General features: G+C 36.4%; 1 protein-coding gene across 7 annotated transcripts; it reads left to right on the plus strand.

The window, feature by feature from the left end:
• The first annotated feature begins 38,124 nt into the window (after positions 1-38,124).
• CD36 (CD36 molecule) lies at positions 38,125-119,178 on the plus strand. 7 transcript variants are annotated; one of them, XM_030932559.1, is made up of 16 exons: positions 62,675-62,776; positions 64,682-64,839; positions 84,985-85,079; positions 85,536-85,744; positions 95,414-95,574; positions 99,960-100,107; positions 101,902-102,081; positions 103,296-103,387; positions 105,309-105,355; positions 108,703-108,772; positions 110,787-110,974; positions 111,712-111,830; positions 112,554-112,627; positions 113,168-113,222; positions 113,864-114,028; positions 116,044-119,178. In XM_030932559.1, the coding sequence occupies exons 4-15, from the start codon at positions 85,625-85,627 to the stop codon at positions 114,026-114,028; spliced, it is 1,419 nt and encodes a 472-aa protein (XP_030788419.1). In that variant the 5' UTR covers positions 62,675-62,776; positions 64,682-64,839; positions 84,985-85,079; positions 85,536-85,624; the 3' UTR covers positions 116,044-119,178. The 7 variants fall into 7 exon arrangements, with proteins under 7 accessions (XP_030788417.1, XP_030788422.1, XP_030788418.1 ...); XM_030932557.1 differs by lacking the exons at positions 62,675-62,776; positions 64,682-64,839 and adding an exon at positions 38,125-38,346; XM_030932562.1 differs by lacking the exons at positions 62,675-62,776; positions 64,682-64,839 and adding an exon at positions 47,749-47,772.
• The last annotated feature ends 25,001 nt before the right edge of the window (positions 119,179-144,179 follow it).

The raw sequence follows: 144,179 nt of genomic DNA on the forward strand, positions 1-144,179 counted from the left end.
CTTGACAACTCTGAGCATAACTTCTGGTGTCTCCATTTTGTCATCAAAAAATAGAGATGAGGCCAGGCGCGGTGGCTCAAGCCTGTAATCCCAGCACTTTGGGAGGCCGAGACGGGCGGATCGCGAGGTCAGGAGATCGAGACCATCCTGGCTAACACGGTGAAACCCCGTCTCTACTAAAAATACAAAAAACTAGCTGGGCGAGGTGGCGGGCGCCTGTAGTTCCAGCTACTCGGGTGGCTGAGGCAGGAGAATGGCGTGAACCCGGGAGGCGGAGCTTGCAGTGAGCTGAGATCCGGCCACTGCACTCCAGCCTGGCCGACAGAGCAAGACTCCGTCTCAAAAAAAAAAAAAAAAAAAAAAAAAAAAAAAAAATAGAGATGAAAGTATCAATCTTAAAAGTTCTAGTACTTTTAAATATTTTAGAATAGTATTTGACATGTAGAATAGGTATTAGCTAGTCTTATTACCTCCAGATTTCTAAATACTATAGTTACATCACTATTTTTTGAATTATATATTTAGAATATTTTCTACTGATAAATGAAGATTTAACTCACATAACCCAGTTTGTCTGGCTGCTCCCTGCAGTTATTTCTGTGTATATTCGGGGCATGATTCCCCAGGTTCTCCTTTAGTTTTCTGTCATTTCCTATCCCTTTACCGCTTTCCAGAAGTGTGTTGAAACCTTCTGTAAACTGAAGGTTCTTCTTTTGTTCATTTTGTTAGCTTTTAAATAATATGAAATATTGGTAGATTATCCAGTATCTTGAGTTTACAAGCCATACTTTTTTTTTTTAAAGAAATCAAGAGTAAGATAGAAGGGTAAATGATGTGCTTTAATTTTTGTATTGATATATAATATTCACACATTTTTATACATTTGTATAATTTTTTTACATGCATAGAATTTGTAATGATCAAGTTAGGGTATTTAGGGTATCTATTTTCTAGAACATTTATCATTTCTATATGTTGGGAACATTTCAAGTTCTCTCTTCTAGTCATTTCAAAATTGTTCGAATCGTTGTTAACTATAGTCATCCTACTCTGCTATGGAATATTAGAACGTATTTTTTCTATCTAACTGTATTTTTGTACCCATTAATCAACCCTTCTTCATCCCATCTCCTCCAAAGCCCTTCCCAGCTTCTGGTAATTATTCTACTCTCTACTATTGTGAGGTCAATATTTTTAGCTTTGACATATGAGTGAAAACATGCAATATTTGTCTTTCTCTGCTTGGCTTATTTCACTTAACATAAAAATCTCCAGTTCTATCCATGTTGCTGCAAATGACAGGATTTTATTCTTTTTTATGACTGATTAGCATTCCATTATGAATCTATATCATATTTCCTTTATCCGTTCATCTACGGATGGACATTTAGGTTGATTCCGTATCTTTGCTACTGTGAATAGTGCTATAATAAACAGAGGGAATGCAAGTATTTCTTTGATCTACTAATTACCTTTCCTTTGGATAAATACCCAGTAGTGGGATTGCTAGATCATATGGTAGTTCTATTTTTTCGTTTCGTGAGAAATATCTATACCTGTATCCCTAATAGGGAACTAATTTACATTCCTACCAACAGTGTACAAGAGTTCCCTTTTCACTGCACCCTCTTCAGCATGTTATTTTTTGTCCTTTTAATAATAGCCATTCTAACTAGGGTAAGATAATAGTTCATTGTGGTTTTGACCTGCATTTCCTTGATGATTAGTAATGTTGAGAATTTTTTCATATTCATGTTGTCCACTTGTATAATTTTTTATAAATGTCTATTCATGTTTTTTCTCAATTTTTAAGGAGACTTTTTTTTGCGTTGAGTTCTTTGAGTTTCTTGTATATTGTTTCTTTTGCTTGTTTGTTTGTTTTTGAGATGGAGTTTTACTCTTGTTACCCAGGCTGGAATCTAATGGCGCAATCCTGGCTCACTGTAACCTCTGCCTCCTGGGTTCAAGAGATACTCCTGCCTCAACCTCAGCTGGGATTACAGGTGCCCACCACCATGTCTGACTAAATTTTGTATTTTTACTAGAGATGGGATTTCACCATGTTGGCCAGGCTGGTCTCAAACATCTGAACTCAGGTGATCCACCCTCCTTGGCCTCCCAAAGTGCTGTGATTATAGACATGAGCCACCACTCCCGGCCAGTTTCTTGTTTATCCTGGATGTGAGTCCCTTGTCATATGAATAGTTTGCAAATATTTTATTCCATTCAACTGGTTGTCTCTTTATTCTGTTGATTGTTTTCTTCGTCATGCAGAAGCTTTTAGTTTAATATAGTCCCATTTGTCTATTTTTGTTTTTGTTATTTGTGCTTTTGAAATCTTAGCCATAAGATCTGCCGAGATCAATGTTGTGTAGTGTGTTTTCCATCTTTTCTTCTGGTAGTTTTATAGTTTTGGGTCTTATGTTTAAGGCTTTAATCCATTTTGGGTTAATTTTTTTATATGATGAGAGATGTCTAGTTTAAATTTTCAGCAAATGAGTATTTAGTTTCCCCAGCTCCACTTATTGAAGAGAGTATCCTTTCCCCAATGTATGTTCCTGGTGCCTTTGTTGAAAATCAGTTGACCACAAGCATGTGGATTGTTTTCTGCATTCTCCATTCTATTCTATTGGTCTATGTGTCCATTTTCATACGAATACCATGCTCTTTGGGTTATTATGGAGTTGTAATGTATTTTGAAGTCAAGTAGTGTGATGTCTCCAGCTTTGTTCATTTTGCTTAGGCTTGCTTTGGCTCTTTGGGCTCTTTTTTGGTTCCTACAAATTTTAGGGTATTTTTTCCTGTTTTTGTGAAAAGTCTTCATAGGCATTTTGATAGAGATTCTATTGAATTTGTAGAACTCTTTGGGCAGTGTGGTCATTTTAACAATATTAATTCCTTGGGTTCATGAGCACAAAATGCCTTTCCACTTGTTTGTATCCTCTTTAATTTCTTTCATCAGTATTTTATAGTTTTTCTTGCAGAGATCTTTAACCTCCTTGGTCATATTTATTACTAGTTATTTTATTATTGTTTATAGCTATTGTAAATAGGATTGTCTTTTTATTTCTTCTTCAGTTTTATTATTACTAGTGTATAGAATGCTACAGATTTTTGTATATTGCTTTGTATCCTTAAACTTTACTAAATTTATCTGATTTAAGAGCTTTTTCATGGAGTCTTTAGCTTTTTCTAAATATAAGATTATCTCATATGCAAAGAGAGACAATTTGACTTCCTCTTTTCTAATTTGGATGCCTTTTATTTCTTTCTCCTTCTTGATTGTCCTGGCAAGGACTTCCAGTACTATGTTAAATAGGAGTAGTGGAAGTGGGCATCCTTGTCTTGGTCCAATTCTTAGAGGGAAGGCTTTCAGCTTTTGCCTATTCACTGTGATGTTAGCTGTGGGTTTTTCATGTATGGCCTTTATTATGTTAAGGTATGTTCCATCTTGACCTGATTCTTTGAGAGTTTTTATTATGAAAGGATGTCAAATTTTATGAAATCCTGCTTCTGTGTCTATTTTGAGGTGATCATATGGTTTTTGTGCTTCATTCTGTTGATGTGATGTATTATATTTATTGATTGCATGTGTTGAACCATCTTTGTACTCTTGGGATAGATCCCACTTGATGATGGTGTACCTGTTATTTTTTATGGGCTGTTGGATTCAGTTTGTTAGTATTTAGTTGAGGAATTTTGCATATATGTTCATCAGAGATATTGGCCTGCAGTTTCCTTTTTGTGTGTGTGTGTACTTGTCTGGTTTGGGTATCAGGTTAATGTAGGCCTTAGAGAATGAGTTAGGAAGAATTTCCTCCTCTTCAATTTTTTGGAATAGTTTGAGAACTGGTGTTAGTTCTTCTATACAAGTTTGGTGGAATTTGAAAGGAATCTAGTCCTGGAATCTCCTTTGTTGGGAGACATTTTCTTACTGATTTAATCTTTGTACTTATTATTGATCTGTTTACTTTTATCTTTCTTCCAGATTCAAAACTGGTAGGTTGTACATATCAAGGAATTTATGTGATTTCCCTAGGTTTTCCAATTTGTGAACATAGAGGTAGGTATTCAGAGTAGTTTTTGATGATCGCTTGTTTTTCTGTCATACCAGTTGTAATGTCTCCTTTTTCATTTCTGATTTTGTTTATTTAGATCTCTCTCTTTTTTTCTCGGCTAGTCTAGTCAGTGGTTTATCCATTTTGTTTATCTTTTCAAAATCCTAACTTCTCATTTTTTTAGACTCCATTTTGTTTAGCTCTGACCTCGTTTCTTCCTTCGATTTCTGAGAATGGCTTTTCTAGTTCTTTGAGGTGCGCCATTAGGCTGTTTACTTGAAACTTCTCTATTTATTTGATGTGAGCATTTACCACGTACTTTCCTTTCAGCACTGCTTTTGCTGTATCCTATAGGTTTGGGTGTATTGTATTTCCATTTTCATTTGTTTCAAATTTTACTTATTTTTTTCTTTATTTCTTCATTGACCCAGTGGTCATTCAGGAACATGCTGTTTAATTTCCATGTATCTGTAATTTCCAAAGTTCCTGTTTTTTACTGATTTCTAGTTCTACTTCATTATGCTCTGAGAAGATTTTTGGTATAATTTTGATTTTTAAAAATTTGTTGAGACTTGCTCTGTGTTCTAACATATGGTCTACCCTGAAGAATGATCCATTTGCTGATGAAAAGAATGTATATTCTGCAGATATTGAATAAAATATTCTATAGATGTATTTTATCTTCATTTAGTCTAAAGTACAGTTTAAATATAATGTTTATTCATTAATTTTCTGTCTAGATAATCTATCTACTGCTGAGAGATCTCTCCCTTTAGATCTAATAATATTTGCTTTATGTATCTAGGTGCTCCAGTGTTGGGTACATGTGTAATTAGAAGTTTTATATCCTCTTTCTGAGCTTATCCCTTTATCATTATATAATGATCTTCTTTGTCTCTTTTGACTCTTCTTAAGCTATAATCTGTTTTACTTGATGTAAGTATAGCTACTCCTCCTTGCTGTTTGCATGGAATATCATTTTTTCAAATCCCCTTACTTTGTCTATATATATCTTTACAGTTGAAGTGAGTTTATTGTAAGCAGCATATAGTTGGGCCATTTTAAAAACTACATTCAGCCTATCTATAACTTTTAAGTGGCAAATGTAATCTATTTACATTCATGGTTATAATTGATGTGTGAGGACTTATTCCTGTCATTTTATTCATTGTTTTCTGGTTGTTTTGTGTATCTTTGTTCCTTTCTTTCTGTTTTATTGTTTATGATTGTGGTTTGATAGGTTTTCTGCAGTGGTAACAATTGGACCTTTCTTTTCCTCATTTGTGGGTCGTCTGTTCTGTAGGCAGCATGCTCAGGCATTGTGGTAAGTAGTGCCAGGCTGGGAAGGCCAGTCTGCAGAACTCCCAGTGGTGTGCACAGATGGAGGCTGTGATATGCAGGGTGAGGTGATTCCCAGGACCCCAGCAGAGTGCTCAGGTGGTGGCAGCAGTGGTGGCAGTGGGTAGAGAGAGCATTTCCTCAGGGTACATACAAGTACACTCTGGCCCTGCTGCTGGGGTAGTGGGGCAGGGTTGTTATTGGTGATAACAGCCATCAACAGGCAGTTCTCAAGTTTTTGGGAGCATGTGCTTCATCCTCTAGCAGTGGTGGAAATGGTGGCAGCTGGGAGAGCAAGTTTCCAGGGTATATGAAAGTGCCCTGCAGCCCTGCTGATGGGGAGATAGGGTTTCCGTCAGAGGTACCAGTCCCGGGCAGGCAGCATACAGGCTCTGGAAGAGTGTGCGCTTCGGTTCCCTTTCTCTAAGGGTCAGTATCCCAGTGTACTACACTGTTCGTTACATGGGGTGCAGGACACTGTGTGTGCCAGAACACTAGAGACCCTGATGCTATGCTGGATCCAAACATCATTGCGCCACTGCATCCCTGTAAGTGGATGTGGGGAGGTGTTATCTCTAGGGGAGTGGAGATGCAGAGGCCGTTGACCCCTAGGGCAAGATGCAGCCTGTGAGAGGCTGGACTTTCAAATGGTGTTGTGTTGCAACTGCTTAAGACTCCAGAGGTGTGTGGGACCCAGCCTGTGCTCCCTCTATGAAGCAATCCTGTTGCATGGTCTCCAGGAAGCTCCCTATGCTAGTCTCAGGGCCTGTGAGGGTCAGGGGCCTCTCTCACGTCTAGGGTTGCAGAATTCTGCAATAGGAGTGTGGACTGCTGCAGATCTCTCACTTATACTTTCCCTGCACTAGAGAGCCTCTTTGAGCTCCCAGCCAGTCACAAGTAAGCTGACTATCTCACTTCCATCTCCTTCCATGTCTCACATATTTCTTGTCACTTCTCTGTTGAATTTTAGTGTCACTATTAAATGCTCTATTCAAAGTACAATTGTCTTCTTGCTGTTTGGTTCTTCTCTGTGGAGGAGATGAATGCTAGATGCCTCTCCTCAGCCAACTTGAGGCCCTTTCAATGTGTGATTTTAAGTGAATAGGGAAAGAGAGAAAAAGTTGTGCGAAATTACATTAAAAGTAATTTAAAGTAATTTTGATGCTCAGCTTCCATATGTAAAATGAAGTGGTTGAACAAGATGACTTCTAAGATCCTTCAAACTGGAATATTCCATCATTATAAAATGGGGGTTATTTTCCTTATAAACCTCTACTTTTTTTAAATTAACTATGGTGGCCTAATCAGTTTCAATAAAGCACAGTCTATGCATACTGCTTTTCCTTTTGTTTCCTTACTAGTATTCATGTCTGTACACTAAATTTGAAAGATAGCGTAGCCTCCTACACTAGTATCTTAGCTGAGTCCCTTGCTTCCACTCTTTCTCTTATATGGTGCTACTTTGAAATTGCTTCCAAACACTCATTGGATAAAATCACAACTCTTACCATGGCCTACAAATCTTTTCTAATCTGATTTGTCTTTCTTCTATTTCATCTCCTATCAATCTCTTCTTCTTTACTACATCCTCATAATATTCATCGTCTTAGTCTTTAACATACAAAGCTTTTCCGAAGGTTTCCAAAAGCCTTTTCCTGCGTATTAACACTTGTAGTGTCCTCTGCCTAGAATGGTCTCCCAGATCTTTCTAATTGCCTGTTGAATCATGATGACTTACTAAGACAGATGATTTACTTTGTATTAAAGAATATTCTTAAGATAATTCTAAAACCATGCTTAATGCTTTATATTATTCAGTAATGTTTATACAAATTAAATCAATTTGTATTTTAAATTAACAAACCATACCTTCAGTGATGGTCACCACCCAACCATATCCACTTACGTACTACAAACATATTAATTATTACAACTGTGTTTTTACTTTTCTAATACTTCTATTCTTCTAGCCATTTTTAGTGGTTTCTCCTGAATTAAGTTATCCAGATTTTATTTAGTATAGAAGAACCCAAATTTCAAAAGCAGGACAATGAATATGATTAATAGTGTCCATAAAGAAGTTCCTTTATAAGACATTAATTTTCTGCTCACTAATATTTGTTGCAACCTATGTTTTTTAGAAATAACAAAACACTGGTGATATATAGTATGAGTTTTACCAGAAGCTTATTAGTTGGCAGAATAATAAATGTGATAGGTTCCATATTATACTTAGAGAGATGCACTTTACATTAAAACAAAAGTTAATAACAATATATTCTATCCTTGGAAAATGCAAAAGAGTGGATATTAAGTGTTCTCACCACAAAATAATCATGTGAGACATGGTGCATGTTAATTAGCTAGACTGAGCCATTCCACTGTGTGTGTGTGTGTGTGTGTGTGTGTGTGCATGTGTGTGTATATATATATGCAACTTGATGTGCATCATATGCAATGTGATGTTTTGAAGTATATTGATATATATGATATATATCAATATATATATTCATGTTGCACATAATAAATATATATATAATATTATCTGTCATTTTAAAACAAACAAAATTGAGAAAATATTTAAAAGTAAAACCAACAAAACCCAAAAACCTATGCCACTATTATTGTTTCCTTTATATCATTAAATTGTTTTGGTTTTATAGTGTCATCTGTTCAGTTTAAAATGCTTCTATGTCACATCAAGTAATAGTATCAGAATATTAGGAGGAGTGTTTATTCAGTTTTAGTTTCAAAGCTTAGAACAGAAGACACGCATTGTACTGCAGGTCAGTATCAGGGAGATCAGGTTGAGTCAAGAGAACAATAATAGAAAAGGCTGGTGGAATTGAGGATCCAAATTGTAGGGCTCTCTGTAGGCATAAGGCAAGACGTGAAAATGGATATCCTGGAAGCAACTGAAATTTCAGACTATCAATAGTTGTAGAAAGGACAGAAATGCACACAGATTGAAGAAAATAGTGAAGCTCAGGAATGGGCAACAGGGGTTAGATCTTAATAAACATGACAGTGAGAAGTTTGGACCCCATTATCAAGAAAGAGGGGGACTCTTTATATTCATTGTGGAAAGGAGCCTGAGTTTACAAGGGGAAGAAAGAAGGAGCCCTTGAGTTATGGGTGATTGGTGAACATTTCATTACTCTCTGGGAGATTTACTGAGTCCTTATCTCCTAACCACCTGGCAGGAATTAGCAGAAATAGGGCTCAGAGTAGGTGCCTTCAATGTCAGTGGGTATGTTTGTAGTAAATATGACCTTACAACACAAAACAAAGAGTGCAAAGGAGGCCCCATTTCTTTATATTAACTCTAATTATATTCTGAGTACCCATGCCCCTGGGCTGGAAGTTAATTCAATCTCTGTGATCATGAAGGTTCTCTTCCTTCCTGTCCAAGTCATGGACAAGTCCTGAAGTTTAATCTACACTTAAGCCCCTGGAGGCTGCTCTAGTCTACATTTCTCACTGATGGTTATTAAATGTTCAATGACCAAGTCTTCTTGGTGCTCTGAGTTTATGGAATTCTGTCACTTCAAAAATCCTTTATTGAAACCAAGAATTTTGATGCTTCTCAAGGCTCAGCTTGAAACCATTTTGATCCTACCACTTCCCCAAGAGTAATGAAGCTAGAGGAAGGTTTTCTTTTGGGGCCTTTTGGAGTCCTGCCCCTCTACCAAAATCAACTTCTCCCCTTTCTTCTTCATGATATCAGGAATGTTTTCTCTTTGAGAGACGGCAGTGCTCTTTTCTTGCTGAAGACTTTCTCAACCAAGTTTCTCATCTGATCCACAAAACAATTCTCCAAAAGACAGTGTAGTGGAAATACCACTTCTAGATGTATAAGAAAGAAATTATTGCACATAATGGATAAACACCAGGGCTTGATTTTCTCATGCAACCTCAGGACACTGTGTGTGCCAGAGCACTAGAGATAAAACCTACTAGTCTTTTCAGGCTGAAAAAAGACTATTAGAGATCTGATGGTTTCTTCCTTTACATCACACTATCTGTGCACGTCACAGGGCCACACATTGATGGAAGACCCAGGACTATGCTTTTCCATTTTAAATCAGTTTCCACCATCTTGGCAGCCTGCTTTCAGGGAGTCTGAAGTAGTGCCATCTCTCTGCCTTTCCAAAAGTCTTCAGTGGCATTCAGAGACTTAACTGTCCAACTGATAGGTCTGAGGCTATGATTATAAAGTTGTTTCCATAAGAGTGAGACACCACTACCTGCTCCTGTGCTTCTTTTATCTTCTGTTCCTTCTGTAATGTGTCTCCCCTTATTAGCGGGAACCTGGGTCTTTGTCATCTTACCAGTCTCATGTCTCCTTCCTAGAAGCTGGAGATTGTCCCCACAATTCTCACTCTTAAAAATATTCCATACTTTTAACATTTTTCTCCAGGTCATTAGCATCACTTTTCAGTGAGCATTAGCTTTTACAAAAGACAGTGAGAGCAGTTGGCCTCAGGCAGCTTCTGTTTTTGTCCCATAAAAATGAATATTTTTGTACAAGAAAACTCAAAGCTCTTAGCATCTACTTGGAAGAGGGATAAAAGGAGATACAGAAGGGACAGATACAAACTAATATCTCAGAAAATTCTTTTTCTACAAAATTTGGAGCTTCATATAGGCAAGGAAAAGAGAGAATATGCTATTCTGTGACTTAGTGGGGGACCAGGCCAGTAATGGGCCAGGATTTTTGAGTCTGTGATGATAGCACAGAGAGTTCAGAGTCCTTCCATCACTGTGCCTGATGCCAGAGGGCAAATGTTAGAAAATCAGTCAAGGTGATTTACAGGACAAAGTATTATAGTGTGTCTGAGTCTAAGAATTAAAGCTAGTGTTCTTAAGAGAAAAATTTGAGTTTAAGAACCAAGTAAAACAGATGTCAGAATATTAACAGTATGATATAGTTGGTTGGAACAAAAAAAATTCCAGAGATATAAGGTTAGTGCTGATGAAGCCAACAATCCCATTTTCCATTTTTATTATGGAAAAATTTTTGAAAAGCCCAAGGAGAAGGGAGCCTACTGTGCATTTGTGTCTTGATTTCATAGGGTTCAGAAAAGCAAGTTACCCCATTTGGTTGCAATGTAGGCCCCTGATACCAGGTATATCACAGTGGATATCAAACATGTAGGTGTGAATGGAGTTGTGAGTCCCTAGATAGGATGTACCAAAGAGTGAGGAAGATCTGACTGGTATATATCAGTCTCTAGGCTTGTTCTCTTGTGTGAGCCTAACAACAGCCCTTACCATCAACTCGCACAAGAAATACTCACAAGTATTTGGTTTGAATGGTATTCAATGGATTAAATAAAATATTCCAAATGAGGTAATCTATGTAAAGCCTTCATATCTGGTGCAAACAGATAATCAATATTCTTATATTAGGCATAGGATGTATTAGAGAATGTGCAAAGCCGCTGTCTAAGACCTTGTTAGGAGAAAATAAGTTCAGGAACTTTAGTTCATTGAAAGTGATTTTTCTGGTACAGAATCTAATACCTAGAAGGATTTATGAAGACAAAATTATGGACCCCAGTACTCAAAACCAGAGTACCAAAGTAAAAGCAACATCAGCAGCAAGGCCTATTATAGAGGCAGCATAACTGCTCCTTGATCCAGAACATGAGACACTCCTGTGACCTAGAGGTGTGAGCCAGCCCAGTCCAGCATATTGGAAATGACTGAGCCTCTGATGAAATAAGTGGTCCCAGCTCCAAATGCTAGGGGACACCGTGTGTGAGAACCTGGAGAACCAATCTAGTCACATACAGTTATTTCAAGGAGGATGGAGAGTATCAGTTTGGAGCTTAAGAGTGTTGATATGCCAATTTAAAAATAGGCTTGTCTTACACCAAAAATATCTGGATTCCAAAAGGAATGTGATTTTGCTTCTAATCAGAAAAACTTGACAGTAAAGAGAAACACACATGTACTCATGTACAATGGCAGCTATGCTTCTGATAATAAAGTCCATAAAAACATTTTTAACTGAATTTTTTAATGTCGTTAACCAAGATAAGTGAACACAATGTCAAATTCTCAAAAAAAAATCTTCTCACAAATTAATTATCTTCCCAGACAGTTACATTGAATACATTTATCTTACACAAAAGTTGCTCGATAGAAATGTTGGGGCATATATAGAGGGCTGCATTAAAATGAGGAAGTAGCGACCCCATCTTCTAGAGTATTTTAACTTTTACACAGCCATGTTTGTTCATTTATACAGATGTGGAATCATGGATTGTCATCTAGCAAAAGAGACAATATTTTCATTTATCCATTTACTCCAGAAATACACAGCACATTTTATATTCCAGGCATGGAGAGTACAAAAATTATAATCTATAGTTTTGGCCTTGAAGAATTTCACAGTCTGGTGGAAAAAAACAGGCACAGAGAGAGAGCAGCATTAACACAAAATAGCATGACAACTGCAGGAACAGAAATACGCACAGGAAGCATTCAGGACAGGAAGGTCCCAGTTTTAGGGGTCCAGGAAGACACCTTTTAGGAAGTAACACTTGAGTCTAGAGGGGTAAGTAGGACTAAAGCTGGGAAACTAAAGACTCCTTTGCACATGAAAGCATTATTTATAGAAAACAGCAAAATAGCAAACATATTTGTATTGTTTTATTCAATATTAATATTACTAAACTGAAGTCTCTTCACACAACAAATATTCCCAGGTGGTTATTACAGGCAATGAACCATGCTAAGTGATGTTTTAACTATTCCAAATTAAAACTGTTAAAACATATCAATTATTGCTTGGAAAACAGAGTCTCTAAGGGCTCAATCTAACACTAAAACTTGGTCATAAATATATAAAGTCACACACTTACTAGAATTACAGAATATTTAACATTGAAAAGAATATAGCAGAAGCAGCAATGAAATGTATGTATTTTGCCATCGTGTTCACTTATCTCAGTTAACCACATTAAAACAAAATACACATCACAATCTAAAGAGTTTGAAAGAGCCTCATCGAATAATGAAGTTTATGATGGCTTTAGCCAAACAAAATAAACCTACAGGTAACAATAACATAATTTTCAAGTTCTTCCAAATAAATAGCAGAATACGTCAGCCACCCATGAAGAACATCTTCAAACCGCATGGTTCCATTAAAACAGCAAACATTCCAAAATGTGTGGATCTCAATAATATGGGTTAAAATAGTTAAAATATAAGTGATATAGAATGCTCAAAATGTAACTGAATGTCTTAGTTAATAGAAAGTAAGTAAAATCAAATTTATACAAAATTAATTTACCCCTTCAAATCAAGAATATGTAATTTGTAATATTCTATTGAGAACTGTGAGGCAAATATATAATTTTTACTGAAAGTAGTTCTCCTACCCCTGTGCCTGCCTTGCCCCTATTCCCACTTAATACAGACCTTAAAAATAGTTTCCTGGATTTGGGCCTGGACTACATCAGGCTTTAAGTATTAGACAACCCAAAGAAACCTGAATGCAGAGTATAGAGTGACATTGTGTCTTCTGTGTGACTGGTTTCCTTCTTTGCATTGTAATTCCAGCTCTGTACTTTCCTGCTTTGAAATCTTACCTTCCCAGCTTCTTCCGACACAGTTCTCTTTGATCACCTTTTTTGGCCATTAACACCTGATCTCAGGCCCTTTGTCTTCCTTTGAATTGAGCAGTACAGTGCTATAATAATTTAAAACATGGCTCTAGCTATGAAATAAAGAGAGCCCTTTCTCCAAATAAAACTGAGCCTTAACATACTATCTCTATGACCCATGATTAAGTTTTACCTACCATAAAAATTAAATAAACAGTGTAAATGTTTCTTTTCAAACGAAGGAACAAATGGAAACGACTCAAGAGCTCCTTTTAATGGGAGAGGGGAAAGGCCAATAGAAAAATAGTGAAATTTCATGAGAATGGGAGGCAAGGAAGTCAAAATAGACTTCCATTTATTTCGAATTTTTGCCTAGGAAGAGCCCTGGGTGTTTGAGTCTTGAAAGGCTTTCATTCTGGGTGTTCACAGCTGTACTGAGCTCCTGCTCGGTCCCAAGCTTTATTTATTACAGGCACTGGTTCATGCCACAGTGAACAAGGCTGCAAGATCAGCAGGCCAAATATGTTTATTTCCGTTTAACAGAAAACAGAACCCAGGGAGCTTGCGCAAGTGATGTTCCTAAGGTTCTTGGGGATGATTTTGACAAAACTGCATCTAGAATAAACTTGTCATTTCTGAAAGCATGGATAAACCTGGAGAGAATTTTTTTTTTTTTTTTTTTTTTTTTTTTTTTTTTTTTTTTTTTTTGAGACAGAATCTCGCTCTGTCGTCCGGGCTGGAGTGCAATGGCTCCATCCCCACTCACTGCAACCTCCGTCTGCCAGGTTCAAGCAATTCTCCTGCCTCAGCCTCCCTAGTAGCTGGGACTACAGGCAAGCACCACCATGCCCAGCTAATTTTTTATATTTTTAGTAAAGATGGGGTTTCACCATGCTGGCCAGGCTGATCTCAAACTCCTGACCATGTGATCCACCTGCCTTGGCCTCCCAAAGTGCTGGGATTACAGGCGTGAGGCACCATGCCCGGCTGAGAATTGTTTTTTTTTTTGGGGGGGGGGGTTGATTTTTTTTTTTTTTTTTTATACTTTAAGTTCTAGGGTAATGTGTATAACGTGCAGGTTTGTTACATATGTATACTTGTGCCATGTTGGTGTGCTGCACCCATCAACTCGTCAGCACCCATCAACTCGTCATTTACATCAGGTATAACTCCCAATGCAATCCCTCCTCCTCCCCCCTCCCTGTAATAGGCCCCAGTGTGTGATGTTCCCCTTCCCGAGTCCAAGTGATCCCATTGTTCGGTTCCCACCTATAAGTGAGAACATGTGGTGTTTGGTTTTCTGTTCTTGTGATAGTTTGCTGAGAATGATGGTTTCCAGCTGCATCCATGTCCCCACAAAGGAAACAAACTCATCCTTTGTTATGGCTGCATAGTATTCCATGGTGTATATGTGCCACATTTTCTTAATCCAGTCTGTCACTGATGCACATTTGGGTTGATTCCAAGTCTTTGCTATTGTGAATAGTGCCACAATAAACATACATGTGCATGTGTCTTTATAGCAGCATGATTTGTAATCCCTTGGGTATATACCCAGTAATGGGATGGCTGGGTCACATGGTACCTCTAGTTCTAGATCCTTGAGGAATCACCATACTGTTTTCCACAATGGTTGAACTAGTTTACAATCCCACCAACAGTGTAAAAGTGTTCCTATTTCTCCACATCCTCTCCAGCACCTGTTGTTTCCTGACTTTTTAATGATTGCCATTCTAACTGGTGTGAGATAGTATCTCATTGTGGTTTTGATTTGCATTTCTCTGATGGCCAGTGATGATGAGCATTTTTTCATGTGTCTGTTGGCTGTATGAATGTCTTCTTTTGAGAAATGTCTGTTCATATCCTTTGCCCACTTTTTGATGGGGTTGTTTGTTTTTTCCTTGTAAATTTGTTTGAGTTCTTTGTAGGTTCTGGATATTAGCCCTTTGTCAGATGAGTAGATTGCAAAAATTTTCTTCCATTCTGTAGGTTGCCTGTTCACTCTGATGGTAGTTTCTTTTGCTGTGCAGAAGCTCTTTAGTTTAATTAGATCTCATTTGTCGATTTTGGCTTTTGCTGCCGTTGCTTTTGGTGTTTTAGACATGAAGTCCTTGCCCATGCCTATGTCCTGAATCGTATTACCTAGGTTTTCTTCTAGCGTTTTTATGGTATTAGGTCTAACATTTAAGTCTCGAATCCATCTTGAATTAATTTTCGTATAAGGAGTAAGGAAAGGATCCAGTTTCAGCTTTCTACTTATGGCTAGCCAATTTTCCCAGCACCATTTATTAAATAGGGAATCCTTTCCCCATTTCTTGTTTTTCTCAGGTTTATCAAAGATCAGATGGCTCTATATGTGTGGTATTATTTCTGAGAACTCTGTTCTGTTCCATTGGTCTATATCTCTGTTTTGGTACCAGTACCATGCTGTTTTGGTTACTGTAGCCTTGTAGTATAGTTTGAAGTCAGGTAGCGTGATGCCTCCAGCTTTGTTCTTTTGACTTAGGATTGTCTTGGCAATGCGGGCTCTTTTTTGGTTCCATATGAACTTTAAAGCAGTTTTTTCAATTCTGTGAAGAAATTCATTGGTAGCTTGATGGGGATGGCATTGAATCTGTAAATTACCATGGGCAGTATGGCCATTTTCACGATATTGATTCTTCCTATCCATGAGTATGGTATGTTCTTCCATTTGTTTGTGTATTCTTTTATTTCACTGAGCAGTGGTTGACAGTTCTCCTTGAAGAGGTCCTTGACATCCCTTGTAAGTTGGATTCCTAGGTATTTTATTCTCTTTGAAGCAATTGTGAATGGAAGTTCATTCCTGATTTGGCTCTCTGTTTGTCTGTTACTGGTGTATAAGAATGCTTGTGATTTTTGCACATTAATTTTGTATCCTGAGACTTTGCTGAAATTTCTTATCAGCTTAAGGAGATTTTGGGCTGAGACAATGGGGTTTTCTAAATATACAATCATGTCATCTGCAAACAGGGACAATTTGACTTCTTTTCCTAACTGAATACCCTTGATTTCTTTCTCTTGCCTGATTGCCCTAGCCAGAGCTTCCAACACTATGTTGAATAGGAGTGGTGAGAGAGGGCATCCCTGTCTTGTGCCAGTTTTCAAAGGGAATTTTTCCAGTTTTTGCCCATTCAGTATGATATTGGCTGTGGGTTTGTCATAAATAGCTCTTATTATTTTGAGATATGTTCCATCAATACCGAATTTATTGAGCGTTTTTAGCATGAAGGGCTGTTGAATTTTGTCAAAGGCCTTTTCTGCATCTATTGAGATAATCATGTGGTTTTTGTCCTTGGTTCTGTTTATATGCTGGATTACGTTGATTGATATGCGTATGCTGAACCAGCCTTGCATCTCAGGGATGAAGTCCACTTGATCATGGTGGATAAGCTTTTTGATGTGCTGCTGGATCTGGTTTGCCAGTATTTTATTGAGGATTTTTGCATCAATGTTCATCAGGGATATTGGTCTAAAATTCTCTTTTTTTGTTGTGTCTCTGCCAGGCTTTGGTATCAGGATGATGTTGGCCTCATAAAATGAGTTAGGGAGGATTCCCTCTTTTTCTATTGATTGGAATGGTTTCAGAAGGAATGGTACCAGCTCCTCCTTGTACCTCTGGTAGAATTCAGCTGTGAATCCATCTGGTCCTGGACTTCTTTTGGTTGGTAGGCTATTAATTATTGCCTCAATTTCAGAGCCTGCTATTGGTCTATTCAGGGTTCAGCTTGTTCCTGGTTTAGTCTTGGGCAAGTGTAAGTGTCCAGGAAATTATCCATTTCTTCTAGATTTTCTAGTTGATTTGCATAGAGGTGTTTATAGCATTCTCTGATGGTAGTTTGTATTTCTGTGGGGTCAGTGGTGATATCCCCTTTATCATTTTTTATTGCATCTATTTGATTCTTCTCTCTTTTCTTCATTAGTCTTGCAAGCGGTCTATCAATTTTGTTGATCTTTTCAAAAAACCAACTCCTGGATTCATTGATTTTTTGGAGGGTTTTTTGTGTCTCTATCTCCTTCAGTTCTGCTCTGATCTTAGTCATTTCTTGCCTTCTGCTAGTTTTGAATGTGTTTGCTCTTGCTTCTCTAGTTCTTTTAATTGTGATGTTAGAGTGTCAATTTTAGATCTTTCCTGCTTTCTCTTGTGGGCATTTAGTGCTACAAATTTCCCTCTACACACTGCTTTAAATGTGTCCCAGAGATTCTGGTATGTTGTATCTTTGTTCTCATTGGTTTCAAAGAACATCTTTATTTCTGCCTTTATTTCGTTATGTACCCAGTAGTCATTCTGGAGCAGGTTATTCAGTTTCCATGTAGTTGAGTGGTTTTGATTGAGTTTCTTAGTCCTGAGGTCTAGTTTGATTGCACTGTGGTCTGAGAGACAGTTTGTTATAATTTCTGTTTTTGTACATTTGCTGAGGAGTGCTTTACTTCCAATTATGTGGTCAATTTCGCAATAAGTGTGATGTGGTGCTGAGAAGAATGTATATTCTGTTGATTTGGGGTGGAGAGTTCTATAGATGTCTATTAGGTCTGCTTGCTGCAGAGATGAGTTCAATTCCTGGATATCCTTGTTAACTTTCTGTCTCGTTGATCTGTCTAATGTTGACAGTGGGCTGTTGAAGTCTCCCATTATTATTGTATGGGAGTCTAAGTCCTTTTGTAAGTCTCTAAGGACTTGCTTTATGAATGTGGGTGCTCCTGTATTGGGTGCATATATATTTAGGAGAGTTAGCTCTTCCTGTTGAATTGATCCCTTTACCATTATGTAATAGCCTTCTTTGTCTCCTTTGATCTTTGATGGTTTAAAGTCTGTTTTATCTGAGACTAGTATTGCAACCCCTGCTTTTTTTTGTTCTCCATTTGCTTGGTAGATTTTCCTCCATCCCTTTATTTTGAGCCTATGTATGTCTCTGCATGTGAGATGGGTCTCTTGAATACAGCAGACTGATGGGTCTTGACTCTTTATCCAGTTTGCCAGTCTGTGTCTTTTAATTGGAGCAGTTAGTCCATTTACATTTAAGGTTAATATTGTTATGTGTGAACTTGATCCTGCCATTATGATATTAACTGGTTATTTTGCTCGTTAGTTGATGCAGTTTCTTCCTAGCCTCAATGGTCTTTACATTTTGGCATGTTTTTGCTATGGCTGGTACCAGTTGTTCCTTTCCATGTTTAGTGCTTCCTTCAGGAGCTCTTGTAAGGCAGGCCTGGTGGTGACAAAATCTCTAAGCATTTGCTTATCTGTAAAGGATTTTATTTCTCCTTCACTTATGAAACTTAGTTTGGCTGGATATGAAATTCTGGGTTGAAAATTCTTTTCTGCAAGAATGTTTAATATTGGCCCCCACTCTCTTCTGGCTTGTAGAATTTCTGCCGAGAGATCTGCTGTTAGTCTGATGGGCTTCCCTTTGTGGGTAACCCGACCTTTCTCTCTGGCTGCCCTTAAGGTTTTTTCCTTCATTTCAACTTTGGTGAATCTGGCAATTATGTGTCTTGGAATTGCTCTTCTCAAGGAGTATCTTTGTGGCATTCTCTGCATTTCCTGAATTTGAATGTTGGCCTGCCCTACTAGGTTGGGGAAGTTCTCCTGGATGATATCCTGAAGAGTGTTTTCCAACTTGGTTCCATTTTCTCCCTCACTTTCAGGCACCCCAATCAGACGCAGATGTGGTCTTTTTACATAATCCCATACTTCTTGCAGGCTTTGTTCATTTCTTTTTCTTCTTTTTTCTTTACACTTCTCTTCTCACTTCATTTCATTCATTTGATCCTCAATCACTAATACTCTTTCTTCCAGTTGATCGAGTCGGTTACTGAAGCTTGTGCATTTGTCACATATTTCTCGTCATGGTTTTCATCTCTGTCAGTTCGTTTATGGCCTTCTCTGCAGTAATTATTCTGGTTATCAATTCTTCCACTCTTTTTTCAAGATTTTTATTTTCTTTGCGCTGGGTACATAATTCTTCCTTTAGCTCTGAGGAGTTTGATGGTCTGAAGCCTTCTTCTCTCATCTCATCAAAGTCATTCTCCATCCAGCTTTGTTCCTTTGCTGGCGATGAGCTGCGTTCCTTTGGCGGGGGAGATGCACTCTTATTCTTTGAATTTCCAGCTTTTCTGCCCTGCTTTTTCCCCATCTTTGTGGTTTTATCTGCCTCTGGTCGTTGATGATGGTGACATACTGATGGGGTTTTGGTGTGGGTGTCCTTCCTGTTTGTTAGTTTTCCTTCTAACAGTCAGGACCCTCAGCTGTAGAGGTCTGTTGGAGATTGCTTGAGGTCCACTCCAGACCCTGTTTGCCTGGGTGTCAGCAGCAGAGGCTGCAGAAGATAGAATATTGCTGAACAGCGAGTGTACCTCTTTGATTCTTGCTTTGGAAGCTTCCTCTCAGGGGTGTACTCCACCCTGTGAGGTGTGGGGTGTCAGTCTGCCCCAGTGGAGGATGTCTCCCAGTTAGGCTACTCAGGGGTCAGGGACCCACTTGAGCAGGCAGTCTGTCCGTTCTCAGATCTCAACCTCCCTGTTGGGAGATCCACTGCTCTCTTCAAAGCTGTTAGCCAGAGTCGTTTGCATCTGCAGAGGTTTCTGCTGCTTTTTTGTTTGTTTGTTTGTTGTTGTTGTTGTTTAGCTGTGCCCTGTCCCCAGAGGTGGAGTCCACAGAGACTGGCAGGCCTCCTTGAGTTGCTGTGAGCTCCACCCAGTTCGATCTTCCCAGGGCTTTGTTTACCTAATTAAGCCTCAGCAATGGCGGGCGCCCCTCCCCCAGCCTCACTGCTGCCTTGCGGTTAGATCGCAGACTGCTGTGCTAGCAATGAGGGAGGCTCCGTGGGCGTGGGACCCTCCCGGCCAGGTGTGGGATATAATCTCCTGGTGTGCCCGTTTGCTTAAAGCGCAGTATTGGGGTGGGAGTTACCCGTTTTTCCAGGTGTTGTGTGTCTCAGTTCCCCTGGCTAGGAAAAGGGATTCCCTTTCCCCTTGCGCTTCCCATGTGAGGTGATGCCTCGCCCTGCTTCAGCTCTCGCTGGTCGGGCTGCAACAGCTGACCAGCCCTGATTGCCTCTCACTCCCTAGTGAGATGAACCCAGTACCTCAGTTGAAAATGCAGAAATCACTTGTCTTCTGTGTTGCTCACGCTGGGAGCTGGAGACTGGAGCTGTTCCTATTCGGCCATCTTGCTCCGCCCTCCCGGCCAAGAATTGTTAAGTAAAATAAGCCAGACACAGAAAGACCAATACTGCACAATCTTACTTATATGTGGAATCTTAAAAAGTTGAACTCAGAGGTAGAGACAGTAGAAGGGTGGTTACCAGGTGGTTGGTAACCCCTCTTGGGTGGTTAGGAAGAGGGCTTGGAGTTCTTGGTTAAAAGATACAAAGTGTCAGTTAGACAGGGGGAATGTTTGGGACTTATATTATACAGCATGTGGATGATAGTTAATAACAATGTGTTGTAATTTTGAAAACTGCCATACAGAGTAGATTTTGAGGGTTCTCACCACAAAAAATGGATAAGTATGTGCAGTGATGGATATGTTAATAGGCCAGATTTAATCATTCCCCAATGTATAAATATATTAAAACACCATGTTGTACCTTATAAATATATAAAATTTAAAAAAATACTTCACTATATACAACAAAAAATAGAATTCAGAATTTCTCATTGCTCTTTGTGAACAGTAACTACAATTTAGACCTTAGACATGATTTTTATAAGACATTGTCATATTTTCTTCCATCTTGTATCCATTTATCTTTGCTTCTGTTACTGCTTCACCATTTTTCTCTGTCCTTTCCTCTATTTTCCAGAACTTTTTGCACTTTGCTGCTGATATTGTATGTGTTGCTCAATTATTTTAAATACATAGACCCAGTCAGAAATTCCCATGGTAATCTCTACCTTAAGCATGTTGACCACAATGCCAGGAAGGCAGGAGGTGTGTCAGTCAGCACATTGCATAAGTGCCTTGATCATGTAATCAGATACTGTGGCACAGGACAAAGTGAATAGAGGAAGCTCAAGGAACAGGCAAAGTAAACGGGAAAAGAAGAAATGAACAGAACAGCTACCACATTGCACTAGAAGCCCAATAGATACAACCATGCTGTTACACTTTGCTGATAGAAAGAGGTTTCAATAAAACTCTGAATTTAATCATGTCAGAAGTTATTAAGCCACTTGATCCATGATCAAAAGCAAGAAATAGATATGTATTTTGCAACACAGAGCACGCACCCTGAATTTAGGGTGTGTGTGTGTGTGTGTGTGTGTAGGTGGGGGGGGTTGTCTGGTGAATTCATTGATATCGTTTGTACTTCATTTTTATCTGAAATTCATTGCAGGTTTTGTCTCAAATAATTATAGGAGGATTGGGAAAGTCTGAGAATGTTCTTTCACACTATCTCTGAAATGTCACTTTTTAAAAATTGAAAGGAAGGGGCTCCTCATTGATATTGGATTTTTCCTATTTTATGCACCACTGTCTTCTGATCATCTCCAAAATCATCTTCACTTAACTTTACATATTTGGCAAAAAATGAGCGATCAGTACTCTCTACTTTTATGTACAACAAATATTACAAAATGACTGTGGTGAGGGATAGTTGAGAAAGGCACTAAGTTCCCTCATCTGTCTCTCATCAAATAGCCTGAAGATTATGACACTTTAAAAAGTAATCTCTGTTGTCAGAAGCTCTAATGTTATCAGTTACCTGTACCCAAGACTTTATAAATAGTGTTAGTATTGCAAAAAGAGACATTCTGGGAATGAGGTCTACAAAACGTGTCAGCATTCAGGATATAAGTTCATTCTGTTTATTTCCAGCTTGATTTCTCTAGGCAGGAAATGTATTTATTCTCTTTTCATTTACAGAATCCTCCAGCTAGAAGACAATTGTTCGTAAGCCATTCTGCTTGTTCTCTCCATCAAGTTCTTGGCCTTTGAAACTAGCTTTTTTTTTTTTTTTAAATCAAAGCTGTATAAATCTTGGATTTTGTAGATGATTTGGGAGAGGAAGGTACAAGAAGGAAAAAACTGATCCAAATCTGTGAAGGCAATGATTTGAAGTACTATTTTGTATAGGTCTGTAAGGAATCTTCAATTACTTAACCAACTCCCCCTAAATTGAATGAATACTAATTTTAAACTGAAGTAATACTCCTAAGATAGTTGTAAAAAACAGTTTGTGAGACAATGTCAGTTATATTTCTTATACTAACATAGTAAATAAACAATTGCATTTTTATTGCTATACTCTTACATAAACTAAAAGTGTAAATATAATTCTAGCAGGTAACCTAAAGTGATATTTCCTTGGAATAATATTCAAACCATTGTCTTTATATTGTGCTTCTAGTCATGATTTTCCATTTGACATATTAATAGTTTTTGTTATTTTCTCTATAAAGTTGAACACACTCTTTATAGATAATCAGGCAAATAATTAAAATGGAAAACATATCTATATAATTTATTCTGCTATCTAAGGATGATCACTCAATTTACCTTTGTATCTTTCTTTCCAGTAAGATACTTATTATTACTTGAGAGTGGCACTCCGCAAAGAACAACTGTTGCATAGCATCAAAAAATTAAAAAAAAAAAAAAAAAAAAAATTGGCCAGGCGCGGTGGCTCACGTCTGTAATCCCAACACTTTGGGAGGCCGAGGTGGGTGGATCACCTGAGGTCAGGAGTTCGAGACCTGCCTGACCAACACACAGAAACCCTGTCTCTACTAAAAATACAAAATTAGCCAGGCGTGGTGGTGCATGCTTGTAATCCCAGCTACTCAGGAGGCTGAGGCAGGAGAATTGCTTGAACCCAGGAGGCGGAAGTTGCAGTGAGCCAAGATCGCACCACTGCACTCCAGCCTAGACAACAAGAGCAAAACTGTCTTCAAATAATAATAATAATAATTTTAAAAATAAATGTTATTAAAATTTTTAAGGGATCATATATTTAATGTAGTTGTACTTCCTAAATTTGTCATGACAGTCTAATCCTCTTCATTCATTTAGGCTTTAATTCTACTGGATTTACTTTTTTATTTGGGGTTGGGGGAGAATTTTTCTGATTTTCCAAATACCTTTTATTATATTGCATTTTGTCTGCTATACCTAGATATTGATGAGAGCAAATATCTGCAGAGCATAGTGAAAAATCTTTGATTCGAAATTCAGGCGTTTTGTGCATCTCAAGTTCAAATTTATGTAATGATGAGTTCAAGGCCAAGTTTAGAATCCATATAATTACAATCTAACCTTTCAGGGCCCAGGATTCTAACACCTTTTGTTCATATATGAGAAAATGTGACTTGGGTGTGGTGGGTCACACTTGTAATCCCAGTGACACAGGAGGCTGAGGCAGGAGGATTACTTGAGCCCAGGAGTTTGAGACCAGCCTGGGCAACATAGTGAGACCCCATATTTACAAAACAGTAAAAATAAAACTTAGCTAAGCATGGTGGCACATCATATCTGTAATTTCAGTGATGGGAGTCTGAGGTGGGAGTCTGAGGTGGGAGGATCACTTGAGCCTAAGAGGTCGCGACTACAGTGAGCTATGATTGCACCACTGAACTCTAGCCTGAGTGACAGAGTGAACCCAGTCTGAAAAAAAAAAAAAATGGGGTCTTTGATCTCAAAGGTTAATTGAGGCAGCTGAGTATTGAGAAGTCATTTGAGTGGCAGTGTTTGGAAAATATCTGACAGTGTATGACAGATTCATGGATAATCTATTAGACAATTATTCCCCATTCAGAACTGAAGTTGTAAGGGTAAAAACAGCTGATTACCAAGATAAGGAAGGATATTATAATCAAACAACATTTTCACATTTGATGTCACTTGGTCTGAGAACAAGGATAAAGAATAATACCTGGATGATAAATAAGATAGTTTCCTCATCTAGTCAATAATCTGCACTGTAGTGTTCTTTACATGAGAGATTTAATGAGGCTTAAGTGAAATGGTTAATGTGTTAGCTCTCTGACTGCTAATCAAATGTATTATTGGGTACTTACTACTAAGCACAATGATGACTGCAAAGCCATAATCATTTCTCTCCAGGGGCTTCTAATTTAGTGGCTAATGAGAACTATAAGCTGTAAGGGAGGCATAGAAGTAGTGGTGATACAAGAATAGGTATAAACTGAACAATGAGGGGACATAAGACTTAAGTTATGCTTTGGACATAAAAACTCAATGTGGTCAAAAGACCAAGAGTCAGATGGAGTCGGCTTCTAATTGCTGTAGAATCCTGAGCAAAGCATTTAGCTTTATGTGTGACTTGAGGTAGCTCTATTAATTTGCTTTATGCATGTGTGTGTCAGTCTGATTTTTTATGCATTACTTTATGCATGTGTGTGTCAGTCTGATTTTCATAATCACAGCTCATCCAAAGATTTTCTCAAAAGTCAGACTTACCTAGAAAATCTGTACCAAAGAACTCACGAAGAATGGCTCATCGTTGGAGAGAATGCTGAGATCTAAGGGAAAAGATACAACAGATCACAAGAAAGTATTATGAACAGTTATATGCTAGCAATTAGCAAAAACCTAGATGAAATGGATAAATTACTGAACATGTGCAATCTACCAAGATTGAATTATTAAGAAATAGAAAATCTGAACACATCTCCTAATTGCCTATACTGGTACCTAAAAATGTATTTTATTGCATTACATATTGAAACAATTCATTCGGTCAATTTCATGGAAAGCCTTCAATGTGACAGGCCCTAAGATGAACAAGGGTAAACTGGCTAACACTGAGTCATGACCTGCAAATAACTATGACAAACCTCCAAGAGAATTTATATTGTAATGTGCAAAGCTTCTATTTAGCATTAAGGCAATGGAATAGAGTTTTTATTTGAGCTATCATCAAGAAAAGTAGATGTGACCGTTTTGGACGTGTTGTATGTGACAGTGTTGTATATGATCTCTTTGATCCTGCAGATATTTTAACACTACAATTAGCACATAGTAGCTAAATAAATTCAATCAGTTCTGTGTTGTGAATTGGCATGCATATAATACAAACATAAAATTTAGCGACTGTTTTTTCCTAGTGACCTCTGACCTTGGTCATTGCAATTATTATCTAATCTCTGATTTAGCCTCCAAATTCCAATATTCAAATATCCGTTTATATCATGTCTGTCCTCTATGTTAAGATCTTTAGACTGAATGTCTAAAAGTGATTTACTGCCAAAATGGCAACATGTGGATAAACATTGAAGCTGAGGTATGATTACCTGGGCTCATTATACCATTATCTCTACTCTCTTAAATGTCCACAACATAAAGTCAAAAGACAAAAAAATAATAATAAAAGATATTTTAGATATTGTCTTTATGAACAAAATGAGTATAAAGTTGACTTTTAACTGTACAGGAAGAAAAGTTTACAGAAAGACTGAGCAGGCCTAACTGTATCTGCTGTCAATCAAAAACACAAGTATCACAAATATTTTCTGCTTTATGAATTTTGCTTGCATTTAACAATCAATCTCCTATGTTTCTAAGTTTCCTGGAAGGGGTGATGTCATATAAACCTTAATCAAGAGTTAGACCTTGAAATCTTAGCGGCTTAAATCACTCATTGCTATATTGTGGTCATTGTTATTAACTTAAAATTCAAATCCCACAGGTCTGTGTTTCATTTTTAGCACATCACTTCTGGTAGGGACCAGATGTTTCCTTTAGACTAGGTTATGGCTTCTTATTTGCTTCTCTTTTTTATCTTAAAATTTATACCTACCAATAGCTTCCATGCGGTCATTTGCAGGGCATTACAGTATAGAGTCCTTGAGCTGACAGCTTGGAATAATGTCTTAGGGACAAGGAAGGAAGCTCTAAGGGAATAGTGTGGAAAGGGAAAGAGAAGGAGACACAGTATATGGAGATACCAGATGAAGCTAAGAAAAAAATAGATAGCACACTCCAAACTTGCTTAACTGTGATCGCCATGCAAAGAAAAAAAAAAAGTTTATGGGAAACATTCCAATTTGCATTGTAAGTGTAGCTTAGTATTCAGGTAAACTTTTAATAATTGTCTTTAAAATGTAGCTGAGTATTTCCATGGCTTAATATTCTCCTTGTACTATTAAATTTTTCTATTATGTATCATTTAAGGGGAAAAGCAAAAACACAGACAATGTTATTCACTGTACTTCTTTTGATGTAAACAAAACAAAATATGTAACTTCCAGATAAAAAGCAAACTAAAAATATTAGTGAAAGTCCCCAACCTTAATTTTAAGAGCTTCCAAAATTGTTTACAAGTGTGTTCTGTAATGCAAAAGATGTTCAAGTTTGTGGATCAATCAAGACATTACGGTAATAAACCAGAATTAAAACCAAGTATTAGCATATACTTTACATACTAATTTTGGTCAGAAATATTCCATCAAAGATTAAAATTTTCTATCACGTCTACAAACAGAAAGGCAAGGGTTAATGTCACTAACCTGAGCTCACTTCTTTCAGGAATCTATGACTACAGTCCCTAATTTTGATAATATATCAAACAAGTATGAACAGAAAATATGTAAGTTTTCTTTATCATCTAAGAGACTATAGCAATGAGTTATTAAATGGCTATTTGAAATGTATCTCACACACAATTATAAAAATATCTTTTTATATAATATTATTAGGTCTTAGGTTTTTTGCTAAAAATGTTTCAATTTTGATAGAGATGAAATCTCTTCTCCTATGCCCTCATATTTATGACTGATTTCTGGCTATATGTTGTGTCACCTCCTGAACCATGGACATGACCACTGATTATAATCCGAATTTGGTAATAAGATACATGAACGTGACATGCCACCCCTTATCTTCCCCTAATTGTAAATTGTTATAAAGAGTATACAATATTTGCTAAAATAAAAGTATTTCTTAGAGGTACCAAGATCATAACCCCAAAATAGTATGGCAAAACATATTCAATTTATAAACTTAGAGTTCCAAGGTAAAGCATACAAATCTGGCAATTTAATGCCAATTTGTGAATAAGGAAATGGGAGATCATGGAAAATAATGAATTGCAAAGTTTAAAATAATAATAATAGAAACATCAAGGCAAAAGATATCACAGGTACCTTGAATATCATTGTAACGGTCTTTTTTACAAATCTGGGACACTTAGGTTTTCAAGGACAGTTGAAAATAATGAAGCAATGAGGAATTATAAGCCAAGATATGCCAAACATGAAGAGAATAAACCTTTGCACCAACCTTTCATACCTTTTCAGTGTCTCCCCAGTTCCTACTGAATGGATATCTTGGCCAAGCATTTAACATTTTCTGTGATATTTCCTCAGTTTTCTTTTTCTTTTTTCCCAAATTTGAAAATGATTTCCTACTTCTTGAGTTGGCAGAGCTTCAGGCAAACTTAATGCCTCTCTGCTTCATGTACATATCCCATATGTTTAAGGGCCTCCAAATCTTTTTTTAAACCATTTGCTCTGCCTAGAAGCTCATTTCTTTCCCTTTCCACATGTTCAAATCCTATCCTATTTTTTCAAAGCTTTACATAATATCCTGTTATCTCTGCATTTCCTCATCTCATTCTGAGATGTCAAAGCAAATTATTTATGCATATCTTATGGTTTAATAATTAGCTACTTTCTATTATAACTTTCATCTGTCTACTATTATAATGCAGTTTTTCCCAACCACTGGTTTCCAATATTCAAAGATTCACAATAACAAAACTGGTAAATGTGTCTGTTTCCATTTTGATTTTAAAATCCATTCTGACTCTAACTGCTTAAAAAGGAAATCAGTTTGAGATCCTCTTAGTGGTTGTCAAATGAGCACACATTCAACTTCTCAAACTGAACAGTCCTAGCTATAAGGAGACCTTCAAACTTTATTCAATTTTACATTGTTATTATTACTACTTTTAAAGTTATTTTAGATGTCATTGGTTAAAGGTATTGGCAAATATAAGTATATTGAAAACCACAGTTGAAAGTAGAGAATTCTCTATCTGTAAATTTGCAACACCATCTTTATTGGATTTGAAAATTACATTCAGTTGATTTGTATTCCAACAAAGCAAGAAGTGTTGTCTGGTATTTCAAAACTAATTATCAAAAAGAAAATGTAGTATCATATATATATATATACACACACATATTTAATGTTTTATTTATTAGCATAAAAATATTTCACATGGATGGAGAAGTATATTAAGCAGACTGCACCTTCTTTCTTACCTCATAATTAAGAAATTAAATACTAGAAATATGAAAAACAAAATAATACAATTTAAGGTGTGAAATACAAAAATTCAAATAGCAATTAATAAAAGAAGTGTTTATCTATATTTGATGACCAAAAAGGTAGTTAAATTTCGGGTTACTTTTCACTATATATTTGGTTCTAAAACACAATACAATAAAACTTAATTTATGTGTTAACACATTATGCTTTTATTAGCTGATTATTTTAGAGTAAAATTTATTTGTGAGTATGAAAAAATCAAATTTAGCTCTTCATTGGGGTATTATTAAAGAATACATTATCCTTAACTATTTATTAACATAATTAAAAATCTAACTTTATCTTATAATATTAAAATGAATAATATTTTTAAGAACTGGAGAGTTTACATAAACATAAAAATGGGCCACAGGTCAGAATATGTTTGGAAATATTACTTGAAAATAAGAATAACAAAAACTAAGCATAATAAATGCTTTACACTTACTGAGAAACGTAATATATCAATCAATACATAGATAAGTAAATACATAAAGTGGAAGGAGAAAATAGCCCCTGAGGTCATCCTCTAGAAGTTGAGGACAACATCGGGCTGAAAGCCAGCAATGAAGGAGAACCTGTCTTACTACCGTAAGGAACTCAATTCTGTCAACAATCTTGTGAGCTTAAAAGGGACCCCAAGTGCCAAATCAGAATTCAACTCAACCAAAACTTTTATTTTAGTCTTGTGAGACACTGAGAAGAGAATCCAGCCATTCCATGCTCAACTTCTGACACACAGAACTATGAGGTAATTAATGGGTATGACTTTAAACCACTCAGTTTGTGGTAATTTGTTATGCAGCGACAGAAAATGAATACATTAGGGGTGCTATATATATATATATATATATATATTTTTTTTTTTTTTTTTTTTTGAGACAGAGTCTCGCTTTGTTGCCCAGGCTGGAGTACAGTGGCACGATCTCAGCTCACAGTAAACTCCGCCTCCCGGGTTCACGCCATTTTCCTGCCTCAGCCTCCTGAGTAGCTGGGACTACAGGCACCCGCCATCTCGCCCGGCTAATTTTTTGTATTTTTAGTATAGACGAGGTTTCACCGTGTTAGCCAGGATGGTCTCAATCTCCTGACTTCATGATCCACCTGCCTCGGCCTCCCAAAGTGCTGGGATTACAGACGTGAGCTGCTGTGCCTGGCCGACAAACGATTTTAAGCTATGTATGGGACTATAGATTTTTCATTCCTCACAGATATTATTTCATAGAATTAAGGTTCATCATTAAACTGTAAACATTTTTCGTTGTAAATTAATGTGAAAAGGAAATATATGAGAAATAGTTTATTCAACTAGCCAACAGATATTTCTGATGTGTTTTCTATGTGCTGAGTAGTCTTCCAAGCAGTGTGGATATGGCAGTGAACAAGACAGTAAAACTTCCCTGGACTCAAGGAGCTTACATTTTCATGTGAAAGATATTAAAGATTTTTAAAATACGAGACAAACTAATGTGCAATAAAATCAGGTGGCATAAATAAATAAATGCAATAAAGTGGGTTAGATGATAGAGTGTGACGACAGGTTATTTGAAATAGTGGCTAAATGAAGACAGAGAGCAGAACAGGCACACAAGTGTATGAGTGCAAAGGATTCTAAGTAGACTGAACAGCCAGTGCAAGGTCCACAGGCGGAATATAGTTTGGCATTTACCAGAAGGGGTTGTGTATTTTGGTAGAGTACATGAAGTGAAATATGATAAAAGATAAGGATGGAGAACTAATCAAGGGCCAAATCATGTGACATGTTATAGATTCTGAATATCTGAAGATAATCTCTACTTCTGAACCCTTTATTAGAATGTTTTGAAGACATTTAATATTTTAATATTTATCTTTTTCCTTTTTTTCCGACACTCTGTTGCCCAGGCTTAAGTGCAGTGACGCAATCATAGCTCACTGCAGCCTTGACTTCCCGGGCTCAAGTGACCCTCCCATCTCAGCATGCCAAGTAGCTGGGACTACAGGCACATGCCACTGCATCTGGCTAATTTTGTTTATTTTTTGTAGAGACAGGTCTCGCTATGTTGTCGGGGGAGCTGATCACAAACTCATAGGCTCAAGAAATCCTCCTGCTTCCGCTTCCCAAAGTGCTGGGATTACAGGCATGAGCCACCGCACCCTGGCCTAATGTTTATCTTTTATAAAGACATACTTACTGAAGTTATCTTAGAGTTTAGTGCATGAAGAAATATGATGTCTTCTGAAGGACTGCTACATTTTCTTGTATCTGATGAGAGCTTTGAAACACAAAGCAGTTCCTTTGTGATCCTGGCTGCCAGGAGACACCAAGCTTGAGCTCCAGTGAGCTAACAGTCCTTAGCTAAGGTTTTGGGAAAAATTCATCTCCTCTCCTTCATGACTATTTTCTTTGTTATTTATTTTATGTCACCATTGATTTTATGTTATTCACTGCTGTTTCAAATACCTTTGGAAATAAGTACAATTTTAAAAAAATCAATAAAATCACCACATTTGCCAATCTGGAATATTTCTTTCTAAAACCATGATTCATATGAAATCCATTTACTAAATAATTGTTTAGTATCTGGAAACTGTCTGTTAAATTAAACAAATACAATTACACTAATGAGGTTAAATATGTTTCTAAGTATGATAAAATAAGATTTAAATGGACAGGTAAAATAAAGCCTGATATGTAATATTATGGGAGGTCAATACAGGAATGGTTTTTGCTGCCCAAGGGGAAATGAAGAAGATAGCACAGAAATAAGGTGCTGCCACTGAATCTTAAGGTAACACCACTGTGTGCTACTGAATATGGTAATGCGTGCTGTACACTGCCCAATACTAAAGGGTGTTGTTCATATTATATATTACCAAATAGTATCCAATTTGATACAACTTATTATTAAAATATTAATACAATATATTATAAAATATACAATATTGTACAGCAAGCATACTTATAAATATATATCATGTATGATGCATTATATATATCATACATTATATATTATATATGATATATATGTCCTATATATAATGTATATACATGTTATGACAATTATCTGGCAGTGTGCAGTAAAATGCCATGAAGACATGACTTCTTTTATTTGCACAGTTACCCTATGGGCCAATGGTAGCACAAGCAGTCATTTTTAAACAGGGAAATACCCATTCATTTAGATTTGATTTGACCAGGTTGGATATTGGACATGTTATTATTTTTCAATGCTTCAAGTATACACACCTTGTTAAGAATCACTGAATCTGGAGAGTAACATTTAGTAGAGAATGGAGAGTTCTAGATGTAAGAACTATTTGAAGCAGTGAGAGATGCAAAGTGAGAATGCAGGGACAATTTCATTGGAGAACAGATGATTCAAAACAGAAACGATAGGTGAGGGCTTTAAATACTGAGGAGTTGGAAGTCCATTATCTGGGCAATGAGGATTATTCATGTTTGATTTTAAATAAGTCAAATAATCAAATCTGGGCTTTCAGAAGATAAATCTGACAAATGAGAAAGGAGCAAATCTTCATGAAGGAAGATCGAGTAGGTCGCGATGGCAGTGGTCAACGTGGTGGTGATTGAAACCTGACTTAAGTAGATGCAGTGAAAAATAAAACACAGGAGACAAATAGAAAAAAAAATATGGTGAAGTTAAAACTGTTAGAAATTGGAAGATGGTTGGGTGTATGGGTGACAATTTTAAGCTGAGTGACAGTAGGTATGGTGATGAAATTTATGGAGATTGAGAACACAGACTTAGGGAGGGGGAGATGTGTGTTTAAGGCACCTGAGTAGAGATGGCCACAAAATGTTGACATGCAGTTACACCACAGTGAGTCAATCACACCAGAGTGTCCAAGAGTTCAAGGCCCAGGTCCATGGAGATCTAGGTCCAAGTCTGGCCATGTGGGGCACCATAACAGTGGAGTAAAATACTTAACTTTTCTAAGCCTCTATTTAAATTGTAAAGCAGTAAATATTAGTATCATCCCAAGAGTAAAAAAAAAAAAAAAAAAAAAAAAAAAAAAAAAAAAAATTGAGGATAATAAACACCGTACCAGTATGTAGAAAAGTCGTAACAATGCTAACTAATCTTACAATTAGGATAAAATTTAGGGGTCAAAAATTAAAATTTGGAATTAATTGTGCAGAGGTGCTAAATTAGACCCACAGAGAAAAATGCATTATCAAGAAAGAGCAGATATAGGTGAAAAGAAAAAAATTTAGCCTAGATCTTGATAGATACCTATACTTAGAATGCAGGTAGAGCAGTGTTAGACAGACAAGGGAATTAGACAAGAGAAACAGCAGCCACGAAGGTCACTTTCTAATCTTTACATTAAAAAGTAGGCAAAAGTGAAAGAGTGATATATGAAGTGTATTTAAGGGCTGAAGGTCTCAATTGTAGAGCTTTGCTAGAACTTTTCAATCTACCTCAGGACCGTCATACTTAATCCTCCCATGTTTTGCTCTAAGAAAGAGGATGGAGCTATGCTTCACTAGATACAGCTTTGTACAATCCTTGTCAAAAATTACAATAAGAATTGTTTGATTGTTGCTGATTACTCTTTGATAACATCAAAACAAAGTTTCATAAACATAAGTGCTACAGCATGGAAGTAATAATGATAACAAACCAAGTCTCTGTGTCTGATTTAAAAACCAGTGGGACATCTGCTTGGCTGCTACCATAATTGGCTACCAGCCTGTTGTTTTGTTGTGCTGGAAGAGGGACTTTATGTCCTGTAGATATTACTTGTTCTTGGTCCAGGGGGACCCAAGTTTCCATTAGATTACAAGCTCTATGCACATAGCCAGATGTGTGCAAGACTCTTGCATAATTTCTGTAAATCATGCTTAGCTTTTTTCCTTTTAGTATTGGGTTTCTTTTAGTTTCCTTTGGTCTTTTCTCTGTGAGAATTAACTAGTATCTCCCTGGACTCACAGTGTCTACAATGTCACTTGGTGTGTCGTAATTCTCCCTGCCATACCCTTGTGAAAGCCTCCTGTGGTAACCAAACTAAACAGATATACTGATGTTTCAATATCACTGTTCAATTGTGTTGACATTGGATTCAGTTCTATTCACTCATTCATTTATTTATTCTTTCATTCAGGAAATATCTTTTCAGCACCTGCTGTATACCAATCATGTAGCTAGATGTGTTCTGATTTGTTATCCAAAGCATGAATGTTCATGGTAGGGTATAGAATGATTTCTAGAATAGCTCTCATTTAGAGACTTCCTCAATTAATCTTATTCTCATTTCCTCGCACACCATTATCACTAAACCTGTTGATATTACTTTCTAAATATGTCTTAAATCCATTGGTTGTTCTCCACTTTTTTCTGCATCCTTTTAGGCCATATGGCCATTGCAGTCAATCGTAATTGCCTTGCTGGTTTCTCCACATGAATTCTTATCTCTCTTCAATCCATTAACCATGCTGCTGTTGGAGACTTTTTCTTTTCAATGTCATTCAGATCCAATCGTGAATCTTCCCATATTAAAATATTTCAAAGGCTTCTTGTTGTTCCTGGGATAAATCCTTAGAAACTACTGTGATATCTGGCCCATCTCTAAACCTTCTGCATCATCTCTTATTTTCCCTTTTCTCTGTCATCCAGGGGCATTGGCCTTCTGCTTTCTGCTTTCAGTTATTTAAACCTACTGTGCTCTTAACTGTCCCTGGCAGGCTCATTTCAGTTGCTGCTCCCTTATCTTTGAATGCTTTCCTTAATTCTTTGCCAGTTAAAACTTACTCATTTTTAGATATTGTTTATTTAGCTCAATCTTGTATGTACATGTATATGGGAATGTATGTATACATATTTGCGTGTATGTTTGTGTGTATATATATGTGTCTATGTATGTATGTATGTGTATATATTTGTGTGTGTATATATACAGATGTATATACACACATGTGCACACACACATGTATACATACACTCCCTTATACATATACATATAATATCCATACATATCCATATATTTACATATGTACATTATATATCCATATGCACACACATATATACAACATACATCTATGTATATGTGTATACATGTATGTAATAGATGTATGCATCTATTAGGAAAGCCTCTCTGATCTCTCAGTCTAGCTTTTCACATTGCAACTTTTTTCCCCTTCACTAAACAATTAATATACTTGAGAGTACAATTTTGACTCTTTACCATTTTTTCCCCAAAGGAGTAGCACAAAACGTATATATAAACAGAATTGCAATATAGCTTGCTTTTGAGTGAAAAATGATTAACTGATAACCCAACCATCTTAAAAGGGAAGAATGCTTCTTTGGGGCCATACTGTCTCTTGCAAATTCTTGACAAGGCTTTTATAATTAATGAAGATGACAATAGAATGGAGGAAATAAATAAGCATATTAATTTAGCAATAATTTTAGGCTTCAAAGATTTGAAACATTACTCCGTTAAATTATTTTAATAGGATATATTTCCATTGATCTTCATTACGTTTGAAGACCAAACACAGAGTAAGCACTCTTCCCTAACGTCAGCTTTTTCAAACATACATAATGTTATTTTATTTTTAAATTGGCAGATAAAATTGTGCATATTTATTGTGTAAAACATTATGTGTTTTGAAGTATACATAGATTGCAGAATGACTAAATCTAGCTAATTAACATATAAATTATCTCACATAGTTATCATGTATGTGGTACACTTAAAATTCACTCTTAGCATTGTTTGAGAAAACAATATATATATTGAAGTCAGTTGTGAGCAGCAATAGCAATAAAAGCTTTACCTTAATCTGATGTTTAGAATAAGGACATTTCACATATGCTAGATTAGAGAAAAGCAAGTTAAGCTGAGAAGACTAATAGTAAACCTTTGTCATAGCTTTCCTGCAGAAAAATGCTCCTAACGAAGGATGTGTTTGGGAGAAATTGTTTATTCCATAAGAACAAACAAGCAAGCAAACAAAAAACCCTGGTAAGAAGAGTGCGCTAATAGAATCACTTACATATTAGCCCTCAAGTATCTTTCAGAGCCTGAATTTATAGTTTAGGCAAGCTAATAATGACACTAGGGCATTTTTTCAAATATGTTTTCCTAAACACAACTTAGCAAGGTTAATGTGTAAGTATCTTGTTGAATAATACTCATTGTTTTTCAAGTGGGCAGAGGGGTTTATGCCAAAATTTCTCTAGAAGGCCACAAACTGTTCCTTCCCGGTTGCATTTCAGAGCCAGGGGTTCAAGGACAGTTTACTGTTAACTCTTACACAATGGACAGAAATATACAAGTAAGGGGCAAATCTTTGATTTAAAATTTTAATTTTTAAGCATCATATTATTAATTTTAAAAGTCCTAAACACACTCAGCATTACATATGCAAGGATGAAGTAAATGTCAGTAATAATACTTGAAGCACATTTGGATGATGGTGATGGAATAGTGAAGAAAATTATCTGGAAGAGGAATAGCACTCAGAAGACTTCAGAGAAACAGGACATGGGAAGTGCTGGATAGGAGTGAAAACATGAATCCTACTACTGCCTGTATATTGATGATGCTTTGCATATGTGCAGCTGAACTTAATTACTTGTTTTGCGAAAAAGATGTTCACACAGAAATGGGAAATTCTATGATACTGTCTTGTGAAGGACATTCTGTCAACAGCTGGAAGGAGCTGCTGTTAGCAACAGGATTGTTGGTTCAACTTTAATGGCTTAAAGTTAGGCCAGACAACCAACTGGAAAAAAAAAAAAAAAAAATCAACAAAAAAAACTCCTAAGTTTCAATTGACATTCTGTGGTGAAATATTCAGGTTTGAAGACACTTGGTGAAGAAAACTTCTAGGGATTCCCTAAATGGAGGGAGTCAATGGTCTTGTCTCAGTGATTTACCACAGAGCCATCAGGCTTTTTAGCACAATCCACCACAACGTTTCCCTCTCCCTCACCACCTATCCCTATAAGCTCATGCCCAGCAGGGAGTAAACAGTTTAATGATAATGCATATGTGATTCGTGGAAAGGAAATACAGGATTTCCTATTTTTATGGGACATAATCCATATTTGAAGATAACAATACTTACAATGTCAGAGGCAGTCTATGCATAGCTGTGTTCACTGAATTTTTAACATGGTTTCTTCTTTGATAAAATAATTTGTGTAAAAGTTCAAATAATAGAGAAAACTTTTACACACAGGAAACATTTTTTTCCTTAATTAAAAAGGTCACATTCTATAATATCTGGAGATATGTGACCCTACTTTTCATGTAAAGACCATCTGACCTAAAGGACCAATTCCTTGCCACCTGGTTGTCCCTCTCTATGTCACCTATCAGACCTATGACTGGCTGAGAGGTGGCCATCAGGGCTGGCCTTCCAGGATCTGGAAGATCAAAGTCTGCTCATACAAACTGGCAAGGAGAACGTGAAATGCATAAATGCAAGAAATGAAAAATCTCCCTTGCTAGAGTGGTGGCTTATGGATCTTCTCTCTTTTTCCCGTGTGAAGGACATAATGCTTCTGGGAATGTCCTGGTGTCATAGCAATACTCTTTAGGGACCAATTCTGTGCTTTCTGTAACTTTGTTTAAGCAACAAAAAAGCAAAAAAGCTTTGAACTTGCTCAAAGGGTGGCTAATCTGATACAGACAAAGTGTAGATTAAAGTCATTTTTAGCCTGCAACTATGTTGGAGGATGGAAAAGAAAACTTGCTTTTGGGTCAAAATTGTGTGGGTTAGACTCTCAAATGAATCAGTTATTCACCATGTGTCCATTATCAAAACTTAGCCTTTTAGTTGCAGTTTCTTCTCTGGAAAGTGAGCCTAAAATGTTAATTTGAAAGCTTATTTTGGGATTAGAAAAGTAGAATTAATTAGATGGTATCTACATCGTAAAGCATCAGGCACATGAACAGTGCTCAATACATAGGACCTATTATTAAAATATGATGAAAATACTGGTTATGGTAATTTGACAAAACAACCTTTTTTGTGGATAGTGGTTACTACTTGATACAGAATAGTTTTATTTAAAGAGTGTATAATTTTCCTTTAACGTGATTCTGTAAAAGAAATTTTAATTGAAAATATGTAAATATCAGGAGAGCAATATGGCTTTTCCAGTTTCTCTGTTCACTTTGCTTTAGTATATAGAATTAGAGATTCTTAATATATAAATCCTAGAAAGTAATTTAGAAATCCTGTCATTGTATCTTCAGAGTAATAACTTTCATCACAGGGTCTGTTTGGGCTGAGAGTAGAGCTTTATTCATGTTTACCGGAAGTCCTAAGCAAAATTTATTGTAAACCAAATACAATCTACAACCCTTCAAAAAGATTCAAAGAACAATAATTTAAACCAAAGAACTCTGGCAGTGCATGGCCCTCATTAATTGAGGCAAACAAAAAATGACCAAATGACTATTGAAAACATAGAGGAGAAAAAGTACTAAGAAAGTTTACAGGGACTCACCTACAAAAGTCACTGGAACAAAAATCTGTTTGTTGACTCAATAGTAATCAATATTCATTTTTATGTTGTTTTATCCTTAAGACAGGAAAATCTGAGCCTTTCTCTTTACTATCAGAGCAAATGGCAATCATGAAGTGAAGCTAATTTATTATTGATTATTAATTACTTGAATTTCTATGTTTCATAAGTAGAGCAACCATCTTTTAAGGGGAATAACAGGTTCTATCAGGGAAAGGATTAAGAGTTTTATTTTCTTCAGCTGAGGCCCAAAAGGAGCGAGGTTTTTCAAGTCAACGTTCATTCCATTTTGCTCAGGTGTCAGGGATCTATATTTATCTTGTGTTAGGCATGCATCCGAAGTGCTGGAAGGCTCAGGATGTCAATGGTTTTCAGATGTCAGGGTAGCCTTAAGGATAGATGAAGGGTGAGAGCCTGTGCCTCATTTCTGAGTTCTCAGCTGCTATGTCGTGGAAATCCTGTTTACTTTCTGCATCTCCTCCTGCAAGACTCTGGAGCCAGTCTTGAGGTTCTACATCTGCGAAAGCAAGCTCTTCTAGAAGTTGGTGAGCAGAATGCTTTTTGTTTAGAAGTGTGGCTGTAAATGTTTTTGTAGTTGATGCACTATCATCTAGTACGTAACTATTATTTTTGGGCTCTCTAAAAAGGCAATTATTATCTGATATAATAGTTTAGTCTGTGATGCTTCTTTTAACTTATTTGTAAGTTTTAACCAAATGGTTAAAGAAATTTGCTTTTTAACCCTTAAACCTTACATTTCCACAAGTCTCTAAATTCCAAAGGATGCTATGGATTTCAAGTTGCCTATTTCATGTATTTTACTTAGAAAACATCAGAAAACCCAAACTTCTCATGATTTCAAAAAGTGTAATTTTACTTGAAACTTATTTTCCTTTAGATTTCTTGTTTCGGTTTTCTGATAGGTTTTTAAGAAGATTAATATTTTCAAAAGGATACTCTAAAAATCTGGCCAATTTGATTATCCTCTTCCAACCTGGAAAAGTTTGTATTTAAAATGAGACTAGAATTTGAATGACCTTCTTTCTTGGGACTCTGAAAATGTTTTTTGCCTTGCTGTCACAACTGACAAATATATTTAAGAAATAATCTAAAAGACCAATATTAATTTGACTCCTAGACAGAAGAAAAAACTATTTTTATACATAAAACTTACTAATCATTAGTGATCATAAAAATTTTCTTGAGTGTGGGTGCCGCATGTCTTATTTGTGGGGTAGGGGGAGATTTTGTTACCTAGCAAAATTTTTGTTATATGGTGTGTTTCATAATATGACTACATAAGATCAGACAACACCGCCAAGAATGACAAAGTCGTTACTTATACAGAAAGTCAAGTTATGCATATTTTGAGACACAATTAAGGTTGATACAAAATAAAGCAATTCCTTCTGTTTCTCCATGCTATTCTACAAGCCCTGGAATGAATTAGATAGGTTTCTTTGCCTTTACAAAAAAGGTCACTTTCTTTTATTATTTGGGGAATGGTTGCTTGGTGCTAGACCGAATTCTGGGTAACCATTTAAGGCTAATACTTCCAAAGGGGTAAATTTCTTGTTCACACTCCTTGAGAGGACTCAACAATTCAGATGGGATCTCTGTCTCAAAGAGAAATTGGCAAGCTATCTTGTTTTCAGTTATAACTGACTAAATAATAAAAGTGGATTTGTGGGGCAATATATGAGACTCCTGTAATCCTGACAAGAAGAAAGGAAAAATATTTTCAAATGATGTACTGTGCAATTACCAATTATTTGGAATCTGACCCTTTTGTAAAGTATAATGACAACTGTGGAATTAACTGTTCTAAGAGTTCAAGAAAGCAAACACCTGAGGATAATAAAACAATTTTCACCTGGGAAAAAGATATGCTCTGGAACTCAAGAATTACTGTCAGGCAAAAAAAAAGGCGGGGGGGGGGGGGGGGGGTGGTTAAACTGCTGACAAATCATTGAAAAAAGACAGCTTAAGGTTGTAGAGTTGTAGAGTGGGATGATTAAATGGAAGGAAACGTTTCAGAGCAAAGAAATATAATATAAAGCTGTTGATGTAACTGTGGCTCATTTTGCTTTTCACCACAAATTACTGATTAAGATGACTAAGGAATTTAATCTGATATGCTTAGTATTTACAAACTAATAAAGCTTCAGGTTAAATTATTTGAAAAAAATCCCAATTTTGAAATAAAGAAATGCTATAAAATAAGTGAAAAGGAAAAATGTATTTGTCTGATGTTTATGATTTTCCTAAAGATTGCAATTCAGATAAAAATTGTGAAGTACATCACTTTATTGCATTCTGTGAGGAGCAAGTGGAGGTACTGAAGAGGGTGGGAATGAGGTTGGGTTTCCATATCATGTGACTAGAATCCTCAGTTATGTCTAATCCACAGTGATTCAATCACAAACAATACATGCTCATCAGGAAAAGAAAATGATCTCAAATGTAAGTGTGCAAGGAATAGAAAAATAATATAGTCCAGTAAATAGTTTTAGTGTTGTATGTAGAAGTACAGTAATTGGCTAAGCCACTGGAAACTTTCTTTCTTTGTTTGTTTTTTAACAAAGTATGCCGTTGGTTCCACAATAAGCTTTCAAGTCATTTCTTTATGGAAAGGGTAAAGTGAATTCTGATTTGTATCTTCTGACAAACCATGTGGAGAAGAAGTAACACTTTTAGATACGTGCTTGTTGGTACCCTGTTAAATAGCTAAAGATGTTTTGAAATATACCCAGAGACCTTTGTCACACAAACTATCGTACAAAGAAGGAAATGACAGAAAATTGGCAAGCATTAGAGGGGACATAGAAGACAGCTTGGCTCATTCACCAAGGACTCCGGACTGTGCTCAAATGGAAAAGCATTGTTTGCCCTTCAGTGCTTGTGATGTTTAAAGGTGAAATGAGGATAGTTTTTAAAAATAAATTATTATTAGTTTCATCTCTTCATTAATGTTGTTCCTTCTCATTAAGTCTTATAAATATTACTTTTCTCATTTTAATTTTTAGAAAATAAAAAAAAAGTCATGTCTTATTTTACGACCATGACTTAATAAGAACACTTCAGTCTAACTGAAATTCATTTGGAGGTTCCTTTGGTCCCATGTTGAAACTTCATTGTAACTTTATTTAAAATGTAGCAAATGCCACTGCAAGATCTACTTCTTGTATCTCATTCCGGTAAGTTTTAGAAATGAAGTAATAAACATTAGTGTGTTCAATACAATGGTCTCATAAAATAGAACCCAAAGCATACTGTCTTTTTATAGAAGATATAAAATTTTAAGTAAACTGGATATCTACTTTAAGACTGAGCCCTAAAACATGAAATACCTATTTTGGTTGAATACATGATGGAGTTGCTATCTTTCAAATACCTTTATTCATTGACATACTCTTTCAAAAATATTTAATGAACACCTACACTGCTTTAGGAAATGCTATTAGAAATAATGTTGTGCTGAACATTTATATGAATCTAGGATCATTTTACAGGCGGTTTTCTGAACCTTGTTCATATAGAATGAATTTTTGATGAAGGTTAACAAACAAAAACTGTTAGTAAATGGTGAAAGCATATTCATCATTTTATGGACACTTTTCCCCATGACCCCACAACAACAGCTCCCTTAAAGTGTTATCAGTCTCTGGGGGGAAAAATAGACCAAACGAGTGACAGTTATATTTCCAGAAGGACTAGAAGGAAGATACTGGCAGAGTTGTTTCCATTGCTTACTCTAAGCTTCTCGTTATTGCATCATTTACTCTTAAAATGCTAAGTAACTTCACACAACTTAGGAAGCCTCTCCAGAATAAAATAACTGTAGTCTGGATTCTAAGCTTTAGGATTGATAACTTCCTACATTATTTCTTCTTGAACTATTTCATCTGAAATGGGGAATAAATAGTATTCTTGATTTTATCTTGGTCTCTTGGGGAGACTTTTAATTTCTATTAGCCCTATCCTTTTAAGAGCTGCTTGGTCAATAGGTACATCTAAGCAGATGCCATAGACAAGGAATTACAGAGCAGAAAGGTATGAGCTGTGATAAGCTTAATATGCAGGGATAAGAGCATTCCTTACAGACCTTTGCTATTGCCTAGAGTTGGAGCACCTTGCTTGCATATAAACACCATAAAGGTAATGGAGTTATTCCATTTGTAACTACTTGTATTAATAACAGCAATGCCCCCGTTTCTGACTCATACATAATAATAACTCAGATTTTATTCATTTATTTAAATTATTGTCTAACTATTTCCTAAATCAAAATATTCATCTTCTTCTAAGGACTATGACTAAAATTTTAAGAATTTTGCATTATGGAAATAACTTAGATACATTTGTTTCTTATGTTTAGCACTTTTTCTAAAAATATCCAAATTGACGTAGCTCTCTACTATAACGTAATACATACAGCTGTGCAACTTTTTTTTGTATTAAATTCTCAGGTAGGTAGTTTAATGGAATGTTACTACTGCTGTTCTTCCCAGCATGTCTGTGGGTTTGTTTATTTTTATAATATAAGACAGATCCTCTACTCATAAAATGAATTATGGGATTTAACAGAGAAATATTCTATAATTTATAAGACACTAAATATATAAACTCACAGATGCTGAGAATGTCTCAGTAAATCGTTTATGAAGCTCATTCATTTCACCTAATGCCTCTCACTGATGTCCTAGTCCTTTCCCCAGTCTGCAAGCGAAACTTAGATGTGCTTGCTACTGTGTACAGTCTCTTAGATCTCTTTGCTGTCTGTACTGAGTTTTGGATGAAGCCAGAGAGAAACATTTAGCTCAGTCAGTTTCACTCTGGGCCCAAGGGTCGTCTTGGAGATTTGCTAATCTTTCCTCCAGGAAAGGGCTGTGATTTCTCCACCTTTCACTTCTTGAACAACCACAGCATGCACAGTACTGTTCTTTGCTAGCCTAGTCACATATCCCCTCAAAACCCTCTCTGACGTTTGGGGATGGTGGCTAGCTGGTGGTAAAAGTACAGGCATCACCCATTTTCTTTCTCCATCCCTTAGTTCCTTTCTGACCTAGACAGCTGCTTGAAAGTTCCTTCCCCTTCAGTCTTCCAATCTTTGTGTATTGTATCCTTGTTACTGCAGCCCTGTTATAATCATTCAACAAAATTCTGTATGGTTTACCAGATGAAGTTGGGAAATACAGGATTAAGCAAAGGGAAAAATAAATTCTAGAATTAAGAGGCAAACAGGAAGCTTACTGTAATTCCTCCCATTATCTTCTCCACCCCATTAATATTCCTCTTGAGTATTAAAGGTAGCATTTTGTTCTCTCAACTCTCCCATGCAAAACTTCTGTACATAGTAACAGCAAGAGAGTTTCTGAAGCTGAAATCCTGTAGAATAAATAAAAAGCAACTGAAACAATCTGAATGGTATTTTGAAAAAAAGAAGAAAAAGAAAAGCACTTAATTATTTACCATGGCAAAGCAACAGCTATGAAGCTTGCCTTTTCTTTTTTTCTGAGGCTTAGGGCTGGACGTCAACTTTCAGCTGCTCTCCCAATGTTTACATTTTTTTCATAGCAAAAGCTACAAACAGAAGTGGGGATAGTTCTTAGCACACTCTAAAACTAAGACCTACTGATTTTTTTTACAAGTAAGAATGTGGAGGCTTGTAGAAGTTAGTGACCTTTTATGCCCTTGTCTAGCCATATTGCTTTCTTCAGTTTCCATTTCTGCAGATTTTCTAGGCTCCCATTCCCCATCCCCCACTTGCTAAGTGATATCAATTTTCATGACTTCACCTATAATCTGTATGTTGAGGAGACCCCAATCTACATCTTATGGCTCCAATCACTCTTCTCAACTTCAGACCCATATATCTCCATGCCAGTAGGTCAGGTTCTCAAGTTGAAAGTATCTAAACTCTTTTTGTTGTTGTTATTGTTGTTGAGACGGAGTCTCGCTCTGTCACCCAGGCTGGAGTGTGGTGGTGCGATTTAGGCTCACTGCAACCTCCTTCTCCCAGGTTCAAGAGATTCTGCCTCAGCCTCCCGAGTGCTGGGACTACAGGCGCCCGCTGCCAACCCAGCTAACTTTTTTGTATTTTCAGTAGAGACGGGGTTTCACTGTGTTAGCTCGGATGGTCTCCATCTCCTGATGTGATCCGCCTGCCTCAGCCTCTCAATGTGCTGAGTTTATAGGCCTGAGCCATATAACCTTGTTAATGTGTTCTGATTCAAGATGTACATTTTTATGTTCAAAATTAAATTATAATCCCCAAGTGAGTATCTTTTACTAGGCTTGAATTTATCCCAGCCTTCAATAATATATATGCATATAACATATCCCCTGCAAATTATTTTAAAATAAAATGGTTAAATTTTAATAGCTATTTATTACCTACGTAGTACCTGCAAAGCACTCTAAAAATAATTATGCAAAGTGCCTAGTATTTAATGAGAAGTAAATTATTGCCTGAGGCGTACTCTCTACTGTTAGACTGCGTATGTTTGAAACTTAGATCTCTAACTCCCCAGCTCTGTGACCTCGGACAAGTTAGTAAACTTCTTTGTACCTCTGCTTGCCTATCTGTAACACATGGATAATAAACATACCTACCTCATAGGGTAACTGTCCAAGATAAGCAACTTAATGCATACAAAATACTCATAAAAGTGTCTTGCATATTGTAAATGCCATAGAAGGGTTAAATATTATTTAAGTTTTACAATAATTTAAAAATAGATAGTGTTATCTCCATTTTACAAATGAGTAAACAGACTTGGAGAGATTTAGAATTTGGCTCAGGATCTTGCAGCCAGTTAGTGAAAATGCCAATATTAAACCCTGATAGGACTAACCCCACCCCACCCCACACCTAAACCTGGTCCTGTATTTCCCCTCCAATACCTCCTTTTGTCTTGTTACTCAGGCGTAAAACCTGAGACTTATAATTTTTCCTCTCTACCTAGCTAATTAGTCACCAAGCCTTAGCTATTCATGCTACCTTCTAAATATCTTCCATATCCACTAAATATTTCTGAAATATTTCCCATGTTTCCTACCCCCACCCACATGGCCGCTTTTTAAGTCCAACTACATAATTTCCTTTCTAGATTATTTTGATAGGCTTCCTCTGGCCTTCCCTCCAATCCATTCTCCATGCTGATGCCAAGGTCATCTCCTAAACCCAAATTTTATCATGTACTACTTCCCTAAAAATCCTTGAGTAGTCCTATGTTGCTTTCAAGATAAACCCCCAAGAGAATGAATTCCAGGTAATCAAGGCACACATATAATATAAAGTTTGGTATATTATGTGTTAAATTACGGCATCATGTTTGTGGTCATTTGTGGCCACTTTTCTGCTGTTTTGTCTTGTTCTTCCAAAACTCATACACTGTACCGAAGCCTTACTGAAATTTGTTTTTCCAGTTGTATGTTTATTATTTTGTATTTTTTTTTATGTATCTCTATTTGGGGAAATGCCTATGATCCACTCTACCTTCTCCCACTCCGTACCCGGATCTTTATATGCAGTCCCGGCATAAGGAACCACTTCCTCCACCACTGTCCTTTAACACCTTCTCTCCCTCACCATCCACTCTCCCCACCTGAGTATAGGTATCACAGCCTGTTAGAATTGTCTGTTTATGAATCTGCCTTCCTAGACCTGCTGAGAGCTACTTGAGGGGGGTGTCAGGTTTTTGTTTTGTTGATTCCCACGTTTTCTCCAATCAATCAGAAGTCCAAACTAAAAATACTTTAGGAATGTATTTAAGTTTACTCTTGCAAGGGCTACTGATTAATCAATTGCCAATGTAATTGGAGGGAATAAAAGCATATATAAATAAAACAAAGCTGATGATTCAAACTATGATAGCAGAATAATTTCACATGTAATCTGAAGAGTTCAACAAGAGCTTGTTAGGAGATGTAATACAGCATTAGAGTCAGAAAAAATAGTCGCAAAAAGCTTGAGTTAGTATTTGCCTGTCTTCTGGCTTGTGATCTGTTGGTGAGGGGAGCCAGATCAGAATTTGGTTCAGGTTACAAGTATAATCACCCAGCAGGTGCTTGCTATGTAGGCAAAGGGTTGAGGGCAAGATAAGATTAGCAAAGGACATGCACTGTGAGGGGTGAGCCAAGCTCTGGGTCTGATCTAGGTTTAAATCCTTCCTTGGAAGACAAGGACTGGCAAGTGAATACTGCAAACTGAAGAGTGAGAAGTATTATCCAAAAGCACACAGCTCACTTTTAACAGCTAATTAAATGAGACTAGATTTATCACAGTAGTTCTCAAAAATTGGTGCATGAAAACGATAAAAAAATGTTTAACTTGGTATTTACAATGCCTTTTTAAAAATTGTTACTATATTGTCATTGTAATTATCATTATCATTATCCTTATTGTTTCCCTGAATCTATATTTGCGCTCTAAAGGTCCCACCTCAGACTACCTAAGATTTTTAATCCCTTCTAGGAAGTTATTTAAAATCCACCTACAATTATTTTGGTAGCCATTTACGGAGAGGGTAATTTAGCTTCCTAATATTATGCTATTTTTATGTCATCTTTTATAAATACAAGAATAGTATATCTTCAGTGTAGTCACTCAGGCTTCTTTAGTGAAGTTTTAGTGCAACAGACTTAGAATTTTCCTCTATCTTCTTTTGAACAGATTTTGAACAGTTATTTTATTTATTTATTTATTTTTTTGAGACAAAATCTTGCTCTGTCACCCAGGCTGGAGTGCAGTGGCTTGATCTTGGCTCACTGCAGCCTCTGCCTCCTGGATTCAAGCGATTCTCCTGCCTCAGCCTGCCGAGTAGCTGGGACTACAGGTGCCCGCCACCACACCCGGCTAATTTTTTGGATTTTTAGTAGAGACAGGGTTTCACCGTGTTAGCCAGGCTGGTCTCTATCTCCTGAACTCGTGATCCACCTGCCTCGGCCTCCTAAAGTGCTGGGATTACAGACCTGAGCCATGGCACCCGGCAAGATTTTTTTATTATTTAGAGACAGGGTCTAGCTCTGTCAGTCAGGCTGGAGTGCAGTGGCACAGTCATAGCTCATTGTAATCTCAAACTCCTGGCTTCAAGTAATCTTACCCCCCTCAGCCTCCCAAGAAGCTGGTACTACAGGTACACACCACCATGCCCAGCTAATTTTTGTGGTTGTTTCTTTTTGTAGAGGCAGGGTCTCTCTATGTTGCCCAGGCTGGTCTCAAACTAATGGCCTCAAGCAGTCCTCCCCACTGGGCCCCGCAATCCACTGGGATTTTAGGCACGAGCCACTGCACCCTGCCTTGAACGGAATTATAATAAAGCTCTTGGGTGTTTCATGGCCTTTCAGTGGATGCTCTGCCCCTGTATTCTGACCTGGCCACGTTTCTTGTCTCAGCCTGCTTCTTTCTCCTATGCATGACACAGAAGCTCTAACCTCAAAATTGTTGTCCCATGTCATTTTGCACATCCATAATAATCTCTCCTGTTTCTCCTCACTCAAGCATCTTCTAATTTTTCTTCTTTGAGTTTCTCTTTAGTCATCTTGAAAATTCTGAGAGATGGTGCTAGCATATACATCAGAGCTTCCTGATAGCACTGGAGTTAGGAGCCAAGTTTCTTAGGTGCTTTATTACTGCCAATGTCCTTTCTTTAACCAAAGAACAACAGGAACACACCTGTAGTGAGACAAGTTCGTTACTCATTGCAAAGAGAGAGAAGTGTACCATAGGGAACTGACAGTGACCCAGTAAGAACATGTTAGGAAAAATCTATTCTACAGTTTGGACTTTGGTTGGTTGACTGGGGAGGGTTGAGGGGTGATACTGAAGGAAATAGAGGTTTGCTCTGAATTGGATGTTGTCAGGAGGCAGGATAATTTTATGATTGGTTGCCTTAATCTTATTTAGGACAAGGGAAGACTAGACTGAAGCTAAAGCTGTAATTGATAAAGAAGAAGAGTCACTCATAGTAAGTGGGAAGGGAATGTGTAGTATCTGCGGCTTGGACAGTGTTCATAATCATTCTGGGTTCAGACATAAAAGGGTCTCATTTTGTCTTGACTCATCATGATCACAGAATGGTTTTATCTAAAGTAAATGTTCTGTGAATTGTTTGTGTTCAGCAGAACAAATACCAAGGCCAACCAGTGAGTGCTGGACCTGTGTCCAGAAACAGCAAGGCCTAACTAATAATACCAGGCCAGCTCCTGGATGATGGGCTATTTTCTCTTCACATTACAAAGTTCTTTGCTACTTCAGTAATTAAATGTGCACACTTAGAATCCAATTTCTACTACTTTTGACTGTTGAAATAAGATTCTTTTGAATTTCCTTCTTAAGCTCTATAATATATGCTCAATATATGGAGTACTTTAGTACAAAATCTCATTCCTGTTACGCTAGCAACCTGAAAGACCAAGAGATCAGTCTGTGTATAAAAATGATAATTGTGCACAAATTGTTTGGGGGAATTGATTCTTTTCTTTGCACATATACCATAAAAACTAATTTGTTATATAAATGAAAAAAAATATGCCATGGGCACATATAAAATACAATAGAATGAAATTTTAATTACTCAAAGCTTCTTATGAAGAAATTAAGGGATCTTTCTACTTACTATATAGATGAATAACATGCTAATCAGATCGTAGAATCCTGCAGTTGGGAATTATCTTAAAACGTATTTCTGAAAATATGCACCTCTGTGGAATTCATATAAATGTGGTTAAATACATATGCTCAACTTTCTTTTTAGATATTCCAGATGCCACCTGAAATAGAAGAGATAATCTGACTTTTTCTATTATACAACCATAGACTTTCTTTTGTCATTTTTATTTCTTTAATTTTCCACATTGACAGATATAATTGTATGTATTCACTGTGTCTTAAATGTATAAACATTGTGGAATGGACTCAGTCTAGCCACTTAACATGTGTGTTATATCACATAGCTATTATTTTTGTGGTGAGAACACTTTACATCCACTAAGCATTTTTTTAAGAATTCAGACTTTCATCATAAGCTTTGCTTAAATAAAAAAAAATCTAGTAAGTGATTCAAGTCTGTGATTGAATAATATTCCATATGTTTAGGTAGTATATGGATTGAAAATGAGTAGAAATATTGACAAATATCCCATGGTAATAATCTACTTTGTAACTTCTCATGAATCTGTACAGGAAGTAGTGGTAGAGAGACGAGGAGAGATAAGGCTATAAATTAACTTGATTCCATAAGTCACATAAAGAAAAAGCATCTTTTCTTTATGGTAATGTAATAGTTAAAACATTTGTTATATTCATATGTGTACTACTTTATTTACAGTTATACATATATGTGTTTTAAACATGAGCTGCACGATAAATTCAAAGTTTCAGTGCCATATGTAAAATTAAGTTTCTCTATTCTTTTTTTTGCAGGGAGGTGGGGGTCGGTCTTAAAATATGATGAAGGCAATACAAGAGAAATAGTGTGTTTTAACCTCTGCTGTATTTATCATAGTATCTTGTTAATAAGCTACTTCGATTCTATTTTATAGAGTTTGTTCCTTCAGTTACTCTTGAAGATATCATCTAAACCAAGAAAGATGTCATTTTTCACTTCCTCCTTAAGGTCTATCCTTTCACAAGATCCTGCTTCATCTTTCCTATTTTGGAATAAAACATGTAGCTCTGTTTTATGTGAGCCAGAAATAATTTACTGAACAGGAAACTGTAGTTAAGAAGTAAAAATCCCAGTTAAAAATTTTAACTTTTAATGAGACAAAGAGGCATGAATCTTTTATAGATGAGAGATGCTTGTCATGGGCCTAAGAGAGGGGGTTTATTTAAGTCTAGTCAGCACTTTTGATTCTTAAATTTGAATAGTTCAAAAGTTAAATTAGAGTAGGACCCTGATAACCGAGTTGACTCCTTGTTAACATTAATAAAAGGTAAATACTATCAATAAATATAAAATATCTACTAGTTACTTGGGAAGTTAAGATAGTACTTTTGGTATCTATTTTATGCAGAACCAAATGCATATAATTAGCTAATATGCTTTTGGATGTCTATACTCTGTAATATTACTGTCTGAAAAGTTGTTACAGATAAACATTTATTATTTTTCTGAAAGTCAAAGAGATATTTTGTATGCCCGGTTTAGCTGCAGTTATCTATTTGAAATGAAAATAAAAGAGCATTAATGCCAATCAGCTTTCTTACTAGAAATATTCCTATACTTGATGTTTTTCCACAAACTCTTAACACATCACAGATATTTTTAAACTACTTATATAAATTATACCAGAATAAAATGGGCATCATTCTCTTTTTTGTTTACATCGAATCCTTGTTTCTGCAGAGCACATCCGTGTTGTGGAGAAAAAATGGTGATTGTTTTTAATTGCAAAAACTACCCAGATTATTTCTTGGAGAGCCTCCTTGTTTTCCACTGGGTTTAGACAGGCTCTCTTTCACTCTTTGTCCTACATTTTTAGACCATCATAATGTATTTACATTTTATACACCCAGTGGCCAACAAGAGAATCTATACATATGTTCACTAAAAAGCAGGTTCATACAATTAGTTTATTCATTCCTTCTTCCTGATTAGGTTCTTCTTTACTTAAGTCTAGTTCCTGACTCCAGAATAAAAATGAAATTATCAATGTCTCTTGTTCATCAGCCTGTGGTTTTTTTGCCGGCGAGCCCTCTGTGTCTTAATCTTTGCTGCTGCTGCTTCGCAGCTCCATCTTTCCCTCAAATTCCCCACCATGACACTGAAGTACTTCCCTGATTCTGCCCTTCCTTGGAAACCAAATCTGCATTCTTGACCCCAATTCCAATACACCAGTTTATAATGTGAAGTGAGAAATTGCGAAATTAAATATTTCCTGATATCAGTTGAAAACTGTGGGTGCCCTTGTTATTTGCTCTGCTACTCGTTAGCTTTTTATACTGGATTTGTCACTCCAACTAATGCCAATATAAAAGAAATGCTAAGTTCTTTGTTCCTTTGACCTTCAGTGTTTTTTTCCCCTCTGCTTGCGTAGGGATATATCCAATTTTCATTACTTCTCTTCTATCTACCCCTGCTGTTACGTTCCAGAATGCCATCAAGATGAAAGCTAACCAAAAGTATTTCTCCTACTTGTGATAATGACTTTTAGGGCTTGCTTTTCAATTTTACAGCCCTCTTTGCCATGGCTGCCACTATAAATTGCAAGCACGTTCCCCGTTAATCCAAACTTTGCCTAGAATGAGATCACATTCCCTTCATTAGGCTGAATACAAGTTTAGTTCAGGGTCTTGTGTGTTTCCAGCATTCATTCATTAGTCATCTAACTGAATTTCTCAACCCAATTTATTGCTTTTCATGTGACCTTTTAAAAGTACAAACTCGTATCCTGTCACTCCCTCAACTTATAATTACTTAATTGTTCTATTCCACTTACAGAATAAAGTTCAAACTCCTTAGAATATCATGCAGGGGGCTTCAAGGTCTGGTATCCACCCATCTTCCTCACGTTTTGCCACTTCCCTGAAAACAGTTTTTGTACTTTTGCAAGCATATCACTTCCTTTTTGCCTCTGAATTTATGCATGCTGTTCTTTCTGCTTCCATTGCCCTTTTTCCATCTTCTGTGACTAGAAAATATCTATTCATCCATTGAAGCCCTTCTGTTATTTTACAATCTATCTCCTATCAACAAAATCACAATCTGTTCAAGACCATATTTTATTCATTTTTGTATGCCAGTGTCATGCTCAAAGTCTGGAGTATGATGAAAGGTCAGTTCGTGTTTGAATGAACAAGTTAGTTCTTTAGCACGTTTCCTTTCTCTTAACTCACAGCTTGGGATCGTATTATTTCTTTACTCTTCATAATTTCTCCCAAAAAATTCTAAGGTGGCAAGCTTCATGAAAACTCTTGGAGTTTTCTCTAGTAGTCTGACCAAAACAAATGGAAGACTTTTTCTTGGTTTCCATGATAGCTTTTCTTTGGTTCAGATTGATTAATTTTATATTTCACTTTTCCTTTGTCAGGATAATTCTGTTTTTAGGAAGGATAGAAGCTTGGACTTAATTTTGAATTTTGATTTAATTTTGATTTGTTTTTAAAGACTTAACAGATATCATTTTCTTCCTTTAAAGAACTCTATCTTTCTAAGCAATAGGAAATCTTATGGTATTTCTTTGTTCTTTAGAGTTGATTCTATAGATACTCCTTGACTTATTGTAGGGTACTATCCCAATAAATCTACTAAACTTAAAAATATGAAAATATCATTGTAAAATTGCATTTAATACATCTAACCTATTGAATACCATAGATCAGACTAGCCTATCTTAAATGTGCTCAGAACACTTAACATTAGCCTACGTTTTGGCAAAATCATCTAAGACAGAGCATATTTTAGAATAAAATGTTGAATATATCATGGAATTTATTAAATCTAGTATTGAATTATGGTTTCTACTGAATGTGTATTGCTTTTGCATCATTGTGAAGTTAGAAGATTATAAGTTGAATCATTGTAAGTTGGGGACCGTGTGTGTGTGTGTGTTTGTGTGTATGCGTGCGCACACACACATATGCAGTTTGAGCAAATAATTGTGTTATCAAGATGGTATGACAGTCCAATATTTTAAAGTGATTACTCTAGAGAAAAGTTAGCATTTTGGAAGCTGATAATTATTTTCTAATATTTATTATTTGACAAATACTATGAAAATAAATCTCAAGCATTTTCTGAAGTCTACGGTTGTGACCAGTTGGGATGATTTTGCCTGCAAGTAACAAAACAATCCAAAAAAAGCAGTTTTGGAGGGACTTTTTTTGTTGTTCATGTAATAAGGAGTCAATAGACTGAATTAACCAGCTTGGAATCATCCTTAGGCTCACTGATATTAATTAATTCCTAGGGCTTTAGGTTGGTTTTTCTTACTGTTATCTTACAAGTACAAAGTGACTACAGTAATTGGAAGGATCATGTCTTTCTATAACAATGCCTAACAGCAGTAAGAAACAAATTTCTGTCTTCTTTCAGTCTTTTAAAACAGAAAACGCTCCCTGCAGCTCTGTAGCTGACTTGTTTTTATGCCTCAGTGTCAGCATGTTGTTAGATACTTGGTATACATCTCATTATCAAGGAGAATTGTGGCTTAGACCAATCAGTATTCAACCTCTGTAGCTTAGGAGGTTCATCATCACATAGACATGAAATATCTAATGCGAAATCAGAGCTCAGTGAGGAGAGATGAGGTAGAAAGAGTGGAAGTAACTTCTGTCACAGTAGGTCCTATTCTAATTTACATGAGTTCAATTTTTGAAAATTAAAATATATGTATCCTCACACACAGGGGAACAACACACAGTGGGGCCTTTCAGAGGGTGGACAGTGGAGAGAGAGAATCAGGAAAAATCACTAATGCATACTAGGCTTAATACCTGGGTGACGAAATAATCTGTACAACAAACCTCCATGACACAGTTTGCCTATGTAACATACCTGCATGTGTACCCCTGAACTTAAAAGTTAAAAAAAAAATTAAAAATAAAATATATGTATCCTCCAAATAATTTTTAAAAAGTAAAATTGCTGTGAAGGGCCAAGCACGGTGGCTCACGCCTATAATCCCAGCACTTTGGGAGGCTGAGGTAGGTGGATCGTCTGAGGTTAGGAGTTCGAAACCAGACTATCCAACATGGCAAAACCCCATCTCTAATTTAAAAAAAAAAAAAAAAATAGCCGGGCGTGGTGGCAGATGCCTGTAGTCCCAGCTACTTGGGAGACTGAGGTAAGAGAATTGCTTAAACCCATAAAGCAAAGGTTCCAGTAAGCAGAGATCGTGCTGGTGCACTCCAGTCTGAGCAACAGAGCGAGACTCCACGCAAAAAAAAAGAAAAAACATTGCTGTGAGAAAAACAAACTCTTCAAATATACATTGGATGCTGAAGTTTCTCACTTGGCTATGATACTCTTTTCAATTATATCTGTGCTACGGTCTTCTAGGGCGTTGTCATTAGAGAGGTGAAACTGGTAAGACATTGAAGTACCAAAAGTTGGTCACACCTAAATTCATTGCAAAAATTACTTAGTTTAGGACAGAATTTTATTGTTTATGTAAAGATTATTACCATTTTCTGTCATGCATAATACATATTCTTTCATGAATATTGTTAAAATTTTTAGAAATTTCATAAATGCTTTGGTTTTTTTACATTGTTTCATATGAATAGTAATAGATTACAGTGTGATATGTGTATTTAGACCCTGCATTTAGGGTCTGAATGCAGCAGCCAGCATTTAACTCTTAGCTCAGCACTGTTTGACCTTAAGCAATTTAGCTAACCTCACAGAGCATCATTTTTGCCATTTGTAATACTGTGAAAATAGTGACACTTAAAGAGTATTCTGAAGATCAATTTAGATGGTCCTGTGTTTTCAGAATAGGATATGGTTTGTGGTAAGCACTGTCTGCTCTGCAGTAAACACTCTCAGCATTAGCCACTAGTGTAAAAGAATGTTTTAGGGTGAAAAAGAAAATTTTATTTAAAATATTTTCATCTTTGCTTTCAAATGGAAAAAACTATTCTGTATTTAATTCCTTTAAGAATGTATTACTTTATATTTTATTGTGAATTGTTATTTACACAATCTTGGGTTTCTCATGGTCTCAGGCCTCAATATAAGTGTTTGATTTTTCTTACCCTTAACATTCACAGTAAGATGATATGCATTTATCCATAGTAAGAGGCACTGAATATACTAAAAGTCTTTGCAATGTTTACATAACAAAAGAGCAAAGAAATTCATAACTGCCATAAATACTTCCTAATATTTTAAGCTTGAATAGTTTTAGATTTAAAAATCATTAAAATGCTTTCAAACTTATATATATACTTTTAACTTTGCATTCATTATTTTCAAAGTAAACTTGGATATATTTTATAATAAGTCAGCTCTAAAGTTACCAAATAATAAAGATGGTTATAAAATGCATCCAGTAAGTTCTTCACTTTATAGCATTATGTACAATTTTTGTGCTCTGAAGCAGCATTTTTAGTCTCTATTAGTGCTTCTTCATATAAATCAACATAGAACTTTTAGCATTTTAAAACTAATTGCTTTTGAATTGTAAGATGAAAATTACACCTTTTCCCTAATAATGCCTCAACACAGCAGATGCTCTATTAATTTGAAATGACTTACTTATTTTGAAGTTACCACGACATCTTTTTTATGTTTTCATTCTCAAAGTCTCTGGCCTCTGGTAAAAATTGCCAAATCTTTCTATGGATGGGGAAATATCCTCTGCTTTTATCCCTCCTCTGCATTGACCAATAGATGGTAACTGATCTCTGACTCTTGTTTGAGAAAAAACCTGGAATATCATTTTCTTTATGGAGTTTGCCATCTCTCCTAAAACCTTCTCCCTTTGTAGGCTGTGCTATAAACTTTCCATGATAGTACCTATTGTGCTAGTTTATAATTTTCTAAATTTCAGTGTAAGCTTATTATCATTAAGCTAGGGTGTTATTGATTTTATTTAGTTTTAAATTCTCTGGACCCAGAAATATCTGGTTTCAAGAATAATTATTTTATTAAAATAAATGACTATGTGAATAAATGTTTTAACTGAAATCTGTATATGGAAATAAAAATAATTTTAAAACGTCAAAGTTGTATAGATAAATGCATCTGTTGAGAGATTTATATTGACAAAAGGCAAGGATTTAGACATGAACCAGAAAATGCCTGTACTTTACCATGCATTCTGTCTTAGTCTGTTTTATGTTCCTATAAGGAAATACTTGAGGCTGGGTAATTTTTAAAGAAAAGAGGTTTATTTGTAACTCATGGTTCTGCAGGCTGTACAAGAAACATGGCACCAGCATCTGCTTCTGATAGCAGCTTCAGGAAGCTTCCACCCATGACAGCATGGGAAGGAGAGCAGGTATTACACGCAGAGAGAGGGAAGGAAGGTGCCAGACTCTTTTTAACTATCAGATCCCATGGGAACTATTTAATAATAGAGTAAGGACTCATTCATTACCAGGAGGATATCACCAAGCCATTCATGAGGGATCCATTCCCATGACCCAGAGACCTCCCATTTGGCTGCACCTCTAACACTGGGGATCAAGTTTCAACAAGGGTTCAGAAGGGGCAGCTATTCAAACTATATCATATCCTTATGTTTTCCTACTAATCTTTGATATCACCAGCCAACTGGATGCATAACCTCAAGGTCACCTACTGCATACTACGGGCATACCTCATTTTGTTGTGCTTTGCAGTTATTACTATTTTACAAATTGAAGGTTTATGGAAACCTTGCTTTGAGCAAGTCTATTGGTGTCATTTTTTTCAACAGCGTGAGCTCAGTTCATGTCTGTGTGTCACATTTTGGTCATTTCTGCAGTATTTCAAACTTTTTTGATATTATATCTGTTATGGTGATTTGTCATCAGTAATTTTTTATGTTACTATTGTTTTGGGACACAACAAACTGTACCATGTAAGACAGCAAACATAATATTGTATGTGTTCTGACTGCTACACTGTTCCCCTTTCTCATTACCTCTCCTGGAGCCACCCTAGTCCCTGAGACATGACCAGATTGAAACTAGGTCAATTTGTAACCCTACAATGGCCTCTAATGTTCAAGTGAAAGGAAGTGTCACATATCTCTTATTTTAAATAAAAAAACTAGAAATAATTAAACTTAGTGAGGAAGGCATATTGAAAGCTAAGATAGGCTGAAAACTAGGCCTCTGATACCAAACAGTTAGCTAAGTTGCAAATGCAAAGAAAAAGTTCTTGAAAGAAATTAAAAGTGCTATCCCAGTGAACACACAAATGATAAGAAAGTAAAACTGCCTTATTGCTGATATAGAGAAAGTTTGAGGGGTCTGGGTGGATTAAACCACCTACAATATTCCTGTAAGACAGAGCCCAATCCAGAGGAAGGTCTTTACTCACTTTCATTCTATGAAAGTAAAAAAGGTGAGGAAGCTGCAGAAGAAAAGTGTGAAACTCACAGAGGTTGGTTCATGAGGTTTAAGGAAAGAAGCTATCTCCATAACATAAAAGTACAAGATAAAACATCAAGTGAAGAAGCTGCAGCAAGTTATCTGGAAGATCTGGCTAAGATCATTAGTGAAGGTGGTTACACTAAACAACAGATTTTCAATGTAGACAAAACAGCCTTCCATTGGAAAAAGGTGCCATTTCGGACTTCCATAGCTGGAGAGGAAAAGTCAATGCCTGGTTTCAAACCTTCAAAGGACAGGCTAACTCTCTAGTTAGGGGCTAATGCAGCTGGTGACTTTAAGTTGAAATCAATGCTTACAACCCTTATAAAAATCTTAGGGCCCTTCAGAATGACTCTAAGTCTACTCTGCTTGAGCTCTATAAATGGAACAACAAAGGCTGGATGCTGGCACATCTGTTTATAGCATAGTTTACTGAATAATTTAAGCCCACTGTTGAGACCTACTGCTCAGAATAAAATGATTTATTTCAAAATACAACTGATGATTAACAATGCAGCTGGTCATCTGAGAGCTTTGATGGGTATGTTCAACGAGATTAATGTTGTTTTCATTGCTAACACAAGATCCGTTTTGTAGCCCAGAGATCAGAGTCATTTGACTTTCAAGAGTTATTGCTTAAGAACTAGGAGGATGGCAGTCACTTGAGGTCAGGAGTTTAAGACTAGCCTGGCCAATACTGTGAAACTCTGTCTCTACTAAAAACACAAAAATTAGCTGGGCATGGTGGTACACACCTGTAGTCCCAGCTACTCAAGAGGCTGAGGCAGGAGAATCGCTTGAACTCAGGAGGCAGAGGTTGCAGTAAGCCAATTTTGCACCACTGCACTCCAGCCTGGGTGATAGAGTGAGACTCTGGCTCAAAATGGAAACAAACAGACAAACAAACAAAGCTATAATTTCCATGGATAGTAATTCATATGATGGATCTGGACAAAGCAAATTGAAAACCAACTGAAAGTAATTCACCATTCCAGATGCCATTGATAATATTTGTGATTCATAGGAAAGGTTGAAATATCAACATCAATAGGAGTTTGGAAAAGGTTGATTGCAACCATCACGGATGACTGAGGGTTACAAGACTTCAGAGAAGGAAACAACTATAGATGTGGTGAAAATAGCAAGAAAACTAGAATTAGAAGTGAAGCCTGAAGATGTAACTGCATTGGTGTAATCTCATGATAAAACTTCAGTGAAGGAGAAATTACTTTTTTAATTGAGCAAAGAAAATGTTTTGTTTTTGGTTTTTTTGTTTGTTTGTTTTTTTGTTTTTTTTTAAATGAAATCTCCTGGTGAAGATGCTATGAACACTGTTGACATGATGTGTAGGGAAAAACTCTCTAAACCATGTTTTTCCTCTGCCTCATGCCACAGCAATCATCACAAAAGCAGAGTTCCATGACAACAAAGTGTGGAGGTTTTCCACACACACCAAGCAGCGAACACTAGTTGGATGTCCTGCAACTCAGTTCCGGTACTACCTACATGGAAATAGTTAGATCCTACAGGTTGGGAGCTTCGTCCCCAAGACTGCACCCTTCTTTCTACACTAGTCACAAGTCTAAGCCTCCAGGAATACCAACCAGCTTCAAATTGGGGTTCTCATTACCCTCTCTTTAGGTTTGATTAATTTGCTTGAAGCAGCTCACAGAAGTCAGGGAAACACTTATTTATGTTTACCGGTTTATTATAAAGGATACAAATGAAGAGATGGATGGGGCAAGGTATGGGGGAAGGTGTGTGGAGCTTACAAATGAAGAGATGGATGGGGCAACGTATGGGGGAAGGTGTGCAGAGCTTTCATGCCCTTCCTGGCATGCCACCCCCCACCCTCTAGGAACCTTCAAGCATTTAGCTATTCAGAAGCTCACCAAACCCAGTCCTCTTGAGTTTTTATGGAAGCTTCCTGACTTCAGCATTCCTTCCCCCAGTATATAGAGTGGGACCCTCTCTGGGGAGTCTTGAGACTAACAATCAGAAGGGAGGGGAAAGATTAGCGTCCTGCCTTGGGGCAAGTGAAAGGAGGACTGGAGGGAGATTCTGCTTTCTAAGGCCTGATATACATGATAACAAAAAGTCTGTATCTAGGGCTATGGGAATTACGTACCAGAAAAGGTAGACAAAAACCAATATATACACCATGGAATACTATGCAGCCATAAAAAAGGATGAGTTTGAGTCCCTCGTAGGGACATGGATGCAGCTGGAAACCATCATTCTCAGCAAACTATCGCAAGAACAGAAAACCAAACACCGCATGTTCTCACTCATAGGTGGGAACTGAACAATGAGATCACTTGGACTCGGGAAGGGGAACATCACACACCGGGGCCTATCATGGGGAGGGGGGAGGGGGGAGGGATTGCACTGGGGGTTATACCTGATGTAAATGACGAGTTGATGGGTGCTGATGAGTTAATGGGTGCAGCACACCAACATGGCACAAATATACATATGTAACAAACCTGCACGTTATGCACATGTACCCTGGAACTTAAAGTATAATAAAAAATAAAAAAATTTAAAAAATTTAAAAATTAAAAAAAACAATATATATCATAACACCACACATGACAACAAAGAATATAGAATATTACATAAAGTTGGTTGATGAAGCAGTGGCAGGGTTTGAGAGGATTGTTCCAGTTTTAAAAGAAGTTCTACTTTGGGTATAATGCTATCAAAACAGAATTGCATGCTATAGGAAAGTCAAATGATTTTTCCAAGTGATGCGGCAAACTTTACTCTCTCATTTTAAGAAATTGCCACAACCCTGACCTTCAGCAACCGCCACCTGGATCAGTCAGTAGCCATCAATATCCAGGCAAGATTCTCTACCAGCAAAAAGATTATTATAATTGTTAGTATTTTTTTTTAGCAATAAGGTATTTTAAAATTAAAGGATGTACATTTTTTTAATGGTATGGCACACTTAATAGACTACAGTATAGGGTTACCATACTTTTATATGCAGTGGGAAACAAAATTTGTGTGAATCAGTTTATTGTGATATTTACTTTATTATAGCAGTCTGAAACCAAACTTCCAAATATCTACAGAGGATGCCCATATTCTGGGCATGTTTACATTGATCTAATTTTCCTAACATTTTCTTGTGTTATCTCATCTGTAAACATGTGACAGCAGTAATTTATAGAATGCTTTGGGACAAATAGTACATGGAAGCCTTTAACATGATAGCTGACTCATGGTAATAGGTGAATAAATATTTGTCCCCTTCCATATCCTTTGATAGAATTTTCAAGTTGTCTCACATGTGAGGGAAGAAATAAATAAATGTATTAGAACAAAAATAAGGTATTATGTTTCATAATTTAAATAATTTAAAGGTCATTTAAAAAAATCCAAAGAACACTAGAGAATCAAAATAATTTTAAAAATTAACTTAATACTAGTAACAGGGCATTAGTAACAGTGTATGGAAATGAAAAAGAGGTATACATTATTCCAGTTATCCAGGAGCTTAATATTAAGTTAACTAGTGAGAGTGGCAAGAGACAGCCAAATGCCTAGGCAGATAGCAGCAGGTCCCCGTTGAAATCCCACCTCCAGCTGAAGACAGTTTAAAGTCTGAAAGCCACACTACAGGTTAAATCCTCAGACTGGATTGAGAACTTTTCTTCCTGTTTGGCGTGCTTTCCTCTGATGGATCCCCACCCTTCACCTATTTTACGTATACCTTCCCTTTCCAAACTGGTTTTTCTACACTGTCATGCCCACCTTTGAGTGGTGTCTTTGCTTTAATCTTTTTCACAATCAGCACACACTCCCCATTCTGAGTCCATAAAAGGCCCCAGACCCAGTCACATGGGGGACTTTCCCACCTTCAGGTAGGGGGACCACCCTTGCATCTCCTCTCTGCTGAAACCTGTTACATCACTCAATAAAATTATTCTCTGTCCTCCTCACCGTCCAATATTCACCATATCCTCATTCTTCTTGGGCATGAGACAAGAGCTCAGGAAATGATGAATGCTGGTATAAGCTGAGACATGCCAGTGTGGCCAAGAGAGGCCCAGGTGGGGCATGGCTGGCAGAGGGTCCCCGGCTTGCAAAGTGACCAAGAAGAAAAATCCTACATCACTAGCATTGCTGAAGGAGAACAAAGAAGAATAATGGCATACACCAAAAATTAAAGCAATTACCGTATCAAACATTACAGCAAAACTTGGAGAAAGATGTTTCAAAGAGATAACAAGTGGAAATAGAAAAAGGAATGAAACAAAACAATATTCTAGTTACATTTTTAAAAATAATCATTAGGATGATTTAGAACAAGTGTTTGTAACTCTGGGGGTCTCTGAACCCTCATTTGTTAAATGATCAGGACTAGATATCTAGATATCTACAGTGAGAAAATAAGAAAGGAAAGACAAGAAATGTATTCTACACAGAAGTAGGGGAAAGTTCCTTAAACTGTGAGTCACAGTTATTTATATCTGAACAAATGTGCATTTCCTATTAGTCCTGGAGACTTTGTGGTCTTCTACCCATGCATTTACATAAAGAATTGTCCTCTGTATATAAGCTGCATCTCTAGAATGTGAACTCCTTGAAATTACCTAGCAACGCTTAATTACCTAGGCCAATTTAGACAGACAGCACTATTGGTTGTCTTGGTAAATACTGGTAACTTCAATAACCAAGAATGCTCTAAAATCTATAGCTAGACAACAGGCAATTTCTGACCTAAACTTTAGATAACAGTCCTTGGTAGATTTTTTTTTTACTCTGTTATGTAAAAGTAGAGACTTAACTAGTAATAATTCTAGCCAGTTCATAAATCTCTGATACCGTTAATTTCTCTATTGAAAATCTCACTGTTAGTATTTATTACGCCAATCTTCTGTTCTAAAGAGATAAAAATTAACTAAATTTTGGACTTCTATTAAAGGCTAAGGACCAGCTCTAGACTGAATGTTCTCAACCAGGGTAACTGTCCACTTCATGAAAGCAGACTAAAAGTACCAAACTCATATATACACAATAATATGTATCAAAGTATTTGAAGTACATTATAGAAATCCTCACAGTAGGGGTCACGTTTTCTTCCACTTTGTGGCAGAGTTCTGAGCACACAGTGACCATGTGATAAATATTAATTCAGTATGTGAGTGTATGAGGATGTACGTCATCAATATTCTCAGAGAATGATTGCCTTAAGTGTTCTGGGAAAAAGCCAGATTTCTGGTCTCATTTAGCATACACTGTAATTAATACTTATTTTGGGGGTGCATTTACTTTTGTTTTATTTGATTTGTGTTGCATATATAACATTGTACCCATCAAATATTGCTTAATTCTTTCATATTGCAAAAAAACAGCTATTATAAGCCTGAACTTGTTAGTCTGGCAGGGCCCTATCCAAGGTTGCCCTCATCTCCAGCTTTCCACAAACTGGAATATTTACTGATGCTTTGTTTCTTCTCCCAGACCAGTATACATGTTGTTATGTGGTTCCTAGGAGGACTGTAAAGTCCTCTAACAAAGACACAGGATGGAATGAATCAAGGGAATTGCTATGAGAAAGAAGGAATATCCCTGGAGAGGGGACTGCTTCTGTGTGCTTTTAGACGTCACAGAATAATTGTTTCTTTTTTTAAAGGAAAGAACCAGGGTAAAGAGCGCTGATTTTCAAAGTTGGAGAGGTTAACAAACACTGGTTGCAGGATTTACTTTGGTTTAGGAATACCACTGTCTCACAGGAGTGTCAATCAAAATTCCACAGCCATTCTTGGACACTAGGAGGTGGGACTGACTGATATACAGCAGTGATTTGACCCAGCACTTGGGGCAAACACAACCAGAGTCTTCGGTGGTAATTCCCTGGTCTTCCCAACTAGCATTTTGAAAGTGCATTAACATTTCTGGCCTTGCACTCTTTCGTCGGACTTCTAACGGTAATTATGCCTGTGTAATCACAGTAAAGTTACTTAATCTAAATATGTAAGATTTCACACTTTGCTTGCAATACTTAAAATTTCCTACTTTGATCTGACTTTTGCTTTGTTCTTGTTCAGTTTAATAGATATTTGCATTTCTCTCTCTTCTATCAGGGAGTAGAATTTATGGTATTGTAGGCATTTAGGCAGACTGTTTCTAACTTTTAGATAAGAAGTTGTATCTAAAAGAAAGTAGAGGGAGTGGGTCAAATGACTTTTACTATGAGTTCTCAGTAATTATTATGTTAATAAGTGGTAAGAGGGCATTCAAAAATATTTGAAATAATGTAAGCGCTCCAACACACATATGCTTATATGCATACAACAGTGGAGGAATATCTTAATAGGGCAAATTCGTGTGCAGCTATCTTTTACCCTTAGGAATACGTATATGCTGCCAGGCATGGTAATCACAGCACTTTGAGGCCAGGAGTTCGAGACCAGCCTGGAAAACCTGGCAAAACCCTGTCTCCTGTCTCTACCAAAAACACAATAATACTAGGATATACTTCCTAGTATATCCTAGGAAGACTGTTAAGTTATAAATAGTCATTTTTTAGCCAAAGATGTATTATAATGAATATGATTATAAACATTTAGATTATCTTATATTGTAAGACAGAGTGGTTGACTTGTCAATGTTGGAGCAAGCAGAATCCTCCCCTGCTTTTGATGTTTAATAGTGACAAGGAGAGGTCACAAGCAGTCTTTGCTGCTGGCATTCCTGGCATGGTTACAGTGGTCAACAGTGACTACTGGGACTTGTTTGAGAGGTGATTTTGAAAATTTATTTTACTTTCAGGTTAGACAATTTAGTCCTTGTATTGGATTGGTTTGGGCTAGTGAATCTTTGATACAACAGCCAATAGGATATATGAAGGAGTGTTTTAAAAAAGTAACCATTAAAGACAGTTTTCAATTTGCAAACCATTTCTGACATGTTTTCCATGGTAAGAATTAGCTACACAGAATGATACTGTGAAATATAGAAAAATGGGGGGGGGTGGGTACTGGAACTAGCTAAAATTTTACAGATTACAGGTGTAATTGTTTTGCTGGTCACACATGATTATTTCTATTGGTTACATTTTATTTGGACTTGTCTTGTCATGCATTGTTCTATAGAAACAAATTATATGCCTTAACTTTGTTGTGATTATCTAAAACAGTTGGAAACTGAGTCTGAGGTATTGAAAGAGAGTACAAGAGGTCATGGTTTGCCACAGTGGGCATTGTGTGAAGATAAGGGACTGAAGACGGTCTTTATAGACAGACACAGGAAATGCTACTGCATGCTCATTCAAAAAATCATAACCTTGCTTGTACTTCAGATCTATGCAATTCTATTTGTCATCTGGATGGCTAGTATTGTGACTCAAGTATTCAGTATTATAGACAAGCTACGATTAAATATTTCAACAGAAGATCTCAAGGAATTACTGATTTACAATTACCCACATTACCTATGCTACAATAATTAGAAACAAAGAAATTGAAGTGATGTGCTATACAGTAATGCTACTAAACAGATACGTGTTTATATTAAAAGGCAAGGAATTTATGAAGGCTAGTATTATGTAAATGACTGTCTCTAAAGAGTTGGATGATATATCGCATTTTGTTCATTGATTCAACAAATATTTGTCTGCCCAGTACACACCAGGCACTGACCAATTTCTGTAACTAATTTCATCCACTTAGCACTGTGAATAATCCAATAATTCCCTAGGACAAATATTATTATTCAATAAATTAAATGAGTATCAATACAGAGGGGTATTTCATGGAGATCACTGCTCTCCTGGGTAATCAGGGGATCTGCTATTGAGTTTGGTACTATAAATTTTTATATTTTTCCTTAAGGGATGATGAAAGATCAGTGGACTCCTAACTATCTGCAGTCTGTGGAGTTTCAGGTTGCTTAGAAACTCAGTGACTATGGGCTTGCTATGGCAACCCAATTTATCAGTGACTGCAAAACTAACTTAGCTGGCATTGTGGCAAATCTCCATATTTTGCTGGTAAGAATATTCAGATAAGTTCTTCTATCATACTACTATTTATATTATTTACACTATTGGGCTAAATATTTATCAAATTTTGAAAATAATAAATTATGATTTATAATGGTCTAGAACTACATGAAAATGAAGCTTAAATTCTGAATGTATTTTTAGATTTCAAATTTATACTGTCTGCCGGTTACCAGGCCATTGCCTTAGCTTAAATCTACAGTATGTGATTTTTAATTTGTACTATATTAAAAGCACAAGAAAATAAAACTAGTATAGTCTATTATCTATGTGCCAATAAAAATGCTCTGCAAATTTAACTTTAATACTTCAATTAATAGATAAAGTTATGTATATATAGTATAATTTAATAATTTTGTTTTACATTACAAACTCTTTATTCATATATAAGTGTAAAAGATTTTACAGTATTATGTATTTTTAAAATCTTATGTCTTAAATAATATACCATATAATCTGATACACAAATGTATTAGAAAACCAATTTACTTAAAAAGCACATTTTTGCAATCATGGGAAAGACATTAGGGAACATATTCTCATCCTTTGTTTGAGTATTTTTTCCCTGTAGTACATTTACAACAATTTTGCCCTTTCTGATACTAGTCATGCTTTTAGATTTTAATAACAGGTTCTATTGTTTTACTCTATATGTAAACTACAGTCTTCTCTGTACCTCTTCATATGTAAGTATTGCATTCATCTTATCTCCCTATTGATTCCAACTTTTGTTTTTATCACAGTCAATAGCAGAAGTAGAGCCAGGATTACCTCCTGAGACAGACTATTACAAGGTTCTATTTACTGTCCTTTACTCCTGGGTTTTGGCATTTATGCATTTTGTTTTGATATTTAAGACTTCATCATATTAAAGGTTCTCTTGAGATTGAAAGAATCAGTCTGACTCGGGTTTTTACAAGAGAATGCTACATTTGATTAAATTTTTCTTTATATTTTATCTATTGCCACGTAATTCTGCAAATGATGAAATTATTTTTGAATCCTCCTGTACATCAGTGCAACTAGGCTATGCCCCGGTGGATGACATGTCTCATCTCACAGATGGCAACAAATACAAAGACAGAACTTAGGTTATTTTATTGAAATTAATTCTCATTGGAACAGAAAACCCAATTCCCAGGGGTCCTTGCTTAAGCCTCCAGTTAGTACATCATATTGACCTCCTCCCTTAACAGAGGGGCTTTTTTTAAATTAGACTACAGACCCACTACTCTTTAACAGAATAAATGAGCAGTCCAGAACACTCAACAACCCAAAGGAACCAAACTCTTATCAAGAGATCGTGTGTGTTAGCCTTTAAGGTGATAGTAGTTTGGCATGTAAAAAAAATAGGTGGTAGAGTACAATATTCAGAAGACTTGGAGAGGATTTTCAACAGGCAAAAGCAAGACAATACAACTGTTTAATGATACACATTTAATGTTTAATCATGCTTTTTGGTGTGACTGAATTATTTTAATAAATTTTGCAAAACTTTATTTTAATCAATATGTCTGTTTCTACCAATGGATACATAAACACAATTGGTACATTGCATCATTTAAAATATTTGGGAAAAGCTCATTGTGTAGAAGTATGTCATTCATTCTTGTATTATAGTTAATAAATACCTGTGAAAGGGAAGAATTTAAGCCCTTCATAAGAATATTTTCTAATGTGAAATAATCAAACTATTTACCTGTTTACTACATTGAGATTTTTGCTTAGAAAAGAGTACATCTGTTCTTTATTCCATTACATGCACGGTGTCTATTAAACATAAAAAATGCACATCTGGAAAATCATCAGTGCATTTAAACTTGATCAGATACTGGGATAAATAAAGGTACCTCTTTTCCTACAAAGGTATTTAACATATACATGCATGCCTTTTAAAAATCTATGCTGTGATACCTAGAGTTATAGCTTATTCAGAATCAATTGAAAAAACATTTGAGCACCTATTATGTATCAGGCACTATTTAAAACTCTGGGATATTATGCTAAACACTACCAGCATGATCCCTGGTAATATGTTATAGGGAGTTTCATTGTGACCTACTCTCTTGCTACTCATGAATGAACAAATGATAAACTGAGCTATTTTGGAATCCTTTGTATAAGTGGAACACTAAAATATTCTAAAGCTGTATAAATGAGTAAAATACAGTCACATGGTATGTTTTATGTGCTTCGTGTTATATTAATATCTATATTTGTTACACAGAGTGTAGAAAACCATGTTGCAGAAACATCTTTTTTCTCCTCCTTTAAGAGACCTACTGGTTAAGCCATGTTTCCTGACTGCACTTTTGAGCTAGAAGTTTAAGTGTTTTAGTTTATTAAAAATACCTGTGATCTAATGCCTATGTTTTAAATAGAATCACAAGGTATAGTTTGGGTGCTTTCAACCTGCGAACCCCAAATACCTGGGACAGATCCCAGTTAATTTAGAAAGTTTATTTTGCCAAGGTTGAGGACACACGCCCATGACACAGCCTGAGGAGGTCCTGACGACATGTGCCGACAGTGGTCAGAGCACAGTTTGGTTTTATGCATTTCAGGGAGACCTGAGACATCAATCAACATATGTAAGATGAACACTGGTTCAGTCTGGAAAGGTGGGACAACACAAAGCAAACACAGGAGAATTCAAAGTGGAGAGGGGGTCCCAGGTCATAGGTAGATAAGAGACAAATGGTTGCACTCTTTTGAGTTTCCGATTAGCTTCTCCAAAGAAGGCAATCAGCTATGCCTTTATCTCGATGAGCAGAGGAGTGACTTTGAATAGAAAGTGAGGCAGGTTTGCCCTAAGCAGTTCCTAGACTGACTTTTCTTTTAGCTTAGTGATTTTGGGGTCCCAAGATTTATTTTCCTTTCACAAACCTAAATTAGCTGAATCAATAGGAGGACAGGTTTGCCCACATCATTGAAAACTCCAGTGTTAGCACTCTTCCAGCACAGGTGGATCAGATTGCTGGCTCTTCTTAACTTTCTGTGCTCTCTCCTTATTTGGATGGTGGGATTGACACAGGCTGGCTTTCCCTGAGGTTGTAAGAGGGCCTCCAGCAGCATGGCTCTAGGCTTCCGCCTCCTTATACATAAGCAGTGGGGATTACAATAGAGAATAGATGATGATAGAAAAATCAATTCCCACTGCTGTTCAACAAAGGAGCACAGTTTTCATGAGTTCTGGGGAAATGTATGTTCCTATAACACTCACTGTTTAATTAAATGAGAATATTAAATAGTACCTTGACATTTTTAGAGGCAATACCACATTAATAGCTCCACATCAACATATGGAGAAACTTTTGAATCTTTCCCTCTGAACTTAGAGTTAGAGGGCATCTCTGGAAACTAACCAGCCAAGACTTTCTGGAAAGCCTTGATGAAGGTACTCCTCACTACACAAGATGAATTATAGATCTGGAGTTGTGAAGTCTTGAAATGTTGCTTTCTTTTCTCTGGAAAATGCTTAAGCATATTGAATTAGCCCTTAGAGGTTATAATTCAGTTAACTGAGATGGCTGAATTTTGTCAGATTTACTCATTGTGCTTCATGTGTACACATAGAAGGAAATCCCTCAACATACACCTTAACACTCATGTATTGGATTATTCTAAAATAGACTTTGCCTATTAGTTTAAATTTTATTCACCTAGGATGGGATGGAGATTGTCTGGAGACTGATGTATTCAATAGTAGCCTTTATTTATTTATTTATTTATTTATTTTGGTATCATGAAAAGAAGTTTTCTAGGTAGTTAATTTGCATCAAAAGACTTAAAAAGAAAATCACTGCTATATTTCTTTTATTTTTCCCCTAACCTAGATGGCAGATAAGCCAGAGAAAAATTAGTAAATAGCACAAATTTCATCTTCATTTTTTGAATTTTAGTAGTTTGAAAAGTCAAAATATTTAATACTTAAGGTGCTAAATGTGAGGTTAAGAGACTAAGTGGCAGAATAAGGTTTAGTTTCAGAAATATTTTTTGGTGATATTTGAAGACCCCTTATTGTGTGTCAAACTGTCATTGGGGTGGTATGGCCATCTAAACAAGGATCTGTTAAGTGGATAAAATGAGCACATTCATAAAAGAAGAGCTAATGAACTTATCGTTTCTTCTAATTTAGAGATATTTGTGTTTTTCTTTGTGGAATTGTATGAAGTTGATTTGGAGACAGTTACAAATTTACATACCTAAAACCAGGTACCATTTTGAAAGAAAATTAAGATAAAAATGAGATATCAAATAGCCAAAAATCAACCAGAACAGACAAATGTAGGATAATCAAAGAAGAAAAAAATAAGAGAAAAGTCTATACTGAAAGCTTATTATAAAATCCAGTCTTTTGGGATGTGCTTTTCTATAGCATAGGAAATACTTGATGCTTTTAATTTGGGATTCCAGAAATGGTGTGGTTTCCATGTTTTTATGGATTTATTTCACCTCAAATTTTTGTTCACTGCAGGCTCCTTTCCTCCTGCCTATTGTGATTACCCAATTTTCCCAGAGGGGTTGTTGAAAATGAGAGGAAAACAGGCCTAGCAATTATCTTGGATCATGTCCAGAAAATGTTTTTAGTCCTTGGAATACATGGAGGATGCCACTCCAAGCCTTGTAAATGCAGCTTGGGAAAATAAATATGCTTAGCGTATTCACTCTGAACACGAAAGCACAGTGTGGTTAACAAAAGGAGTATTGCAGAGTGTGCCAAAACATAGGAAACATAAACATTTCAATTCAGATTTGTTATCTTTACCCATGAACTGGGGCACTGTAGAACAGGACAGTTTGCATACCAACATACCACAGCTGAAAGACCTCGGGCTCCAAAAGCCAACAACACATCATGTCCGAGAAGTCTCTGAGGGTCTAAGTACAAAACGAGCAGTGCAAAAGTAGCACAGCTAGTGGTGTCTTTTGAGAGTGACATTCTGCAGCAATTAAGATTCCATACCTAATATTGTTTATTTAATTCACAACCCCAGAATACAAAAGAAAAGTGACATTGAGAATCTGAAATGGGATGATCACAGTATACATGGTTTGAGTCCTTCCTTGTTTGCTGGAGAACAATGAAGATGAGAGACACTTTCATAAAGACAGGGCTCATAACTAAACCTACCTAGGAAAGTTAGAAGGATGAAAGGTTTCTTTCTGCATAACCACAAGATGAAGTATTTTATCAAATCCATTGTAATTGCTCCATAATGTGAAGCAAACTTTAAATGCTGCTACTTAAGTGTCAGGGCTAAAATGAAGTTTAAGGGGTAAGTCAGACTTCTCTATTATTCAAAATTTAAATGTGGAAATTCCAAAGGGAAGTCTTTACTGCTGATAAGTTTGCAATTTTTTTTTAATTCAAGAAGATAACCAGCTATCACAAAGACACATACAGGACAGTTGAAGGGTTTCAATGTTTTAGGATGATTCTGAATTTCTAAGATATTTGTCTCATGTATTATAGTAGTCTGCCACTTTTCGTTGTCTGAATTCTAGTATCTTCTAGAATATACTCATGTAAACATGATATAAACAAAGTGATTTAAATAATTCATAACATTTCCAGAAAAACATTTCTGGAAGTTTTATATATATTTTACATGTATACATAAATGATATATATTAACAATGTACAAAGCACACATATATGTATTTTTTTTACAAAGTAACGTATAAGGCTTTGTTAAAACCAAAAATGCATTTAGTATAAGATGTTCCCACTGTTAATTCTATAGATGCTTAGAAATCTTAAGAATATGTGTCAAGTTACTGGAAGGGATTCGTTTGAGAAGTAGCATTCCAAACTAAACCTGTTGGTCTCTTAGAACTCAGAAAACTGAAGCTTGTCCAAGAGCAAAACCTTCCCTTAAGGTTTCTGAGAACCAACCTGGAAAATGATGTTATGGTTTCCCTATAGGAGTTGATAGATTGTTTTACATTCCTTTGAAACTATTAGCAGAAGTTGCTGTGCCACTCAACTGCAGGGTTTGTGCCAAATAATTCTGTGAAGTCTCAGGGCAGAATGATCACTTCTCCATAAAAAAAAAAAAAAAAAAAGGAACAAGAAAGGTATCAGAGATGTGTATCTCCTGTGTTTTTTTAAGGTATTTCTGTGTGCTTCTTAGGAACTTCACCCCACAAGCTTTGGGAAAAAATGTAATCAGGCATGCTTCTGTGTCCCTGGAAAACGTTTGTGTGTGTGTACACGTGCGTGTCTGTGTATGTATTTCAGTCTTTTAGGAAGCTAATGCCCAAGCTTATTTATTTTATTTTATTTTTAAGACTCCACTTTAGGGACTACCTTTTTAGTCCAGGGCTAGTATAATATTTCTCAGAACTAAAATTTGTGGTACCCTTAATTACAATGAATTTTTTATCTTTCTGCCTGGTAAAATTCCAAATTAATTATTGCTATTTTTTTCCTCAATGTTTAAAAAATGTGGTACTCATCAACTAAATGCTTGTTTTGGCTATGAATTATTGATTTTTTTCCTGCTATTTCATCACACCATGCTTTGAGACCTAGTTATTCTTTTACCTAAATGTTTCTGTTTTTCCTCTAATAATTTCCTATCTACTGCATGAACACAATTTACCTAACTATGCTGACCATGACATTTCCTTATGTTTCTTACCATCATTTAAATGTTGACTAATATTTTTCCTGCTTAGAGAATTGCTTTTGCAAACTGTTCAAGTAAGAATTAGGTCTGCCAACATTTTCAGATGGCCTGTAAAATTTGCATATTGATTTGGCCATGCCCACATGAGAACTATCTACATATACAGAAGTGCTGTCTTTAATGTTACAAGCATGAATTCTACTAAACATATAGGTAAGATGATTTTCTACTTTTAATGGAGTGTGTGTGTTTTTATCCTGGCTTTTGATTCATTAGTCCATGTGGTTTAAGTCTAAACTAAATTACTCTGATATTCAGAATTTCAACTTTAATAATGTTTTTGAATTTTCTTTTAAAGGTGATATTAGAAATCTCCATTTCAGTCTTTCAACATTTCACTGGCATTACATGATGCTCTTGTCTTTTGCAATTTAATATTCAAATTACATAAATTTTTTATTACCGCATGTAAAGTCCTTCCTCAACTTACAAAGCAGTTAGAACATACTAATAATTTAATACTTCTTTAAGTAACGAGCTAGCAACTGAAAATGTTCATATATTACATATATATAAGCATAAGTGTGTACAATGTGCCTAAATGTTTGTATGTATAAATCTCCATGATTAGTATTTCCTGAAGATTAAAGTGATAAATGTTGCCTAGTTTTACATTGGTAACTAATGTTATGAGATAGTTCATAGGTCAGTAGAATGAAATTTTATGTTTTATTTAACCTAAAATAATTCTGTTGATTGTCACCTACATATGTTCACTGTTCATTGTTTGTTGTGTCTAGATATTGTTTTGCTCTTAATGTAACATCAGGTTAAAATTAATCAACTTGTGCAAAGATTTGGAGGAAAATATGTAAAATTAGATTTTGATCAAGGATAAATGTATCTTTTTTTTTTTTTAAGAAAAGAGTATAAGTCCTTCAGTCAGTCTGTTTGGGTTACAGCCCTTGTTCTACCAAATAATAGCTGTGTGAACTCAGCTAGTCATCTAAAGAGCCTAGTAAGGAGGCCGAGGCAGGCAGATCACAAGGTCAGGAGATCGAGACCACCCTGGCTAACACAGTGAAAACCGTCTCTACTAAAAATACAAAAAATTAGCTGGGCGTGGTGGCGGGCGCCTGTAGTCCCAGCTACTCAAGATGCTGAGGCAGGAGAATGGCGTGAACCCAGGAAGAGGAGCTTGCAGTGAGCGGAGATGGCACCACTGCACTCCAGCCTGGGCAACAGCGAGATTCAGTCTCAAAAAAGAAAAAAAAATAGAGTCTAGTGACGGATGATTAAATGTGAAATACTTAGCTCCACACATGGCAGGTAGTGAGCTCCTATTATGTGTTAACCGTGTTATTGTATGATCATCTTCGTAATTTATGAGTCTTTGTTCACCCATTCAATGTAGAATTACAATACAAGTTATACTAAAATGCTTCTTTTCATTTGCTGAACTGTTAAAAAAAAATCACTTAATTTTCTTTTAAATGGTATCTACTACTATAAGATTTTCTTGTATCTGTATATAACTTTACATTTTAAAGTTGAAATCTACTATCTGATCTTCAGCTTAAAGGTAAGTAGACTTTATAGGTTATCCCATTTAACAAGAGAGGACAACAGGAATACAATGATTTTTATGTCTTGCCTAGTTCACAAATCCTATTGCTAATAAAGGAATCACATGGGTCATGTGATTCCTCTTCCAGAACTCTTGTCATGCATCTGTCATTTGCTTCTCAAATATGTTGCAATATTTGTTACTCAACTTACTGTACTCTTCCTCTTTTATTTCACAAGTGTTACATTCCATGAATCAGCTTATCCAAAAGTACTGTTGAAAGGATTTTTTTTAACTATGCACATGCTAAATGAAAGTTTATTTATTTATTTATTTTTTGTATTCTCAAAGTGGATAAAGGCTTTCAAAGCATGATACAATCCTCAACAGGAAATGACTCAAAGTTTATGGAATAAAAATGTAAACATTTCTGTAAGTTACACATACAAACAGAAAAGTAAAAATTGTCAAATTAAAAAAAAATTGTCAAATGTCTGAAGACTATTTTCCTACTAATTATTAAGAAAGGGACAAAGCAATTTATGGGGGAAAAAAAGGTGAAAAGGATATTATTACTAATGTTTAAAATAAAAATGACAGCAGGACATCGTGGCTCACACCTGTAATCCCAGCGCTTCGGGAGGCCGAGGCGGTCGGATCACAAGGTCAGGAGATCGAGACCATCCTGGCTAACACAGTGAAATCCCGTCTCTACTAAAAATACAAAAAAATTAGGTGGGTGTGGTGGCAGGCACCTGCAGTCCCAGCTACTTGGGAGGCTGAGACAGGAGAATGGAGTGAACCCAGGAGGTGGAGCTTGCAGTGAGCTGAGATCTCGCCACTGCACTCCAGCCTGGGCAACAGAGTGAGACTCCATCCCAAATAAATAAATAAATAAATAAATAAATAAATAAATAAATAAATAAATAAATTGGCTAATATACTTTAGAAAATTATAAAATTACTGGGGGAATGTTAACACACACTTAACGTGTGTTACTTCTGAGGAATATAATTGGGGATTGATCATTTTATACTTTTCTATAATTTTCAATATTTCTTTCTCTCTATACTTAATACATTTTCTAAAATAAAATTGTGCATAATAGCCAGTGATGGCCATGGCAATTATTTGTTGTTGTTTTTGTTTTTGTTTTTTGAGACAGAATCTCACTCTATTGCCCGGGCTGGAGTATAGTGGCACAATCTCAGTTCACTGCAACCTCTGCTTCCCAGGTTCAAGTGATTTTCCTGTCTCAGACTCCTGAGTAGTTGGGATTACAGGCATGTGCCACCACACCTGGCTAATTTCTGTATTTTTAGTAGAGAGGAGATTTCACCATGTTAGTCAGGCTAGTCTCGAACTCCTGACCTCAAGTGATCCACCCACCTTGGCCTCCCAAAGTGCTGGGATTACAGGTGTTAGCCACCAAGCCCAGCAACAATTATTTGTTAAACAAAAACTGTGTCAGGCTCTGTGCTAAATCCTTCATATTATCACTTTTAATCTTTATAGCAATTCTGTGAGGGAGATATTTCTACTATGTTTAAGAGAGGTTAAAGTAGTTAGCAATAAGTCATATACTTAGGAAGTGATGAATTACAAATTCAGACTCAGATTCCATTCATTTTCCTAGCAGATGTTCTTAATCTGAATCAAACCATTACATATCCATGGTATGAACAAGCAGCATAATAGTTTCTCATTTCCACTCATTCTCACTACTTGTAAACCATTATTATGGCTATAATAGTCTTGTGTGTGTCTGTTTATTCAACTTATTACCAACTATGGGATTGTTCTATACTATGGGGCTTCAGTGGTGAATTAAACGGAGAAGCATCCCCCTCCTTAAAAATACAACATTCTAGCAGGTGCAAAGACAGGACAAAAACAAAAGTCAATTGGCAGAATTTCTTTGATGGTGATAAGTGACCTGTGGAAAATAAAGCAGAGAATGGAGAGGGGAGGAGGCTTGTAGGAAGTGGGGATGATGAAATGGGGAGTGTTGAGTGCCTAGTAATTTTCAGGCTCCTGTCAAGTATTGTACACTTCTCATCTCTTAGCTCTTATTATTACTCTTTTATTGTTTTCTCTATTCTTTGATTATGAAAATGAGAACAATGAATATTTTAATTAACTTGATTGTGGCAATCATTTTACAGTGTATACACATGTCAAAATGATTCATACCTCGATAAATCTGGAAAAAGAAGTACAAACAGTTAACTTCCAATTGCAAGTCAATATAACTAGGACCCGGTAGCCTGAGGATTTAAACTTACATCCTTCTGATTTCTAACCCTATGTGATCTCCTGCAAAAAAAAAAAAAAAAAAACAGAATTGTGTCTAAACTGACTGAAGTAGATTGAAAATTATATCCTGTCATTCTAATAAATTAATCTAGTGTTATAGTGGATTTACATAAAAGTATATTCTCACATAAAACACATCCCTTTATAATATAGTGGGTGCACAGTCTTTAGAAAATGAAAACCCCAACACTCTTTACTCTAAAATGGGTACAGCATTTTATTGTGTTATTGTTTGAGGTATATATTTTTCTCAAAATCCACAGTGGCAGATTTGACTCAGCTATGTGCCTTCGGGTCTTGTATGCTAAGCTACTCAGGAACTGTTGTCTATGGATTGAACACTTAACAGCTGTCTCTGGGAATGTAAATTTGATTCTTTGGACTACTCATGGGACTCTGTGACATTTTCCTCTCCAGTGACAGCAGATTTGAATGGCATTAGGCTACTGATTAAATAATAACCAAGTAAGTTTAATGTCAACTTAGGCATCTATTTTGCATGTATTTTTTTCTGAAATATCTTTCTCTAATTGTGATCATATTTTCATTATACTTTAGTCTTTTGCTGTGTTTAAAATATGCTCTTTTAAACTGGTCTTATCTGAACCCTTGTGTTGGTAAGCTCTTTCTGAATTGGTATATTAGAGTGTGAATGTGTAAGTATTAAGGTTGAGAAATAAATATATCAAAGTAGCCTAAATACAAAATAGCTATCTACAAAATATTCTTAACCAAAATAATATTCGTCTTTATACTACCATTTTATGTCGTGCCACCAAGAAAAAAGGTCACAGTTATTTAAGGGAATTACCTTCTTAAGTTTCATGAAATCTCTGTGAGTTACTCTTTTCTAACTGAAAGAATACATTATAAAGAGATTGCATACAGTCATTTTTACTTAATCCTAATTAAGTGCTCTGAGACTTGAAAACAAAGTAATAGACTTACAATATTTTTATGACTTCTTATTTTTTAGATAAATGTATCAGTAAAAAATTCCTCGGGGGAAAAAAAAAATGCTCGAGGAGGAAAGAGTGTTTGGGGTTCTTTTTCAGTCGTATAGCACTGCTTGCAAATGAAAGGATTCGTTGTGTGCCTTACACGCCCAGAAGACACAGCATGAGCATTCTAACTATAAGGACTGGTTTAAATATGACCTAATGAACTAAATATATTTCTGCCTGTTATTCTTAGGTTGCTTTACTTCTAAGGTTGTTTGAATGCATTTATCCAGCTATCCTATCAAATATATGCCAGGTTAACCCTGCAAAGGTTTTCCTATATGACTCTGAGAACAGGGTCTTGATAGTGAAGGTTCTTTCCCCAAAGTGCAAGGCCTTCTATTTTGATTCAGTATCAACATAATGCTTTTTTTGAAAGTGATTTAAGTACTTTTTTTATATTAAAAGATTATCCTCAATAGTAATTCTACTTAGACATATTTCGTTTGAAGAAATTTAAGTAATTTATTTTTTGTAGGAGGACTGTGCTGTGATCATGAATTTTTTGCAAAACTAACAGAAATGATAAACAGTTAAGAATTCCCAGCTAGAACAATAGGCTGTTTCCTTTTTTTTAAGTCAGTTTGTCATCCTTGCTGATTGACAGTCTCCAATTGTTTTCAAAATTATTAGTCTCACAGTATTTCAGAATTACACTGTATAAAAAGTACATTAAATTTAAACTTAATGAAATAAGTTTTACAAGCTCAGTCAAGACAGGGAAGTGAGAATATGATTATTCTTCCCAATTTACTCTTTTCACCCCCGGTCTCAGTTCAGCCTCTGAGAATATGTTAGGGAAATCTCAGCAAGTGAGTTCCTTTTGTTTTTCTGGCCTCTGACTTAGTTGGATGGAAAATGGCCAAAAAAAGAAAAAAAAAAGTAATGCCGAATATCTCAGATATAGGTAATGGGTCTTCACCAGAACATAAAAATAGACGCTTATTAGCCATATCAGTAATGTGCTATGTAGGGATTTTTTTTTTCTTTCAGTTCCTCTGGCAACAAACCACACACTGGGATTTAACATTGTAGAGTGCTTTTTTTTTCCTTTTTTTTTTTTTTTTTTCTTTTGGGAGGGGGGTGTGGTTACATATTTAAACTCTCACACATTTATGTAATGAGGACTGCAGTGTAGGACTTTTCTGCAAAATACCATTTGATCCTATTAAGAATTGTCCAAATGTTGGAGCATTTGATTGAAAAATCCGTCTTAGCCATTTTAAAGGTAAGTTGTATGATTTTTCCTTAAATAAAAAAGATTAAGGGATTTTTCCCATCACCCAGATGATGGGAGATGACACTACTGTATAAATACTCCTAAGAAGTTATATAACAAGGACAGGAAAAAAGGTAGTAACTGTTTGCTTAGTCACTAGGCTTTATCTAAAAATCAGGTTTGCATTATTTTCGAGTTATCAATCTTCCTATATTTTATGCTTAAAAAGTATTAAAACCATACTCAATGGCATTTCACATCGTATGTATAAGTTGATATTTGAAGTGATTTACAATCCAATTTGGATTATTATAAAACTTTCATTTTATACTTAGGCTATTTATACATGACGTTTAAATGATGAAGATCATTATAATGCAGACCAATATAATGAGGTTAGATGTTATAAATGACTTACAGCTCTTATGTCAACATGTTCTCTAATATGCAGTTGTTAACTACTTATCAGTTTACAGAGTCATTAACTTGTTTAATTTTCAATCTGAACTGCACAACTTTTGGTGTACCTGACTTGCTCTACATGATCAAATGCAATGTGTATTTTGGATATGTGTTTTTTAAGTACTTTTCTGTAATGAACAAAGATATTGTCATTGCTACTGGGAATAGCAAAGTATATTACTTTTAAATAATCTGAAATTTAATTAGTGTAAATTAGAATAAAAATAAATCAAACTTAATGTTTATTTCATATCAGGAAGCTTATTGCAAATAGTACTGAATTATTAGATGATAATACCAAGTTGAAGTAAAGTATAAATCAATTTGGAGGAATTAACTAAAAGCCTCAAATTAATTATATTAACTAAAATTATAAATAACTATAAATGGCATAAATTCTCTAGAGTACATCCCAGTTTCTAAAATCAAGTAGCATATTGAAACCTGTTTTGTAAAGATTTGCATGTACTTTTTAGTCTTTTTCTGTGTAGTTTTAAGTCAGTTATGTGTGTTGAAGCTAAGAAAACATTGCTTTAAATATTGGTTCACAAGGAAACCAAAATGAAATATTTAAAAATGTTTGTTATACAAAAAGTCCAGTGGTCCTTTGGAGTTTATAAGAAAATAAGAAATAAAGTAGAAATCTTTTAATTTACCAGACTCATTAGTGAGCCATAACAATAAACCAAATAGAGAACCGTCAGATAATGGGTTAGCCTGGGAAGAATATTAATTACAATTGGAGGTACTTGCACAGAGTGTACTGAAGTTGGAATTTACCTCAGAAGTTATAGTTGCCAACCTATTTTTTTTTTTAGGGAATTTTTTTAACCTTGTTTACTTCAATACATTTGAATCCTGCATGTATATGTATTTCCTGTGTGTTTCCCGAAAAGGAAAGTTTAAGATAATTCTGTAACTATCAGATAGTTAATTCTGTAGCTATCCTCAGATCTAATCAGAAGATGTTTTTGTTCACTGGCCCAAGATGTGGCTAAAACTTGCAAGTAACATTGTTCTAAACTATTAGCTGTCTTTCCATGTGCATATTAATTTCATACATATATGATCACATTTCATTATAATCTGTTTTGCAAATAATCATTTCTACTTTTGTAAAATATACACATTTATTAGATTTTTAAAACACTTGGCCAATATTAAATGCCATTTTACTATTATGGCTTGAAATGACACTTCATAGTAATATTTCAAAATTACAATAACATTTTCTATAATAGAAATATTTATACATTATTTTACTTCATTTCATTTAACACTTGCAACCTTCTTTGATGTAAATAAACTCATTTTAGAGAAAACTGTATCACAGACAAACTTCAGTACTAACACCCAGGACTGAATCTACATTTCTTGGCTTCAAGGCCCAACATTTTTGGCATTACAAACCTTATAGTGTCTGTTTATAGTGGAATTTGGGGTGTGGAAAAAAGACATTAACATTCTTGTCTGAGGTTCAAAAATTAAGAATGGGTCTAGATAATACTCTTTAAGTCAGTATGAACTTAAAAGAATAATTTCAAATCTGTAGTAATCCCTGGTTCATGAGTCTTTAAAAGATGGGACTTGTTCTAGAAGGATCCCAAGTATAACATATAAAGTCGAGTTTATTTATTACATTAATTTTTTAAGACTACCATCAAAACAAGTTTCAAATTGCAATATTTGAGAAGTATATAATTTTATATTACAGATGTCTATCAAGTTTTTTTTATCGTATATTTTTACCTTCATATATTCTGATAGGATGGAAATGGACATGAGATAACTTCAGTAAGATAAGATACTGGAGATTTCCTAGTCCAGTTACTTGAAAATTATTTGTGGAGCCCATGGATTCTTTGGAGATGACTCAGAGCCCGAGTGAAGTGTGCCTGGAAAAGGGAAGAGGCACAGTTTCTGCTCCTTTCTTTTACCAAATAGCTCTTCTTTGAACTATCTTTGTATATTGATATTGTGCATAAAATTTACCTTGAAAGGAGAATTCTATCTCTAAACACGATTTTATAAAGAGTGACCTAATGACCTTATGTTGATGAAACATAATTACACTTAAGTGATTGTTTTATACCCATTTCTACTACCTTGAATTTGAATCTACATTTTTACTCATGTCTAGGGAACTGTGTCTTTATAAATATACATAGTCACGATAAGAATGTGAATAAAGTTTAAAGTTTAATTTTAAAAACTAACTTCTATACTTATGTAAACTGTTTAATGAATTCCCCCAAGTCCTACAAAAACTAGATTTTATGGACAGACACTATATTTTTCAGATAAGGAACTCTCTGTATCAAGAGAATGGAAAACAGAAGAGTGTGGTCTGGTTTTCTATCCTAAGAAAAAGTGGGAGGAAGGCTTATAGATAGAAAAAAAGAAAATTTTAGCTATCTACTGATCAGTAAGAAAATGTCATTTAGGTCTGACAATTATCTATGGTACAAGTACGCTGGAAATGTAAAACTTTTCAAATTTCATAGTTTACATCCCAGCAGATGTTACTTCAGGACCATGCCTTTTCTGGGTGGAGATTCCCAGGGAACACAGCTTTATAAACACAAGGGATTAATTATAGATGCTCTAGGGACTTGCTCTAATATTCTGAACTATTTACTGAAGAGGCTTCTTATATCTCAGTCTAATGCGGGCTTTGCAAAATACAGAGACTTTACAAAAGTCTCTGTTTCTACCGGGTTCCCAATATAGTGGAAGGGTATTTTGCTTAAAAGTTCATTACAGAAACACTGTTGACCTGACAACCAAAAAAGAAAAAGAAATTACAAGTTATATTTTTCCTCCCTCTTTCAAAGATGACCCAGTGGAATAGGCTCCACTCATGGATTCTACAAAAGGAATAGGATTTATAATCTACAAACTGGACAGAAGGCAACTGAGCTACCTATAGAATCAAGAAAGGCATGAAATTAGTTGCCTATTAAAACATGTCTTCTTATTTTCCCTTTCTTCTTTATACAAGTCTCAATTAGTTTTCTGTATCTTGGCTTTCTAAATTTAAGTACTTTAAGCAGGAAGTAAATTATTACAGATACAGTATCAATATCTTCTCTGTTTCTTATAAAGAACAAGTAACAATTAGTAAAGAATAAAATTTAATCTACAATTAGCAAATGAAATTAATTACCTATTTTAATATATAAGGAGTTATGTTATTAAGAAAACTGAGTAAGCATGACCCCAATTTTTTATGCTCTAGATGGCTAAATTTGGTGGAATGGTGGAGACAAACTACATTCTTTCTCTGAAGATAAATATAGGTGGAAAAGCTTTTGACTGCAATGTGCTATTTAACCCGAGCTTTTCTCTTTTGTATTTGGTGCACGTCATATGTAGTATGTTTGGTCCTCCTTTGCCTCAGGTGAATAAAACTAATTATAATTTTGTCATATGCAACTTAAGGATAGAGTATGATTATAATAACAATACTTCATTACTCATTGTGTCAAGGCACTGAGTGATGATAATAAATGAACCCAACTAGTGTCACGTATTTTGCCTATTCTTAGGAAAAGGGTAGAAACTTAATAAGAGGGAATCAATCAGTTGAAAATTTGAACAAATAGACAAGTTCAGTTTGTCTAGCTCTTTTTTTCAAAATAGCACTTGGATTGAAGTTCTATTAGGTTAATACTTGTAATTTTGCTTACATCATCCTGACCAATGTTAGATTAAGAACTGTGTAACCATAGAATTCAACAGAATAAATTACTAGGTACTTCTGTTTTCTAATGTATGTGACTACAGCAGTGGGATGTGTACACTATCTCACTTCAGTTTTAAGTTCACAGCAGACATAGGCAGTACCCAGGCCTGTCCATTGCTCAACATATCTAGGCTCAGAGTCCATAGAAGTTATAATAATTAGTTATAATAATTAGAGAGGGAGCCATTGGAGAGCATGCACTACTCCCTGGGTTCTTTGGTGGTTACTGTTGGAACTCTTTACCCCTTGTAGAAACTCTTCTCTGTAGTGCGTGGAGCTACTTGAATAAAGAAGAATGATTTGGGAAAGGCCAGATAGATTCACAACTAGGTTGTGGCATAGAATCTGGAGAAGGGCAAATATATGCATATATACCTATTCTAACTGCAATATATTTATACTTTTAAATCATTTTGTATCACATTTGTCAGAGTTGCAAATGATATTAATATTGAATGAGTAATTTTTAGTGAAGTTTATGTGGAACATAAAATAACTTTCCCAGAGAGATAACTTAATCCTTGAGTTATATATGTTTTAAATAGATTTTCATGCTATATTAACAAAACTGGAATATGACACTAGGGGTTTCCTGCTGCATTTTTTATACGGGCTCATAAAGCTGTGGGTTTCTACGGAGGTTTTCCTAGAGCTTCCTAGCAGTGAGGATAAAGAGTGTTAGGCAGGAACAGGGAGACAAAGTTAGGAAACAGACTCTCTGGGTTCCAACCACTGTTGTGGAATCACAGTCATTTTACCTAATGGACTTCCACGTAAGAATTGAAGAACCAGTTCAGCTGCTTAAATTAAAAACGGCTGATCTCATTTTACACATGAGGAAACTGAGGTGTAGAGAGATTACGTGGCTTGACCACTTTCATTTAGCAAGACAGTGACAAATCAGTCTTTGGTTTAATCTTGTCCCCTAATCTCAATTGAACCAGCTGGGATCCCTGTATTTTAATTGCTTCCTTAAGTATAACTTGCAGAAAATAGTTGGGGATGGTCTGTGAAATGGGTGTTCAATAAAACATTATGTACCTAATAAGCTACCCTAAATCTTATTATCAGTTCACAACATACAGAACACCAGCATGACATTCTCTAGTTAGCAATTACTGTGGTTGCTTAAAAGATGGTTTCAAGAAAAGTTTCAAGTGCTTTACAATTGTGCATTGCAAAGGATATTCTATTTGACAATATCCAGTCCTGATTACCAGCATTAAATTACTCATTCCATTGCATTAGGACAGCCATGGACAAAGCCATATGAGGTAGCATGGTATATGATTTCCAAGGGCAGGGAAAGCTATTATTACCAGTCCACCCCTGCACAATTAATAAAAAGCCAGCCCTACTTGCTCAGTGAGACATAAAATTCCTTAGGAAAAACAAACAAATCACTTGTTTAGATTTATGTGTGTTCCCTTTACATTAGAGAAAAATGACACTAAAGAACTAGTCAGTCTTCTTAATCACCAAGACCTTGATGTAGATGGAGTTTATTGCACCCTATGGTTTATACTGGAAAGTACCCTATGTAAGGGAGTAGGCAAAGGGGAATCCCAAAGGTTAAGGGAACATATGTAAATAATAAAATTGGCAAGAAAAAAAAATTGTAACATTTATTCCTACGTTTTGGGGAAAATATCATTTTCTTATTCTTAGCTCTACAAGTCATATTTCTGAAAAACTATATGATCATTAAAGTGGAAATAAATACTAATACAATCATAAGAGTGGTACCTCTGTTGCAAGAGAGCTGTGGAGGGAAAACCTGAAATTATAACAAACCACAATTTTTAATACAATTACAACGTTAACAACAATATTCTATGTGCCCTTTTTTGACTGTAGCCTTCATTCTGTTGGCACATATGTTTTCTTTGGCCATGAGCATTTCAAAGTAGGGAATAATTGTTTATAGACTATAAAGCGCATTCTGACTATAAATGACAGGCCAACCCCATTATTAACAAAATGCCATTACAACAACAACAAAAAAGTTCAAATAAATGAGTTTTCAAATACTAGTTAGAATTAACTCTTATTATTACAGTAGGATCCACTCATTTCACAAATTGTATTCTTTCTTCCAGTCTTTATTTTTTCATTTTATTTCATTTTATTTTATTTTTGAGATAGAGTTTTGCTCTTGTTGCCCAGGCTGGAGTGTGATGGCATGAAACTCTTCACTGCAACCTCTGCCTTCTGGGTTCAAGCAATTCTCCTGCCTCAGCCTCCCAAGTAGCTGGGATTATAAGTCTGTGCCACCATGCCCGGCTAATTTTGTATTTTTAGTAGAGATGAGAGTTCTCTGTGTTGGTCGGGCTGGTCTTGAACTCCCAACCTCAGGTGATCTGCCTCCTCAGCTTCCCAAAGTGCTGGGATTACAGGCGTAAGCCACCATGCCCGGCTCTTCCAATCTTTATATAATCACATACTATGGCTGGGCACGGTGGCTCATGCCTGTCATCCCAGCACTTTGGGAGGCTGAGGTGGGTGGATCACGAGGTCAGGAGTTCGAGACCAGCCTGGCCAACACGGTGAAACCCCATCTCTACTAAAAATACAAAAATTAGCTGGGTGTTGTGGTGCACACCTGTAACCCCACCTACTCAGGAGGCTGAGTCAGGAGAATCTCTTGAACCTGGGAGGCAGAGGTTGTAGTGAGCCAAGATCATGCCACTGCACTCCAGACTGGGTGACAGAGAGAGACTCCATCTCAAAAAATAATAATCACATATTTTATAAAGATACCAAACATTAGATTGACAAACATATACTAACACAAACTACCTGATTTTAACAGAATTAGCGTCAACTGCAAATGACAAAATAAACTATATTGTAGTTGAATATGCAGGGAAAAAATTCTTTGAGATTAGTAAGAAAGCAATGCCATAGTTGAAACAAGACATCCTCTACATTTTATATTTTCTTCAAATTCTTTACACCTGTAGGCTATCCAAAGTCATTAATAATAAAACTGAAAATAAGATATTTAAAATAATTCCATGTTTTAAACAGTTTTTAGGACAAGCAATTCAGGTCTGAACTCAGTATTCATGAACATTAGACTTTCTTTTAACAGTTATTTTAAGTATGGTGATATTAGAGAGTGCCCCAGCATAAAATTTCTGGGAATATTTTTTTCTATTTACCCATGCTTTTCTCATTTTCACAGACAGCTTTCAAATGATTAGAAGAATTGATTATTTCTGCGACTCATCAGTTCATTTCCTGTAAAAATTCATGTCTTGCTGTTGATTTGTGAATAAGGTACAGTAAATGAAACATCTGTTACCATACTTGCTTATCATTTCATGGAAAACACATCAGTCAACCCACATTCGGTTTGCAGGAGAACTCCAGAGAAGGTGTGGAAGGCTGTGTTGGGTGGAGAAACCAGATAGTGAGGATGCAACAAAGTTGCTGAGATGAGGGTGAGAGTTCTCCTTAGATAAGGTTTCAATATGTTAATCATGCGTAGAAAGAAAGTTAAAAAGGAGGAATTTGAAGAAATTCAGATATGACATTATTAGTTCTGTCACTGGTAAGTATTAGAAGCAAGAAAAGGGAGGTGGACTGAGGAAGTCACTTTGGTGAAACAAAAAGAAAAGCATTTGTTTATTTATAACTGGCAAAATGATCTGTTTCAGTGGGTGTTTTCTTTGTACTTTGATCTTTTTGTACTGATATTAAAGCTTCTGTTTTATGATCTCTTTCTAATGATAGAACCAGACCTTGTAGAAACCACCTTAATCATATCCAGGAGTTTGCAAGAAACAGGTGCTTAACACTCATTCACCTCCTGAACAAGAAAAATGGGCTGTGACCGCAACTGTGGACTCATCACTGGGGCTGTCATTGGTGCCGTCCTGGCTGTGTTTGGAGGTATTCTAATGCCAGTTGGAGACATGCTTATCCAGAAGACAATTAAAAAGGTATAAGTAGTCCAAAGAATATGCCTTGTCATTTTGATTCATTCTGTCTTCTCTTTTTTTGCTTTGTATTTACCTGCTTTATATTTCATGGTAACTGCTAATTTGTATCTTTGACATGAAGGTATTTATGAACCACTGCAACTCTATATGATGTGACTGTATGTGAAATGTTGTAAGTATAATGTATATTTAACATGACTCCATTGCTATCTTCAATATAAATACCAAATTCTATTAAAAGCTGTCTATAGGTATGCATGTTAGAAATAATTGTTTTAAGTTATGTCCAAGGAGCATGTTGGCATGCTTTTGAATAGGAAATAAGTGAGTATATTCTGTAAAATCCATTTATAAAAGAAGTTGTACTTTAGTTAATACTGAGAAAAGTAAAACCGTGTGTGTGTGTGTGTGTGTGTGTGTGTGTGTGTGTGATGTGTTTAATACTGAAAGAAATCCTTATTGTTAGGTAAACTTGTTGTTTGGTAATACACTGTTTAGTAATCCACTATTTTTATATATGCGTAATCTCATCTCATAAATATTTTCTATTTATGAAGCTTCATATTTGAATCTTAGAAAAGGCTTTCAGAAATATGCAGAACATATCTTGGTATATAACAAATTGACTATAGTGTGAAAAAACAGAGTGATTGAATAGATGGGCTTTGCACAACAATCTAGAATTCATCGCTCCTCAGCCCCCACAGCTTATTCGAATTAGCTACACACTCACTCATCAGAAACGCTGATTGATAGAGGGAGGAAGAGAATAAAGGGAAGCAGATCTGCTGAAGTTCTAAATGAGGGATGGCAAATTCAGATGGCTTCAGGAGTTTGGATACAGGGGTTAAACAAAATTTAAGGTGCCAAGAACAAGATAAAATGAAGAACAGGAACTGCTGTGAACTAGACTGTGTGTTTCCTGCCAGAAGGCATAAATGTTCATTTTATTAAACATAATACTGGCCAAATAAAAAATGAGTTCTGCCTTCAACTCTCTACCTGGTTAGGATGGCAATGACCTAGACAAAGGGTTAGTAAGCATAGTGCACAATGGAGAACAGCAGGAATTGAATTTTTATTTATTTTTTATTGCTATATTATTACTATTTTTAATATTTTTGATCCACAGTTTGTTGAATCTGCAGACCTGGAACCTATGAATACAGAGGGCTGATTGTATTGTGTTTATTGCTAACATATTGCAGAACTTCAGCCTCTTGCATTTAACTGAAAAAACATGTAAATTGATAGTATCCTCTGCCTTGGAAGTCTTAGTTTTCTTGATAGTATTTTGATATAGGCCAATGGAAACAGACAAGTAATAGTGAGGTGTGGGGCTTATCTAATAGTGAGATGGAGTGGCCATTGATCTGACATCTTTCCTACTCTATAAACTGTGTTCTCGCCCAGATCTGATGTAGAGAAAGCACAAGATCAGTGTCTGTGTTAACATACAGACTATAACATCATTTGGAAAAGTTTTCCAAATTAAAAAATCACAATAATCTTCCAATGCATAGCAATTTAGACTATTTTTTTTTAATTTTTTATTTTTTGCTGACACATAATTATTGGTCAATAACTGAGTATCGATCATTTAATTTTTTTCTTTGTCATACAACAAAACTGGTATATGTAGATTCTTTTGGATAGCATGTGAGGTGCTAGCATTTGTTGTAATTCTTTATTATTTATCTTTATGCTCATAATAGTTAACCATGAGAAAGTAAGTTTTCTGACATCCAAATGTGCTTTTGTATAATGACTAAGAGAATAAAATAATCTCAGCTATTGTAAGCTAAAACCAGGGGAAGGTATATTATAATAAAAAACACCGAGACCTATGAGACTCTAGCATTGAATTGGAAAAGTAAATGCTGTAATACTTTGAAAGAGAAATCTCTCAGAGTATTCAAGAAACTTCAGGAACAAGGTAAGACTTGATTCAGATTTTAAAGAAGTGTAGAATTTTGAAAGTCCCAAATAACTGCAGTAACCATGTCAAAGATCCTGTGAAAATGCTACCAAATGCAGTGAAGATGGAAGGAAGAAGGTAGAGAATATGCCCAGAATACTGGATTAACAGGAGAAAAGATTAGAAGTTAACATGGGGTTAGAGTTAGGAAGCAAGCTTAGAACATCAGGCAGAAAACTACTTAATTGATGATATGATACACAATAGTTGTCAGTACGTTTTTCAGCAAGTGTAAGACGTAATAAAACCTGCATTTACAGATTAGATGGCTAACATTTAATCCTTACTAAGAGTTTCCTATATACTAGTTCACTTAATCTTCAAAAATATCTGTGAGAAGTTGCTGTTATTTCACCCATTTTACAGGCGCAAGCCCTTAAATCAACTTGCCAGCTCACCTAGCCAATAGGGAAAGAAGTCATTCTCCAAACATAAGCAATCTGAAGGAAGAGCCTAGATGAAAAACCTAGCCTTGTACACTACTCTACAGCAGAAAGGTTGCAAAGTGAGGATACCAGAGATAGGAAAACAAACAAATAAGAAACTGTAGGATATGGCCACTTTCAAGGAGAATGTAAGATTCCCTTTTAGAAAGATATTTGCACAATCTGCATATTACATAACAAAAGGTACACTGCTCTGGCGTGGTTGAGTATATAAAAAAAGCTGATAGATAATAAGATGAAATGGAAGCCTGGAGAGAGATTAAAGTAGAGAGAGGAGTAAAAGCATCAAACTCAAGGTGTCCAGTGAGTTATTGATAGAAGGTATGTCTATACCTTACAAAGTAAAACAGAGGTTTTGTAAGTGATGTGTTATGAACATCAGTCTATGTTTCAAAGTTCAGAGTTCAAATAGATTTGATCATTGCTATAGAGATTACAAATAAATCTAAACAGTAGATTCAGAGTTTTAATGGAGACAGGAAAAAAGTAGAATAAATATTATAGAATTTGTACATAATTCAGAGGCAGGAAGAGAAAAGTAGAAAAGGAAGAGAATGATCTTATATGAAGAAACAGAAACAAAGAGTACAATCCTAGAAGTTAACAGGAGGCCAGAACTCAAGGAAAGAAAGGATAAAATGTTCTCAGGCAGATGAAAATTAAGAAAATAATGATTAGAGAACATGGTCACCAATAATTTTGAAAGTATACTTTGAGTAGTGTGATAAAGAAGGGGGAATTAAATCAATGGAGTGCTTCTCCTTCTTGTTTTTGAAATAAGAATTATCTGTGCGATCTTTTAAAAGGAAAGGGGGAGATTCAGGCTTCCTAGTGTAGATTCAAACTCAAGGAGGTGTGGTACAACTGAGATTTATAAAAACTGTCAAATGATGGCACACATTGTAAGCCCCCTACATGTCCATAGACTAAGACTCATCATCAGAATCTTTATATTGGTCAAGGTGTATGGTACATTTAAGGCTAAGCTTCATTTTGCTCTCAGATTCCTACACAACCATGTTGACCTTGTCAATTTTAGTTGTATGAAGTAGGTGGGATTTTGTTTGAATAGACTGTTTCTTTTTTTCTTCAGTTTGCAGACTATTTTTTAAATGATATTGGCATATATATATCTTTGGCATACAGTAGGAGTCAAATATTTAAATTTTGTGTAAACCTAGAGAGCCAAGTGTCTTACTGCTGCCTCAGAAATACTTAGGGTAATGCTATTTCACAAACATTTGAGTTTTGGTACTGGCGACTTCTTATTTGTGTACCATTAAAACTCATTTAATATTACTTTGTTTAATTGACTAATAGAAAATTAAGAAAGCTATTGTATACAAGTGATTTTTGAAAAAAGAATTAAGCTGTTTAATCAAGAATGATGAGAAAATCATTTCATATTAAGTGTAGAGTTGGAGTGCTCTAATACCTTCCAATTCTGAAAGATGTCATTGTCATTTGAAATAGTCTAAAGCAGTTCAGAAACCTTATTTATATTTTATTTTTGCTCTTTATTTTCAAGGGATATCTCTGGTATCTTCATGCTTTTTATGGATTATAGCTGTAATCTTTCTTACCAGTATTTTTGACCATGATTCTTAATAGAGTAGTGTGCAGCCAGCAAGTTTATGCAGTCTTTCAAAGAAAACTAAAAGTCAATAGCAAGAGCTGCCATGAATGTACAAACTACCAAAGCACTGTGGACAAGGGTCAAAATTCTGCCACCATTTACAAAAGATAATTTATCACTTGACATTATTAATGTCAGTTGATAAAATGTTTAGTGAATATTGTATAACATAACACAGGTATGCTAAGCAGATTAATGCAGGAACAGAAAACCAAATACCACATGTTCTCATTTATAAGTAGGAGCTAAATATTGAATACACATAAAGAAGGGAACAATAGACACCTGGGGCTAATTGAGGGTTGGAGGGGGGAGGATCAAAAAACTACCTATCAGGTACTATGCTTATGACCTGCGTGAAGAAATAATCCATACACCAAACCTCCCACGACACACAATTTACCTATATAACAAACTTGCACATGTACCTCTGAACCTAAAATAAAAGTTGGAAGAAAAAAAACTACAATTTAAATTAATTTTAATTTCCCTATGAAACTAACTATATATAACACCAAAAAGGAATTATAGGTTTCTTTGTTCCTATTAGAAAACTAGTATTAAATATCATCATTCAATTAATGATACCATTATTTCCTTCTCTCATTCTTGAAAAAATTGATCCTTCTGTAGCTTGTAAGAAATGCCTTCAGAGAAAATAAATTGAAATAATAATGATTCATTAAAATGGCTATACTTGACTAGGCACATTGGCTCATGCCTGTAATCCTAGTTTGGGAGGCTGAGATGGGTTGATCACTTGAGTTCAGGAGTTTGAGACCAGCCTGGGCAACATGGCAAAACCCCATCTCTACGAAAAATACAAAAAGAAAAAAAAAAAAATAGCTGGGCATGGTGGCAGATGCCTGTAGTCCTAGCTTTTGTGGAGCTAAGGTGGGAAGATCCCTTGAGCCCAGGAGGTTGAGGCTGCAGTGAGTTATGATCACGAGTCTGCACTCCAGCCCTGGATGACAAAGTGAGACCCTGTCTCCCCCACAAAAAAATTGTTTGAATAGTCCATATTTTAATCATATAATTTGTTTACATTAACTTTATAATGTATGCTTCTGGTATTTCCAGATATAAAATAATTTTACTTTTTCATAATATTTAAAAACTCAGAAAGAAATGACTGAAATATTAAAGATGGTAACGTTTGTTTTATATTTAATAACGTAAGAACAAATCAAAATATTTAAATTAAAATAGCAGTATAAAAATGAATTAAACTCTACATATATTTGCATATAGCTGTAATAACAAAGTCACTTAAAGACAACGTTTCAAGAAATAGCAGACAAGCATATATATTTATTCCACTAGTCCAATGTAGTATCAACGTAGTTTACTTTTCATGCCAGCCACAAAATCTTCCATTTTAGGTACTTACATAAATTCTTGGAGGCTAATTTCTGGGTTTCAGAAACATAGTAAAGCTTAGTACTCCAATACATTTCACCAAATTTTATTCTGGGTTTTAGTTGATGATGATGGTCTGAAACTAAAGCCATTTTCAGATTCTCTGCACAACTGTCACTAAAATTCTAATTCATTCTCTTCTCAACTTACACACACTTGCATAATGCAAAAACATGAGAATTTCTTTAAACATGGGGAAATGATTCTCTTTAGGCCCAATTACAAGCAAATGGTAGCAGTTAGTGGGAAGGGTGGAAGCTATTTTTAGTATGCTTCTGGTTTTTAAGGAAGTTTTTACTTTACTAGAAAGATAAGTATTAAAATGATTAACAGAAAAATAATTGTCACAGGATGTTACATAAGTTATTGGCACATGACTGGCTTAGACAGTAAATGCTATGAACCAAGCAATTAAAGCAGTATGAGAAGTAAATGGTATTAGAGTTCTTCTTCTAAAGGATGGATAGAATTTGTAAAATACTAATAGCTGACATTTATTGAATGTCTGGTTTGTACTAACACTGTTCTAAGTATTCACATTTATTGATCCCCATAACAATCTATGAGGATACATAAGCCACCTGAAAATGCCAAAATTCAACCTTTTTTGATTTTCAAAAATACTAATTTTATATGGTTCAATCTAACATTGCTGTTGTAATTTCGCGGATAAGGAAAGTGAGGTACAAAGAAATTAAATAAGCTGCTCAAACTTAAATGATTGTTATTATTAAGTGATCAAATTCATAGCATCTAATTTCATTGTTGGCCACTTCAGTCTATGCTTTAGGGAAGAAGCCACTATACTTTGTTAGGGTGGGGATAGGGTAAAAAAATCTAACTCATAGATTAAAATCTGCTAAACACACATCTGTCTCTTGATAGTACCTCATAAAGTCCTTGAAAAGTGAAACAAAATGTTTTCTACATTTGTACTCTACTCCATGCATAGCAAGGCATGAAGGGCGTTTTAATAATGAAAGTTGTCAGTCATGTAGATGATTATTGCTGTTTCATGAAAACAGTATTCAAGTGAGTGTATGACTACATATAGGATATTATGATCCCAGCAAACATCTGTTTTCAAATTAATGTAGCAGAATAGAAGTTTCAAGGTCAATGCTTTCAACTTAGCTATAGACCATGCTATGTGAGAGTCACCAGGCTGAAATCCTGTTGTTATTGGGGCTGGGTAGTCTGCATACTTAGAGTCAGGGACAAATATACACGTACACATTAGCCAAGTGATAAAATCTTATATTGCTTTTTCTATGTACATGCTTATCAGCTTTGTACTTCAAATTTAGTAAAATATTTGCAAAATAGGCTAGATAGTCCAAATCCAACTTAAAATCAAGTTCTTTTAAATTCACAAAGGACATAACATCTTTTGTTTTCTTGTGACATATTTAGTCTTGGTATTCAAGGAGTGACTACAATTTAATACATATAGTAGTGGTAGTATCAGAAGCATTGTATTCCTACTTTGACTACTTCAATATTTTTCTCTGTGTCTCTAAACAAATCATGATGCTATGGAAACTATACAAAATTGAAGTGAAAGGACCTGATTTTTCTATTATCTGCTAGTAAATTTGTCACATAACATTGAGTCAGACATCTCTTTTCTCTAGAACCCATTTTCCACCTCTAAAAAAATGGATGGGGTTAGATGGTCCCGATTCTAACGGTTGATAATCCAACACAGTCATTTCAACCCTGTGTTTCACCTTTGCCTTATTTGTTGCAAGAGATATTTTTTAAGGGAAAAGTGATTCATGGCCTTTAGAAAAAAGGTCTCATACACATACAATGTCTTTTGGTGTTTAGATGGACACTCACTGTAGAGTTAGGAAGGCATTCAGTCCTGTCAAGCACATTCTGTCACAGACTCTCTTCAATTCTGTAAGAATTGACTGAGTTTCTTTCATTAAGAGATATTAGGTCAGTGCAAAAGTAATTGTGAATTTTGTCATTAAAGTCGCAGAAACCGTAATTGTGTACAAACCTAATATGTACCTTGAGAGGCACTTGATGAATAACAGGTATTGTTTTTGAGCATTAAGATTCTAAAAGTGTGAGGATAATAATGTGTGTGTTTGTGTGTTCTCTCTTCTTAAGTCTCTTGAAATGGAGAAATCAACCATTTTCAGCTTCTATTTAGCTTTGAGCTTCAACATCCTCATCAAACATATTTACATTTAGAAGAATATCCATAATACTTTAAGCAATTTTGTCTTACTGCTAGACTTAGTGTGGAAATAAGTCTTTTTGGGAGCAAATAAAAAGTTTTTCAAGGACAATTTGTTGTAAAAAGTAATAAAGATTCCATCACTCTAGCAGGTTCAATGCACCCCGTATAAGTGGATTACAGCAGCATTGGATTTTGTAATTCCATTTTAACTTGATGCCCAGTTCTTCTCTAAGGAATTCCCTTATTCCCTGCATTAAGCAATAAACAAAATATCCTGAAGATATGAAGCTTAATTTGACTTCTACCAACTAAGTGCAGAGGGTGACAGAAAAAAAAAAAAAAAAAAAAAAAAAAAGACAGTCATAGCATGGTGTAAAGGAGGACTAGTCTAAGGGTCAGGGATGAGGATTTTTGTCATGAATTCACTACTGTTTGCCTAGGCTGTCCTTGGGCCAGTCATCTGGTTTCTCAGAACTTCAGTGTGCTCTACTGGAAAATGTGATCATGTTCAATGTTCTTTCCTAATCTGTCGTTCTGTGAAGTGGTGCTTCCAGGTGAAGGAAACAAATAGGTCAGAATGTTCCTGTGGTCATGGTTCTCTTTAGGCTCATTTTCCATGAAATAGTTGCATTCCTCTTCCTCTAGCACACTCAGATTAAGCTGGAGTTCTTTAATCTGGGCATTCTTCCCAATACTTCATTGGAAATACCGCCGGCTTCAAAATCACCTTTGTTTGCACTATCTACTACAGTGTAATAGACTTCTGGCTCAGAGAGTGAAAGCTGTGGAAGAAAACTAGAATATTTATGTTAACTCCCTTATTTTACGGATAATGAAACTGACCCTAGGGAGGGTTGATGACTCTCCACCCATTTCCAAAGCTCCTAAAGCAAGGAATCGAGTTTCTAATATAGGATTTTTAATTCTCTTATTGGTGTATTTTCCACTTGTCTATTTTTACCAAAAGGAGTATCAGCGATTTTTAGTGGATTTCACAAAGGAGTAATAGGACAGCTTTCTTGTCCTGTTTTTTTCTTTAAAAACTACAACCCAATGATGGTGAGTGAGGCTGTTGTAATTTTTAGAAACATATGCTAATGGGTTGTTGCAAATATAGGGAAAGTTAGGGCTGCGTGCAGTGATTCACACCTGTAATTCCAGCCTTTTGGGAGGCCAGGTCAGGTGGATTGCTTCAGCTCAGGAGTTCAAGATCAGCCTGACCAATATGGTGAAACCCTGTTTCTACTAAAACTACAAAAACTAGCTGGGCATGGTGGCTAGGTGAGAGGATCACTTGAGCCTGGGAGGTCGAGGTTGCAATGAGCCAAGATTGTACCACTGTACTCCAGCCTGGGTGACAGCAATATCTTGTCTCCAAAAAAAAAAAAAAAAAGGGGGGGGGGGGTTGGGGAAGCCAGATTGAGGAGGATTTTGAAGATGTGATGTCAAATTTGTGTTCTTCATGTAGATATTTTTATTTTCTTAATGTAGTAAGTGTTAAGTGCCATCCCCTGGAGTGTCCAACTCTTGAAGGAAAAGAAAAAGCTTCCAATACCACTAGATTTTTCACTCAGTTTTTGTGTTTGGTTTCATCAATCCAACTTAGGGGCAGAGAAGAAGTTCATGTTCAACTCAGTAAGAACTTTTTTGAACTTCGGTAAAATTTGCTTAATAAATCATGTTGACTGTTGCAATATTTTCCAACAGTCACTCTAAAGCTGCCAAACGGTCACTTTAAAATTTGCCTTAAAATCAACAGTCATGTCTTCAGTATTACACACTGATTCTCTTTGTAAAAGGCTAAAAAGGCTGCTGTGATAATAGTTTGTTGAAAACGTTTCTGTTGCAAGTGTATGGCAAGGTTGCAAAGGTTCTCATGAATGAGGCACTTGAGCTTGGTCCTTTTATTCTGGCTGACTCAATGCTACAAACAATCGCCCAGAAGTGTCTGTACTTACTACAAAGACATAACCCAAACTTATTTTCTTTTTCATAGGAAGTTGTCCTTGAAGAAGGTACAACTGCTTTTAAAAATTGGGTTAAAACAGGCACAGAAATTTACAGACAGTTTTGGATCTTTGATGTGCAAAATCCACAGGAAGTGATGATGAACAGCAGCAACATTCAAGTTAAGCAAAGAGGTCCTTATACATACAGGTGAGTGAGTCCCCACAAATACGAGGCACTCTTACCTTAAACATGTATTTCTGAGAAGTCTTCTACTTGAAAAATGTCATTGTATTGAAATGTACTTATTATTTTCTTGCCAAAAATATACTTTAAAATAGTTTTCCTATCTGTATAGCATCCTAATCTAAGAATTTAATGATTTTAAGGTATTTATTTTCAAAAAACTGGAAGATATATACATTATCCAAATATTTATTAGACAGTATATAGAAAAGATAAACATTTTATTATAAACTTACCGGTATCAAATAACTTCCCAATGTTTATGAAGTTAGTGTTTTGTTATTGTGGCATATATTCTCAACAACTCTGAATTATTCCTGCTGAGCAAAAAAAAAAAAATCAGTTTTCACATCTTAAAATTTAAAGCATATTTTAACAGTGGTTCTCAAAGTGTAGCTGGGCCACAGCAACGTGCTGGGCCAGCTGCATCAGCATCAACAGGGAATTGGGAAACAGGCAAATCCCTATACCTCATCCCAAAACAAATGAATGAAAGAGTTGAGGCCGACTAAAGAGTTTTACAAACCCTGGGTGATTTGAATATACAATTTTTGAGAACCACAGTGCTAAATTCATTTTTCCTAGCTGCGGTACCTACTCAGGATTTATATTCAAATTAACTTCCAGGTCATATAGATGTTTACATCAATCTATTTTAGTTTCACTCTTACATTTTCTCTAGTGTTGAGACTGAATATTTTTTATCTTTCCTCTGCCTTCCCTAATAGTTTAATACACTTTTGAACAGAATCTTAGAGTATTAGAACTAGAGGAAATGATAAGCCAAAATCTATCATTTTGTGAATTAAAAATGCCTGATCCAGTGGATGTGAGGTCACTTGTCTGTGTTCACACAGATGTAGGTACTAGTAACTCCTAGATTTTTATCTACATTTTCTCCTATTTCAATTATAGCCTCTCTATCTTTTTCACTAAAAAGGGGAAGAAGGGGGAGATTAAGGTGCTAAAAACATCACCTTAACCAAGGATTAGGAATATATTTATGGTATCCATATGGAAACATAGTTATGTTCTGCCATAGAATTCATTACCTAAATGTATATTTTCCCTCATGGATAATCACAACTAGTTATACATCATGATTAGTTCTTATCATAAAATTTTATATTTCTATTGATTTCTTATAATTTATAGTTTTAGTATCTTATCTGTTTTGGTTATCAGATGATTGTATAATTTTCCTTCCTCTCCAAAGCATTCCTATGCTTCCACATTGAAAACTCACACCCAAAATAAAGTGAAATAACAGGTATGTCATGAGGGTGGTGCCTCCTACCATAGCACATGACGTGTAAGCCACAGAGGGCCTCAGTGCAAGTCCTGTCTTCGCAGTTTTACCCGAATCTCCTATCTGTGTGCGCATCTGTGACAATTCAAAATTTTGTCAATGAAGACTTAACTTTTATGGCTACAAAAAAAAATCTTACCTTAGAATTTTTTCATGGTCTTAACGTTTTTATATTATTGGCAAGAGTCTATACAAATATCTTGTTGCAAAGAATGTTGTTAGGTGTAATATATCTATATATAGAGAGAGAGATATATAACTATGAAATAAATATATATATATGTATTCATAGGTATATATACCTATGAAAATCTAGAATTCACATATGACCTAAGGAGAGTATCAGCATACTTGTTTAAGAAATAGAACTTAAGTCAACTGAGTGTGAGGAAAGAAAATAGTTGTTAGAATTTGAGAACTCATCATTTTTTGTTTGTTTGTTTTTTGTTTGTTTGGGGAGGGTTATATTTTTCACTTTTATTTTTAATTTTATTTATTTTTTGAGGCAGGGTCTTACTCTGTCACCCACTCTAGAGTGCAGTGGCATGATCACAGTTCACTGCATCCTCAGCCTCCTAGGCTCAAGTGATCCTCCCACCTCAGCCTCCTGAGTAGCTGGGACCACAGGTGCATGCCACTAATTTTTTTTTTTTTCTTTTGTAGACAGGGTTTCGCCATGTTGCCCATGCTGGCCTCAAACTCCTGGGCTCCAGCAATCCACATGCCTTGGTCTTGCAAAGTGTTGGGATTACAGGTGTGACCCACCATGCCCGACCATATTTTTCACTTCTAAATATATTATTTGGGATATGAGAAAACGTGTTATTGAAATAGTTCTCCTCTGGTAGTTGGTAGCTAATCTATATTTTTTTCTTAGGGCCTTTAACCTATCTCTCTAAGGGACAAAAAGGGGGGGATGTGTTAGGTATATTTGATTTGCTTAGAGAGGCAATGGAGTAAAGACTGGAGAAGAACAGGTTGCATTTACAGTTAAATTTTAGAATCCATAAACAGCTCTTTCTATAACAATTCTAAAGGGATTCTTGATTAACTATAGGTCATCTTGTCTCATGATGTCACCAAAATAGTCTTTTATTGTTTGCCTGAGTGCCTTAAATAATGGAAGAACAACCAGTACCTTTTAGAAAAAAGTTAACACTTTGATAGTGTTTGTGTTGAGCTAAGCATGCTTTTTCATAATTAATTATACCCTAAATCCATCTGACATTGGAAGTATGTGAGAATGTCCTTCCTCAAACAGAACCACAGGCTTTATTTGGCCAATGGCTGCTAAAGTAAGCTTGATGACACTTTGACAAGATATGACCTGAATCAAAGCATGAAATTGCTCGGGTTTAGATCTTATGTGTGTTTCTACCTACACCATCTCTATGAAGATGCTGTAATTCCTTCAGAATATTCTTAGATCCATAATTCATTTTTTAAGTTACTTTGCTTTGGAAAGAACATAAAGTAATCTTGAGAAAAGTCTACATTCCTTCCCTTGACCTTATAAACAAACACATTCCAAAACTTCCATACAATCTAAGTTTTAAATAAAAAATTCAGTAATTATGTTCCCTTTTTAAAACAACATTCTAAAGACAGGGCTGTTTTAAGGATTTTTCTTTTAGTGGCTGCCATCTACTGGCATAATGTCAGTATACATGACAATCACGTTGCTATTGTTTTAATATATGTGCATATTTCTGAAAATTAAAGTACTTTGATTTGAAATATTAGTAATATGCACACTAATTTAAAATACAATTGTCCTGAGTGCTGTTTCAGATTTTTATATTCTTTGTATGTCTGCAGTACTTCAAGAATAATAAAGTTTTAATAAAATTATATTGAAAATATATTTCTAGATAACTTTGAATCCTCTTTTTAAAGAATCTGAGACGTTTATTTAGTAAATATATTTACTGAGAACTCATTATATACCAGGTATGATGTTTAGAGATACAAAACACTCATAAACTCCTACCCTGTAGGAATTTACATTTTTATCATAATGAAATAAAATGGGTTTTAAAAAAATTCAGTCCAATTGTTTAAGTCTTTACCTTGGCTGTTTACTCACTTCACAGATATTCAAATATGACAGTTCAATTATGATGTATATCTTATTTCTTTTCAGTGAGTATCTTCCACTTGTGAAATGTATTTTTCCTGTAATAATCACCCTTCACTACATTCCTAAAATGTAGTTGGTACTTTGCAGCCTAGATATGTTAGAGTCAGGAGATTAGAACTAACAAAAGTATTCAATATACTTGAGAGGTTGGGGAGGTTGTTCTATAACCCTTAAAAATGGAAATGATATTCTCTTATCTCTAATTCTCATGAAAGTACTGAAAAAGGGAAAAAGCAGTGCTGGATAGGTTATGTATTTTGATCATTCTTTCTAATATAAGAAAATGTACTCTAAATATTCCCCTGCTGAAGTCCTTGTACTTTCTCCTCCTTACCCTCAGGATAAAGTCTGTCATTTGAGTATTACATGCAACTGTTTTATGTTTGAGATCTTTCTTATTTCAGCTGCTTTATTTCCACTACTGTCCTCACCTCTTACTCTGTAATCCAACCACACTCAAATATCTGCATTTCCCAAAATATATTATGTTCGTTCTTATGCATGCTACCATCTGCCCTACTTTACCTAACTAAATTTCTATTTGTTACATAGACCACTTATGTAGACTTCTACTAAAAAGTGTCTTAACCGTCACCCCTACCCTGACCATTCTAAATCTGGATCTGGATCTGGATCTGTTTTGTGTTTTCCCATGGAGTCTCCATTATAACAATATTCCTTCTCCCTCACTATTTTAATTTCCAGTTTACGAGTTTAAGACCCCTTCTGATTAGTTTGCTAGAGACCCTGGCTGATTCTCATTTTAACACCATTGCTTCCATAATATCCTGGCATATTCTGTATGTTCAAAAATCATTTGTTGAACGAATGAATGACATTTGAGATCTAACGTTCATATATGACCAATGTTTTGAATTTTGCTTACTTCTGTTTCTTTAGAGTTCGTTTTCTAGCCAAGGAAAATATAACCCAGGACCCTAAGGACAACACAGTCTCTTTCCTACAGCCCAATGGTGCCATCTTTGAACCTTCACTATCAGTTGGAACAGAAGCTGACAACTTCACAGTTCTCAATCTGGCTGTGGCAGTGAGTAGACAAACAACAAAGTTATCTATTTTAAAACACTCTAGAACTCACTGTAATTAATCCTATCATTAGAGTTATTAGGTTTTACTTATTTTTCCATTTTTGTCAAAACATATTCCCATATCATTATTTTGAATGGAGGCATGGTCATTTGGAAAGTGAAAAAATCATAAGAATCAACTGCATTAGAAGACCACTTTATTTTTTTCATTATTTTTTGTTGAAACATTCTCTATATTTAATTTCAATTTTATAATACATTACAGGAAGATGCTTAGGAGACAAGTACAACATTTGTTTCAGTATGTCTTTAAATGACAGACTTTTAAGTATGTAAGCAACTGTATAATAAAAGGTTTCCAAACGCTGCCTGTGAGAAATCAAGCAAATTTTACCATAAGCAATAAACCATTTCAAGCTTTCCAGACAGTTTCCATAGCTGTACCAGCATGGCAATAACCTTTAACCAAACAAAGCAAAAACAAACAAACAAAAGCACTTTGCAATTTGTTGCTGTAAAATGGGGAGAGAAAAGAGTATATAAACTTGATTGGAATCACAATTGTCAATATAATTTAAGGGAAAATGAAGCCGATAACGTTGGCTGTGCCTATTGTTTGGAAAGTCGAATTCTGCCGTTTGCTTGGAGCTCTAGACACCACACCACTGAACAAACATAAAACTCCGCCGAGTCTCGCTATCCGCCAAGAGGGGGTGCTGTCCAAACTCATGGCAAATAAACGGCATTTGGTGCTCACCATCTGCAACACGAGGAGGGCGTTTATGTGGATGAAGTACAATTTTTTCAGCAAGCTCAGCAAAAATCCTTAAGGGGCAAAAATGAACTCTGCATTTTAAGAAAAATAGAAAATGAAACACAAAATCCTAAAAAGTATACGAAGGCTCTGCATCAGCACACTGGCATCAAACCGCACATCCACAGCACATCCTAATTCTATGAGAAACAATCCTTACTTACCGGAGGTGCATGTCTAAGTCCAATAGCTTACCAATATCTTCTTGAGAGTAGGCCAAAATGAAACAGAAAACCCACATTAAAAAAAGAAGCTTCTTTTCCTAAACATTTTCCTGAAGCTGAAATTGAAATGGAGAGGACGTCAGTTGTCCTCGTCGTAGTTCTCCTCGTCCTCCTCAACCTGGGACACCGGGGTCTTCACCGTGGAGATGCTGTACGGAGCCTGTTGGAGCTTGTGGTCAGCATTTCACCCACACCATTGGTCAGGTCACTGGCAGAGAGCCTCGTGCCATTAGACGTGGAACCTGCCATTGTGATGAACATGCCTGCAACAATTGCCTGCACCATTTCTGTCACGTATGGCTCCAGAGCCTTTGGGACCAGACCTCTGGCTTTTTGTTTGTTTGTTTCAAGTTCTGGGATACATGTGCTGAACATGCAGGTTTGTTACATAGGTATACGTGTGCCATGGTGGTTTGCTGCACCTATCAATCCGTCATCTAGGTTTTAAGCCCCGTGTACATTAATGCATTAGGTATTTGAGAAGACCACTTTAAGTGTATCATTAAATATATAGAGCTTAACTTGGAATATCTTCTTCTTGTGGCTGGCACTGAGGCAAAGAAATGTAATCATCTAGGAATTAGACAAATTATACTTTGAGTTTTGGTAGGATTTGGCAGTAATTTTAAAGATAAGCTTCAAAAGGTTTTGTATTAAGCTCAGTATTAGTATTTAATCCATTTATTTGTTAAAATCTAATATTGTATTCTTGTCTTAAACAGTGACTTTTTTTTTTTTTTTTTTTTTTTTTGTAGGCTGCAGCCCATATCTATCCAAATCCATTTGTTCAAGTGGTACTCAATTCGCTTATTAACAAGTCAAAATCTTCTATGTTCCAAGTCAGAACTTTGAGAGAACTGTTATGGGGCTATACGGATCCATTTTTGAGTTTGGTTCCATACCCTGTTACTACGACAGTTGGTATGTTTTATCCTGTAAGTACCAAATATGAATGGCAATATTATTACATTTTAATTGAATTAATTCAATGGCATTGGCAAGGCATAATTTTACAATTTAGCTCATTAGTCTTATTGCTGATCTGGAGATATATATCCTAACTTTTTAAAAAGTCCCCTTCTCATTGTAGCTTCAGCTTTCCTAGTTGGGAAATTCATCTGAATTTAACAATTAAATTTAAACCTGAAGATCAGATTTAGTCAGGTTTCTACTCATTTATAAATATACAATTTGTTTTAAATTAGCTGGTAAGCTAGTCTGTAAATCTTTGAGTGCTGTTTTTGGCTTTTATTTCCCTTTTCACATAATCAAGTTTAATACCATATTTTTATTTGTTTTAAATATACTCCTCACTCCTCCTTTTCTAGACCTCTTACAAATTTAATTTTTACTTAAAAGTTAGCCTAATGTTCACATCTCAATACTGATAAGCTATTAGGCTTCATTTTAATGGGGTCTGTAAATAAGAATTTTTAGTAGTCCACAGTGTCATGAAATGGCAGCTTGAAGATTAAGAAAAATGTGAATTTGATGGTATACTTCATTACAGCTTAATGTTTTGAATTACAAATAGGATAAGCTAACTATTGAATTGGAAGTTTGACTATGACTTCATTTGGCACTATATGTGAATATTATGTTCTCTAGTTCATTGTTTTACTTTTAGATACTGTTAGGATGACAAGGTTATATATCAATTAGATAAGAATGTAGAAAGCCATAATGAGTCAAATTCATTCTCATTTTAACTCATAGCTCTTTCTTTGGCTAATGCTTTAAATTGTGGATGCCTAATTTTTATCGTTTTAGTAACCACTTATTAATGGTCATAACATTTAGAATGCCCCTATAAATCATTGTTCTTATAGGTTTGTTCAATGTCCCTCACCTCAACATAGTAAGAAGAGTGATCAAAATGCCCTGATTGGCTTAATGATGACAGAGTGCTAGAGTTCACATCTTGTCAGCTTCTGATATGTAGCTTCTTTGTCTCAGCATCTAGCACTTATTTCTAGGCACCTTTCACAATTTTTTTAAGGCCAATATTTTTTAAAAATGTATTGCAGATGTATTTCAAGTCATATGAGTCATCAGTGATTGAGAAATGTGACAGTAAGTTATATATTGTATAACTTTGAAAAAAATGATTTGTTCAAAAAGCAAATTTTTACCATACATATATTTTCAGTACAACAATACTGTGGATGGAGTTTATAAAGTTTTCAATGGAAAAGACAGCATAAGTAAAGTTGCCATAATTGACACCTATAAAGGTAAAAGGTACGTATTCGGGTAAAATGTGCATGTGTGTTACTAGGGTACTCTTAAGCAGGAATGGTATTCATTTAACGTGTCATAAGACACAGACACCAAACTATAGAATAGACCTGGTTATAATTCAGCTCTGGAAACTCCTGTTCTGCTAGGTATTAACCCCTTAGTTGTGGCAACTGGTGCGTTCACATCAGTGCATAGCTGCTGACTATCAGCTCCACTTTAGGGTCTGGTTCACCTTTCCATACAGGTTATGTTACATAAATCCCCAAAGGGACTATTTTTTCATCTCTGCTACATATCCAGCATTATAATACAATTATTCGTACAATTAGATAACCATAAATGAAAAGGTAAAAAAAAAAAAAAAAAAAAAAAAAAACTGATTGTCTAGTAGATGGAAACTTTTTTTTTACTTTTTACATCGAGCAGATCAAATTCTGTATTCCAGTGCCATGACCTAAATGTGTCTATAAAGATGGAAGCATGGAAGCTTAATGAATCCAGGCAAGTGCTTTCATGACCTTCCCCCTGCAAACAGTCTTTATCAATGCAAAAATGGAACAAATATTTCAAGTGCAGTTCTACAATGTACATACAAAATGTGACAATAAAGACTATGCCACCTTTAAAGTGGTAAAATAAAAAATCAGCTTCCTAAGCCATTATTTCCTTATTTTTCCCTAGTTCCGGCCTGTTCATCTAAAGAATTTATAATTTATCATAAATGTAAACTAGGAAGAACCCTAATAAATATCAGGGGAACGAACAAGCTTTCTTCTCCATAAAGTTAACAATTGTGTTTTAGACCATTCTTTTTTCTGAAAAAGAATAAAGGGATCAAAACCAAAAGACATGAAATGTTTTTATGAATCTAAAGTAACCCCTACCTCAAACTGAGTCTAATAATTGCAATTAACAGCTAAAATATTACTAGTGGATTACTTTTTCTTCTAAAGAGTCCACAGTTACATATTTTTAAAGAAAAGTCAGTAGACGGAAAAAAAACACTTCTAAATATTCATTTAAGAGGAAATCACAGTAATTTTTTATATTGAGACATAACGAACATTTCACTAATATTACAGAGATGTGGAGGGGAGTTGCAAAGCGCTCCTAATTAGAGTAAGAATTTCACATCACTTCAAGATTATAAGGTTGATTTAACTCATGGCAAGACTGAACATGATTAACCACTTATTTTGTTTAAAAAGTATGCAGTGGCTTGTCTTGACATGTCACTGTTAGGAGTGGAAAAAAAGTTTTTCCATCACCAAAAAGTGAGGATGCAGGGGAACTATTACTATTGTTTTTATCACTTTCAGATATATATAGCTTATTTAAACAACAAAGTATAAATTAATAAACTCTTTCCTACTTTAATGTCAGTCCATGTGAGAATTAAAGGGGAGAAGCGGCAGGAATATAAATCAATCGTCTACATGTTTTAAATGTTTGCTGATCCAAACATCTGCTTCTTTCTTTCCTCTTCCCCACTTCTCTCTTCTGCCTGCCTTATACTGAGCTTACTTCAGTTACCCACTTAACACTTTCCTTCTATTCATTCTGAACACTTATGCTACTGAGCGAGTAGTTCATGTATCCCATTGGGAAAACAAATTCTCCCCTAAGTAGAGATTTAAGTTTCTGATGAATGTTTTTAATTTTTTCCTTATTCCAAGATGTTTCTAATTAACACCTGGCAGTTTTTATTTTATGATCTGGCCACCTAATGGCATCAGGTACATTGCAATAAGATAAAAGGTTCAAACAAAACATGAACAGAATTAAACATTTCTTAAACTTAGTATTGTCACATTTAAATGCATCATATTAACAGAAGTATTGAATTATAATAGAAAAAGTAATGTAAGAAAGGTATTCTTTAAATGAGAATGTTTATTCATTGTCTTTTTCTATTCTTAAGGAATCTCTCCTATTGGGAAAGTTATTGCGACATGATTAATGGTACAGGTAAGAATATTTGTTTTGTAGTCGTCACAATGAATCCACCTCCCTTTCCCACAAATCCACCATTATACCGACAGTGTTCTGAAAGTTGAGGGTGTGTGTTTACTTGCCTTTATATCCCCACAACATAATTCAGAGTCCCTATTTGTATATAGGCTTAGTAAATGTGTGTTCAATGTAATGGGATTTGTGAAGATTAATCATAAAAAATTAGCCCTTACTGCATGACTCAGAGAAATGTTTGCTTTGAAAAAACTTAACTGTCATCCTGGCAACAGAAGTAAATGGTAAAAAAACAACAAAAAACACTTTACTTTTCAAATCTTTTATAAATAGTATACAGATAAGTTAGAATTGAAAGAATAAAAAATAGCTAATTACAAAAGAAAACATATCTAAGCAAGGCTTATAGCTGAGATAGAATAAAGTTGTAAGACAGAAACATCCATTTTTGGGTAAGGTGGTCAAAATAAGAGAGAGAACAAAAACAAGGTCAGATGTCTTCTTAACTATGAAAAATATATGTAAAAAATGAGCATTCCAAATTAGAATTGGGAAAAAGAGCTATAAACTTAGATTTAGGGTATGGTTAGATCAGGCTTATTCTCCTTCAGGATAAGCAAAGTACAGATATACCTATTAGTTTAAGAATTAAGATTTTTAAAACGCAATGGGAGGCTGGTCATGGTGGCTCACGCCTATAATCCCAGCACTTTGGGAGACGAAGGTAGGTGGATTGCTTGTGCCCAGGAGGTTGGGACAAGCCTGGGCAACATGGCAAAATCCCATCTTTACAAAAAAATACAAATATTAGCTGGGCATGGTGGTGCATGCCTATAGTTCCAGCTACTTGGGAAGCTGAGGCAGGAGGATCACTTGATTCCAGGAGGTGGAGGCTGCAATGAGCTATAATTGTGCCTCTGCACTCTAACCTGGGCAACAGTGTGAGACCCTGTCTCAAAAAAAAAAAAAAAAAAAAAAGGAAAAAGTGGTGGGAATCGAATATCATGAATTAATATCAGAGGCAAGCTTTCAACTACTAGGAAACAAAAGCACAAAGTTCACAGAATTAGGGAATATCCCATAAAGATAAAGACAGTTAAGTAAAAATGAAGCATAGAGAATGTTTACTTTGCCAAAGGTATGATTATTGACTTCCTATGCATATTTATTTCTATCATTGCCTGGTGGGAAAAAACAAAAAACAAAAAACAAAAACACTGTTGAATTTGCTTTGCAGGAGTTTTGTTTTGTTTTCTGAGATGGAATCTGGCTCTGTCACCAGGCTGGAGTGCAGTGGAGCGATCTCGGCTCACTGCAACCTCCACTTCCTGGGTTCAAGTGATTCTCCTGTCTCAGCCTCCCAAGTAGCTGGGACTACAAGCGCCCGCCACCACGCCCAACTAATTTATGTTATTTTCAGTAGAGACAGGGTTTCACCATGTTGGCCAGGATGGTCTTGATCTCTTGACCTTGTGATCCATCCCCCTTGGCCTCCCAAAGTGCTGGGATTACAGGCTGGAGCCACCGTGACCAGCCAAGGTTTTGCAGGGTTTTAAGCCATAGGAGTGGATAAAGAAGTTATTTTCTAAGAAAAGCATTTCTGGAAATACATTTTCAAGTCCTCAATACTACCAATGTTAGTAGTTGTATAAGCAGAATACTTAGTCCTTAGATGCAGAGATAAATATACTGTGTTACTCCTAGTGAAGGATTCTTTATGGGTTTAGGGGGGAAAATCTTGAAAAAGAAGATTCATTGACAATAATATAAATGCATGAGCATCAGGCATGATGTTAAAAATATCTACGGTGAAAATAGACCTGAAACAAACTAGGAAAAGAGGGAATTTGGACAGAGCAGGGGATGATCCCTGTGAGAGAGATTCTTGCTTATGGCACTAGGGAAAAGAAAGTAATAAAACAGTAAGGTTCTAATGTGTTTTCATCATAATTTAGAAGTGCATCCTCTTTACCTTCTTCAATAAGTTTGAAAAGACTTAAAATGGAAGCATTGGTATACATTTAGAATGTTTATTTTGGGTGGTGGGAGGAAGCTCTGCACATAATCTTCAATGATATTTTAGATAATGATCTTAAAAGTTTTTCAATGTATTTTTCTTTAATTATTAAGGAAATGGGAAAGCAGGTGTTGGCAATGTCCATATGGGGGCTTATATTTCACTTGTCACAAGAGTGTAAAGTAATGAAAACAAGGTCGCAAGGTTGACACACTTGCCAGAGAAAGAACCTGCAATACATAATTGAAGATGAGACTTACCATTTAAAACTCATTCAATGATAACTCATATTAGTGATACTCATGTGAGAAGTACACGGAGGAGTTAACTAATTATGTCTTCATATATCCAATGTTTGCCATGGATCATAGTTGTAGCAAAAAGTAAATTCAATAAATGACCTTTTTTATATACTTTCAAAGCATTTGAAGTTCTGTTTAGTGAGAGAACTTTAGTAAGTATTTTTAGAAGTATTAATCAGCCATTAGGGCAAATGAAAAAAAAAAATCACTACAAATAAGAAATGTGGACATAGCAGGAGTTCCAAATGAACTTCACTGGAAGAAAAGTGCCACTCTGCTGGTGGGGCCCACCCCATTTCAAAAAACAAACACAATGTTAGCCTTGACATTTTATGTTTAAGTTTCTTTTATTTTGTACCATTAAATATGTATAGTATATAGATTTGTTGTTGACTATAGCAGCCCCTAACCATATGTAACTGTTAAGGACTCAAAATATGGCTAGTATGATTTGAAATGTGCTGTCAATATAAAATGCGCTGTGGATTTTCAGATTTTAAGAATTTAAAATATTTTATAATGGTTACATGTTAAAATATTTTGGATATTAATAAGTTAAATAAAATAGCATTTTGTTTTGTTTTGTTTGAGACAAGGTTGTCCACTTGTTGCCCAGGCTGGAGTGCAATGGCATGATCTTGGCTCACTGTAACCTCCGCCTCTTGGGTGCAAGCAATTATCCTGCCTCAGCCTCCCAAGTAGCTGGGATTACAAGAGCCCACCACCATACCCGGCTAATTTTGTGTATTTTTAGTAGAGATGGGGTTTTACCATGTTGGCCAGGCTGGTCTCAAACTCCTGATCTCAGGTGATCCACCCGCCTTGGCCTTCCAAACTGCTGGGCTTACAGGCTTTAGCTACCGTGCCTGGCCGGTTATTTCTTTTTACCTTTTAAAAATGTTGCTGCTAGATAAATTACTTAGGTAATTTGCATTATATTTCTGTTGACTACACTGCAGGAGAGATTTCTAGGTTTTTTTCTAGAACACATATTACATCTAATCATTTGCCACTCGATTTTTAAACAGATGCAGCCTCGTTTCCACCTTTTGTTGAGAAGAGCCAGGTATTGCAGTTCTTTTCTTCCGACATTTGCAGGTAAGAGAAAAACAGAAGTATGTCTGAGTCAGACCCCAGGTGACAAAATGCAGACCAAGAAACTTTATTATTTTTCTCAAATAATGATTAAACACAGCATAGAAAATTCATACTGTTTATTAACTCTGCAAAATATTCTTCTATATTCTCCAATTTTTTTTTTTTATTATACTTTAAGTTCTAGGGTACATGTGCATAACGTGCAGGTTTGTTACATATGTATATTTGTGCCATGTTGGTGTGCTGCACCCATCAACTCGTCAGCACCCATCAATTCATCATTTATATCATGTATAACTCCCCAATGCAATCCCTCCCCCCTCCCCCCTCCCCATGATAGGCCCCGGTGTGTGATATTCCCCTTCCCGAGTCCAAGTGATCTCATCGTTCAGTTCCCACCTATGAGTGAGAACATGCGGTGTTTGGTTTTCTCTTCTTGTGATAGTTTGCTAAGAATGATGGTTTCCAGCTGCATCCATGTCCCTACAAAGGATGCAAACTCATCCTTTTTGATGGCTGCATAGTATTCCATGGTGTATATGTGCCACATTTTCTTAATCCAGTCTGTCACAGATGGACATTTGGGTTGATTCCAAGTCTTTGCTATTGTGAATAGTGCCGCAATAAACATACGTGTGCATGTGTCTTTGTAGTAGAATAATTTATAATCCTTTGGGTATATACCCAGTAGTGGGATGGCTGGGTCATATGGTACATCTAGTTCTAGATCCTTGAGGAATTGCCATACTGTTTTCCATAATGGTTGAACTAGTTTACAATCCCACCAACAGTGTAAAAGTGTTCCTATTTCTCCACATCCTCTCCAACAACTGTTGTTTCCTGATTTTTTAATGATTGTCATTCTAGCTGGTGTGAGATGGTATCTCATTGTGGTTTCGATTTGCATTTCTCTGATGGCGAGTGATGATGAGCATTTTTTCATGTGTCTGTTGGCTGTATGAATGTCTTCTTTTGAGAAATGTCTGTTCATATCCTTTCCCCACTTTTTGATGGGGTTGTTTGTTTCTTTCTTGTATATTTGTTTGAGTTCTTTGTAGATTCTGGATATTAGCCCTTTGTCAGATGAGTAGATTGCAAAAATTTTCTCCCATTCTGTAGGTTGCCTGTTCACTCTGATGGTAGTTTCTTTTGCTGTGCAGAAGCTCTTTAGTTTAATTAGATCCCATTTGTCAATTTTGGCTTTTGCTGCCGTTGCTTTTGGTGTTTTAGACATGAAGTCCTTTTTTTGCTATTTCTATCTAAGCAAGAACCATTTTGCCTTTTTGAAACTAAACTAGTAGTCTAATAACAATCAAGTCCAGAAGAGTATGTCCAGTCTTTCTAAAGACATACAGAGAAGATGATGCAGATGTAACAGAACTGTGTTCATGTGCTCTGCTCAAATTTGTGGGGCCCAGTAGATAACCCACGAGCACTGGAGCCTTTACCACTACCCTTGAGCCCAAGCTCTGTTCCTAAAGACTGTATGATGGTGGGTAAGCATTTAACATCTTGGATATTTTTTCTTATCTGTACAATTTAAGACAGCAGTATTTCTTCATATAGGTGTATCTGAGGATTAGAAAAAAATGTGTATTGAACCCTATGGTTCAATACAAGTAGACACTTGGTAAACGATGGAAATGTACCAGGTATATATCCAGCATGTATATGCACACACTCCAGTGAGTGGTCTTTCTCTCCAGGACTAATTAAGCTGTGAAAGAAACTTTATTTCATTTAAACTGATCACAAAGTATTTGAAGGAAGTCCTATAAATATTTACTAACTTTGGTATAAATAAACATGGTACTTCACAAACAAGAATAGTTCATACTTGGGTATTGAGTTCTAGTATGTGTTAAAATTTCCCAATCACTTTTTTTTCTAAGAATGAAACAAGAATTTAAGAGAGTATATGATGTTTGTAAGGTAAAGCAAGAATAAGAAAAAATGAATCTCCAGAATGTGAGTTCGGGTTCCTGGAATGCAGCTCTTTTTTCTCTGTATTTAGGTCAATCTATGCTGTATTTGAATCCGACGTTAATCTGAAAGGAATCCCTGTGTATAGATTTGTTCTTCCATCCAAGGCCTTTGCCTCTCCAGTTCAAAACCCAGACAACCATTGTTTCTGCACAGAAAAAATTATCTCAAAAAATTGTACATCATCTGGTGTGCTAGACATCAGCAAATGCAAAGAAGGTGAGTAAATATCCTCAGCAGCACAGTCCATATCCTAATTTGTGATATTCTTTAAAATGAGACTTCTAACCACAATCCCTTTGCAAGCAAAATTTAAAATTAAAGTAAGAAAGTAATTAGGGCAGAATGGTGGCAGAAAATTTTAGTGCTGATTTTGTATTTTGGGAAGGTCCCACTTGTGTTTCAGTGTTACAAAGTTTAGTTAAAACTACACCAGCATTTCCTTGTGGCTGCTTTTAGATTTAGGGTGAAATAAAAATAATCCCGAGAACACTTTGAGCATCCTGTTATCCATCTGTCATTGTTCTAACTTTTTTCACTAGAAAATGATACAGGTAAATGTATTTTCAGTATGTATCTAAAGCTAGAGTTAAACATAAAATTTGGACACTAGCTTATACTGTACATATTTATCATACTAACATGGGTATGGAGGAAGAAAGAAAAAAACTACTGTTAAATAAATTCTTAGTCCATAGACATATTACTGCCTGAAAGCTGAACATATATAGTTGAAACTTTGGGTTCATCAACAAAACTTTACATATCGAAAATTAATACTGAAGGGGTTTTACAGTAGAAATCGACTGAACCATAATTCTTCCGCACCCGTGTTAAAAACCAAATATGTATTTTTTTAAATTTAAGAAGTTTTCGTTTTGTGGAAATATTTTTTGAGTTATATGTGAAATGAAGGAAACTATTAATTCCAATTGACTCTTAAAACTTGTCTTCAGGGAAACCTGTGTACATTTCACTTCCTCATTTTCTATATGCAAGTCCTGATGTTTCAGAAACTACTGATGGATTAAACCCAAATGAAGAAGAACATAGGACATACTTGGATATTGAACCTGTAAGAAAACACATTATCGATCTGATTTGGTTGCTGTTTTAAACAATACAATTGAAATAAAAATAATCTTGGCAATAACACTAATCATAGTTATTGAATCACATTCTTTTAAGTTACTGAAACTTAGGTCGATTTTTTCCTATTGTTGTTTATGAAGTGATTCTAATTAGCTTAAAATATTTATATAAAATTATGCTTTATGAGGAGTTATTGTATATTATGTAAAATTCAGAGTGAGTATATGTGAGTTTGACTATACTTATTGTTAAAATGTATAAAATTGTTATAGCACAACAGTTTTAATCTTTATTTTTGTATTTTCCTTCTCAAAAAGTAAATGAAATTCTAGAATTTTACTAGTCATGTTTTAGTTTAAACAATGACACAAGTAGTATTATAACTAATGATACATGGATTCTAACAGCATATATATTTGACCAGGAATTATCTGAGATCTTATATTTTGTTGTTGATTTCTTTAAACCATTCCAAGTAAATCACAAATCTAACTAAAACCTTGACATTCGATTGGGCAAATAAATTGTGTATCTATATGGATGCATGTATATATAAATATAACTGTATAGAGAGTTTTAAAAGTTTCAAGTAGTCCTGTTTAACCTTAAGTTACTACCTTCTCTTCTGCTGTAAGAAAAATAAGTTTTGAATAGTATAAAAGAATGTTTTAAAAAGTTGGTAATTATTTAGTTGTTCTCTTTTTAGATAACTGGATTCACTTTACAATTTGCAAAACGGCTGCAGGTCAACATATTGGTCAAGCCATCAAACAAAATTCAGTGAGTCTCTTGCAAATGGTTATTTTGATAAAATCTGTAGTATCTTCTTGTAAGAACATGAGTAAATCTATGTAAGTAAGTGGAAAGAACATCCAATATCAATTATCTTTCACTTAACGTCACCAAACAATCATTATTAAATGCTTATGACAAATTTCACCTATAGCTTAGTATCATATCTTGTGTTTATTGAAATGGTACTTGCACAGATTTTGGAATAGTTTTATTTGAGCATTTGATAGTATCTCTCATTTTGTTAGCTGCCCAAAAATTTCTATGACAATAATTGTTGGAATTCATATTTTAGTTCCCCGATAATTTATTGAAAGGGAAAATCCACACTTGGGAAAAAAATCAATGTGATTAGAAGACACGTAAGAGCAAAGGAAGTAAAAAACAACTATATTAAAATGTGCATGAGTCATTACAGGAACAAAACCAAATTAGCAGCAGCAACTAATTTCTGAACATTTATTTTAAAGTTTGTTATGTATAAATATTAGTTTATATGTTCATAATTATTTTCAATGTATTTTACAGAGTATTAAAGCGTCTGAAGAGGAACTATATTGTGCCTATTCTTTGGCTTAATGAGGTTTGTATTTTCAGCTGTTAGTTATTAAAGCAATAAACAAGCTCTTGATGTTTCAAAAGAATGTATAGTATTTAAAGCTATATGTATTTCCATTTCCCATATGGACGAGTAGACATTTATTAAACCTATTTGAGATAACCTAATTGCACAAAAATATCAAGTTTGCGTTAGTTTTCAGGTTTTAGAAAACATTTCCTGTAAGATTTTCTTCAAAAATTCATCTATTAAACATGTTTTCTTGTTGTAACATTTGTCTTAGGACAGTCTATCCTACTGCCTGACAAGGGATTTTTAGTATAAATCCATGCATTGATTAGCTATAAAGCAGGAAAAGCATCGAATAAGTCTTCGGAGCAAGTGGAACTGGTGACCCTTTGTCACGGGGAAACACCCTTTGGGAAATCATTCTGAGATCGTTCTGAAGAGCAAATGAATCCTAGTGCATTGAAGAGTGCTATACCCTATCTGGCACTTAATTGCCTTTCTTGACGTGCAAAAGGAATTCCATTGACTTGTCTTGTAGACACTGATGACTAACACCAATAGAGGTGTTAGAAAAAAGGGTGATAGGCAATTGAAGGGTTTGAATATTTTGTTTTACTAATATACCCTAATAATGTTGATTATTAACTTGATTACAGACTGGGACCATTGGTGATGAGAAAGCAAAGATGTTCAGAAGTCAAGTAACTGGAAAAGTAAACCTCCTTGGCCTGATAGAAATGATCTTACTCAGTGTTGGTGTGGTGATGTTTGTTGCTTTTATGATTTCGTATTGTGCATGCAGATCAAAAACAACAAAATAAGTAAGTACATACCAAAAATTATTGCTTCAATAATATTAGCTTATATATTGTTTTCATTTTATCAAAGAGAAGTTAGGCCATATATATTTCTAGACATGTCTAGCCAATAATCATTTTTAAATATAAGTAAATAAACCTATAAATATTATCAAGCAGATCACTAAACTATATCTTTAATTCTGGGAGAAATGAGATAAAAGATGTACTTGTGACCATTGTAACATTAGCACAAATATAGCACTTGTGCAAAACTTGTCCAAAATTGACTGGTTCATTTCTCAATTATATAGCTAGTTATATATTAAATTATCTGATATTTAAAAATAATTAACTAGGAAATGGTTTCATAAGAACAGGATTGCTGCATGCAGACATGCTGGCCGTGCATTTTCCAAATCCAGAAAAGTCCTGAACGAAAATTTGAATATGATAGTATCAGGAAATAGGGGAAAATAGTGTTTGACATAGTAAAACCAAGTACTCAGAGTTTAGAGGAAAAAAGAGATGTGTACAAGAGTTTTGGCAGAATTGTAGAGAGACTTTAGGCCTCTGTGCTTCAGATATTATTGTCCATGCACTCTTATACATAAAATGGAAAACCTTTTTTTATTTATCGCAGGTAGCATTTGTGTCGCCTGTGGGGGAGAATTTTTTACTTTCTCCCTATTTTTCTTCACCTCAAGACAATGTAAATAAAAGCAGTATATGTGCTATAATAACTTATTTAATTGTTTACTATGTGCCAGTACATGCTAAAGATTCTATATCTCATCTAATCCCCAATACAATTGCATGATTTTCCAATAGCCTGGATTCATCAACATCCATTCTATCTTCTAGAGGTTTTCCATGAAATTATAAATTTGAATTGTCTATTACCAAAGCATAAATCAGTTAAAGTGGAATCTGGGGACCCGTAATTTCCTTTTGTGAGACTGAGAGCTTGTGTTTGAGAAGGCAAACTAATATTTGGTTCTAATCACTTCTACCACTATTTAGTCACCAAAAAGACAATAATTCTGCCTCCAAACTATTTGGACAGAATGTCTTCAAAATGCTAGCCTAAAATATTTACATTATAAAACATTAAATATTACCTTCAATACCTGTCATCAGCCTACTGACAAATTACGACTAAACAAAGGTATTTGTATGACTATGTAATAGAAGAGATCATTTACCAAAAAATAAAACAAAATAACAAAAAAACTTGTCCTAATGGGAAAGCATACTTAATAAAAGGAAATGTAGAAGTCATAAAGATGTTTTGTAAGTATTCAGAATTAAAATTACATTTTATGATTGCTTAATGATTCTTGGATGTCAGATTCCTTGGGTCTGTTTATAGCTAAATTATAATGAAAAATTCAAGGCTTGCTGGAGCAACTTTGTCAATGAATATATTAGTTTTGCTTATATATATTTGATTTTTATAAGGAAAAATTACTGCCCTTTTTTTTACAAGCAGAGAATAAACTGTTGATTACTTGATTTACTAGATTTAGAAGAATCACAAAAGATGTAGATTTTCTTAAGCAAAATTCAGCTTTTAATATCATAAAAATTATATCTTTGGGCAGATTTGTGAACAATAGGAACAAATAAAAAGACAGGTATGCAAGAAGGAGCAAAGTGTAAGATGGCGGAGCTAATGTGTGGTTTCACTCAGGGGGTCACAAGGAAAATAACCCAATGGTCCTTTTGAAAGTAGTACATACACCTTTACATGGAAGTTGGTCTGAAGGGTATGGAAATGCTGGTCCAGGGCAGATGTACTCTAGCTACCTGGTCTGGTGTGTGCTGGTCTTGAGGGTTGAGAAGCACCCTTTTTATGTGCCTTTCTGGAATAGGAATGTGTTTTGTCTTATTGGTGAAGCCCATTAGAGAACTTCTCTCTGCAGCTAGAGAAATTGAACTGATTAATAAAAAGTATGATATCTCAGATATAAAATTTAAGTATTATTCATTGTAATTTCCACTGCTTTCTGATTAGTAATATTTCCTCCACTTTACAGGCAGCAAATGATTCTTCACATTTATGCACCAGTTACGTCATGACCCTGGGTAATACTGACCTACAGGATGAAAATTGGATATGCTTTACTTTTACAAAGCACACCTTATCTTTTAGTTGAAGAAATGGTGGCACTATTTCTTTTTTTGTATTAAGCAACTGCACATTTCAAAAGGATTATTGAGATGTTGTGAAAATCTCTACCTTGCACAAAAAAACTCCAGCAGCTTTTAAAATTCATCATTTCCACAACTGAATTGATTTCCATTTCTACAGACCTGGCTCAAGCACAAACCAGTTTCTTTGTGTTGTTCTGATTCAATAATTGGTTTCTGGGTGGCCAATTCAGAAGAGTGGACATTCTCAACAAATCCTAGGCCCTGCATTCCTGTCATCCTCATCCAGGGGAAAACACCATCAATCCTTCAATTGCAATAGTCTCCAGGACCATCAGCATATTGCATTTCATGCACACCAAATATTTTGAAAGACATTTATAAATAATTCACTTATGACTCACATTTCTCTATGAATTCCTGCATACAGCAAATATAACTCTTTTCTTTATGGGCTTATATATTTTGTCACTGATCATGCAAATGGACAACATTTTAGCACACTTTAGCTATTCATATTTTAAGGACTTTTATTCTCTGTTCTGCAACTCTTCTGGAAATAGAGTAAATTTTGCTGTTTTTTTGTACTCAGTTGCAACTTATGCTTGGCATCTTCCGAATGCTTTTCTAGCATTAAGAGATGTAAATGATAAAGGAATTATTGTATGAAATATTACAAAGAGTAGAATATGCGTTGTTATTCATTGTAATATTTTTTGCATCATAATCGCCTCATAAAGACTGGTTTCAACCATTAAAAAATGTTCTTCCTTAAATTCCTGTGCGTTTTCTAGTTCCTGTTGTATCATAAAATGTTTATCCTCATTTTCTGTCCGAAGTATATTTTATCTGAATCCACAGTTCTTTATAAATCCATAGTTCTTGCTGAAATATGCTTTCTAAATTTTGACCACTCTAGTCTAATTTTTTAAGTTAATTGAAGAACAAAAAAGACATTCAGTTTCATCCTTTATAGCAGTAGGACAATTGTAAGGGTTTTTGCTTTTTCATAAGGAGACACATTAATAGGTAACCCTGCTTTCTTTAGCAGGGGTTCACTTATTTCTGAGAGCGTTAGTCCTCCTAAAAAGAAAGGGGAAGACACACCAAATTCTATCTTGTGTTTTACCCACAGAAGGATACAGGACAAAGGAGTAGTAACTGGCCTGTTTGGATACTAAAATTGAAAATAACTTAGCCTCCTTATGAGAGCTGCCAGGGTAAATGCTGAGCATTCCTATGGAAAAGCCACAAACCAAGATTCTACCTGTTTGGAAAGATCTTTTGAATCTCTGAAGGCGCTTAAAGCATAGTTAGTGCCTCTCCTTTTAACTGGGAGGATAAAAGTATCTGTCCAAGATATTAATATGTAAGATAACATTGTAGACATGTTATTCTGATAATACAAGTTTTATTTACATTAGAATATTAGGATATTTGTGGACATGTCCATCTAATATAAAGCTTTTTTTTAATCATCAAGACATGTAGGGCTGAGTTATATAATGTAGAAACTTCTAAAGATAATTGGATGAGAATATACATATTGACCTGTATATTATGACTAATCATTACTCAGATCTTAATACAGGGATGATCTCATAGCATTTAGATATCAGAAAAGGTTTTGACCTATATGTATTTAATATTGTTTGAATACATGTATAATCTTTATCATTCCTCGTTGTTTGATTTCTCAAATTCTGTAAAAGGAATACAAGAGGAAAGAATTCATACACAAAGACAACGAGATTAAAAATATGCAGTAGGAAAAACAATTACTTAAAGAAGGGGAGGTTTTTTTTACATGAAATCTGGGGTTTGGAAATGTGTGTGTGCACACGCATGTGCACTATGGTGGGAGTGGGGCAATTTGGGGAATATGTTACATGTGTGACTTTGTTTTGCCCTGGTGAAGTGAATGTTGTTTAGAAAGGGTAAATGTTTGGACACTTGCAATTGTTCGTGGATGAATTTATATATTTTAGTCTTAGAAAAATTGTACCCTTTGGTAGAAGCACATTTTCTTTCCAAAGTTGGTTATTAACCACAGAATTATAGCAGTTACTCATAACAGGTTTGAAAATCAATAGCATCTGCAAATGGATTAACAGATTAGAGAATCAACAGCATCGGAAAATAGGTTAATGCATATTGCTTCTAACAAGTGCATGAAGAAATAGAAGAAGCTATGTAGCTTTCGGTTCTGACAGAAAGGGGTGAAGGTGGGTATCATTTCAAGAAAAAAAATACAGCTATGTACACAATGGTTATCTCTGAAAATATTTGTGTTAAGATGTATACATGGCCAGGCATGGTATCTCACGCCTGTAATCCCAGCACTTTGGGAGGCTGAGGCAGGTGGATCATGAGGTCAGGAGATCAAGACCGTCCTGGCCAACATGGTGAAACCTCGTCTGTACTAAAAATACAAAAATTAGCAGGGTGTGGTGGCCCATGCCTGTAGTCCCAGCTGCTCTGGAGACTGAGACAGGAGAATCGCTTGAGCCTGGGAAGCCGAGGTTGCAGTGAACCAAGATCACGCCACTGCACTCCAGCCTGGTGACAGAGCGAGACTCTATCTCAAAAAAAAAAAAAAAGTAAACATGTACAAATTTCTTAACCTGTTATCAATGTCTGAGCTACATAATTATCTTTCTAGTTGGAGTTTGTTTTAGGTGTGTACCAACCGACATTTCAGTTTTTCTGTTTGAAGTCCAATGTATTAGTGACTCTTTGGCTGCTCTCTTCACCTGCCTCTTGTGGCCTGTCTACGATTCTAAATGGATTTTGAACTGAATGTTGTCCCTTCTGGTTTCCTACATATACCAACAGTATTACCTATGACTGATTTTTCCTGAGCTATTTTCACTGAGCTGAGCTAATGAACTAAAACTGAGTTATGTTTTATATTTGTATCAAATACATAAAAGGAACACTCTGCTTTTTCCTTTTGTGGTTCAAAGGTAAGCTGAATTTTAAAATATTTCTGAAAATAAATACTTTTGTTATTAGAAAAATGGTTTTGCTTTATATTTTTATTTTTGAATGTAGTTGACTTCCATATTGTTTGATATTGTTACTACAGTTTTATATGAGCTGTTATCCTTTCATGACTTTTTTACATATCACTCCTGTTTCCTTTTTCCAACTGTTCCCAGATGCTAGTAGTATAATCTACACATTGCAAAACATTTCATTCTACATACTCATGGAGCTGTGACATAGCTAGGATTAATATAAATATTTTAAAATTTTGCTTTAATTACATGAATCTTAGACGAACAGCCTCAACATCACCTGGGCATCTTTGAAAAATGCAGAATCTCTGGTCCTACCTGAGAACCGCTGAATCAGAATCCACAGTTTAACAGGAATCTTTAAGAGATTCACAGATACATGAACTTTTGGAAAAGCCCTGATTTAAGTCACTGAAGTTTGACTAGCTGTCAGAGTTTTATTTGACCTGTTGCTGGTGTTATTTTGATGTATTAACAGAAGGACATAAGCATACTGAGATGAGGGGGAAGTTCATCAGACCTGAAAATGTTGCTATAAATATCCCACTAAGTTTTATAATTTGCCCTGTTGAGCTTTTAAATGACGTTTTCAAACAATAATAAAGCTAATCTATATGGCAGAGTAGAGGGTGAAGTGGTATTAAACTTTATACTCCTTTGATTTGCTGGAATGTGTTATTTGATCTACTTGACAGTATTAATGATAAATATATTTGCTACATGTAAAGTAAGGGATAGATTAGGAGCAGATAAGGGATACTAAAATTGGAGACAGGTCCTAGACTTTATTAGAGATAAAAATTATTCATCTGAATAAAGTGATTCTTCAGGATTGAGTAGCTTTCTGTTTTATAAGTGTATACTGAATAATAGCACTGGAGTTTTACTATGAACACAAAACTGAGTTAGATTGCTAGATGGCCTACTTGCGGCATGTCTGCAGTGGAGTAGGGAGCAGAAGCAAGGCAGGAGATAAAGAGAAGAAAATTCAAAGAAGAGTATTTACAGTGTAGAAAGTCTATACTGTTATATAGAAGTGAATGAGGAAGGCTGGGCACAGTGTCTCATGCATGTAATCCCAGCATGCTGGGAGGCCGAGGTGGGAGTATGGCTTGAGGACAGGAGTTTGTGACCAGCCTAGGCAACATAGCAAGACCCTGTCTCTAAAAAAAAAAAAAAAAAAAAAAAAAAAAAAATTTAAATTAGCTGCATGTGACGGCATATATCTGTAGTCCCAGCTATTTGGGAGGCTGAGGCAGGAGGATCCCTTGAGCCCAGGAGTTTCAGGCTGCTGTGAGCTACGATCACACCGCTGCATTCCAGCCTGGGCAACAGAGTGAAACCCTGTCTCTAAAAGAGTGAATGAGGCCAGTACAAGAGAGCTGAGCTTGGGACTACCTAGGCTTAAAGTGCCAGTTTGGCAGGTGTTCCTCTGCCCTAATCCTGTCTTCATTCTACACAGTTGAGGACTAGGACATTTGTGGAAAGAGAAACCTACATAACAGAGAAGGCTCTGAAATAAGTGGTGGGTAATTTCACATACTCTGCCACATTAGCATTAAATAATTCAGTTATTGGAGACTTCTATGGAATCATCTTAGAACGGAAATACACATGAAAAGGGTTTATATATCTTTGGATATAGACTAGGGACCAGTCCTCTATTTGAGAGCAGAACCAATTTGAAATATCAACATAGGTTAATGTTGCGATGTCCTCATAGATATCTGAAAAATTATTTTTAAATGCTGTGATGAGTTTGTGAAACTATATCCATACTGGTTAATTTAGGAATGTTTCTTTATCCACTTTCATTGCCTTTCCATCTTAGCCCTGCAGCCAGCATATTCACAGTTTGTTTAGTAGAAGTACAAGTCAGCCACAGGGGCATCAGCAGAGTAATCAAATGGACAGTAGGATTACTTGGACTCTGAAATTTCTCTGGCAGATAATATCTTGCTGGAAAGTATTGCTTTGCTATTTCTGTTTTCCATATTATTTAAGGACATTTGGCTTTGCTAATAAAGGAAACAAATGACAAGCATAGATGAAACTAAGTTTAAGGAAGTAGAGTAACATGTCAGATATCAAGGAAACCATTTATTGAACACAGGAAGAGATGGAATTGTCAAATATACATAAGCCACTAAATGTGCATAACATGCTACATTTATATGGGTCAAAGAGGTATCCCACTTGTGCCTCTGCTGGCAACATGAAGAAAACAAATGACAGACACATCTGTTCAGCAGGCCTCTGGTTCTCTACAGCTGTGACCAGATATACTTTCCCCTGTGTCTCTCCAATATAGCAAGAATTAATTTTGACACCAGACCCCTTCTGTATTTTGGACTCCCATGCTTATACTCCAAATCTGGTTTTAGTATCCTCACCATTAAAAGAGAAAGTTGATGCAACAGAGAGACAGAACATATTAATATTACGTACTTCAGGATTCATATATAGTGGGACTTCCACCCTCCTTGGTACTCTGTCCTAAACTTGTAAATCTGTTTTCTCTTTGCCCTAGCTTCTCACTGTGTATTTGAAGTTGATCAATAAATTGTGATATTTAATAATCTTGAGTTGTGCTACTATTTTTTTGTTCCTTTAGGACAGAGCTCTCGGATAGTGCCTGGTAGTGTACTTAGAGGGAGGCTAACATTCCCTCTAAGTAATTTACAATGCAACAACGATGTTTTTCATGTTGGGTTTAAATTTAAAAAGTTTGCTTATAATTCAGCATTCAAAATACAAAGTACAGCAGGCTTGCTAACTAAATAATGAATTATAAATATCATATGCGGTCTAAGGCCTGAATGGCAAATACTTTTTTTTTTTTTTACCAATCATTTGATAATTGCTTGAAATCACTTAGTTGAAAAAGTCTTGAATTGGTTAAGAAAGATGCATAGACAGGTCTAAGATCTGTGTGGACAAAAGGCCAAAAGAGTTAGCAAGGTCTATCTTGGGAAATGTAGTAGAGAAAGTCCTGTAGTCCTTAAGAGAAGAGAAGGTCTCTAAAGGTAATTATGAAATGGGCAAGTTGATGTGTGGGTTGAATCATTGATACCATCAAATTAGTTAAACTTTTATAGTCAACTATTATAATTCATTGCCACACTGTAGAACTATCTACTAACAAAAACTCTGTAAGTTCAGTACGTATTAATGGTAGGGTTCCCTTCTAAACATTAAAACTACATTTGACTCAGCTTGATATACACATTGAATAAAATATTTATCTGACAAAAATGTAAGCAAGAAAATAGTTATTGGCAAACTTTCTGTAAAAGACCAAATAGAAAATATTTTAGGCTGTATAGGCCATAATACAGGCTCTGTGACAACTACTTGGCACTGTCATTTTAGCATAAATATAGCCACAAACAATATATAACAAATGGTCATGGCTGTGTTCCAAGATAGATTTTATATATATATATATATATATATATATATATATATGCACGCTGGATTTGGCACACAAGCCACAGTTTGTTGGCACACAAGCCACAAGCCACAGTTTGTTGTTTCCTAGACCAGAAGGTGCTGGAACTTTGTAGATTTTGATACAATGGATAAATACTTGAGTGACTTGGTTAGTCTGAAAGTTTCCTATTGTATTAGCCTATCAGAGCTATATAAAGGATATACCATTCAGAATTGGGGCTACTGAAAAATAGAAGTTCTTTAGTTGATTGAATTTCTTTGCCATGCCAGGAATGGAACTCTTCACTTTTGGGGATTAGAAGCCCAGGTTACCATCTAAATGAAGGTATTCTGCTTAAAATTATCCCAGTGATTAAGAACTGTTCAAGTCATGAAGTCCTTGCCCATGCCTATGTCCTGAATGGAACTGCCTAGGTTTTCTTCTAGGGTTTTTATAGTTTTAGGTCTAACATTTAAGTCCTTAATCCATGTTGAATTAATTTTTTTATAAGGTATAAGGTTTCCGGAGCCATGAGGCCCGGAATTAGCCGACCTCTGTTGCTTGATCTCCGCAAAGCGGAGACAAGATGGCACATTTCCGGGTTCTTCATTATAAACTGTTCCCGTGCGCGCCTAAAGTTTTTCCCACGCGCGCCTAAAGCTTTTCCTGTGCACGCCTAAACTGTTCCCTCGCGCGCAAGCCTTTCCCACGCGCGCGCAAACTTTTTCGCGCCCAGGAGGATATGCAGCCTACGGCGCAGGCGCGATCCCGCACCCAGGAAAATTACAAACCCACAGCACATGCGCAATTGTAATTTGAGAAAACCCGGCCCCCCGTCACTGCCCTGGCCCAACCTCTTCCTCTGCCAGCCTATATAAGGCATTGCACTGCCACCATTAAATGAGACTTGATCAGGCTATTTGTCTTGTCTCCATTTCTCGTGTTTTCTTGTCTCCTCCATTCCCACTCCCCCTTCCAGGGCCCGTTCGACTGTCCTGTGGGTCGGGACACCTGGCGCCCGAACAGGGACCTGGACACGGGGGAAAAAGTGAGGAGGAAGGCACAAAGTTGGCCGAAAGTGAAAGTGGAAGAAATTCCTCCAGACGTCGCGGGAACCTGCCGCGTTGGAACCAGAGGTGAGTAATAGTGTCTGATTATGGGACAAGAATTAAGCCAGCATCAGATTTATGTAGGGCAGTTAAAAGAGGCCCTAAAAGCACGAGGAGTAAGGGTTAAAAGTAATGATTTGTTTAAATTTTTTGATTTTGTAAAAGATACCTGCCCTTAGTTTCCACAAGAGGGAACCATTGACGTAAAGAGGTGGTGTAGAGTGGGAGATTGTTTTCAAGATTACTATAGTACTTTTGGACCAGAAAAGGTTCCGATAACAGCCTTTTCTTATTGGAATCTGATCAAAGATATAATAGATAAAAAGGAAAGAGAAAAAGATCCTGAGGTAATGGCGGTGGTTACTCAGACTGAGGAAATATTAAGAGGCAGCTCCCAAACTGACCTCGAAAAATCCACACCTAGCAAAGAAATAGACCTTATATCGCTACAAAGCGATGAGGAAAAGGCTGGGGTCCCCTCAATGACAAATATAGAAACATCAAATAAGGAAAAGGCTAAAAAATACCCAGTTTTACCTACAACTAATGAAAACAAAAGTAAAAATAACCTTAACCCTTCAGAAGTAGACTGGGATAATTTAGAGGAAGAGGCAGCAAAATATCATAATTCTGACTGGCCACAAACTCTTACTTATCCCCCTCCCTATAATAAGGCTTCTGCCCCCACAGTTATGGCAGTAATAGACCCAGAAGAGGAGCTTAGAGAAAAAATTGCACAACTTGAAGAGCAAATAAAGCTCAAAGAACTACATCAGTCTTTAATCACTAGATTGCAGAAATTAAGGACAGGAAGTGAGAGCGTTCAATACCCTAAAGGAATAGAGAAACCCTCTCACCCTCAGAGACCCGGACAGCATGTCCCAAAAGGAAGGTCGCTTGGTAGTAGGGATAGGGAGGATTCCTCTCCTCGAGACGTTTTTCCAGTAACTGAAACTACAGATGCGCAGGGCCGAGCCTGGAGACACCACAATGGGTTTGAATTTACTGTAATAAAAGAACTAAAAACTGCTGTCTCGCAATACGGAGCTACTGCCCCGTACACCCTGGCCATAGTCAAATCTGTGGCCGAAAATAGGCTCACTCCCATAGATTGGAATACCTTAGTTAGAGCAGTTCTTTCCGGAGGCGACCATCTGATTTGGAAGTCAGAATTTTATGAAAATTGTAGAGATACAGCCAAGAGAAACCAACAAGCCGGAAATGGTTGGGATTTTGATATGCTAACTGGCTCGGTTAACTACACAGAAACTGATGCTCAGATGCAGTATGATCCCGGACTGTTTTCTCAAATCCAAGCAGTGGCTACCAAAGCCTGGAGAAAACTTCCTGTTAAGGGGGATCCAGGAGCCTCACTCACGGGGGTCAAACAGGGACCTGATGAGCCCTTTGCAGACTTTGTACATAGACTTTTAACCACGGCCAGCAGAATATTTGGAAATGCCGAGGCAGGGGTGGATTATATAAAACAGCTAGCTTACGAAAACGCTAACCCAGCTTGTCAGGCAGCAATTAGACCTTATAGAAAGAAAACAGACTTAACAGGCTACATCTGCCTCTGTTTAGACATAGGGCCCTCATATCAACAGGGCTTGGCTATGGCTGCTGCCTTTAGTGGACAAACCGTAAAAGACTTCCTCGCTAGTAAAAATAAGAATAGCAAGGGGTGCTTCAAGTGTGGAAAAATGGGACACTTCGCTAGGGATTGTAAGGGAGAGCTAGCTAAGACCTTAGAGGCAAAAGCCCCAGGCCTCTGCCCTAGGTGTAAAAGAGGAAAACATTGGGCCAACGAATGTAAATCTAAAATTGACAATCAAGGAAATCTCCCTAACACCTCAGCAGGGAAACAGATTGAGGGGCCGGCCCCAGGCCCCGAAACAAGCTTATGGGGCGATCAGTTTTGTACCAGCCAACAGCAATCCGTTTCACAACTTAGTAGAGCAACCCCAGGAAGCGCAGGATTGGACCTCTGTTCCACCTCCCAGACAGTATTAACCCCTGAAATGGGACCCCAAGCCTTAGGTACTGGGGTATATGGACCCCTACCTTCAAACATGTTTGGATTAATCCTAGGGAGAAGCAGCATCACCATGAAAGGCCTACAGGTCTTTCTGGGAATAGTTGATAGTGATTATATAGGACAAATCAAAATCATGGCCAAGGCTATTGACAACATCATTATCGTTCCTCAAGGGGATAGAATAGCGCAGTTACTCCTGTTGCCACTGCTAAAAATGGCTAATAAAGTCCAATCGCCCCTAAGGGGAAAGGGAGGATTCGGATCCTCAGACATCTACGGGGTACAGCCCATTACTAATCAAAAACCCTCTCTCACCTTATGGCTAGACGGAAAGTTATTTACAGGACTGATAGACACAGGGGCCGATGTAACAATTATTAAACAACAAGATTGGCCCGCCAGTTGGCCCACTTCAGTGACCTTAACAAATTTACGAGGAATCGGGCAAAGTAATAACCCTAGACAAAGTTCCAAATATCTCACCTGAAGAGATCAAGAAAGTAATTCCAGTCTCATTAAGCCATTTGTTATCCCGGATTTGCCTGTTAACCTTTGGGGTAGAGATCTTCTCTCCCAAATGAGGGTCATGATGTGTAGCCCAAATGATATAGTCACTGCACAAATGCTGGCTCAGGGCTACCACCCTGGGAAAGGGTTAGGAAAAAGAGAAGATGGCATTTTACAGCCGATCCCAGCCATAGGAAAATTGGATAAAAGGGGGCTTGGAAATGTTTAACCATGGCCATTGACATACCTGCACCCCAAAAAAGTGCTGACCCAATCACTTGGAAATCAGATGAACCCGTTTGGGTTGATCAATGGCCACTAACCAATGAGAAGCTTGCTGCTGCCCAACAGTTAGTGCAGGAACAATTAGAGGCAGGACACATTACAGAAAGCAACTCTCCTTGGAACACCCCCATAATTGTCATAAAAAAGAAATCCTGAAAGTGGAGACTCTTACAAGATTTAAGAGCAGTAAATGCTACTATGGTCCTTATGGGCGCCTTACAGCCAGGGCTACCTTCTCCAGTTGCAATCCCTCAAGGATATTTTAAAATTATCATAGACCTTAAAGATTGCTTTTTTACAATTCCCCTTCATCCTACTGACCAAAAATGATTCGCCTTTAGCTTACCATCTATAAATTTCAAAGAACCAATGAAGCGATACCAATGGAAGGTGTTACCTCAAGGTATGGCCAACAGTCCCACCTTGTGTCAAAAATATGTGGCTACAGCCATACACTCAGTTAGAGAGACATGGAAACAAATATACATTATACATTACATGGATGATATCCTCATAGCAGGAAAAATGGGAGAACAAGTTTTACAGTGTTTTGCTCAACTCAAGCAAGAACTAACCACAGCGGGGTTACAAATAGCTCCAGAAAAAATACAACTACAAGACCCTTATACATATTTAGGTTTTCAAATAAATGGACCTAAAATTACCAGTCAAAATCCGTTATCCGTAAAGATCAGTTACAAACCCTTAATGATTTCCAAAAGCTCCTTGGAGACATAAATTGGCTCCGGCCATACTTAAAACTCACCACAGGAGACTTAAAACCTTTATTCGACACCCTGAGAGGTGACCCCAACCCTAAGTCCCTTAGGTCGTTTTCAAAAGAAGCTCTTTTATCACTTAATAAAGTAGAGGCGGCCATTGCTGAGCAATTTGTTACTAACATAGACTATTCACAGCCATTAACCTTTTTAATATTTAACACAACACTGACACCTACTGGTTTATTCTGGCAAAATAACCCTATTATGTGGGTCCACTTGCCTTCATCACCCAAAAAGTATTACTCCCCTATTATGATGCCACAGCAGATTTAATTATTTTAGGGAGAGACAATAGCAAAAAATATTTTGGAATTGAGCCTTTTACAATCATACAACCTTATTCTAAGCCACAAATCCATTGGTTGATGCAAAACACTGAAACGTGGCCAATTGCTTGTGCCTCTTATGCCGGTAACTTAGATAACCATTACCCGCCAAACAAGCTTATCCAATTTTGTAAGCTACATGCTTTTGTCTTCCCTCATGTCATCAGTAAAACACCTTTAGACAATGCCTTATTAGTATTCACTGATGGGTCATCCACAGGAACTGCTGTATATACCTTTGCTGACACCACTGTTAAATTCAAAACCAGTCATACTTCGGCTCAGCTAGTAGAATTGCAGGCCCTAATCGCGGTGCTGTTAGCCTTCCCTGATCAGGCTCTTAATATTTATACTGATAGTGCATACTTAACTCACTCAATACCTTTACTTGAGACCGTAGCACAAATCAAACATGTGTCAGACACAGCCAAGTTATTTTTAAAATGCCAACAGTTAATACATAATAGAACAACACCCTTCTTTCTTGGACACATTAGAGCTCATTCAGGATTACCAGGACCTCTATCCCAGGGCAACCAGCGGGCTGACATGGCAACCAAGACGGTAGCCATAGCTACAAATACAAACCTAGCCCAAGCACAGGATACTCATGCCTTACGCCATCTTAATGCTCAAACTTTGAGACTGATGTTTAAAATAACTAGAGAACAAGCAAGACAAATGGTTAAACAATGTCAGACCTGTATAACATACCTGCCAGTCCCTCACTTAGGAATTAACCCAGGAGGACTAGTTCCCAACATGATCTGGCAAATGGATGTCACCCATTATTCAGAATTTGGTAACTTAAAATACGTCCATGTATGTATAGATACATTTAGTGGATTTATACTAGCCACCCTACAAACAGGAGAAGCTACTAAACATGTCATAGCTCATTTACTACACTGTTTTTCCATAGTTGGAAAGCCTAAACAACTAAAAACAGACAATGGTCCTGGCTATATATCCAAAGCCTTTCAAGACTTTTGTCTTAAATTACAAATAAAGCACATTACTGGAATTCCATATAATCCTCAAGGACAAGGAATAGTTGAAAGAGCACACCTATCCTTAAAAACCACCATTGACAAAATAAAAAAGGGAGAATGGTACCCTACTAAGGGCACCCCTAGAAATATCCTTAATCACACACTTTTTATTTTAAATTTTTTAAATTTGGATAACCTGAACAGATCAGCAGCCAATCGATTTTGGCATTCCGAGTCCAAAAAACAATTTGCCATGGTTAAATGGAAAGACCCCTTAGACAACACATGGCATGGTCCAGACCCAGTGTTAATCTGGGGAAGAGGCTCGGTTTGTGTTTTTTCTCAAACTCATGATGCAGCCAGATGGCTACCAGAGCGACTGGTAAGACAGGTACCTAACAATAGCCAATCCAGGGAGTAATTTTCTCCCTGAGAGTACTCCTTTTCTCTATTGCAGAGATGAACTCCAACTACGAGCCCCTCTGGACCATGGTGCTGATTTGCCAAGCATTCCAGGTTCATGCTGGCTTCAGTGATCCACGTGAGGCCCTTACATATATACAACAACGACACGGTAAGCCCTGTGATTATTTGGCGGGATATGTGACCTCCCCTCCAGATACATACATCTCAACCGTGTCCTGCTCCGCTTACACAGCATACCTGCCTAGTAACTCCCTTAAGTGGAGGTGTGTGTCAACCCCAAGATTGTCTAGTGGAGGGGGTACCACAACCTGTCCTTCTTACACATTTAAGACTGCTATGCATAGTTCCTGCTACACTACTTATCTAGAATGTACCTCTGGTGGTAAAACATACTATACTGCTATCTTAACAAGATCTAGAACCCCTACTGTAGGGGCCAGTCATGTCCCTACAGTTTTAGGAAATACCAATAACCTTATATCGGCTGGCTGTACTGGAATTGTAGGACAGCCTGTCTGCTGGAATATTCACCCCCCTCTTCATATCTCTGACGGAGGAGGACCACAAGACAAGGTCCGAGAAATTAGGGTATACAAAAAACTTGAAGAGTTGCAAAGGTCCCTGTACCCGGAAATTCACTACCACCCCTTGGCCTTGCCCAAAGCCCAAGGGAAAGAGAAAATTGATGCCCAGACCTTTGACCTCCTCACTGCTACTCATAACCTGCTTAACAATTCCAACTCTAGTCTAGCTAATGATTGCTGGCTGTGTCTGCAATCAGGAGATCCCGTTCCTCTTGCCATACCCAGCAATGACTTAAATTATACATCCAATACCCCTTGCACCATAATTCCTCCCCTTAAAGTACAGCCTTTAGAATTTCCTAGTTCCTTTTGCATCTACTCCCCTCCCCTTAATAACACTTATGACCTTGATGTAGGATTCAATCAATTCAATAATTGTTCCACCATAGCTAATATTTCCCAATCGCTATGTGACCCAAACAGCTCGGTTTTTATATGTGGCAATAATAGGGCTTATACCTATTTACCTACTAACTGGACAGGACGCTGTGTCTTAGCCACACATTTGCTAGACATAGACATTATCCCTGGAGATGAACCTGTACCTATTCCAGCTATAGATCACTTTTTAGGAAGAAACAAAAGGGCAATACAATGTATCCCCTTACTTGCAGGATTAGGCATAACTACTGCCGTAGCAACTGGGGCTACAGGCCTAGGGGTTTCTGTTACTCAATACACCAAATTGTCTCGCCAATTGATCTCAGATATGCAGGCCATTTCAAGTACTATACAAGATTTACAAGATCAGGTAGATTCTCTGGCAGAAGTAGTGCTCCAAAATAGAAGAGGCCTAGATTTACTAACTGCAGAACAGGGAGGCATCTGCTTGGCTTTACAGGAGAAGTGCTGTTTCTATGCCAACAAATCCGGGATCGTCAGAGATAAAATCAGGCGTCTACAAGAAGACCTAGAAAAATGACGAAAAGAAATAACCGATAACCCATTTTGGACTGGGTTCCATGGACTCCTTCCCTATCTTATGCCATTCCTGGGCCCCCTGCTTTGCCTATTGCTCTTACTCTCTGTAGGACCTTTGGTCTTCAATAAGCTCATGACATTCATTAAGCAACAAGTCGAGGCTATCCAAGCGAAACCTATACAGGTCCATTATCATCGCCTAGAACAAGAAGATCGCGGTGGTTCATACTCACACCCATTATGACCACCTTCCCTATGCGCTGAACTGGACAGCCAATGACGGGTAAGAGAGTATCATCTCTCACTAACCTAAGACAGGAGGGCCGTCATAAGCTACTGCCTAATCCCATGACGGGTACCAGTGATGAGATGTATTACTCCAACCTAAGACAGGCGCAGTTCCCAAGGGACAATCTTCTAGCCAAAATTATATATAAAAAAGGGGGACCTGTCCGGAGCCATGAGGCCCGGAATTAGCCGACCTCTGTTGCTTGATCTCCGCAAAGCGGAGACAAGATGGCACATTTCTGGGTTCTTCATTATAAACTGTTCCCGCGCATGCCTAAAGTTTTTTTCCCCCGCGTGCGCCTAAAGCTTTTCCGCATGCGCCTAAACTGTTCCCGCCCGCACATGCCTTTCCTGCGCGCGCACAATCTTTTTCGCACCAAGGAAGATATGCAGCCTACAGCGCAGGCGTGATCCCGCTCCCGGGAAAATTACAAACCCATGGCGCATGCGCAATTGTAATTTGAGAAAACCCGGCCCCCCATCACTGCCCTGGCCCAACCTCTTCCTCTGCCAGCCTATATAAGGCATTGCACTGCCACCATTAAAAGAGACTTGATCAGGCTATTTGTCTTGTCTCCATTTCTCATGTTTTCTTGTCTCCTCCATTCCCACTCCCCCTTCCAGGGCCCATTCGACTGTCCTGCGGGTTGGGACATAAGGAAGGGATCCAGTTTCAGCTTTCTACATATGGCTAGCCAGTTTTCCCAGCATGATTTATTAAATAGGGAATTCTTTCCCCATTTCTTGTTTTTGTCAGATTTGTCAAAGATCAGATGGTTGTAGATGTGTGGTATTAATTCTGAGGGCTCTGTTCTGTTCCATTGGTCTAATCTCTGTTTTGGTACCAGCACCATGCTATTTTGGTTACTGTAGCCTTGTAGTATAGTTTGAAGTCAGGTGGCGTAATGCCACCAGCTTTGTTGTTTTGGCTTAGGATTATCTTGGCAATGCAGGCTCTTTTTTGGTTGATGAACTTTAGTTTTTTTCCAATTCTGTGAAGAAAGTCATTGGTATCTTGATGGGGATGGCATTGAATCTATAAATTACCTTGGGCAGTATGGCCATTTTCACGATATTGATTCTTCCTATCCATAAGCATGGAACGTTCTTCCATTTGTTTGAGTCCTCTTTTATTTCGTTGAGCCATGGTTGGTATTTCTCCTTGAAGAAGTCCTTCACATCCCTTGTAAGTTGGATTCCTGGGTATTTTGTTCTCTTTGAAGCAATTGTGAATGGGAGTTCACTCATGATTTGGCTCTCTGTTTGTCTGTTATTGGTGTATAGGAATGCTTGTGATTTTTGCACATTGATTTTGTATCCTGAGACTTTGCTAAAGTTGCTTATCAGCTTAAGGAGATTTTGTGATGAGACGATGGGGTTTTCTAAATATGTAATCACATCATCTGCAAACAGAGACAATTTGACTTCCTCTTTTCCTAATTGAATACACTTTATTTCTTCCTCCTGCCTGATTACCCTGGACAGAACTTCCAACACTATGTTGAATAGGAGTGGTGAGAGAGGGCATCCTTGTCTTATGCCAGTTTTCAAAGGGAATGCTTCCAATTTTTGCCCATTCAATATGATATTGGCTGTGGGTGTGTCATAAATAGCGCTTATTATTTTGAGATACATCCCGTCAATACCTATTGAAGAGTTTTTAGCATGAAGGGCTGTTGAATTAAAACAGCAAAAGCAATGGCAACAACAGCCAAAATTGACAAATGGGATCTAATTAAACTAAAGAGCTTTTGCACAGCAAAAGAAACTACCATCAGAGTGAACAGGCAACCTACAAAATGGGAGAAAATTTTTGCAATCTACTCATCTGACAAAGGGCTAATATCCAGAATCTACAACGAACTGAAACAAATTTACAAGAAAAAAATCAACCCCATCAAAAAGTGGGCGAAGGATATAAACAGACACTTCTCAAAAGAAGACATTTACACAACCAACGGATACATGTAAAAATGCTCATCATCATTGGCCATCAGAGAAATGCAAATCAAAACCACTATGAGATACCATCTCACACCACTTAGAATGGCCATCATTAAAAAGTCAGGTAACAAGAGGTGCTGGAGAGGATGTGGAGAAATAGGAACACTTTTACACTGTTGCTGGGACTGTAAACTAGTTTAACCATTGTGGAAGACAGTGTAGTGATTCCTCAAGGATCTAGAACTAGAAATACCATTTGACCCAGTCATCCCATTACTGGGTATATAACCAAAGGATTATAAATCATGCCACTATAAAGACACATGCACATGTATGTTTACTGCGGCACTATTCACAATAGCAAAGACTTGGAACCAACCAAAATGTCCATCAATGATAGACTGGATTAAGAAAATGTGGTACATATACACTATGGAACACTATGCAGCCACAAAAAAGGATGAGTTCACGTCTTTGTAGGGACATGGATGAAGCTGGAAACCTTCACTCGGAGCAAACTATCACAAGGACAGGAAACCAAACACTGCATGTTCTCACTAATAGGTGGGAATTGAATAATGAGAACACTTGGACACAGGGTGGGGAACATCACACACCGGGGCCTGTCGTGGGGTAGGGGAATGGGGGAGGGATAACATTAGGAGAAATACCTAATACAAATGACAAGTTAATAGGTGCAGCACACCAACATGGCACATGTATACATATGTAACAAAGATATGTGCACATTGTACATATGTACCCTAGAACTTAAAGTATAATAATAATAATAAATGAACTCTTTAAATCTTGAATTGGCAGGGCACTCCCATCTCCTCAAATATTCTTTATACTTGTTGAACATTTAAAATTTTGATTTACTTTTCTTTTTATAGAAAGACATTTGTAAATTTAGGTTTTTGTATTTTAAAAAATACTTTCTCAATTAGGTCTTTTATTATTACCTCTATTATAATTGTTCTGGTTTCTACATTGACTAAATATAAAATCCCTAGGTTACATTTCTTTTTTCTTAGTGTGATGAATACACATTTATTTCTCGTAGCTGGGTTTGAATTCCAGGCCCATGCCTCACTATGTACTTTTGAGAAAGTTAACCCCTCTGTGTCTTAGTTTCTTCCTCTGTAATATGAAGATACTAGCACCTTTATTACAGAGTGGCTCTGAGGATTAAATTAGTTAATGCATTTAAAGTGCTTCTAACAGTGAATGAAATAGAGTAAGCACTCAAATGTTAAGACCATGCAACTTTGATAAATCATAGCGACTATGAATTGATGGCTTAAAAACTGACACTTCTCCTTTCCCCAAATAAGTAGCCCTGGAAAAATTGTTCAAAGTACTCAATCTTCAGGGAAGTGCTGAATGTTGAACATTACCATGTTGTGATGATAATGGATGTCCTGGATTTGAATTTACCCTACTAATTAGTTAGTTTGTACTATGTCATGGATGTTGGCAGAATACACATGATAATCCCGGGACAAAAACAGAAGACTTTGTTATTTACAGCACAGTAAAAACATGAGCATCAGTGTCTTTTCCATCAGCTGTCCCCACTTTAAGTCTTACAGGGGCCACGCAATAGGGCTCAGGTCCATGCTCCACAACTTGTGGGTTTGTATCACAGCTGAGGAACACTGAAGTTCCAAAATCCAGCACTTTGAGGAAAAGCAGTAAGCAAATCATCCTCTTGTTTAAGAGTAGGGCTAAGACATTGCTTCATCCCTCCTAGTTTATCACTAGAAACATATACCTAAGAATAGGCCCAGGCAAGGAGAAATTAGGACCTTCCTTTCTGGGCATACGCAGCAAGACAAGTAGGAAAATAAGCCCAAGGACAACTGTCTTTTCCAACAGTATTCCAGGTGTGATATTTGGTTAATTATTTTGCCCTTTCTAGCTTTATGAAAAAAGTTTGGTAAATTCAGTTAACAACATGAAATTGACGTCTTCTTAGAAGGCTTCTCAGAGCCTTTACTGTACTATAAATATCTAAGAGGAAAAGTTAGTGTTCAGTGTTTAGTAAAGTTTTATGACCATGGATTCCTTTTCCTTAAGAATAATTACTTAGGAAGGCAGGGTATATTAAAAAAAAAAAAAAAAAAAAAAAAAAACTTGGTTGTTACTATTCTGCTTGCTTCTCATTTATTTCCTGACTTCTCTTTTTAATTACTGTAAGATAGCCATACATTTATTTGATGCATGATCATAAAATTCCTAGGCCAATAAGGGGTACATATAAAATACCCAATATTTGAAATGCTGATGGAGTTCCCTATTCTGCGGCTTTCACTGACATGCTTACCTTAATCATCTGACCATAGTATTGACTGCCATGTTTTATCTTTGTGTAACACATGATACATTTCTGGACTACACAGATACTTTTTGTAAGCAGAACACCAAATATTCCTTTAATTTCCTGCTATGCTATTCTAACATTCTTCTCTCACTCTTACATGTCAGATATCTTACTATTTAATCTTTCTTTATATTCAATACTTCATTCTCTGGTAAACTCTATTCAACATCTTAAAACGTTGGTGCTAATCTATCATTACTTACAGGAGTCATCTGTTAATGCCATGAAAACTTTGCTCATTAAAAGAATTTAAGGAGCACTCTTAGCTGTTGCAGAGACAGCAGTGGTCCTTAATCTTTTCTGCCCCCTGCATATTTCAGACCCCTACAATTAAAAGTAATAATGCAATAAATACTGGCCAGTTGTCTGTGGATGGAAGTATCAGGCAATGAACATCAGGGGCATTGAAGAGCTTTCACATCTTTGTCAACTGTTGCAATAACTGACAGTACAGAAGAGATCACAGACTGCCATCAGCTTGGCTTCTTGAGTGACTGTGTAGAGGGCACAGCCAGGTCACAAATTTGAGACATGAGATATGAGAAGAAAGATTTTCTTCAGTTACGTTATTGCAAAAAGTATACTGGTTTTACCATATTTTAAATAACAAAAGATCCTCCCCCAAACTGAAAGGTTTTCAGGTTGTCTTTAGAGCTACTAATAATCTATGCAAAACCTGTGTTAATAAATTTTGAAACTTTGTAGATCCTGGTATTTGAGAATTTAGAATATGCTCTAGCAATGTTTACTAAATGGTATCCTTTAGAACACTAATTTTGGGATATGATAACAGATACTTTATGGAAAATTTGGTCCAATGGTGAAATATTTGGGTGGGTTGCTACATATATAAACATGATAAATATTGCAATACATCATTATTCTTTTAAGCCAATGTTTCTAAACTTAAGGATGGAACATATATATATATATTTTCTATTAGATATTTGGAGTGGTGACTTACAGGATTTGGGAAATACCAAAATAGAGAAAAGTTTACTACTTCTCAGAAGGGCTGCCATGTGATAGAAGGATTCTGCATATTCCACGTAGGTTAAGAATTCTAGGAAATATGAGTACAAAACCAAGAAGATAAACCTGAACCTTAAATTCTGAATCATGGCAAAAACTTCTGTTACACATAAAATTTTGAAGCAGCAAAAGGGAGAAAAATACAAAACACATTATATATACATGCACATATATACAGTCACATGCATACATATGTACACACATACATATATACATGCTCATGTATCTGGAGATGAAAGTCTTACTCTACAGAAGCCACTCTTGAAAGTCTGGAAGAGATGACTACACCACCAGATATGCAGACATTAATAGAGAGACACATAAAAAGGAAAAAAGCAGGAAACATGACACCATCTAAGGAACACATTAATTCTTCAGTAACTAACCCAAAAGAAAGGGAAATTTATGAATTGCCTGAGAAGGCATTCAAAACAATAATCTTAAGGAAATTCAGCAAGATGTAAGACAATACATAGTCAAGGAAATCGGAAAACAATTCATGATCTGCATGAGAAATTCAACAAAAAGATAGATGACAAAAAAGAAGCAAACAGAAATATTGAAGATGAAGAATTCAATCAATGGAAGAGAGACAGCGAATGGTTTTCAACAGCAGACTGGATCAATCTTCTAAAAAAAGAATCTGAATTTGAAGATACATCTTTTGCAATAAGTCAGAAAAAAGGAAAAAATGAAAAAGAGTAAAGACACCTACAGGAATTACAGAACACCATTAAGCAAACACATATTCATATTATGGGATTTCAAAAAACAGAACAGTTAAAGAAAGGGACAGTCAGATTATTTAATGAAATAATTGCTGAAAAGTTTCCGTCTTAGGAGAGATAGGGCATCCAGATCCATGAAACTCAAAGGTGCTTGAATAGATTCAACACAAATCTGTCCTGAGACGCATTACAATCAAACTGTCAACAGTGAATTACAAAGAGAATTCTAAAAGTAGCAATAGAAAAGTATCAAATCAGGCACTTTGCCAAGATGGCCGAGTAGGAACAGCTCTGGTCTGTGGCTCTCAGCGAGATCAACGCCAAAGGTGGGTAATTTCTGCATTCCAACTGAGGTACCTGGCTCATCTCATTGGGACTGGTTAGACAGTGGGTGCAGCCCACAGAAGGCGCGCCAAAGCAGGGTGTGGCATTGCCTCACCCAGGAAGCAGAAGGGGTCAGGGAACGCCCTCACCTAGCCAAGGGAAGTCATGAGGGACTGTGCCGTGAGGAATGGTGCACTACAGCCCGATACTATGCCTTTCCTATGGCCTTCACAACCCCCACAGAACAGGAGATTCCCTCAGGTGCCTACACCACCAGGGTCCTGGGTTTCAAGCACTAAACTGGGCGGCTGTTTGGGCAGACACCGAGCTAGCTGCAGGAGACTTTTTCATACCCCAGTGGTGCCTGGAACACCAGCGAGACAGAACTGTTCACTCCCCTGGAAAGGGGGCTGAAACCAGGGAGCCAAGTGGTCTAGCTCAGCAGATCCCATACCCACGAATCTCAGCAAGCTAAGATCCACTGGCTTGAAATTCTCCCTGCCAGCACAGCAGTCTGAAGTCAACCTGGGATGCTGGTACTCGGTGGGAGGAGGGGTGTCTGCCATTACTGAGGCTTCAATAGGTGGTTTTCCCCTCACAGTATAAACAAAGATGCCTGGAAGTTCAAACGGGGTGGAGTCCACCACAGCTTGGCAAAGCTGCTGTAGCCAGAGTGCCTCTCCAGATTCCTCCTCTCTGGGCAGGGAATCTTTGGGAAAAAACGCAGCAGCCCCACTTAGGGACTTATAGATAAAACCCCCATCTCCCTGGGACAGAGCACCTGGGGGAAGGGACAGCTGTCGGCACAGCTTCAGCAGACATAAATGTCCCTGCCCGCCAGTGCTGAAGAGAGCAGCAGATCTCCTAGCACAGCGTTCAAGCTCTGCTAAGGGACAGACTGCCTCCTCAAGTGGTTCCGACCCCTGTGTATCCTGACTGGGAAACACTCCCCAGCAGGGGTCAACAGACACCTCATAAAGGAGAGCTATGGCTGGCATCTGGAGGGTTCCCCCTGGGACGAAGCTTCCAGAGGAAGGAACAGGCAGCAATCTGCTGTTCTGCAGCCTCTGCTGGTGACACCAGGCAAACAGGGTCTGGAGTGGACCTCCAGCAAACTCCAGCAGACCTGCAGCAGAAGGACCTGTTAGATGGAAAACTAACAAACAGAAAGGAATAGCATCAACACCAACAGAAATGATATCCACTCAGAAACCCAATTGGAAGCTCACCCACATCAAAGACCAAAGGTAGATAAATCCACAAAGATGAGGAAAAACCAGCACAAAAAGGCAAAAATTCCAAAAACCAGAACGCCTCTTCTCCTCCAAAGGATCACATCTCCTCACAAGCAAGGGAACAAAACTGGATGGAGAATGAGTTTAATGAAGGGACAGAAGTAGGTTTCAGAAGGTGGGTAATAACAAACTCCTCTGAGCTAAAGGAGCATGTTCTAATCCAATGCAAGGAAGCTAAGAACCATGAAAACAAGGTTAGAGGAATTGCTAACTAGAATAACCGGTTTAGAGAAGAACATAAATGACCTGATGGAGCTGAAAAACAAAGCACGAGAACTTCGTGAAGCATACACAAGTATCGATAGCCGAATCGATCAAGTGGAAGAAAGGATATCAGAGATTGAAGATCAATTTAATGAAATAAAGTGTGAAGACAAGATTAGAGAAAAAAAAAAAATGAGAAGGAATGAACAAAGCCTCCAGGAAATATGGGACTATGTGAAAAGACCATACCTATCTTTGAGTGGTGTACCTGGAAGTGACAGGGAGAATGGAATCAAGTTGGAAAACACTCTTCAGGGTGTTATCCAGGAGAACTTCCCCAACCTAGCAAGACAGGCCAACATTCAAATTCAGGAAATACAGAGAACTCCATAAAGATACTCCTTGAGAAGAGCAACCCCAAGACACATAATCATCAGATTCACCAAGGTTGAAATGAAGGAAAAAGTGTTAAGGGCAGCAAGAGAGAAAGGTTGGGTTACCGACAAAGGGAAGCCCATCAGACTAACAGTGGATCTATCTGTAGAAACCCTACAAGCCAAAAGAAAGTGGAAGCCAATATTCTACATTCTTAAAGAATTTTCAACCCAGAATTTCACATACAGTCAAACTAAGTTTCATAAGTGAAGGAGAAATAAAATCCTTGACAGATAAGCAAATGCTGAGAGATCTTGTCACCACCAGGCCTGTCTTACAAAAGCTCCTGAAGGAAGCACTAAACATGGAAAGGAAAAACCGGTACCAGCCACTGCAAAAACATGCCAAATTGTAAATACCATCAACACTATGAAGATACCATAACAACTAATGGACAAAATAACCAGCTAATTGATCCTAATGACAGGATCAAATTCACACATAACAATATTAACCTTAAAGGTAAATGGGCTAAATGCCCCAATTAAGACACAGACTGGCAGATTGGATAAAGAATCAAGACCCATCAGTGTGCTGAATTCAGGAGACCCATCTTATGTGCAAAGACACACGTAGGCTCAAAATAAGCGGATGGAGGAACATTTACCAAGCAAATAGAAAGCCAAAAAAAAAAAAAAAAGCAGGGGTTGCAATTCTAGTCTCCGATAAAACAGACGGTAAGCCAACAAAGATCAAAAGAGACAAAGAAGACCATGACATAATGGTAATGGGAACAATGCAACAGGAAGAGCTAACTATGCACCCAATACAGGAGCCCCCAGATTCACAAAGCAAGTTCTTAGAGACCTCCATTAGACTCCCACACAATAATAGGGAGACTTTAACACTCCACTGTCAGTATTAGACAGATCAACAAGACAGAAAATTGACAAGTATATTCAGGACTTGAACTCAGTTCTGGACTAACCAGACCTGATAGACATCTATGAAACTCTCCATCCAAAAACGGAATATACCTTCTCCTCAGCACCACATTCCACTTATTCTAAAATTGGCCACATAATTGGAAGTAAAACACTCCTCAGCAAATGCAAAAGAACAGAAATAATAACAAACGGTCTCTCAGACCACAGTGCAATCAAATTAGAACTCAGGATTAAGAAACTCACTCAAAAATCACACAACTACATGGAACCTGAACAACCTGCCCCTTAATGATGACTGGGTAAATAACAAAATTAAGGCAGATATAAATAAGTTATTTGAAACCAGTGAGAACAAAGACACAACTTACCAGAATCTCTGGGACACAGCTAAAGCAGTGTTTGGAGAGAAAATTTATAGCACTAAATGCCTACAGGAGAAAGTGGGAAAGACCTAAATTGACACCCTAACATCACAATTAAAAGAACTAGAGAAGTAGCAGCAAACAAATTCAAAAACTAGCAGAAGACAAGAAATAACTAAGATCAGAGCAGAACTGAAGGAGAGAGAGACACGAAAAACCCTTTTTAAAAAATCAGTGAATCCAGGAGCTAGTTTTTTGAAAAGATTAACAAAACAGACTGCTAGCCAGACTAATGAAGAAGTGAGAAGAATAAAATAGGCACAATAAAAACTGACAAAGGGGATATCACTACTGATCCCACAGAAATACAAACTACCATCAGAGAATACCATAAATACCTCTATGCAAATAAACTAGAAAATCTAGAAGAAATGGTAAATTCCTGGACACACACACCTGCTGAAGTCTAAACCAGGAAGAAGTCGAATCCCTGAATAGAACAATAACAAGTTTGGAAATTGAGGCAATAATTAATAGCCTACCAACCAAAAAAAGTCCAGGACCAGATGGATTCACAGCCGAATTCTACCAGAGATACAAAGAGGAGCTGGTACCATTCCTTTGGAAACTATTCCAAACAACAGAAAAAGAGGGGCTCCTCCCCAACTCATTTAATGAGGCCAGCATCATCCTGATACCAAAACCTGGCAGAGACACAACAAAAAAATAAAATTTCAGGCCAATATCCCTGATGCACATTGATGTGAAAATCCTCAAAAAAATACCAGCAAACCAAAAATCCAGCAGCACATCAAAAAGCTTATCCACCATGATCGACTTGGTTTCATTCCTGGGATGCAAGGCTGTTTCAATATATGCAAATCAATCAGTATAATCCATGACATAAACAGAACCAATAACAAAAACTACATGTTTATCTCAATAGATGCAGAAAAGGTCTTCAACAAAATTCAACACCCCTTCATGGTAAAAGCTCTCAATAAACTAGGTATTGATGGGACATATCTCAAAATAATAAGAGCTATTTATGACAAAGCCACAGCCAATATCATACTGAATGGGTAAAAACTGGAAGTATTCCCTTTGAAAACTGGCACAAGACAAGGATGCCCTCTCTCACCACTCCTATTCAACATAGTATTGGCAGTTATGGCCAGGGTCAGGCAAGAGAAAGAAATAAAGGGTCTTCAATTAGGAAAACAGGAAGTCAGATTGTCTCTGTTTGCAGATGACATGATTGTATGTTTAGAAAACCCCATCGTCTCAGCCCAAAATCTCCTTAAGCTGATAAGCAACTTTAGCAAAGTCTCAGGATACAAAACCAATGTGCAAAAATCACAAACATTCCTGTACACCAATAATAGAAAAACAGAGAGCCAAATCACGAGTGAACTCCCATTCAAAATTGCTACAAAGAGAATAAAATACCTAGGAATACAACTTACAGGGGATGTGAAAGACCTCTTCAAGGAGAACTACAAACCACTGCTCAAGGAAATAAGAGAGGACAAAAACAAATGGAAGGACATTCCATGCTCATGGATAGGAAGAATCAATATCATGAAAATGTCCATACTGCCCAAGGTAATTTATAGATTCAGTGCTATCCCCATTGATCTACCATTGACTTTCTTCACAGAATTAGAAAAAACTACTTTAAATTTCAAATGAAACCAAGAAAGAGCCTGTATTGCCAAGGCAATCCTAAGCAAAACAAACAAAGCTGGAGGCATCACGCTACCCAACTTCAAACTATACTACAAGGCTACAGTAACCAAAATAGCATGGTATTTGTACCAAAACAGTTATATAGACAAATGGAACAGAAAAGAGGCTTCAGAAATAACACCACACATCTATAACCATCTGATCTTTGACAAACCTGACAAAAACAAGCAATGGGGAAAGGATTCCCTATTTAATAAATGGTGTTGGGAAAACTGGCTAGCCATATGTAGAAAGCTGAAACTGGATCCCTTCCTTACACCTTATACAAAAATTAACTCAAGATGAAATCAAGACTTAAACGTAAGACCTAAAACCATAGCAACCCTGGAAGAAAACCTAGACAATACCATTCAGGACACAGGCATGTCTAAAGACTTCATGACTAAAATACCAAAGGCAATGACAACAAAAGACAACATTGACAAATTGGATCTCATTAAACTAAAGAGCTTCTGCACAGCTAAAGAAACTATTATCAGAGTGAACAGGCAACCTACAGAATGGGAGAAAATTTCTGCAATCTATTCATCTAACAAATGGCTAATATGCAGAATCTACAAAGAACTTAAACAAATTTACAATAAAAAACACATCAAAAGGTGGGCAAAGGATATGAACAGACACTTTTCAAAAGAAGACATTTATGCAGCCAACAAACATGAAAAAAAGCTCATCATCATTGGTCATTAGAGAAATGCAAATCAAAACCACAAAGGGACACTATCTCATGCCAGTTAGAATGGTGATCATTAAAAAGCCAGGAAACAATAGATGCTGGAGAGGATGTGGAGAAATAGGAACACTTTTACACTGTTGGCTGGAGTGTAAATTAGTTTAGCCACTGTGGAAGACAGTGTGGTGATTCCACAAGGATCTAGAACCAGACATACCATTTGACCCAGCAATCCTATTACTGGGTATATACCCAAAGGATTATAAATCATTCTACTATAAAGACACATGCACATGTCTGTTTATTGTGGCACTATTCACAATACCAAAGACTTGGAACCAACCCAAATGCCCATCAATGATAGACTGGATTAAGAAAATGTGGCACATATACACCATGGAACACTATGCAGCCATAGAAAAGGATGAGTTCGGCAGTTAATCGGAGAGGGGGCGGAGCAAGATGGCCGAATAGGAACAACTCCAGTCTCCAACTCCCAGCGCGAGCGACACAGAAGACCGGTGACTTCTGCATTTTCAACTGAGGTACTGGGGTCATCTCACTAGGGAGTGCCGGACAATCGGTGCTGGTCAGCTGCTGCAGCCTGACCAGCGAGAGCTGAAGCAGGGCGAGGCATCGCCTCACCTGGAAGCGCAAGGGGGAAGGGGATCCGTTTTCCTAGCCAGGGGAACTGAGACACACAACACCTGGAAAATCGGGTAACTCCCACCCCAATACTGCGCTGTAAGCATACAGGCATTCCAGGAGAATATATCCCACACCTGGCCGGGAGGGTCCCACGCCCACGAAGCCTCCCTCACTGCTAACACAGCAGTCTGCCGCGATCTATCCGCAAGGCAGCAGCGAGGCTGGGGGAGGGGCGCCCGCCATTGCTGAGGCTTAAGTAGGTAAACAAAGCCGCTGGGAAGCTCGAACTGGGTGGAGCTCACAGCAGCTCAAGGAAGCCTGCCTGTCTCTGTAGTCTCCACCTCTGGGGACAGCGCACAGCTGAAGACCAACAGGGGAAGTAGCGGGAGCCGGTGCAGACGCGAACGACTCTGTCTGACAGCTTTGGGGAGAGCCGCGGATCTCCCAACGCGGAGGTTGAGATCTGAGAACGGACAGACTGCCTGCTCAGGTGTGTCCCTGACCCCTGAGTAGCCTAGCTGGGAGAAATCCCCCACTAGGGGCAGTCTGACACCCCACACCTCACAGGGTGGAGTACACCCCTGAGAGGACACTTCCAAAGGAAGAATCAGACAGGTACACTCGCTGTTCAGCAATATTCTAT

Source organism: Rhinopithecus roxellana, chromosome 6 (assembly GCF_007565055.1).
Source record: "Rhinopithecus roxellana isolate Shanxi Qingling chromosome 6, ASM756505v1, whole genome shotgun sequence".
In the NCBI taxonomy this organism is placed as follows: Eukaryota; Metazoa; Chordata; class Mammalia; order Primates; family Cercopithecidae; genus Rhinopithecus; species Rhinopithecus roxellana.

What these genes read in the sequence shown, in the direction of transcription:
- CD36 (XM_030932557.1), top strand. Translation starts at nt 85,625, where the DNA reads ATGGGCTGTGACCGCAACTGTGGACTCATCACTGGGGCTGTCATTGGT. An exon ending in CATCAGCAAATGCAAAGAAG is followed by an intron (nt 110,975 to 111,711) that starts GTGAGTAAATAT and finishes ACTTGTCTTCAG; the next exon opens with GGAAACCTGTGTACATTTCA. An exon ending in CTATTCTTTGGCTTAATGAG is followed by an intron (nt 113,223 to 113,863) that starts GTTTGTATTTTC and finishes ACTTGATTACAG; the next exon opens with ACTGGGACCATTGGTGATGA.